Here is a 144,179-nt window from a genome sequence, read left to right as displayed (position 1 = left end):
ATCGGAAGGTGTAGGGGTAGCAGATATTGAAACAGTTGTGACAGGTTTTTCAGACCATTTAGCAATATGAATGGAGGGGATGGAATATATATTAAAATAGGAAAGGGAATAAAAAGAATAAATGAGAAATTATGTGATGGAACTGGAAAGTGGGAAGTATTGCCGTTAAGGAAGGATCATATAACCATAAAGGACTACTATAAAAACTGGTCTGAATGTTGGACTGAATTTAAGAAGAAACATAAAAAGTGTTTTTTTTTTGTTTAGTGGCAGAATGATGTAAGAAAAGAAGAGAAAGTGAAGTATTGGAAATGTATAGGAGTTTATTAGAGAATTTAAAACATAATACAACAGAGTATTATGAAACGGAACAAGAAATATATAAAAGAAACTGAAAAAAACAAGGGATTATTGTTTAGGTAGAGATACTGTATTTCAAAAGGAAAAGGGAGGAGGTATCTGCATATATGGGTAAAATAGTACAGGAGGCTATTAGTATAATAAGAAAAATGTAAAATGTAAAAGGAGGTGTAACCAAAACATGAGCAAATTTTAATTATTGTAATACAGCATGCAGAAAATATGTATAACCCTGGGATTCAGTAACACCTACACTAATTGTACACTGTTCTGAGTGAACAGAGAACACAGGCATAACTTATACCTTTTTCTTCCTAATTTTAGTTAATCTACTGATTTTCTTGCAGCTTTAAATATTGACAGGGATTCATAAAGGTTACTGCAACATGTAGACTGCATGTACACAGTGTAATCTTTCTTAGTGACTAGAAAGCACAAAAATGTGGTAGGGATGTTCTTGAATACATATCGTATACTCTTAGTGTACCCTTAGTGTAGGCATTATTGAATCTGGCCCTGTGAGTAAAAAGAAGGAAATAAGAGAGAATGAAAAGTACAAGAATTTCCAGAACAAGTTAAGGAAGAATTTGAAAAAGAAATAATTATTAGTGATTTTGACGAAGTACTTATGTAAGTAAATATTGATTCAATATCAGGCTCAGATGGTATAGGGTATGGAATGACAAGAAATTAATGGATTAACAAAGAGAGTATTTTGGAAATATGCTGAATTAATGGTTGAAGCAAGGGTTTGTTTTTGAAGAGTTATGTAGACAAATACTAACATTTATATGGAAGGAAAATGAGAAGAATGAAATAAAAATTGGGGAGTCATCTCACTGAATATCACAAATTATATTTTTTATGAGAATAATACACAGAAGAATGGAAGGAAAGATGAGGAATATTATGGAAGAAAATATATATTGTATAAAAGGGAAGGGATGTCCAGAATTATTACTGGTTGTAGATGATATTATAAGTAAAAGGGAGGATGTGAAAATGATGGTAGGTGGTATTAACAAGCATTTGATCCATAATACACAATGCTTTGTGGGAAGTTTTGGAGAAGTATAGAACAGATCAGGGCCAGCCTTAGAAATTGTATGGCCCAATTTAGACAATTTTGATAAGACCCCTACCCTCATCTACTGCTCCAGCCCTCCATCCAGTTGTGGGCTTTCTAAACATAAGACAGTTTCAGATTAGGTATCAATATATGCCACTACTGCTACATATTAAAATACAGTAAGTTTATTTATTAGTTTATATTTTTACATAACAGGTTAAAGCAGAAGTAAACTACTGGATTCCTGGGATACCCCAGTCAAATATCTCCTATAGTTCCAGCCTTGGGGTCTGCTTAACTCACTCACCATAAGGGGCCTGTTTGATGGGCTACTTAGGTTCTGTGTTTTCATGGTACTTCATTAGGTGGCTGCAACCTGGCTGACTTGTAAATATTTTCCCAGACTCCTACAGTGCTATCCGGATATCTTGAAACTGGATACATTTCTCCCCCACACTAAAACTTTTTCTGTCTGTGTCTTTTCTATCTCCATCCTTTCCATTCTTCTCCTCATTTGACTAATGCCTTACTTCACATCACATATACAACATCTACATATACACTATGAAGTACTTTCCTCTTTGTATATTATTTTCTCATTAGAGACATTATATTATATGATGTAATAGTGTACAGGTACTCTTCTTATCAATGTTACTAATTGAATTCTTGTAGCATGTTTGTTTATGATTATGTTCATTTATGCTACATACGGTCTTAATTTAATACCGTTCTTGTTTTCTGTTTTTATATTACCACTGTTACAATGATATTTATTAATGTTTATTGTTTATTTAGTTGTAGTTCCACAGTGCTGAGACTGACACTGGTCTAAGTGGATCACTGCTCTACCTAGCTTAAAAAAACGTTGAATAATTAAATAAAAAAATCAATGTAAGTTAAGTCCACCACATACTCCAGCATCTTTGTGAGGTGCTGCAGACAAAACCAAGCATACCATACTACTATCAAGCAGGCCCATTTAAAAACAAAAAAACCTGATAAAATAATCTGATGCATCACAGTCCACAGCTCTTGCTTCCCATACCCAATGTTCTTGGATGTCAGGAAGTACTGTACAGATGAGGCAGTAAGACAGTGCAAAACGAGTGACAAGACCGGGGGTGGAAGGAAGTGAACAAAAAAAATCTTTAAAAATTCTAACCTTTATTTTACATTTTCATCTCGTATTATCAAATCCTCTGTTGGCTTCTAGTCATTGTAGGACTTTCTTACGCATTTCCACAAAATCACATAAAACTATTTAACTTTCTCAGAATGCTCAACAGTAATAATAACAATAATCTCAGGTCCCTCCTTAGAAATGGCATTGCTCATGCACCACCACACGTATAATCTTTATAGAAAGTTTTTATTTATTTATTTAATTATTTGCTAAACTGAGTAAGTGGATTAATACATGCAGTTATTTTTAGCCATACCCATGGTAAAAAGGGCAATAATAAAGATTACTTGCAGGATAATTTAAACTCGTCACTAAGCCTCATGTTTTGGAAGGTGGGAAGAAATCAGAATGACTTAAGGAAACCCACACTGATGCAGCATTAACATGCAAAGTCCACACAATTTGTTCTGCAATATTCTTTCTCCCAAAACTCCTCCCAATCCAGTCAAACCATTTTTTATCTTTACTTTTCTGCTTGCCCACTGTTTTGAGTGTGACTCTAAGAGTGTGATATCTCTGCAGCATATTTGAGTATGACTGTTTCTGTTACTATTTGCCCCACTTTCAGCAAGGTGAATCATTTCTCTATCCACCACTGCCTTGCACCACTTGGCACACACTTCTCATGTTTCTCTTCTCTGGGATTATTTTGCTTCTATATTTAAATGTGGAAAGCATGTTCTGCCATACTCTTGAACTGGTAACAGTGTCACAAGTCTTAGTGATCAGACATTACTCCTATAACAGCATCTTTTTTTTTTTTTTTTTATAATTACTCTTTGGTTGTTTTTATATTGTCTGAAACTGACTATTCCACAGTTAGTTTATGTATCTGTAATCATTAGCAACCAGTTGTAAACCATATATCCACCAGAGAAGTAAGGAAAACAGTACCTCTCTATCAGTCTTCAAATTAAGCCTGGTATTGTTACCTTCCCAAACAATTACTTGAACAGTATACAAATCCAGATGGTTATCCAAATAGTTTTAGGTTCATAGGTTCATACTAGGCTATCTGCCCTAGGGCATTTATAAGCCTAGCCAGAGTGTGTGTGGCTTTCGCCACCCCTTGGGATGAGAATACTATGCCCATTTTGGTTTGAAAACTCAGTTGAGCATTAAGCATCAGCCAATGACCACTTTGGCAATATGAGCAGCAAACACTGTGAGCCGTATAAGAGGTGTGCATTTGCTTGTAATAGTGGACTAGTCACTAGTGCAGTTAATGATGGGATATGATGTGTGCTGCACTAACAAAACTGGTAAGTTCTAAGGCACAAGATTACCAGTAGGAAAATGCCTTGCATTTTATGTAGTGTTTGTCAGTCAAATCTCTGGGCCACTTAAGGCAAAATGGCACTGTCTTTCCCTAGTGTGGGACCCCCTGAAGTAGCGAGGCCCTATAGGGCCAAATAGGTCCAACTGGCCTGTGGATGGCCCTGAAATAAAACTGAATTAGGGGAGTGTGTATGTCAGCATATCAAAATAGCAAAGTGAGATTGTTAGTGAATGGGTGGCTGAGTAAAAAAATATGCATGAAGTGTTTTATAAGATAAGGATGTCCCATGAGTAGAATATTGTTTGCAATGGAAATGCATGAGATAGTGAGTGAAATAACTTATAAAACGATAAGATGATAGACATGTGATACAAAAGAAGGTAATGATGCCAGTGGTTTTGACTTATGCAGACGACATGGTTATAGCTGCTAAGAACAAAATATGGATGACGGAAATGGTTTGTCTGAATGGATGTTAAAGGAAATGAAAATGGCACTGAATAATGATAAAAGTAAGGGTTTGGGTGATGTGGTGAACAAATGTTTTGTCCTGCCGTTGTTATCTGCAAGTCAGTACAAGCAGATTTTATGGCTTAGTGTGGGACTCAACCTTAATAACATAAGCAGGGGGTGCTTAACATTTGTCAAGGTCGGTTCATGCACCATTCTGGTGCTTAACTGGTTTGTCTTTTTTTTGAATAACGGAGTGTAACCAGCACACACTATGCACTACAACATTGTTATGTAAATCCATGGGAAAATTTACCAGAAAAAGTGATTAAAACCATTAAATTAAGGAAAAAGTGGTGTACCAAGATAGTAGAGTGTCAAGATTTCCTATGGAGACTGGTGATAAATAAGTTACCAGTAAAGGGAAATACGTCACATGAAAAGAAAGTTGAAAGAGTATGTTTATTTTCTGGGGAGGAAGAGACAACAGAGAATGTTTCTGAAATGTAAAAGAGTGGTAAAATTCTGGAAAAAGTTGTGTGAAGAAAAATTTTTTGAGAATATTATGACACAACTGTGACAATACCTACTCTGGGACAGAAACCATGGAGCCTCAATCCTCACCACTGACACCAGTGAGGGATGCCACTAGGAACAAAAATGGATGCATACAGTATTTTCATATACAGCTGCTTGCACCAAGCACAGTTTCCCTTAAGAGCACACAGGGAGCACACTCCAGACCTGGGGATGGACTCTCTCTCTCACGGCCCCAAACAATACTCCACACTCACCATTTTGGAGCTCTGTGTTCCCTGTTCCAAGTAGCTGACTCACACAGTTGGATATTTGATGTTCACGCAACCACTCACACACACATACAACACACACACACACACACACACACACACACACACACACACACACACACACACACACACAAAACACACACACCTAGGAAAGGCTAGCACAGATTTACCAGCTGTGCCCCCTCTGCCTATACTGTAAGGTAATTACCCTCTGCCTATACTGTAAGGTAATTACACTACCACCAGTCAGCTGCTCTAAGGCTGTTACAAGCGTACCCAATTATGCTGAGTAAAATTAATACTAATACAAATGGCAGAGTTTGAACAATGTAGCATGAAGCTGCCACAGTGTCACTAAAATAAGCATAAGTACTCTTAAGATTTTAAAAGTATTCTGTAAAAGACCAGCCACAATGAAAGGTATATGAATATTTAATAATAAATAATAAAAATAGAAAACATAATAATACTGAATATCTAGTTACAATAAACACCAGAGTTTCAATCACAGGAGATTTAAAAAAACAATACAGTTGGAAGACATTACCATCCACTTCCACTCTCCCATTAATAACACATAATACCCCCTCACCTACCTTCCATATACATCCTGTACCTACATCCCTCATTTGCAACCTCCTTCAAAAGCTCAAGCCATGCACCCCTTCTGCTGACTGTCTTCCAGCTGAATACCTGCAAATTGCAGCTAAAGCCATTGCCTACCCTATCTCCATACTTATAAATAGAACAATTTCAGAAAGCAAAATCCCCTCTCTATGGAAGATCTCCCATATAATCCCTTTACACAAAGGTGGCTCATCAACTGAGCTCTCCAACTATCGGCCTATTGTCTTACTCTCTCCATTAGCTAAAATAATGGAGAAATGTATACACAGACAACTGCTTGACCACCTACTACAAAATAATCTACTTGCAGATTGTCAACATGGCTTTAGGCCTTACCATAGCAACCAACTGCCCTGCTATCCTTCTCTGTTTCTATAAACAAAAACCGTAACAATAACACATTTTCCTCTGCTCTATTTATTGATCTTTCTAAAGCTTTTGATATGGTGAACCATCCCATACTTATTGACACTCTAAAAGCCCATTCACTAGACCCACAAGCATTACAATGGTTTAAATCCTATTTAAAAAATAGACAGCAAGCAGTTCTCTGGAACAAGAATATTTCTTCATCCCTCCCTGTAAACATTGGAGTACCACAAGGTTCTATCTTAGGGGCACTTCTATTTTCCTTATTTATTAATGACCTACATACTAGTATTTCTCAAGCCACCTGCATACAGTATGCAGATGACTCCACCTTAATTTGCTCAGCCAAGTCCATAACCTCTTTCCAGTGCCTCACCCAAACAGTATTTAACTGTGTTGAAAACTGGTTCACAAAACACTGCCTTCTGCTCAACCCCAAGAAAACTAAATTATTGCTTTTTTCTCCTACTCACAAGACACCTCAACCGCACTTCACAGTAACCTCTAACAATGGAACCATCATATCCCCTGATACTACAACCCATCTTCTAGGTGTTACAATAGACAACAACCTTAGCTACAATGACCATATTGATTCCACTATAAAGACGGTAAATAAAAAACTAGGGACCTTATACAGAATCAAATCCTTCCTTACCCCTGCAGCCAGAAACACTATAGCCCAAACCCACCTAATCTCCACCTTGTTCTATGCTTCTGCTATCTATACTAATCTTTCTAAAACCAACCTTACCAAACTATCCACCTGTTATAATAACATAACCAGATTTGCTTCTGGTACCCCATTTAGAACACATCATTGTCACAACCTCAAACAGCTGGATTGGTTAGAACTACAGAACCAATTACTTTTTCAACAACTTGTTATCACCCAAAAGATCCTCTACTACCCTAAAAATACCCCAATCCTCACTAATCTCATCTCCCCTTACAAAAATCTTGCAACTCTATGCTCAGCAAATAAACTTCAAATCTCTTCCATTAAATCCAACAACAAAGCTGGGGACTCACTCTTCTCAAACACCATAGGAAAGAGCTGGAATCATCTTCCTTCTGAACTTTCCAACCTTACTTCTACTCTACTTTTTAAGAAGAATCTTAAAGAATATCTTAAATCCCACTGGCTTTGTCCCTGCTCCAACCCTGACTGATATTTCTTGCCCCCTCCTGCTCTTTCTCAAAAAAAAAAAAAAAAAAAATTTTTCTTCATCTATCTTCTGTTTTAATTTTTGTTTTTACTCATAGTATTTGATTCTAGCCTAAATTTGCTAAAATAACTCTGTATAACTCTACCTTTTAATGTTAATTTTGTAACAAATTTTATTTTATTTTAATTATACTTTATTGTATTTCCTTGTCATTGTTGCTGCTTGGAGCTTTTCTCCCCGGGCCTCTACTGAAAATGGACATGTATCCAGTTAGACTAGCCCGGTCAATAAATGTAAAATAAAATAAATAAATAAATAAATTCACACAGATGCAGAAAAACAATACTTAACTAATCTCATTATATTCTCCTGACTGTCTAAAGAATTACCATTCCCTAGTTAAGTTACTTACTACAGCAAGGCAAGATGAGGTGTGAGATTGTGTGAGCTATCTGTGAGAGACCTTTCCTGTCAGGTACCAAAAAATAAAGTGCTGCTGCAAGAGTTCCTTCATCTCTCTCACTAATATCTAAAAAAAAATCCGTTCAGTGTTGGTTATAGAATGACATCACATCTGGTCACTCAACTCTGGTACAATACACACCTAGAGCTTTTGCTAAGATCAGTTGCAGCATCTGAAAGCTATAAAACAATTTCAAAAACATCCACCCTTCTAGGGTAACAATTAGTTCACCCCTAAGGACAATACAGTAAGATTCCTAGTCCTGGTTTTCCCAGGCATTTTTGTTTCTGGCTGCAGTCAAACCTGTAAAATAAAATCTTTATGGTCTAAACCGGTCAATTTAATTTTCAACCTATTTTTCAAAATTAACTGGACTGAGATTAACTGATTCTCTTCCAGAATTCCCTTTTGAAACATATACATTTAATCAGTTATAATAATAATACTGTCTGACATACATGTACATCTCTTTTCTGTCCAGCAGGGCCCACTGTTGATACATTTTAACACAAACAACTTTGCAGATACATTTTTAACACAAGCATCTGTACAAATCATTGTGATAGTCAAATGACATAAAATTCTTTACAAAATGCCAGCTAGCTATGCTGGCATATGTTACACATGCACTGCCCTACTCTCCCTGGCACCGATGGCACTACCTGTTATCATCACATATCTCCCCTCTTTGAAGACTCAAGCTAGTTTTAAAGTGACCCTGGAAAAAAGTTGCTTGAGAGAAATGGGCCTGTCTGGGAACACATTAACCTTTACTCTGTCTTAAGAGCCATCTGCATTGGGATTGCTGACTCCACTATGGTGTTCCACTGTCACTCCATATGCTTGCAACCCTAGGCTCCACCTTAATAACTTGGCATTTTTCTGGCTGGTATGATGTAGCCATGTTAAGGGATTGTGGTCTGTAACTGCAGTGAATTCACTGCTATACAGATAGCACTGAAGTTTCTGCAGTGCCCATACTATGGCTAGACATTGTTTTTCTACAGCTGCATAACATTCCTCCCTGGGTTGGAGTTTATGGCTGAGGTATACAACTGGGTGCTGTTCTCCTTCTGAGGAAACCTGGCTGAGTGCAGCCCCTACCCCATGGTTTGAAGCATCCACCTGCACAACAAATTATTTGCTATAATCTGGACTGGCTAATGCAAGTGGTGCTCCCTAAGCCCCTTTATGCTGTTGGAATGCCTGCTCACAGGCTGGGGTCCACACTGTCTTATCTGGCCTGTTTTTCCTCTTCAGGTATGTGAGGAGTGCAGCTATTGTACTATAATTGGGAACAAGCTTTCTATAGTACCCCACTGTCCCAAAGAATGCCCTCACCTGCTTTTTTGGTAACAGGGGCAAGCCATGCCTGAATATCTTTCACTTTGGCAGGTTCTGGCCTGATCTTGCCACTTCCCACTCTGTCCCAGGTAGGAGACCTCTGCCCTAACCTCCTGACACTTAATGGCTTAATGGTCATCCCTGCCCTTTGCAGTCTACCCAGATCCTTCTCAGACTCCACCTGCCATCCACTGCAAATACTCAGCATCAGGGCCTCCCTATCATGGTAAGGTTTCATCATCTTAACATATTACTGTTTGTACCCCTGCCTAGCAGATTTACCATGTAATTAACACCACTGACCATTCTTACCACTTTGAAAGTTCCCTCCCAAGCTGCCTGCAGCTTATTGTGTCTGACAGGAATGAGCACCATAACCTGCTGTCCCATAGCATACTCTTGGGCTCTACAATTCGTGTCATACCAGACCTTTTTCTGCTGTTGGGCTCCTGCCAGGTTCTCCTAGGCCAAGCCCATGAGCTCCCTAAGCCTTTCCTGAGGTTTATGACATATGCCACAATAGACTCCTTGTGGAATTCACACTCACCCTCCCACTCATTATGAATAAAATCTAAAGGCCCCCTTACCCTATGCCCATACAGCAATTCAAAGGGTAAAAAAAACTGTGGATTCCTGGGGTAACTCCCTGTATGCAAACAGCAGATATGTCAAATATTTGTTCCACTCTCTCTTAAACTGATCTGCAAATGCCAGTAGTATGGTATTTAGTGCAGTGCTTAACCTCTCCACAGCACCAGTAGTCAGGGGGTGGCAGGGGTGATCTTTAGGTACTACACCCCACAGCACTCCCACAGACAAGCCAGCAGGTCTGTCATAAAATTGGCACCTCAGTCAGTCAGTATTTCTCTCAGGAAACCTATCTTGCTGAAAATCTCTAACACAGCATTTGCCACCTTTTCTGCCTCGATGAAGGACAGAGCCACTGCCTCAGGGTATCTAGTAGCATAGTCTACTACCACCAGGATATACTTCTTCCATGTGGAACTTGGGGTACTCATAGGCCCAGCAATATCCATAGCTACCCTCTGAAACAGCTCCTCTATCACAGGAAAAGGCATCAAAGGAGCTTTGACATTGTCTCCTGCCTTAACTACCTTTTGGCATTGCTCACATGTCCTGCAGTACCCTGTTACATCCCTTGCAATCCCACATCAATAAAAAGTCCTGCGATGCTTTATGCCCATATGGCCTGCAAAAGAAAGTTATGGTCTATGGCTAGAAGTGCCAGAGAGTAGGCCCTATACTCTACCAACTGTTGTATTACCTCACGCTCTAGCCCTCACTCAGGGGTCCACTTTCTATACAGTAACCCTTTGTTCAAGTATACAGATACCATTTTTCCTTGAGAATCAGGTGCCTCCTTAGCTACCTCTCTCAAGCCTTGTAAGGTAGGGTCCGAAAGCTGACCCTGTTTCAACTCTATCTTTGTGACCCTTCCCAGATCCCTTTCCACAAGAAGCCTTGTATCTTCTGACAGCAGTGCCTCACTTTCAGCCTGGGAACTACCACTCACCTCTGTCCTTGCAGTCACCCTGTCCACGGGAACATCACTATCTACCAGCAGCTGTGGCTCACTGCTACAGAGTAGCTCCTTCCCTGGAATAGTTTCAGATTTGTGGTCTGTCTGGGCCCCCGTCAGGCTACCAGACCCGCATGCCTGTCTCCAAGCCTGACTGCATGTAACTGCAATGCATAGAAGGTAATGCATTATCAAAATTATTGCCTGTTAAGACATCGGCAGGGATATCCTCAAACACACCTACCTGCTTACTTCTTTTGCTTCCTTTTCTACCCTCTCAGTCAAGGTGAACCCTAGCCAAAGGTACTTGGAATGGAGTCCCTTCTAAAGTCTGACAGAAATGGACTGCCCAAGTTAGCATTGCTCCTCTTTAACCACTGCAGACTTCACAATGGTTATGTCAGAGGCTGTGCCTCTCTTAGCAGTGGCTTGTCTTCATCTTCTAAGATGGGATACAAACTCCAGTGATAGTTTGGTACCACTGTTGTCTCCAGACAACTTACCATTGGCATGCTGTTAATCCCACTTCCTGTCTCCCTCACCTTTTGTTCCTTACCTTGCTTCAGTGGACATTTGTATCCTACATTTATTTATTTATTTTTTTTATTTTATATTTGTTAACCAGGGGTGTCTGACTGAGCTGAAAAGTCCCTTTGTCATCAGAGACCCAGGAAGAAAAGCTCCACACAGAAAAATAATTACAGATAAATTTAGATATTTGGACATGATCAGTATACACACAAATTACAATAGACATGTTTTTTACAGTGGTATGCAGCACTTCAACAGTTACAGTGGGTAGAAGAAACAAGAAAACATTAATTTAAAAATAAAGGTAATTAATAGATCTGTGGTGTACAGCTGAAATTTGAAACATAGGTAGAATACATACATAGTACATATGTACAGTACACACATTACATTAGCCAGTGTTTGTGAGTAAGAGTGAGAACTGTTATCAAGTACTCTAGGCTTAGTATGTGTACCTTATCTGCTTTCACTAGCCTGGGGAGCAGTCATTGCACTGCCAACTTTGCTTGAGATGTTGCCTAATGAGATTTTTAAAGGAGGCTATAGACAATGTGTTTTGTATGCTAGTGGGGATAGAGTTCCATATTTTAGCCACTGAACTACTATATAGTGTGTCTCCAAAGCTATTATAGCTGTTGGTGACTTCTAGTTGTAGTTTGCTTGATGATCTAAGAGGCCTTTTGGCTGAGTAATGTTTTTGAGGGCAGGACACTTATTGGGGAGGTAATAGAGTGACAGAGGCAAAGCTGATTGTAGGTTAGGAGGTTGGGCAGTTCAAGCCAGTGGAGCTGTCTCAAAGCAGTACAGTGATGAGTTCTATATGAGCAATTTGCAGCAAAGTGGGCAATTCTGTTATAGCAGGCTTCCATTTTGCTTAGTTCCATTTTGTTGAGATTAGTCAGAATGGGAGATGCATAGAGTAGAGTGGAGTGGACAGAAGTTGGGAGTGAGCAATGGCTGATCTTGTGTTGTTGGTAAGACACAGTTTGATACAATAGAGTGATCCCAGTTTGGCATGTACCTTTTAATAGTTAAGTTGAGATGACTATCAAATTTTAGGTGGGAGTCTATGGTTATTCCCAATAGCTTAGCATGTGCCACTGGAGTGATTGGAGTAGCAGTTGTGGAGTAGATAGTGAATTGACTGCTATCAGTGTTTTTGCTAGAACTGGTTATAAACATAAGCTGAGTTTTCTTTGGATTAAGGATACGTTGGGGTTTGGTAAGGTAGTCTTCAATGTCAGGGAATGCTAGCTGAGTTGTTTGCAGAAGGGTGGGAATATTTTTTGCAGCACAGATTAAGGTAGTATTGAATGATAGATGCATGCTGTGTGGAGGTATGGAGGTCATTTGTGTGGAGGTATGGAGGTCATTTGTGAAGATTGTGAACAGTAGTGGTCCTAAGATAGAACCCTGTGGGACTCCTATAGTTATGAGCAGCTGAGGAGAGAGAGAAATTTCCCATTTCACAGCCTGATACCTGTCAGCTAAGTAGCTTTGGAACCAGGTAAGAGTGGAATTTGATATGTGATATTGGTTTAGTTTGTTTAGCAGGATTTGGTGTGAGACTGTGTCAAATGCTTTGGACATAATCCAAAAAAGAGTTGACACCTGCAGGCCTTCATTTTTGAGATGGTTTATTGTGTCTGTGAAGCATAGGAGGGCTGTAGTGGTACTATGGGCAGGTCTGAAACCATGCTGAACAAGTGACAGGATGTTGCTTTCTAGGAGATATTTTAGCACCTGGGTATGGATGCATTTTTCTAGGATTTTGGCTGGGGGGGGGTATAGCAATGGGTCTATAGTTATTAAGTTCAGTGGAGTTCCCACCTTTATGTATGGGTGTAACATAGGGTATTTTCCAGAGTCTGGGCACATAGTTTTCAGCATTTGATCTGTATATGAAAGTGGAGATTGGGATAGCAATAGCATCTGCTGTGAGTTTCAAGAAATAGCTGGGGAGTAGGTCGGCTGCTGTTGACGAGGTTTTTAGTTTGGAAAGCATGCTTTTGATTGAGTTGGTGAAAACTGTTTTGAGGGTAAAGCTTGTCTTAGTATTATTTGTGTTGGAGGGGATAGTGAGGTTGGAACTGTCCTGTGATACTAAGGAAAGAATTGAGTTCACAAAGAGGAGCTGAATTGTGTTTCAATGGGAACTTTAGTGTCAGGGGTGTTTGGTTTGGGGGTAGACTTTTGGGTGGGTTTTAGTAACTGGTTTACATTTTTCCAAAATTTTGGAGGGGTTGTGTTTGTATTTAGTTTGTAATGTCGTGTAGCAGGATTTTTTGCCAGCCTAATGCATTTTTTTGCACGGTTGCGCTGTTCTTGGTACCTAGTTAGGTTTTGTGCTTTTTTGTTTTTTTGATAGTAAGGCTAGGCATTGTCTCTGGACTTGAGGATTTGTTTGGTTTCTTTACTGAGCCAAGGGTTTGTAGAGGTTCTAACCTTGATTTTGCACAATGGAGTGACAGTGTCTAGGTGTTGTAGAAATGTTTTGTTGAAATATACTACAGCCTGGTCAAGTGGGAGGGTTTTTAGGGGGGCTGCAGTCACAGTTGTAGAGTAGAGTATTGAGGACCTCAGGAGAGACATTTTTTTTGTGTTTCTAGTGGATTTATAGTTAATGGTTTTGCATAGGCTTGTTCTGCTACATATAAGGAATGTTACATTGTGGTCACTTAAGGTATCTGGGAGACTGCCTGTGTGGGGGTACAAAGTGGGGTTGTTAGTTAAGACTCAGTCAAGGATGGATTCCCTTTTAGATTTTTTATCACATCTAGTTGGAATAAGGACTAGCTGCTGGTAGCCATGGATATTTATTAGATTACTTGTTGGTTCTGATTTACAGGTGAACCAATCTAGGTTAAAATCCCCCAGAATAAGGGTTTCTTGTGAGTATGTGGAAGAACACCAGGATAAAAAGTTTTCAAGGCTAGCAGGTATATTACTAGGTGGAATATAGATCACAATCATGGTGATGATCTTTTTAGGGTGAAGTTGAAGTTGTGAGATAAGTATGTCCCAATTATTGGGGGAGGGGTAGGAGTTTGGTATTTGACGTAAAGTTAAGTTGGACTTATACAGTAAGGCAGTTCCATCCTTTTTATGAAGTGATCTGTCTTGTCTAATGATACTGTAGCCGGTAGGAAGAACTTCTGAGTTAGTTATATTTTTATTTAGCCATTCTGTTAAAGTAACTATGTCTGGGGAGTAGTGTGCTATTGTAGCCTGGAGTTCAGGTATTTTATTTTTGATACTTCTAATATTAATATTTAGCATTAAAGGATAGTTATTTTTGCTGCTGTTGTTGATTTACCCAGGGATGAAGATAGTGGGGGTATTATGTTCTGATAATTGGGTTGGAGAAGTTTGTGTTGGACAGGATGGATTTGGGCCTGGGTTGGGGTGGATGTCCCCACTTATGGTGAGCCTGGTGTTGAAATGGTGATACAGATGTTTGAGTTTGGTGATGAGTGTGAGAAAGTATTGTGTTTTTTTGGAGAAGGAATTAGAGCATATGTGTTTAGTTTTGAATTGGTCAGTTATGTAGTTCTTAAACAATTGTGGGCAGATATTATTTTAATGTGTGGTCTCTGCATATGAGAGTGCATAATATAGTGTTGTGCTACTAAGTTTAGGGATATTGCTAGAGTGATAACTTGTGAAGTTATAAAGAATTATGAGAAGACAGAATAGACTTAGTTGTGTGATAGTCATAGTTATAAAGTTTAAGGTGGGTCTAGGTGGAAGTGTGGCTAGGTATTATAGGGTTGTAGTATATGTGGATGGGTAAGTAGTGTGGGGTGATGTAATAATGCCTAGAGGGAATGTGAGTGGTTGGGAGTATTGTATGGTGGAGCAAGTGGGTGTGGTGTAATGTGATCTGACTTGAGGAGCTCTGATTGGTGGAGGTGATGTGAGGTTGAGGTGTGGGTGTGGTTTGGATTACTATAAATGTAGAGGTAGTAGGGGTGGGTGGGAATTGGGGGTAGGGCAGGGGAGCAGAGAGAGCCCGAATGTTAGCGAGAGTGAACTGTGCGGGGCTGTGCCCACCAGGACAAAAGTAATGGGCAGCAAAAAGTAAGTGTTACTTTACAAATCTGAACACTTTAACAAATTCCTGAGGTCTAATGGCTTACCAGCAAGCAGAATTCAATTGCTGAAGAGCACTTGTGTCCTAGTGGGAGACTAGTAATTTAAAGATGGCTCCATGCACAGCAGGAATCTAATATAGACTTAGTATTGGGAGTGGGGAATAGCAGAAGGGGTGTAAACCAGGTGCAATGCAAAGAGACCAGCCAAACCAGAGAGGCAAGCAGTGGAAATTTATCAGTGAAGGCCTCAGAGGAGGTGAGTAATAATTCAAATTCTACCTGTTAAGTGAAGGAGAGAAGAGACAGCAAAGTTTATTAAGGTTGGGAGTGTGTCTTCACACTGACTTGCTTATTAGTAGCTAGTTTTGTGCACAGATTAGAGTAGGGAGATACATTAGCAATGAAGGGGAATGTATAAAGATGCAAAAACAGGTGGGGCTGAAGTGATACAAACTAAGGCAGACAGCACTGAGAGGGATGCTTGAGGGTTAATTTAATCACAGAGAATAGGAAGGGTCTGAATTAAGTGTATACTGTCTATTGGAGAGTTAGGATTACAGCACTAGTTGGGGGGCACAAGACTACAACAGTCAGTTTTATTAGCAAGATGAGAACTACTAAGTAACACTGCTAATGTTAAAGCTTCACTATCATAACACATACAAGTAGAATGCCTGGGTGGACTGACTTTGCTCTTCAGGCTCAAAATGTATATCCTTGTTTGGTTTTGCAGTACTGATTCCTTCTTAGACTGTATGGGTGGGGTGGTAGCCGCAGACAGCAAAGTTGCTTGAGTCTGCTCTGAAGAGAGAAAAAGAGAGGATGAAGCTAGTAGAATGAGACAAAGATAGGTTAAAGGAAGTAATGAGGAGATAGGATGGTGTTAAAAGATGCAAGTCTGAGGATAGTGTGGAGAGAACAGGAGAATAGATGCTACTGCTACAGTTTGAGAGTACTTCAACAGCTACCACATCACACTGCCATAACTTAGTTTGGAAACAGGTTAATAAATCATGCACAATACATTTATCAGCCGATTATCCTATGAATACAAGAAAAAGTAAAATGCCCCTCTGGTTACATGGCCCCTCTGGTTACATGATCCTGGCCATGTACCTGAACTAGTGACTTCCCCTGTTACTGGTGGACTTATGTTGGGGTGGTTTAGGCTGCCCACCATGGGTTCCCTTATATCCATGTGCAGCACTGGGTATCCCCTTCTTGTGCAGTGGTGCCCTGCTTGTCAAGTAGAGATCCCCTTTTTCCCCAGCTCATCTGCAGACTTACAATCCTGGTCTGCCAACAACATTCTCATGTCCTCAGGCAAAGTGTTAAGTGCTTGTTCTTTCACCAAAAGGTCTGCCAGCCTTTCAAAAGCAGTGAGCTGACACCCACTCACCCACCTATAAAAATACGTGCTTAACTCAGCAATATTGTCACATACACTTTTATCTGCCTAGCATCTATACTCTTGAAACTTTTTTCTATAAGCTTCAGGGGTTAAATTAAAACATTCCAATAAACATTGTTTAACTTTATCATAGTTTAAGCAATCAGTATTAGACAATTTATAAATAGCAGTTACAGTTTTACCATGGAGTAAGGGGGTCAGGAACCATACCCAGAGCCTTTGGTCAACATTATACTGTGTACATACTCCTTCAAATATATGAATAGAACTATTAAAATTATCATCATTATAAACTGTGGAAGAAATTTACTGACCTTTGGTACTTATGGGGTTTGGTTATTCCCTTCCCCTTTACCTCCAGTCCCTGATGAAGAGTTAGCATCTCCCTCTCATGTTGGCGCTATTTATCCTTTTCTTTGGCCTCCAAACACTGCAATCTCTCTGCTGATTCTAATTTCAAATGTTTGGCCTCCGGTTCAAGTCTCTTTAACTCCAGATGGGTTTAAAAGTCCTCTGAAGAAAAGGTGAACTGTCCTGTTTCTGAAGGCTGTGCATCCCCCTTACCTGGCTGGTTGTCTTCCTGGCTGCTGGTTCATGCTGCAGCTGTCATTAAGGCTGAAGCCATTTCCTCTTTAGTCAGGTTGTCATGCACCAGCCTTTGGCTTCGCACATCTTGGCAAACTGTTTTTTGTCACCTTGCTATAATCCTCTGTTGACATCTTTGCCTACATTCCTGACTAAACTAAACTAACAAAAAATAAATAAAACTATTGTGAAAATGAAACTCTGTATGTTTACCTTGTTCATAGGTTCATAGGTCGGTACTAGGCTATCAGCCCTAGGGCCTATACAAACTAGCCATAACAATTTCCTGGCTATATCTTCCAACACTATTTACTTCCCTGGACCCCTGTCTAGCAGGGCGACTGACATGATCCCCGGGGTGAATTTCCTTTCTCCCATCCAATCATCAAGGTTCCTTTTGAAGAGGGCCAAAGAGGCAGTCTGCTTGACATGTATGGGCAGTCTTTTCCAGAGTCCGGGGAGTCTCTGGGTCAGGAACATATCCCTCCAGCATGTTTTGTTTATTGTGATGACAAGGTTTAGATCCCTGGAGAGTGTAGCTCTGAGAGATTTGGATTTCTTTAAGTGTAGCATGTCCAACAGCTCTGGGTTTGACATGACCTTGTATGTTAAGCAGAGATCGCCTCTGAGTAGACAATATGCGACAGAGTATAGCTGGAGTTTTTTAAGGTGGTCAGCATAGGGCATCTGCTTTAGGCCTGTGATTCTTTTAGTGTGGTATTTCTGTGGCCTTTCCAGTTGTTGCAGGTGTCTTGAGAGGTACATACCAAATGGGGGGTTGTATTCTATAATGGGTCTAATGAGGGAGGAGTACAGTGGGACAATGACCTCCTTTTTTCTGGATGAAAAGCCCTTAGTGATGAGGTGTGCCACATAGAAGTATTTCCTGACTGTTGTAGCAATGTAGTTATCGAAGGTGAGACCACAAAACCCAGGGCTTGTCCGGGATTTGAATCTGGGACCTCTTGTACCCAAAGCGAGAATCATACCCCTAGACCAACAAGCCACACTGTTGATAATACAACACACTTTCAGTGACAACTGCCCACAGGCTACTGAAGTTCAGTTAATATGTCACCAGTATGTGATGGTCCCTACTCAGGGCCAGTAATCAAAGAGCCACAGTCCTCACCACTGACACTGGTGAGGGACTGCCACTAGGAACAAAAATGGATACACACAGTATTTTCATATGCAGCTCTCTGCACCAACTACAATTTCCCTTAAGAGCACACATGGAGCACACTCCAGATCTGGGGATGGACTCTCTCTCTCTCCAGGACCCAAACAAGACTCCACACTGACCACTTTAGAGCTCTGTGTCCCTCTGCCCACACTATAAGGTAATTATGCTGCCACCCGTGAGCTACTCTAAGGCTCTTACAAGGGTACCCAATTATACTAAGTAAAATTAATGCTAATACAAATGGTAGAGTTTGACCAATTCGGCAATGCTTGCAGGAGTGGCCACAGTGTGATTAAAATAAGAATAAGTACTCTTAAGATGTTAAAAGTATTCTATAAAAGACCAGCCACAATGAAAGGTATAGAAATATTAAATAATAAATAATAAAATAGAAACATGAGAATACAGAATATCTAGCTACACTAAACACCAGAGTTGTAATCACAGGAGCTAATGGGCAAGATTCACACAGATGCAGAAATACAATACTTAACTTATCTCACTGTATTTTCTTGACTGACTAAAGAATTACTGTTCCCTAGTTAAGTTACTTACAGCAAGACAAGATGATAAGTATTGAGTTACTTACTACAGCAAGGCAAATGAGGTGTGAGGTTGTGTGAGATATCTGTGAGAGATCTTTCCTGTCAGGTTCCGAAAAACAAAGTCCTGCTGCGAGAGTATTAGAATGTGCCTTGCTAAAAATGTTAACATGGATCGAGTTACTATTAACATTGTAACCTTTTTAATGGATCTTGTATTTAAGAACATTTTTTTCCTTTTCAACCAACACATATATATAAAAAAACTAACTGGGGTAGCAATGGGAGCTAGGGTGACCCCCCCCCCCCCGCCTTTGCTAAGATAGTCATGTGTTTGTGAGAAGAGAAACTTGAAAAATATTTATTTATTTCAGCATGTTAAATACTACAGGAGGTACATAGATGATTTGCTTCTCATATGGGGAGTCAGTGAGAGTTTATAATTTTGTTAAATTGATGAAAGTGTCCCTTGGTTAAAGTTTACAGTCAGTGGGGTAAGCACTGTTATTCATTTTTTGGATGCCACAGAGAAGATAAATACCAATGAATGCAAGTTCAAGAGTACTGTATATAGAAAGGAGATGTTCACCAATAACTATATCCATTTCAACTGTAATCATCTTAGAAGGATAAAACTGAACATTTTTCATGCACAAGTTAGAAGATTATGCATTTTAATTAGTAAGTTCAGTTTTTAGTGATTTTTTTTAGATAGAGACTATCCATCTAAAGAGCTTCTTAAAATTAAGCAAGAGGTTCTTAGTAAAAGAAACACTAATTTTACATCCATTTTGCTTAAGGGCATTATTTTTAAGCAGCACGAAAGCATTAAACATGGTGATATCAAGATAAATGGTGCTATGGGATGTGCGTTTCCAGTTCCCCTTACCATAGACAGTATATTATTGATATCATTAAAAGCAGTTTGAAGATCGTGTTGGTAACCCTGACCTTAGTAAGGTTGTAGGTGAATGTCCGCAGTTTGTGTTTAAAAAAGTTCAAAATTTGAAGTTACTGCTTGAACGGGATTTAGGTAGAGAATACAAACTTGGTATTGTGACAGTTGGCAGTTTTTTGTGTGCAAACTATAAACAGTGCTGATCAGTAATGTTAGTTCTATCAGATCTGAACACATTAATTATGTGTATGAAGCCAGAAAAAAAGTGTAATTGCCATAGTAATAGTAGTATAGTCTATTTGACGAGACGTGACACCTGTTCACAGTTTTATGTTGGGAAGAGCGTCAAAGAGTTGCGTTATAGAATTAAGGAACATATAAAGGCCATATGAAACCGAGATCTTTCTAACATATGGCTAAGCATAGTTTAGAATGTGGAAAATTAAAAAAGTTTCACTTTACTGCTTTGAAACAAATTGATATGGAAAATTTAATTTTTAGTTATAACAATGTCCTGGAAGCTAGAGAATATAAATGGCAGATTTTTTTAAGAGTTGATCAGTTTCCAGGTTTAAATGGAAACACTAACTTGAAAAGTTCATTGAGATTAAAATTGGTATGATTATTATTTTTAAACATATAAATAACATTGGTTGACATGTTTTTAAATTTAAACAACATTTTAGAACATAGCATACAACTGAATTGTTAAGTTTATTATGGTTTATATTTATCTAATGATATTACTTTAAATTATTATTGTATGTGATTAAATGTGATCGTCAACGGGATGTAATGTAATTTTAGGAAGGTGATCTATTTGGAATTTATTTCTGATGAAGTTCCACTTTGAGTAAAAAGGAATGAAATAGCTAAAGTTTTGGTGCAGTGTTTTTGACTTCACTGGAGTTTGGAGCTTACAAATTTGTTGCTTTTATATATGTATATATACATACATATGTATATATATATATATATATATATATATATTTATATATATATATATATATATGTCTGTGTGTGTGTGTGTGTGTGTGTATGTATAAAAAACAAAAACACCACAAACAAAAAGAGAAGCAACTAAAGAACTACTACAAAACAAACTTCATAACAAATTAGCTAGGCAAAAGAAACACGCAGAACAAATTAATTTCCGCGCTTTCATTCTTTAATTGTAAGAACTTCATCAGAAATGAGAAAACTGAATAGCACACTTAAATAAATACATAAAAACTGTCAATCATACTTAAAACGTGAAATCAAATGTTCAGCAAGGAATGCAACTGAATAAAAAAGCCTTATTTGTTTTCAAAAAGCTAATCTGGTTATGAAGGAGTGGAGCTTAGGGGAGTGAAAGAGCTTAATAGCCTTATGGAGGGGGGAGGGGGGGCTGGTTCACCTACACCACCTCAAGGAACAGATTATGTTAAGGCTGTCATTAAAGCCAGGCTAAAAATCTGCATCTAGGAATAAGTGCACTTCAATAAATACAGTAAAAAAGCGATTCACACTTAAAAAAATGAAACTTTAAAAAATGAAAATCTCACTTTAAAAATTAAATCAAATATCAGGCAAGGAATGCAGGCCAGTATAAATACTTTAGTTGTATTTAATAAACTGTCAGGTGGGGTGAAGGGATCTGTTGTCCCAGTGCAAGCTGTTAGGGGGTATACTCAGCAGGTGCAGATAGTGTGGGAGAATGGTATTGGCACTGATGAATGTCTATACTCTATTTATGGCTCAGCGGAAGCACTTATCAGGAGATTGTTATGTACAGCTGTAATTAAAAGAAACCATTGGTTACCATTTGTTACAGTTTGATTAAGTAGCTTGCTAATTGTTACATTTCTAACAGTTTGCTACAGCTGCAGGAGTCAACAATTTTCACAACTGCTCTTTAGCTTTGTGAATATCTTTTCCTTTTTGCTCTAGCTGAACTAGCTGTCCTGGACCCAGCTTTCAGGTAGATGTCTTTGTAGCTTCATCTGAATAGGTGGTGATCTTTGTGACAAAAACATAGCATATAGGAACACTGACTTTTTTATTTTTGCATCAGCAATACTGCTATTGATATGATTGTCTTCCATGTTTACCTTGAGGACAGGGTCTTCATAAAATGGCTGCAGAGAGCTCAGGAATATGACATCACTGTTTAACTAGCTGCTGCATCTGAGAATGGGGGGGGGGCAGGAAAGTCTTTTCTCTTTGCTTGCATATAAGCTGCCTAGTTATTCTAGTTGTTTTTACTTTGCTTGTTGCAATATTATACTATGTTAGGTGGCTGGAGCCACCTTTGCATTGCCTGTATTAGTTTATACAATCTTAGCCGGTTTCAGCTAATACTGCCTTGCCTGATATTGCTGCTTGGACTTTAACCATTCTGATGTGGTCTGTTTTGTTTAATACTGTTTTTTTTCCCTGTTTAAATCAAGCTGTGTTGTGTGAGCATTATCTTAACTGTGGAGATCTGACAGGCTGAGTACCAGCTGTACTCAGCAGCCCAGGCTTGCGTTCAAGATAAAACCAACCCATCTCACTTCCATAACTGTAATATTTCCTCATCTCCTCTTTAAATCCCTGTTTTAAATCCAGAAGCACTGGTCATTCACAAAGAGGTAACACACAAATCCCTCCTCTTTTGCCAGCCTAGAAGCATTTGAAATATTAAGGCAGTACATGAACTCCCTCATGCTGATTGATAATGAATTCCTACTAAACCCAAAAGGCTCTGTTTGTGAGAGGTATAAATACTTAACTCAGCAGGAGACTCCAAAGACTAGGTATCAGCCTAAAACCTCAAATTTACCTCCTGAACACAAGGTAGCATTAGTGGCTTGTGTCCAAAATGCAGCTCACTCTGATATTATAGGAAATGCACATACTAACAGAGAACAAGTAACTAGAAGACAAGCCCTTAAGGGCAAGAAGACCAAGCTTGTTCACATGGTCAAATCCAGGTTCCAGGTGATGCCAAGTTAGACACACAGATGCTCCAGTCACCATGCTGAGCAAAGACAGGTTAATGGTTAGTTGTCTCTCTGGTGCCATGATATGTAACGTCATTAAAACCCTCAAGTCCCTTCATCGCAGGTACAAATATGACTTGGTCATTGCACATGTAGGAGTAAATGACTTGAGATATACCTTCTTGAATCAAATGAAGAGGGACGTGATGGAGCTCTTTGAATATATATCTGGAAAGGAAGTCAAACATGTATTGAGCAGTATTCTACCATTCCCAATAATTTTGCTGCCAGTACAAACAAAAGTCAATTGACTTTAAATTTTGGCTTAACTACTGGTGTCATTTTTAGGGGGATCAAATTTATACTCTCTTGGAATGAGTTAGTTGACAATAACAGCTGCATTGCTAAGGATGATCTGCATCTCTCTCCTCTTGGCCTCGATACACTGGGTAAGATAATTTTTTCCCCCTTAGTTTGTTTTTTAGGCATGTTTAGTCTCTTCAAACTACCCATAATGCCAGGCATAACTGACATTGTATAAAATTAGCAGTGCTCAGTGTTAGAGGCCTAAAGAAAAAGTGGCACTCTTGATAAGCATTCCTAACTCTTAAAAATATTGATATATGTGTAGTTACTGAAACATTGTTTCATAACAATGAAAGCACGCTCACATTACAGGATTTTAATGGGCATCATTACTTCAGTCCCAGTGCTGAATGTTTATTGTAGCAAGTGGGAGTGTGTCTGTGTTTCTGTGAAGCCCTTTCATCTTCAAACTTGTAATGCAGGACAATGATCTAGAACTCCCCACATTCTTCTTACAGTAAACAAAGACCATTACCACATAGTAGCATACTACCATGCCGCATCTATGACATCATCAGACCAGGAGGCATATCTTAAAATGATATCCCTCAACATAGAACCTGTTAATATCCTCTTGGGCAGAAACATATCTGGTTCAAGTACCCTGTGCTAGTTCAATGAAGGTGCACCCTCAAGGACTTCTACATATAAAGCCACCAATGCCACTTGGCTTCCTGCAGTACAGTACAAACCAGTCTACCTCTCACAGCTCTTCAACTAAGAGCAAAAAAAAAAAAATTTGGTTCACTACTTTTACTGACACACCAGTTTGGTGGCCAGATATACACCCCCTCCCTTTTGACCTAGGAGCCAATTGGGTCCCATTTGTGTACCCTGCCCTCAACACTCCTCCTTCCTCGCATTTTAATTAGAAAAAATATATATTTTTTAGCATAGTCTACACAGAGTGCTACAGTGCTTAGGTTTTACTTAAAAAAAAATATATATATATGTGTGTGTATATATATATATATATATATATATATATATATATATATATATATAATATATATATTTTTTCTTTTAAACTGTAGCAAAAGTCTTTGCTACAATGTTGTAAGCAGTTGCTACAATTTAGACTACAAAGGGAGCTTTGCACTACTCTGGTTTTACCTCAAATGCAATACCGGATTTTCAAATAAGGTGTACATTCAAGAGCAATCAAGATTAGTCAACCATGTCCCTAATACTTTGTGCCCAGGGCACTTGCCCATTTTCCCTGCCCTAGCTATACTTCTGCTCTTGGGTGACATCAGCTGTCGCTCCATTAACTGAGAAACTTATATCATGACAAACAAGTATTCTGCCTAGATTCCTGGATTTCATTAAGGCCTGCTCCTTGGACTAACTAGCCCAAATCCCAATTACGGTCTCAAAGGTATTATACTTGGTTCTCGCAGATATAACTCCCTCCCATGCTCACTTACCACATATGTCAAATCACTGTTCAAATCTGACCATTGTCCTGTAACATTGATTCAATGTGTGAGACCTGACCTAAGTCACCTCAACACTCCTTCATCTTCAGAAACTATTCTAAGGCAAATCTAAAGAATCTAACTAATGACTTGGTAAAATTCAAACACCCTTCCCACCTAAATGACCCAGTTTCACATGCTATAGTTTTTACAGATAAATTCTTTGCCCACCTCTAAGCTAGTATTGAAGCCTCTTTCCTCAAAAGACAGAGATATAGTGCCAAATTTAAGAACAAATCTATTTGGTGGAATCCCATTATCAATAAGTTATGCAATGGCAGAAAGAAGTTTCTAATCGTTAAAAGCAAACTGAGTACCCCATCATCTAAGAAAGAGCACAGAACAATCAACAAAAAACTTAAAAACAAAATGAAATCCTCCAAGAACAAATCTGAAATGCAAATTGTCACACATACCAAGGATAACCACGAAGCATTCTTCAGTTATGTCAGGCACCTAAGAAATAGTAGCCAACAATGTTGTGAACTAATATAAAATAGCATCACATATTCATTGCTTGAAGACATTGCCAAAATATTAGTCAACAAATTCAGCTCAAACCTTACTCTCTGTCTCCTCACCTTGTTCAAGAATATTGGCATGCCTATGCTAGCTTGCTCCAACCAAATCCTAAGCACACTCTCCAAGGCTAGAACCACTAGCTCCATAGACCATGATTGAATGGCAGGCTGTCTGCTTAGTGCTAATCACAGCCTGGTTGACTCCTTATTCCATCTATTCAATCTGGGCCACTCTATTGGATTTGTGCTGGAGGTATGGAGAACTGCTGTAGTTATTCCACTCTATGAAGGGGGACCTACAACTACGGAGGTATCAGAGGTATCAGCCTCATTATCCTTATCTTTAAGGCAAAGGAACACATCATGGATGTCATTAACAAGGACATAGGCAGTCTTCAAAACCGGCACGCAAACCAAACTGAATTTATTAAGGGCAGATCCTGTCTGTTGAAACTGGTGAGCTTTTTTTGAGTAAGTCATTAAGGCATTAGATGTAGATAAATTCCACTTGGTATACCTAGACCTGGCCAATGGCTTTGTTATTTTGAGTGATCCACACTCAGGCATTATTGATATGCTAATCTAATTAAATGCAAACCCCTATATTACCCACAGGATAGCAAAGTAGCTGGCTGCAAGAGCCCAGTTTGTTAGTGTTGCAAACACACTCTCAGCTAGAAGAGTGGTCACTGTCAGTGTCTCCCAGGGATTGGCCCTGGGACCACTATTCTTTGGTATCTACTTCTCTGACATTAAAGCAAATACCAAAGACCTGCAGCTGATGAAGTTTGCTGATGACTGTAAACTTGGAGCTGTCATAAATACCTCAGATGATTTACACATTCTCAAGGAAGACCTAACTCATTCTAACAGGTTGTCCTTGGACCACAGCCTTGAACTAAAAGCAGCATCATGTTCTCCAGCAAACCCAGGAACTCCTGCACCCATTACATAGGCAACATCCCACTAAAAATTAACTTGGTTATTAGTTCACTGTTAGTGAAGGTCCCTATCCCCTGACCACCATGTGACCACTGTTAAGAAGTCTTTTTATATATACAGTCTAATCATCATGGGCATATCCTCTAGATTCAGGGAAGTCACCATCCCCCCTCCACTCATCATTTATCTGACCAATAATAGAATATAATATCACCTTTGGTATATACTTGCCTGGGTATATGACCTTATTCAAGAAATTGCAGCATGTCCTTACCAAAAACATTGAGGACATGTCATCCTTGGGTTACCCTAACCATTTTAAAGTATTCTCACTCCATTTTCAACTTCTTACTTATTATTCAGAGGAAATCTCTTCCTTGCCTGCAGTGCCTTGAACAATCTTGTCCTGTGTAAGTTATTAAACATCTACAAAAGTAATACCACCCAGCACCTGTTTAAGATATCTGAACTTCACCCAAAACATAAATAAAACTTGTTGTCATGATATAATACCTTTTTTATAGAATAGACTCCCTTTAGAGGTTATGCAGAGTAGCTCCATGAACCATTTTAAGCAAAAACTGGATGACTAGATGGGTAATTGTAAGTATGTCCCTGTTGTGGCCCCTCTATGTCTTTTGGAAAGTGGCCACAACTAATTCAGGGTCTGGTGTTAATTTGTATCTTGGCAAGTGGGTGGTGTCAATAGCAATTCTACAGATGGTTCACAGGATCAACAGCCTAGTATGAGCCTGTGACACTACTTTACCTGCACCTATCACTATTGATTTAAGTATTAAGATATGTATCTCAAATGTAATGCTGCACTTTTTTGACAAGCTGAATTATCTCCTAACACTGGAAGTAAGGAAGAGTATTAGTGATAATGAATATTTGCACTATAAAGAAGTCACTTTACTAATAACAAATTATATCTGCATGTCCTAGAAAACAGTATAAATAGAATAGCTTTAGGGGCCTTTCATTATGCAACACAATATACAATACCTTTGTTTCAACTGGTTACTATTAGAAATGAGGAGAATGAGACAGAAACATACAGACGCAAAAAAAAATGCTTCCTCCACACTCCCCCTGGTGCTGTCCTAGAAATCTGTCAGAAATTGAGTCTTGGGCTTCAGTTATCATTGCGTTAAGTGGAAATTCATACTGCTTTGGACAGTAAAGTCCATAACCTCTTTCCAGTGCCTCACCCAAACAGTATTTAACTGTGTTGAAAACTGGTTCACAAAACACTGCCTTCTGCTCAACCCCAAGAAAACTAAATTATTGCTTTTTTCTCCTACTCACAAGACACCTCAACTGCACTTCACAGTAACCTCTAACAATGGAACCATCATATCCCCTGATACTACAACCCGTCTTCTAGGTGTTACAATAGACAACAACCTTAGCTACAATGACCATATTAATTGCACTATAAAGACGGTAAATAAAAAACTAGGGACCTTATACAGAATCAAATCCTTCCTTACCCCTGCAGCCAGAAACACTATAGCCCAAACCCACCTAATCTCCACCTTGTTCTATGCTTCTGCTATCTATACTAATCTTTCTAAAACCAACCTTACCAAACTATCCACCTGTTATAATAACATAACCAGATTTGCTTCTGGTACCCCATTTAGAACACATCATTGTCACAACCTCAAACAGCTTGATTGGTTAGAACTACAGAACCAATTACTTTTTCAACAACTTGTTATCACCCAAAAGATCCTCTACTACCCTAAAAATACCCCAATCCTCACTAATCTCATCTCCCCTTACAAAAATCTTGCAACTCTATGCTCAGAAATAAACTTCAAATCTCTTCCATTAAATCCAACAACAAAGCTGGGGACTCACTCTTCTCAAACACCATAGGAAAGAGCTGGAATCATCTTCCTTCTGAACTTTCCAACCTTAATTCTACTCTACTTTTTAAGAAGAATCTTAAAGAATATCTTAAATCCCACTGGCTTTGTCCCTGCTCCAACCCTGACTGATATTTCTTGCCCCCTCCTGCTCTTTCTCAAAAAAAAAAAAAATTTTCTTTATCTATCTTCTGTTTTAATTTTTGTTTTTACTCATAGTATTTGATTCTAGCCTAAATTTGCTAAAATAACTCTGTATAACTCTACCTTTTAATGTTAATTTTGTAACAAATTTTATTTTATTTTAATTATACTTTATTGTATTTCCTTGTCATTGTTGCTGCTTGGAGCTTTTCTCCCCGGGCCTCTACTGAAAATGGACATGTATCCAGTTAGACTAGCCCGGTCAATAAATGTAAAATAAAATAAATAAATAAATAAATTCACACAGATGCAGAAAAACAATACTTAACTAATCTCATTATATTCTCCTGACTGTCTAAAGAATTACCATTCCCTAGTTAAGTTACCTACTACAGCAAGGCAAGATGAGGTGTGAGATTGTGTGAGCTATCTGTGAGAGACCTTTCCTGTCAGGTTCCAAAAAATAAAGTGCTGCTGCAAGAGTTCCTTCATCTCTCTCACTAATATCTAAAAAAAATCCGTTCAGTGTTGGTTATAGAATAACATCACATCTGGTCACTCAACTCTGGTACAATACACACCTAGAGCTTTTGCTAAGATCAGTTGCAGCATCTGAAAGCTATAAAACAATTTCAAAAACATCCACCCTTCTAGGGTAGCAATTAGTTCACCCCTAAGGACAATACAGTAAGATTCCTAGTCCTGGTTTTCCCAGGCATTTTTGTTTCTGGCTGCAGTCAAACATGTAAAATAAAATCTTTATGGTCTAAACCAGTCAGTTTAATTTTCAACCTATTTTTCAAAATTAACTGGACTGAGATTAACTGATTCTCTTCCAGAATTCCCTTTTGAAACATATACATTTAATCAGTTATAATAATAATACTGTCTGACATACATGTACATCTCTTTTCTGTCCAGCAGGGCCCACTGTTGATACATTTTAACACAAACAACTTTGCAGATACATTTTTAACACAAGCATCTGTACAAATCATTGTGATAGTCAAATGACATAAAATTCTTTACAAAATGCCAGCTAGCTATGCTGGCATATGTTACACATGCACTGCCCTACTCTCCCTATCACCGATGGCACTACCTGTTATCATCACATATCTCCCCTCTTTGAAGACTCAAGCTAGTTTTAAAGTGACCCTGGAAAAAAGTTGCTTGAGAGAAATGGGCCTGTCTGGGAACACATTAACCTTTACTCTGTCTTAAGAGCCATCTGCATTGGGATTGCTGACTCCACTATGGTGTTCCACTGTCACTCCATATGCTTGCAACCCTAGGCTCCACCTTAATAACTTGGCATTTTTCTGGCTGGTATGATGTAGCCATGTTAAGGGATTGTGGTCTGTAACTGCAGTGAATTCCCTGCTATACAGATAGCACTGAAGTTTCTGCAGTGCCCATACTATGGCTAGACATTCTTTTTCTACAGCTGCATAACATTCCTCCCTGGGTTGGAGTTTATGGCTGAGGTATACAACTGGGTGCTGTTCTCCTTCTGAGGAAACCTGGCTGAGTGCAGCCCCTACCCCATGGTTTGAAGCATCCACCTGCACAACAAATTATTTGCTATAATCTGGACTGGCTAATGCAAGTGGTGCTCCCTAAGCCCCTTTATGCTGTTGGAATGCCTGCTCACAGGCTGGGGTCCACACTGTCTTATCTGGCCTGTTTTTCCTCTTCAGGTATGTGAGGAGTGCAGCTATTGTACTATAATTGGGAACAAGCTTTCTATAGTACCCCACTGTCCCAAAGAATGCCCTCACCTGCTTTTTGGTAACAGGGGCAAGCCATGCCTGAATATCTTTCACTTTGGCAGGTTCTGGCCTGATCTTGCCACTTCCCACTCTGTCCCAGGTAGGAGACCTCTGCCCTAACCTCCTGACACTTAATGGCTTAATGGTCATCCCTGCCCTTTGCAGTCTACCCAGATCCTTCTCAGACTCCACCTGCCATCCACTGCAAATACTCAGCATCAGGGCCTCCCTATCATGGTAAGGCTTCATCATCTTAACATATTACTGTTTGTACCCCTGCCTAGCAGATTTACCATGTAATTAACACCACTGACCATTCTTACCACTTTGAAAGTTCCCTCCCAAGCTGCCTGCAGCTTATTGTGTCTGACAGGAATGAGCACCATAACCTGCTGTCCCATAGCATACTCTTGGGCTCTACAATTCCTGTCATACCAGACCTTTTTCTGCTGTTGGGCTCCTGCTAGGTTCTCCTAGGCCAAGCCCATGAGCTCCCTAAGCCTTTTCCTGAGGTTTATGACATATGCCACAATAGACTCCTTGTGGAATTCACACTCACCCTCCCACTCATTATGAATAAAATCTAAAGGCCCCCTTATCCTATGCCCATACAGCAATTCAAAGGGTAAAAAAAACTGTGGATTCCTGGGGTAACTCCCTGTATGCAAACAGCAGATATGTCAAATATTTGTTCCACTCTCTCTTAACTGACCTGCAAATGCCAGTAGTATGGTATTTAGTGCAGTGCTTAACCTCTCCACAGCACCAGTAGTCAGGGGGTGGTAGGGGTGATCTTTAGGTACTACACCCCACAGCACTCCCACAGACAAGCCAGCAGGTCTGTCATAAAATTGGCACCTCAGTCAGTCAGTATTTCTCTCAGGAAACCTGTCTTGCTGAAAATCTCTAACACAGCATTTGCCACCTTTTCTGCCTCGATGAAGGACAGAGCCACTGCCTCAGGGTATCTAGTAGCATAGTCTACTACCACCAGGATATACTTCTTCCATGTGGAACTTGGGGTACTCAGAGGCCCAACAATATCCATTGCTACCCTCTGAAACAGCTCCTCTATCACAGGAAAAGGCATCAAAGGAGCTTTGACATTGTCTCCTGCCTTAACTACCTTTTGGCATTGCTCACATGTCCTGCAGTACCCTGTTACATCCCTTGCAATCCCACATCAATAAAAAGTCCTGCGATGCTTTATGCCCATATGGCCTGCAAAAGAAAGTTATGGTCTATGGCTAGAAGTGCCAGAGAGTAGGCTCTAGACCCTACCAACTGTTGTATTACCTCATACTCTAGCCCTCACTCAGGGGTCCACTTTCTATACAGTAACCCTTTGTTCAAGTATACAGATACCCTTTTTCCTTGCGAATCAGGTGCCTCCTTAGCTACCTCTCTCAAGCCTTGTAAGGTAGGGTCCGAAAGCTGACCCTGTTTCAACTCTATCTTTGTGACCCTTCCCAGATCCCTTTCCACAGGAAGCCTTGTATCTTCTGACAGCAGTGCCTCACTTTCAGCCTGGGAACTACCACTCACCTCTGTCCTTGCAGTCACCCTGTCCACGGGAACATCACTATCTACCAGCAGCTGTGGCTCACTGCTACAGAGTAGCTCCTTCCCTGGAATAGTTTTAGATTTGTGGTCTGTCTGGGCCCCCGTCAGGCTACCAGACCCACATGCCTGTCTCCAAGCCTGACTGCATGTAACTGCAATGCATAGAAGGTAATGCATTATCAAAATTGCCTGTTAAGACATCGGCAGGGATATCCTCAAACACACCTACCTGCTTACTTCTTTTGCTTCCTTTTCTACCCTCTCAGTCAAGGTGAACCCTAGCCAAAGGTACTTGGAATGGAGTCCCTTCTAAAGTCTGACAGAAATGGACTGCCCAAGTTAGCATTGCTCCTCTTTAACCACTGCAGGCTTCACAATGGTTATGTCAGAGGCTGTGCCTCTCTTAGCAGTGGCTTGTCTTCATCTTCTAAGATGGGATACAAACTCCAGTGATAGTTTGGTACCACTGTTGTCTCCAGACAACTTACCATTGGCATGCTGTTAATCCCACTTCCTGTCTCCCTCACTTTTTGTTCCTCACCTTTCTTCAGTGGACATTTGTATCCTACATTTATTTATTTATTTTTTTATTTTATATTTGTTAACCAGGGGTGTCTGACTGAGCTGAAAAGTCCCTTTGTCATCAGAGGCCCGGGAAGAAAAGCTCCACACAGAAAAATAATTACAGATAAATTTAGATATTTAGACATGATCAGTATACACACAAATTACAATGGACATGTTTTTTACAGTGGTATGCAGCACTTCAACAGTTACAGTGGGTAGAAGAAACAAGAAAACATTAATTTAAAAATAAAGGTAATTAATAGATCTGTGGTGTATAGCTGAAATTTGAAACATAGGTAGAATACATACATAGTACATATGTACAGTACACACATTACATTAGCCAGTGTTTGTGAGTAAGAGAGAGAACTGTTATCAAGTACCCTAGGCTTAGTATGTGTACCTTATCTGCTTTCACTAGCCTGGGGAGCAGTCATTGCACTGCCAACTTTGCTTGAGATGTTGCCTAATGAGATTTTTAAAGGAGGCTATGGACAATGTGTTTTGTATGCTAGTGGGGATAGAGTTCCATATTTTAGCCACTGAACTACCATATAGTGTGTCTCCAAAGCTATTATAGCTGTTGGTGACTTCTAGTTGTAGTTTGCTTGATGATCTAAGAGGCCTTTTGGCTGAGTAATGTTTTTGAGGGCAGGACACTTATTGGGGAGGTAATAGAGTGACAGAGGCAAAGCTGATTGTAGGTTAGGAGGTTGGGCAGTTCAAGCCAGTGGAGCTGTCTCAAAGCAGTACAGTGATGAGTTCTATATGAGCAATTTGCAGCAAAGTGGGCAATTCTGTTATAGCAGGCTTCCATTTTGCTTAGTTCCATTTTGTTGAGATTAGTCAGAATGGGAGATGCATAGAGTAGAGTGGAGTGGACAGAAGTTGGGAGTGAGCAATGGCTGATCTTGTGCTGTTGGTAAGACACAGTTTGATACAATAGAGTGATCCCAGTTTGGCATGTACTTTTTAATAGTTAAGTTGAGATGACTATCAAATTTTAGGTGGGAGTCTATGGTTATTCCCAATAGCTTAGCATGTGCCACTGGAGTGATTGGAGTAGCAGTTGTGGAGTAGATAGTGAATTGACTGCTAAGAGTGTTTTTGGTAGAACTGGTTATAAACATAAGCTGAGTTTTCTTTGGATTAAGGATAAGTTGGGGTTTGGTAAGGTAGTCTTCAATGTCAGGGAATGCTAGCTGAGTTGTTTGCAGAAGGGTGGGAATATTTTTTGCAGCACCGATTAAGGTAGTATTGAATGATAGATGCATGCTGTGTGGAGGTATGGAGGTCATTTGTGTGGAGGTATGGAGGTCATTTGTGAAGATTATGAACAGTAGTGGTCCTAAGATAGAACCCTGTGGGACTCCTATTGTTATGGGCAGCTGAGGAGAGAGAGAATTTTCCCATTTCACAGCCTGATACCTGTCAGCTAAGTAGCTTTGGAACCAGGTAAGAGTGGAATTTGATATGTGATATTGGTTTAGTTTGTTTAGCAGGATTTGGTGTGAGACTGTGTCAAATGCTTTGGACATAATCCAAAAAAGAGTTGACACCTGCAGGCCTTCATTTTTGAGATGGTTTATTGTGTCTGTGAAGCATAGGAGGGCTGTAGTGGTACTATGGGCAGGTCTGAAACCATGCTGAACAAGTGACAGGATGTTGCTGTCTAGGAGATATTTTAGCACCTGGGTATGGATGCATTTTTCTAGGATTTTGGCTGGGGGGGGGTATAGCAATGGGTCTATAGTTATTAAGTTCAGTGGAGTTCCCACCTTTATGTATTGTGTAACATAGGGTATTTTCCAGAGTCTGGGCACATAGTTTTCAGCAATTGATCTGTTTATGAGAGTGGAGATTGGGATAGCAATAGCATCTGCTGTGAGTTTCAAGAAATAGCTGGGGAGTAGGTCGGCTGCTGTTGACGAGGTTTTTAGTTTGGAAAGCATGCTTTTGATTGAGTTGGTGAAAACTGTTTTTTGGGTAAAGCTTGTCTTAGTATTATTTGTGTTGGAGGGGATAGTGAGGTTGGAACTGTCCTGTGATACTAAGGAAAGAATTGAGTTCACAAAGAGGAGCTGAATTGTGTTTCAATGGGAACTTTAGTGTCAGGGGTGTTTGGTTTGGGGGTAGACTTTTGGGTGGGTTTTAGTAGCTGGTTTACATTTTTCCAAAATTTTGGAGGGGTTGTGTTTGTATTTAGTTTGTAATGTCGTGTAGCAGGATTTTTTGCCAGCCTAATGCATTTTTTTGCACGGTTGCGCTGTTCTTGGTACCTAGTTAGGTTTTGTGCTTTTTTGTTTTTTTGATAGTAAAGCTAGGCATTGTCTCTGGACTTGAGGATTTGTTTGGTTTCTTTACTGAGCTAAGGGTTTGTAGAGGTTTTAACCTTGATTTTGCACAATGGAGTGACAGTGTCTAGGTGTTGTAGAAATGTTTTGTTGAAATATACTACAGCCTGGTCAAGTGGGAGGGTTTTTAGGGGGGCTGCAGTCACAGTTATAGAGTAGAGTATTGAGGACCTCAGGAGAGACATTTTTTTGTGTTTCTAGTGGATTTATAGTTAATGGTTTTGCATAGACTTGTTCTGCTACATATAAGGAATGTTACATTGTGGTCACTTAAGGTATCTGGGAGACTGCCTGTGTGGGGGTACAAAGTGGGGTTGTTAGTTAAGACCCAGTCAAGGATGGATTCCCTTTTAGATTTTTTATCACATCTAGTTGGAATATGGACTAGCTGCTGGTAGCCATGGATATTTATTAGATTACTTGTTGGTTCTGATTTACAGGTGAACCAATCTAGGTTAAAATCCCCCAGAATAAGGGTTTCTTGTGAGTATGTGGAAGAACACCAGGATAAAAAGTTTTCAAGGCTAGCAGGTGTATTACCAGGTGGAATATAGATCACAATCATGGTGATGATCTTTTTAGGGTGAAGTTGAAGTTGTGAGATAAGTATGTCCCAATTATTGGGGGAGGGGTAGAAGTTTGGTATTTGACATAAAGTTAAGTTGGACTTATACAGTAAGGCAGTTCCATCCTTTTTATGAAGTGATCTGTCTTGTCTAATGATACTGTAGCCGGTAGGAAGAACTTCTGAGTTAGTTATATTTTTATTTAGCCAGGTTTCTGTTAAAGTAACTATGTCTGGGGAGTAGTGTGCTATTGTAGCCTGGAGTTCAGGTATTTTATTTTTGATACTTCTAATATTAATATTTAGCATTAAAGGATAGTTATTTTTGCTGCTGTTGTTGATTTGCCCAGGGATGAAGATAGTGGGGGTATTATGTTCTGATAATTGGGTTGGAGAAGTTTGTGTTGGACAGGATGGATTTGGGCCTGGGTTGGGGTGGATGTCCCCACTTATGGTGAGCCTGGTGTTGAAATGGTGATACAGATGTTTGAGTTTGGTGATGAGTGTGAGAAAGTATTGTGTTTTTTTGGAGAAGGAATGAGAGCATATGTGTTTAGTTTTGAATTGGTCAGTTATGTAGTTCTTAAACAATTGTGGGCAGATATTATTTTAATGTGTGGTTTCTGCATATGAGAATGCATAATATAGTGTTGTGCTACTAAGTTTAGGGATATTGTTAGAGTGATAACTTGTGAAATTATAAAGAATTATGAGAAGACAGAATAGACTTAGTTGTGTGATAGTCATAGTTATAAAGTTTAAGGTGGGTCTAGGTGGAAGTGTGGCTAGGTATTATAGGGTTGTAGTATATGTGGATGGGTAAGTAGTGTGGGGTGATGTAATAATGCCTAGAGGGAATGTGAGTGGTTGGGAGTATTGTATGGTGGAGCAAGTGGGTGTGGTGTAATGTGATCTGACTTGAGGAGCTCTGATTGGTGGAGGTGATGTGAGGTTGAGGTGTGGGTGTGGTTTGGATTACTATAAATGTAGCGGTAGTGGGGGTGGGTGGGAATTGGGGGTAGGGCAGGGGAGCAGAGAGAGCCCGAATGTTAGCGAGAGTGAACTGTGCGGGGCTGTGCCCACCAGGACAAAAGTAATGGGCAGCAAAAAGTAAGTGTTACTTTACAAATCTGAACACTTTAACAAATTCCTGAGGTGTAATGGCTTACCAGCAAGCAGAATTCAATTGCCGAAGAGCACTTGTGTCGTGGTGGGAGACTAGTAATTTAAAGATGGCTCCATGCACAGCAGGAATCTAATATAGACTTAGTATTGGGAGTGGTGGATAGCAGAAGGGGTGTAAACCAGGTGCAATGCAAAGAGACCAGCCAAACCAGAGAGGCAAGCAGTGGAAATTTATCAGTGAAGGCCTCAGAGGAGGTGAGTAATAATTCAAATTCTACCTGTTAAGTGAAGGAGGGAAGAGACAGCAAAGTTTATTAAGGTTGGGAGTGTGTCTTCACACTGACTTGCTTATTTGTAGCCAGTTTTGTGCACAGATTAGAGTAGGGAGATACATTAGCAATGAAAGGGAATGTATAAAGATGCAAAAACAGGTGGGGCTGAAGTGATACAAACTAAGGCAGACAGCACTGAGAGGGCTGCTTGAGGGTTAATTTAATCACAGAGAATAGGAAGGGTCTGAGTTAAGTGTATACTGTCTATTGGAGAGTTAGGATTACAGCACTAGCTGGGGGCACAAGACTACAACAGTCAGTTTTATTAGCAAGATGAGAACTACTAAGTAACACTGCTAATGTTAAAGCTTCACTATCATAACACATACAAGTAGAATGCCTGGGTGGACTGACTTTGCTCTTCAGGCTCAAAATGTATATCCTTGTTTGGTTTTGCAGTACTGATTCCTTCTTAGACTGTATGGGTGGGGTGGTAGCCGCAGACAGCAAAGTTGCTTGAGTCTGCTCAGAAGAGAGAGAAAAAGAGAGGATGAAGCTAGTAGAATGAGACAAAGATAGGTTAAAGGAAGTAATGAGGAGATAGGATGGTGTTAAAAGATGCAAGTCTGAGGATAGTGTGGAGAGAACAGGAGAATAGATGTTACTGCTACAGTTTGAGAGTACTTCAACAGCTACCACATCACAGTGTCATAACTTAGTTTGGAAACAGGTTAATAAATCATGCACAATACATTTATCAGCCGATTATCCTATGAATACAAGAAAAAGTAAAATGCCCCTCTGGTTACATGGCCCCTCTGGTTACATGATCCTGGCCATGTACCTGAACTAGTGACTTCCCCTGTTACTGGTGGACTATGTTGGGGTGGTTTAGGCTGCCCACCATGGGTTCCCTTATATCCATGTGCAGCACTGTGTATCCCCTTCTTGTGCAGTGGTGCCCTGCTTGTCAAGTAGAGATCCCCTTTTTCCCCAGCTCATCTGCAGACTTACAATCCTGGTCTGCCAACAACATTCTCGTGTCCTCAGGCAAAGTGTTAAGTGCTTGTTCTTTCACCAAAAGGTCTGCCAGCCTTTCAAAAGCAGTGACCTGACACCCACTCACCCACCTATAAAAATACGTGCTTAACTCAGCAATATTGTCACATACACTTTCATCTGCCTAGCATCTATACTCTTGAAACTTTTTTCTATAAGCTTCTGGGGTTAAATTAAAACATTCCAATAAACATTGTTTAACTTTATCATAGTTTAAGCAATCAGTATTAGACAATTTATAAATAGCAGTTACAGTTTTACCATGGAGTGAGGGGGTCAGGAACCATACCCAGAGCCTTTGGTCAACATTATACTGTGTACATACTCCTTCAAATATATGAATAGAACTATTAAAATTATCATCATTATAAACTGTGGAAGAAATTTACTGACCTTTGGTACTTATGGGGTTTGGTTATTCCCTTCCCCTTTACCTCCATGTCCCTGATGAAGAGTTAGCATCTCCCTCTCATGTTGGTGCTATTTATCCTTTTTTTTGGCCTCCAAACACTGCAATCTGTCTGCTGATTCTAATTTCAAATGTTTGGCCTCTGGTTCAAGTCTCTTTAACTCCAGATGGGTTTGAAAGTCCTCTGAAGAAAAGGTGAACTGTCCTGTTTCTGAAGGTTGTGCATCCCCCTTACCTGGCTGGTTGTCTTTCTGGCTGCTGGTTCATGCTGCAGCTGTCATTAAGGCTGAAGCCATTTCCTCTTTAGTCAGGTTGTCATGCACCAGCCTTTGGCTTCGCACATCTTGGCAAACTGTTTTTTGTCACCTTGCTATAATCCTCTGTTGACATCTTTGCCTACATTCCTGACTAAACTAAACTAACAAAAAATAAATAAAACTATTGTGAAAATGAAACTCTGTATGTTTACCTTGTTCATAGGTTCATAGGTCGGTACTAGGCTATCAGCCCTAGGGCCTATACAAACTAGCCATAACAATTTTCTGGCTATATCTTCCAACACTATTTACTTCCCTGGACCCCTGTCTAGCAGGGCGACTGACGTGATCCCCGGGGTGAATTTCCTTTCTCCCATCCAATCATCAAGGTTCCTTTTGAAGAGGGCCAAAGAGGCAGTCTGCTTGACATGTATGGGCAGTCTTTTCCAGAGTCCAGGGAGTCTCTGGGTCAGGAACATATCCCTCCAGCATGTTTTGTTTATTGTGATGACAAGGTTTAGATCCCTGGAGAGTGTAGCTCTGAGAGATTTGGATTTCTTTAAGTGTAGCATGTCCAACAGCTCTGGGTTTGACATGACCTTGTATGTTAAGCAGAGATCGCCTCTGAGTAGACAATATGCGACAGAGTATAGCTGGAGTTTTTTAAGGTGGTCAGCATAGGGCATCTGCTTTAGGCCTGTGATTCTTTTAGTGTGGTATTTCTGCGGCCTTTCCAGTTGTTGCAGGTGTCTTGAGAGGTACATACCAAATGGGGGGTTGTATTCTATAATGGGTCTAATGAGGGAGGAGTACAGTGGGACAATGACCTCCTTTTTTCTGGATGAAAAGCCCTTAGTGATGAGGTGTGCCACATAGAAGTATTTCCTGACTGTTGTAGCAATGTAGTTATTGAAGGTGAGACCACAAAACCCAGGGCTTGTCCGGGATTTGAATCTGGGACCTCTTGTACCCAAAGCGAGAATCATACCCCTAGACCAACAAGCCACACTGTTGATAATACAACACACTTTCAGTGACAACTGCCCACAGGCTACTGAAGTTCAGTTAATATCTCACCAGTATGTGATGGTCCCTACTCAGGGCCAGTAATCAAAGAGCCACAGTCCTCACCACTGACACTGGTGAGGGACTGCCACTAGGAACACAAATGGATACACACAGTATTTTCATATGCAGCTCTCTGCACCAACTACAATTTCCCTTAAGAGCACACATGGAGCACACTCCAGATCTGGGGATGGACTCTCTCTCTCTCCAGGACCCAAACAAGAATCCACACTGACCACTTTAGAGCTCTGTGTCCCTCTGCCCACACTATAAGGTAATTATGCTGCCACCCGTGAGCTACTCTAAGGCTCTTACAAGGGTACCCAATTATACTAAGTAAAATTAATGCTAATACAAATGGTACAGTTTGACCAATTCGGCAATGCTTGCAGGAGTGGCCACAGTGTGATTAAAATAAGAATAAGTACTCTTAAGATGTTAAAAGTATTCTATAAAAGACCAGCCACAATGAAAGGTATAGAAATATTAAATAATAAATAATAAAATAGAAACATGAGAATACAGAATATCTAGCTACACTAAACACCAGAGTTGTAATCACAGGAGCTAATAAAATTAACACAGTGGGCTAGATTCGCACAGATGCAGAAATACAATACTTAACTAATCTCACTGTATTTTCTTGACTGACTAAAGAATTACTGTTCCCTAGTTAAGTTACTTACAGCAAGACAAGATGATAAGTATTGAGTTACTTACTACAGCAAGGCAAATGAGGTGTGAGGTTGTGTGAGATATCTGTGAGAGATCTTTCCTGTCATGTTCCGAAAAACAAAGTCCTGCTGCGAGAGTATTAGAATGTGCCTTGCTAAAAATGTTAACATGGATCGAGTTACTATTAACATTGTAACCTGTTTAATGGATCTTGTATTTAAGAACATTTTTTTTTCCTTTTCAACCAACACATATATATAAAAAAACTAACTGGGGTAGCAATGGGAGCTAGGGTGACCCCCCCCTCCCTGCCTTTGCTAAGATAGTCATGTGTTTGTGAGAAGAGAAACTTGAAAAATATTTATTTATTTCAGCATGTTAAATACTACAGGAGGTACATAGATGATTTGCTTCTCATATGGGGAGGCAGTGAGAGTTTATAATTTTGTTAAATTGATGAAAGTGTCCCTTGGTTAAAGTTTACAGTCAGTGGGGTAGGCACTGTTATTCATTTTTTGGATGCCACAGAGAAGATAAATACCAATGAATGCAAGTTCAAGAGTACTGTATATAGAAAGGAGATGTTCACCAATAACTATATCCATTTCAACAGTAATCATCTTAGAAGGATAAAACTGAACATTTTTCATGCACAAGTTAGAAGATTATGCATTTTAATTAGTAAGTTCAGTTTTTAGTGATTTTTTTTTAGATAGAAACTGTCCGTCTAAAGAGCTTCTTAAAATTAAGCAAGAGGTTCTTAGTAAAAGAAACACTAATTTTACATCCATTTTGCTTAAGGGCATTATTTTTAAGCAGCAAGAAAGCATTAAACATGGTGATATCAAGATAAATGGTGCTATGGGATGTGCGTTTCCAGTTCCCCTTACCATAGACAGTATATTACTGATATCATTAAAAGCAGTTTGAAGATCGTGTTGGTAACCTTGACCTTAGTAAGGTTGTAGGTGAATGTCCGCAGTTTGTGTTTAAAAAAGTTCAAAATTTGAAGTTACTGCTTGAACGGGATTTAGGTAGAGAATACAGACTTGGTATTGTGACCGTTGGCAGTTTTTAGTGTGCAAACTATAAACAGTGCTGATCAGTAATGTTAGTTCTATCAGATCTGAACACATTAATTATGTGTATGAAGCCAGAAAAAAAGTATAATTGCCATAGTAATAGTAGTATAGTCTATTTGACGAGACGTGACACCTGTTCACAGTTTTATGTTGGGAAGAGCGTCAAAGAGTTGCGTTATAGAATTAAGGAACATATAAAGGCCATATGAAACCGAGATCTTTCTAACATATGGCTAAGCATAGTTTAGAATGTGGAAAATTAAAAAAGTTTCACTTTACTGCTTTGAAACAAATTGATATGGAAAATTTAATTTTTAGTTATAACAATGTCATGGAAGCTAGAGAATATAAATGGCAGATTTTTTTAAGAGTTGATCAGTTTCCAGGTTTAAATGGAAACACTAACTTGAAAAGTTTATTGAGATTAAAATTGGTATGATTATTATTTTTAAACATATAAATAACATTGGTTGACATGTTTTTAAGTTTAAACAACATTTTAGAACATAGCATACAACTGAATTGTTAAGTTTATTATGGTTTATATTTATCTAATGATATTACTTTAAATTATTATTGTATGTGATTAAATGTGATCGTCAACGGGATGTAATGTAATTTTAGGAAGGTGATCTATTTGGAATTTATTTCTGATGAAGTTCCACTTTGAGTAAAAAGGAATGAAATAGCTAAAGTTTTGGTGCAGTGTTTTTGACTTCACTGGAGTTTGGAGCTTACAAATTTGTTGCTTTTATATATGTATATATACATACATATATATATATATATATATATATATATATATATATATATATATATATATGTGTGTGTGTGTGTGTGTATAAAAAACAAAAACACCACAAACAAAAAGAGAAGCAACTAAAGAACTACTACAAAACAAGCTTCATAACAAATTAGCTAGGCAAAAGAAACACGCAGAACAAATTAATTTCCACGCTTTCATTATTTAATTGTAAGAACTTCATCAGAAATGAGAAAACTGAATAGCACACTTCAATAAATACATAAAAACTGTCAATCATACTTAAAACGTGAAATCAAATGTTCAGCAAGGAATGCAACTGAATAAGAAAGCCTTATTTGTTTTCAAAAAGCTAATCTGGTTATGAAGGAGTGGAGCTTAGGGGAGTGAAAGAGCTTAATAGCCTCATGGAGGGGGGAGGGGGGGCTGGTTCACCTACACCACCTCAAGGAGCAGATTATGTTAAGGCTGTCATTAAAGCCAGGCTAAAAATCTGCATCTAGGAATAAGTGCACTTCAATAAATACAGTAAAAAAGCGATTCACACTTAAAAAAAATGAAACTTTAAAAAATGAAAATCTCAATTTAAATTTTAAATCAAATATCAGGCAAGGAATGCAGGCCAGTATAAATACTGTAGTTGTATTTAATAAACTGTCAGGTGGGGTGAAGGGATCTGTTGTCCCAGTGCAAGCTGTTAGGGGGTATACTCAGCAGGTGCAGATAGTGTGGGAGAATGTTATTGGCACTGATGAATGTCTATACTCTATTTATGGCTCAGCGGAAGCACTTATCAGGAGATTGTTATGTACAGCTGTAATTAAAAGAAACCATTGGTTACCATTTGTTACAGTTTGATTAAGTAGCTTGCTAATTGTTACATTTTTGACAGTTTGCTACAGCTGCAGGTGTCAACAATTTTCACAACTGCTCTTTAGCTTTGTGAATATCTTTTCCTTTTTGCTCTAGCTGAACTAGCTGTCCTGGACCCAGCTTTCAGGTAGATGTCTTTGTAGCTTCATCTGAATCAGTGGTGATCTTTGTGACAAAAACATAGCATATAGGAACACTGATTTTTTTTTTTTGCATCAGCAATACTGCTATTGATATGATTGTCTTCCATGTTTACCTTGAGGACAGGGTCTTCATAAAATGGCTGCAGAGAGCTCAGGAATATGACATCACTGTTTAACTAACTGCTGCATCTGAGAATGGGGGGGGGGGGGCAGGAAAGTCTTTTCTCTTTGCTTGCATATAAGCTGCCTAGTTATTCTAGTTGTTTTTACTTTGCTTGTTGCAATATTATACTATGTTAGGTGGCTGGAGCCACCTTTGCATTGCCTGTATTAGTTTATACAATCTTAGCCGGTTTCAGCTAATACTGCCTTGCCTGATATTGCTGCTTGGACTTTAACCATTCTGATGTGGTCTGTTTTGTTTAATACTGTTTTTTTTCCCTGTTTAAATCAAGCTGTGTTGTGTGAGCATTATCTTAACTGTGGAGATCTGACAGGCTGAGTACCAGCTGTACTCAGCAGCCCAGGCTTGCGTTCAAGATAAAACCAACCCATCTCACTTCCATAACTGTAATATTTCCTCATCTCCTCTTTAAATCCCTGTTTTAAATCCAGAAGCACTGGTCATTCACAAAGAGGTAACACACAAATCCCTCCTCTTTTGCCAGCCTAGAAGCATTTGAAATATTAAGGCAGTACATGAACTCCCTCATGCTGATTGATAATGAATTCCTACTAAACCCAAAAGGCTCTGTTTGTGAGAGGTATAAATACTTAACTCAGCAGGAGACTCCAAAGACTAGGTATCAGCCTAAAACCTCAAATTTACCTCCTGAACACAAGGTAGCATTAGCGGCTTGTGTCCAAAATGCAGCTCACTCTGATATTATAGGAAATGCACATACTAACAGAGAACAAGTAACTAGAAGACAAGCCCTTAAGGGCAAGAAGACCAAGCTTGTTCACATGGTCAAATCCAGGTTCCAGGTGATGCCAAGTTAGACACACAGATGCTCCAGTCACCATGCTGAGCAAAGACAGGTTAATGGTTAGTTGTCTCTCTGGTGCCATGATATGTAACGTCATTAAAACCCTCAAGTCCCTTCATCGCAGGTACAAATATGACTTGGTCATTGCACATGTAGGAGTAAATGACTTGAGATATACCTTCTTGAATCGAATGAAGAGGGACGTGATGGAGCTCTTTGAATATATATCTGGAAAGGAAGTCAAACATGTATTGAGCAGTATCCTACCATTCCCAATAATTTTGCTGCCAGTACAAACAAAAGTCAATTGACTTTAAATTTTGGCTTAACTACTGGTGTCATTTTTAGGGGAAATTTATACTCTCTTGGAATGAGTAAGTTGACAATAACAGCTGCATTGCTAAGGATGATCTGCATCTCTCTCCTCTTGGCCTCGATACACTGGGTAAGATATTTTTTTCCCCCTTAGTTTGTTTTTTAGGCATGTTCAGTCTCTTCAAACTACCCATAATGCCAAGCATAACTGACATCGTATAAAATTAGCAGTGCTCAGTGTTAGAGGCCTAAAGAAAAAGTGGCACTCTTGATAAGCATTCCTAACTCTTAAAAATATTGATATATGTGTAGTTACTGAAACATTGTTTCATAACAATGAAAGCACGCTCACGTTACAGGATTTTAATGGGCATCATTACTTCAGTCCCAGTGCTGAATGATTATTGTAGCAAGTGGGAGTGTGTCTGTGTTTCTGTGAAGCCCTTTCATCTTCAAACTTGTAATGCAGGACAATGATCTAGAACTCCCCACATTCTTCTTACAGTAAACAAAGACCATTACCACATAGTAGCATACTACCATGCCGCATCTATGACATCATCAGACCAGGAGGCATATCTTAAAATGATATCCCTCAACATAGAACCTGTTAATATCCTCTTGGGCAGAAACATATTGGGTTCAAGTACCCTGTGCTAGTTCAATGAAGGTGCACCCTCAAGGACTTCTACATATAAAGCCACCAATGCCACTTGGCTTCCTGCAGTACAGTACAAACCATTCTACCTCTCACAGCTCTTCAACTAAGAGCAAAAAAAAAAATTTGGTTCACTACTTTTACTGACACACCAGTTTGGTGGCCAGATATACACCCCCTCCCTTTTGACCTAGGAGCCAATTGGGTCCCATTTGTGTACCCTGCCCTCAACACTCCTCCTTCCTCGCATTTTAATTAGAAACAATATATATATTTTAGCATACTCTACACAGAGTGCTACAGTGCTTAGGTTTTACTTAAAAAATATATATATGTGTGTGTATATATATATATATATATATATATATATATATATATATATATATATATATATATATATATAATATATATATATATATTTTCTTTTAAACTGTAGCAAAAGTCTTTGCTACAATGTTGTAAGCAGTTGCTACAGTTTAGACTACAAAGGGAGCTTTGCACTACTCTGGTTTTACCTCAAATGCAATATCGGATTTTCAAATAAGGTGTACATTCAAGAGCAATCAAGATTAGTCAACCATGTCCCTAATACTTTGTGCCCAGGGCACTTGCCCATTTTCCCTGCCCTAGCTATACTTCTGCTCTTGGGTGACATCAGCTGTCGCTCCATTAACTGAGAAACTTATATCATGACAAACAAGTATTCTCAGCAAAAACACCTCTTCCTGCGCGTGGGTAATGCACGGCCCCCAATAGTAGTAAATCAACAGAAAACAAGAATGGAGCCAGCAAATGGTGATAAAAATAACTGTATTGAAATTAAAGCATCACAGCAAATACAAACACAAACCGGTTTCGGCTGGTAAATTACACAGCCTTCATCAGTGTATTCAAAGCTAATAGTATTTACTGGCTGTTAAATATACATGCATAGAATCTCATTGGTGGAAAATTTATAAATATTCATTAAGCCCTGGGGGGAAAAGCCCACCTAGCTTAATGATCCACTTTCTTTCCTTACAATTTAGAATATCATGCCAACCAATTTTATTCCTGCGGTCACCCTGAATCACATCAATAATTGTAAACAAAAATATTGCTGATGGGTGTGACAACTGGTGTTTATACAATGCATTAGTAATCTTTTTCTGTTTGATATTACTATAATGTTCTGAGATACGTAACCTAATGCACCTTGAGGTTTGTCCAATATAAAATGCACCACATTTGCATGTGGCCATGTAGATAGCCCAATCACTGCTGCAGTTGCAAAAAATATTTATATCAAAGACCTTTGAGCAATTACGACTGGAAAATTCCTTGGTAGTACATATGTATTTGCAATTTACACAGTGACCACAAGGGAAACAACCATACAGACTGTGTCCAGAAATAGTAGTTTGTATTTTGTCCCTGACCCTGTCTCCAGTTTTATAATGGTTAAAATAAGATTTCAAGTTTTTACCATTTCTGTATGAACACATACATTTGTCAGGGATAATCCTAGCAACTTCTGAATCACTCTGCAGGATGTTCCAGTGTCGCTGTACAATCTTAACAAAACCATTGGTGTTCCGTCCATAAGTGGTCGTAAGTCTAAGTGGTTTTGGTGATGAAATGGGCTTCTCCTTGTATATAAGCAACTGACTACGTTCCATACCTTGAACCTGGCTTCTGGCATTTGCTACAATACCTTCCTTGTAACCTCTTTGTTTGAATCTGTAAGTGAGGTCCTCTGAATTTTTACAATATGTTGAATATTGCGAGCATATCCGTTTGGTTCTGATAAATTGGGATTTTGGGATGTTCCCGGCTATGTGTGGAGCATGATAACTTGTAGCATGCAATAATGAATTATACTGCGGGAACTTCCTGTGTGTCTCACTCTCAAGTGTACCATCGGAGAGTTTACGTATAGCAACATCCAAAAAAATTATACTATGGGTATCATGTTGTTCTGTAAACCCTAGACCCCACTCATTATTATTCAAATATTGTACAAAAGTGAGCAAACTAGACTCAGTTCCCCTCCACACTAGCCAGATATCATCAAGATATCGTCTCCAAATATCCATTTCTGAGAGAAAGATGTTTCTTGTAGAATCATAAATTAACTTGGTTTCGACATAGGCCATAAAAAGGTCAGCGTATATGGGGGCAAAAGAAGCCCCCATAGCCGTACCCTTAATTTGCCAATAACAATTGTCTTTGTAATAAAAAACATTACAAGTAAGGACATATCTAGCCATGTCAACCAAGAATGCATTGAATGTGGAACTGTATAAACCTGCATATTCCAACCAATATGACAAAGCTTGAAGTCCAGCTTGATGTGGGATATTGGTATATAAGGCACATACGTCAAGCGTACATAGAAACCAATCTTCTTCCAATTGAGCATCAGATATGATTTGTAAGAAACTAGTGGTATCATTTAACCTGGACCGAAGAAATCGTAACAAAGGTTTAAGGTGTTTTGTCAAGAACAGAGACAGGGGTCAGTTAAATATTTTCTTCCAGACACTATAGGTCTTCCCGGTGGGTGTGTAGGATTTTTATGTACTTTTGGAAGAAAATAAATATATTGTGAATTACAATCCTTAACTGTTAATTGATATAGAGTGTCTTTGGAAATTACACCCCTATCAAAAGCATTCCTGAGGAAAAGTTCAATGCATTTGGTAAATCTATGTACGGGGTCGTTAGCCATGTGATTGTAATATCTAGTGTCTGATAACTGCCTGCGGGCCTCACTATCATAATCATCCCAATTCTATACTACAACAGCCCCACCTTTGTCTGCCGTTGTAATCACAATTTGTTTATTTTTCTGGAGTTCCAGAATGGCTTGTTTCTCCCTGGAAGTAATGTTGTTATGTTTCCATGCCAAGTTTGAACCTTGAAAATGAATATCCCTAAGCACACTGTTTTGAAATTGGTGAACCACAGTATTCATAGGCGGGGAAAAATTAGATGGATGATATGTAAATTTCCCTTTCTCAAAATCAAGACCAGAATCTCCAAAAAACATTTTCAGGTTAATTAATCTACAGAAACTAGACAAATCTTGTGCAAATACATCCTCAGAAATGATAGCACCAGGTATGAAATTAAGGCCTTTATTCAATATTTCGACATGTAGATCAGACAAAACATGGTCAGACAAATTTAAAATGTTGTTAACAGTGCTTTGATTTAAGTCCCTAATGCCAACTCCAGTAGTCCCTGTACATTGTGTATTTTTCTTGTGTTTGCACCCACCCCGTCTATATGTGCTCCTAAAGGGGCTACCCCCAGGCTTCTTTTGGGTGATGGTGATCCTGTTGCTGTCAGGGATTCATTATCAGTCCCTGATGATGTATCATCACATGATGAAGTAGCATTATAGTTGCTTTTCCTCAAAATGGATCTAGGTCTTTTCCTTTTCTTATCTGAAATTGGGAGGTTATTAAATCTTACATGCTTAGATTGAAAAGAAAACGGGTTGCCCCAAGAATAATCCTCTTGGTCCCTATTGAACTTTTTCATATTGCGTAACCGTAGTTCAGCATCAACTTTTTTCAAATCTTGAGCCACTCTATTCAATTTGCCTTCAAAAGAAGGCTCCTGTTCATAATTTTTTAACTTATCTGCCAAAGTCATGATCTCAGACAGCCCCTGATCTATGGCTCGATTATGAAATTTATAAAGTTGAACCACAAAAGACATTGTGGCTTCATGTTGTATTTTTGCCCACTGTGTGGTCAATTCATCATCTGCATTACTCACATGCGGAATAGTCCGTATTCTTAATCCCCTTGGGGTTATGTTCGCTGCCTGATATGCCTTAAAAAGCTTACTGTGCCACACATTTGCTCGTAGCGCCCTTAATTGCCTGTTCAGGTCATCAATTAACTTTTGACTTGTTATATCTGGGTTACTATTCCCCATCTGATCTGCATTCCCATTTGGATTTGGGTTCAAACCAAAGACCCCTAAATCCTCCCTGTCAGCCACCAATCCAGAAATGAGATTGGATAAATCCATATTGCTGGAACAATAACAAGAAAAGTTATATAGCTGTCAATAATGGTCAATCAGTTATGCCACGACAGCAAGGTCAAATTGTTAATAAGGACAATAACAGCTGTCAAAATGGTGATTTCCAAAAAAAGAAAAAACAGCTGCGTCCAAAATTGAAATTCCTAAAAATTATTGTGTATTAATGCAGATGATGAAAAAACATTAGTTAAATGCCAAGAAAGAGGCTGTCAAAAAACCTGAATTCAAGCTCAAAAAATTGTTAGAGCAGAAGAAGTTTTGAATTGCTTGATGCTCAAATAAAAAAAGAGACTTGCAATACTAGTTCAATATAGGATAGGGTCCCATAAGAGTTAAAAAAACCCCATTTCCCACAGTCATAGATTATAACCTATTTCTATAGTGAGCCATTAAAGTTATCAAAAATATTGTGGTTGAAAAACCAACACAATATATATATATGTATATAAAAGTTCAAAGGCACAAGATGTAAACTCTCATCTGTCCAAAGCATATAGGAGAATGTATAACATGTAGGGAGGGGCCAATATATCCTGACCTTGAAGGGGTAGTTTTTGTTATAAATCTAATGTTCATATACGTTCTCATGAGCCAACCTCTGATTCTCCAACCTCAGAACATCTAAATATACTGTGATATATATTACCAAAAATTATGCAATATTATCATCAGCATCACAAACAATATATTTATATTAACTACTGCATGAACATAACCTTCAGAAACACCTTGATCTCCCATGAATAATCAGAAACAACAGTATGTTCACAAAGAGTAGGTAAATATTATAATATTGTTAGGATATTGTTGGTATAACCATAAATGAAGGTCCCTATATATCTGCTTGTAATCAAGGAAGAACCCCCCTGCTTGAATCACAGCAGCCCCATATGCTAATATGATCAGTTTGATTAAATATGCCAAATCAACTGTGTATATAGAAAACACTGTTACCCAAATCCAATATTGTAATTGTGTCTCCTATACACAATAAACAGGTATAAACCTAGAGATCAATTGCAAAAAATAATAATTAAGGACCTAATAACTTGCTGTAAAGTGGTGAGCGAGCCCAACCATCTAAAATGGAAAAGACGCCACTGAAAATGGCATTAGATGTTTGTGAAATATGCCAACAATCCCCTCAAAAGACAGAGCTCAATAATGCTTACTTGACATATCACATATTAAATTAGAATGCACATATAAAATTTAACTAACACTAAACCTTGTAACCAATTGAAAAAACAGTCACATAAAAATATCGCCACTATTTAGTATATAGAAAAAATGTCCATATACAATAAAGAACGTAAATGCTCAATAGGAAGCTTTCATGATGATCTCCGTAGCTTCCCTGTCCACTTGGTCCAAAAATTAACAAACTGTAGTGTCCAAAATTAGTATAATGGGATGTATAAATCCCTTATATTTGACAAATATCACTTATAGCATTATGCGGTATAAACTATAAATATGTGTATCTTGAATCAGGGACGCAAAATTTGTTAAGGACACAAAATCAAGCTGCAGGTTAATAGACCAACATAAAGTTGGTAAAAACCACATTAGATAATACAAGATGTTGACATCCACTTTTAGCCCCTACAAAAACAAAACATATAGGTACATACTTGGCATAATCATGCAAATACATATATAAAGTGCGACTATCGGAAAACAACACTAAACATGCCCTAAATGATTTAAATAGTCATACCGCCACTGTTTAATATGTATATACACACAGATATGTCCATATCCCTAAAGAGCATAAATGTTCCACAAATTCCTTCCAAATTCGTCTCCGTAAATCTTCCTCCACCACTAGGTCCAAAGTTGAGTGGATTAATAAGTCCAAACTGGAAAAATGCAATATATAGTGCCCTCTCGCTGAAAATGTCACTTATAAAGTCTTACTATTAAACAGCATATATTGTACCTTAAATCCGGTTAAACAAAAAAGCGGATTGTAAACCCATAAATCAATTTAGGCAGACGACACTGCTCCACCGGCCCTTACACAAAAACCAAACAGATGGTCTGTAAAAGTCCCATAAACCAAAATTGCTCCCTGCCAGTAGATGTGACCATAACAAATAATGCGATTGGTATCAATAGAAGAAAGGTCGCAAAATGTTTAAACCGCTTACATATATGAACCCTCTTGAGATAGTCCAGCCAAGGAACCAAAACAAAATGGCGTGTACACCAGCATAGATGCAAAGTCACGGTCTGGTATCAAGAAAAAGTCCGCCAGTTGCCAATTTTTACAAAAAGGAGTAGGAAAATATTCCAATAACCAAATAGGTCGGCTCTTGTAGGAAAATAACCACCAAATATCCACAATGCTGCTGAACAATTTAGAACATTATCAGCTGCAACGAATCCATGTTGCAGCAACAGGATCACCAACCCCAGCAGGAAGTGAACACATGCAACATCAGCAAAAACATCTCTTCCTGCGCGTGGGTAATGCACGGCCCCCAATAGTAGTAAATCAACAGAAAACAAGAATGGAGCCAGCAAATGGTGATAAAAATAACTGTATTGAAATTAAAGCATCACAGCAAATACAAACACAAACCGGTTTCGGCTGGTAAATTACACAGCCTTCATCAGTGTATTCAAAGCTAATTGTATTTACTGGCTGTTAAATATACAGGCATAGAATCTCATTGGTGGAAAATTTATAAATATTCATTAAGCCCTGGGGGGAAAAGCCCACCTAGCTTAATGATCCACTTTCTTTCCTTACAATTTAGAATATCATGCCAACCAATTTTATTCCTGCGGTCACCCTGAATCACATCAATAATTGTAAACAAAAATATTGCTGATGGGTGTGACAACTGGTGTTTATACAATGCATTAGTAATCTTTTTCTGTTTGATATTACTATAATGTTCTGAGATACGTAACCTAATGCACCTTGAGGTTTGTCCAATATAAAATGCACCACATTTGCATGTGGCCATGTAGATAGCCCAATCACTGCTGCAGTTGCAAAAAATATTTATATCAAAGACCTTTGAGCAATTACGACTGGAAAATTCCTTGGTAGTACATATGTATTTGCAATTTACACAGTGACCACAAGGGAAACAACCATACAGACTGTGTCCAGTATTCTGCCTAGATTCCTGGATTTCATTAAGGCCTGCTCCTTGGACTAACTAGCCCAAATCCCAATTATGGTCTCAAAGGTATTATACTTGGTTCTCGCAGATATAACTCCCTCCCATGCTCACTTACCACATATGTCAAATCACTGTTCAAATCTGACCATTGTCCTGTAACATTGATTCAATGTGTGAGACCTGACCTAAGTCACCTCAACACTCCTTCATCTTCAGAAACTATTCTAAGGCAAATCTAAAGAATCTAACTAATGACTTGGTAAAATTCAAACACCCTTCCCACCTAAATGACCCAGTTTCACATGCTATAGTTTTTACAGATAAATTCTTTGCCCACCTCTAAGCTAGTACTGAAGCCTCTTTCCTCAAAAGACAGAGATATAGTGCCAAATTTAAGAACAAATCTATTTGGTGGAATCCCATTATCAATAAGTTATGCAATGGCAGAAAGAAGTTTCTAATCGTTAAAAGCAAACTGAGTACCCCATCATCTAAGAAAGAGCACAGAACAATCAACAAAAAACTTAAAAACAAAATGAAATCCTCCAAGAACAAATCTGAAATGCAAATTGTCACACATACCAAGGATAACCACGAAGCATTCTTCAGTTATGTCAGGTACCTAAGAAATAGTAGCCAACAATGTTGTGAACTAATATAAAACAGCATCACATATTCATTGCTTGAAGACATTGCCAAAATATTAGTTGACAAATTCAGCTCAAACCTTACTCTCTGTCTCCTCACCTTGTTCAAGAATTGGCATGCCTATGCTAGCTTGCTCCAACCAAATACTAAGCACACTCTCCGAGGCTAGAACCACTAGCTCCATAGACCATGATTGAATGGCAGGCTGTCTGCTTAGTGCTAATCACAGCCTGGTTGACTCCTTATTCCATCTATTCAATCTGGGCCACTCTATTGGATTTGTGCTGGAGGTATGGAGAACTGCTGTAGTTATTCCACTCTATGAAGAGGGACCTACAACTACGGAGGTATCAGAGGTATCAGCCTCATTATCCTTATCTTTAAGGCAAAGGAACACATCATGGATGTCATTAACAAGGACATAGGCAGTCTTCAAAACCGGGACGCAAACCAAACTAAATTTATTAAGGGCAGATCCTGTCTGTTGAAACTGGTGAGCTTTTTTTGAGTAAGTCATTAAGGCATTAGATGTAGATAAATTCCACTTGGTATACCTAGACCTGGCCAATGGCTTTGTTATTTTGAGTGATCCACACTCAGGCATTATTGATATGCTAATCTAATTAAATGAAAACCCCTATATTACCCACAGGATAGCAAAGTAGCTGGCTGCAAGAGCCCAGTTTGTTAGTGTTGCAAACACACTCTCAGCTAGAAGAGTGGTCACTGTCAGTGTCTCCCAGGGATTGGCCCTGGGACCACTATTCTTTGGTATCTACTTCTCTGACATTAAAGCAAATACCAAAGACCTGCAGCTGATGAAGTTTGCTGATGACTGTAAACTTGGAGCTGTCATAAATACCTCAGATGATTTACACATTCTCAAGGAAGACCTAACTCATTCTAACAGGTTGTCCTTGGACCACAGCCTTGAACTAAAAGCAGCATCATGTTCTCCAGCAAACCCAGGAACTCCTGCACCCATTACATAGGCAACATCCCACTAAAAATTAACTTGGTTATTAGTTCACTGTTCGTGAAGGTCCCTATCCCCTGACCACCATGTGACCACTGTTAAGAAGTCTTTTTATATATACAGTCTAATCATCATGGGCATATCCTCTAGATTCAGGGAAGTCACCATCCCCCTCCACTCATCATTTATCTGACCAATAATAGAATATAATATCACCTTTGGTATATACTTGCCTGGGTATATGACCTAATTCAAGAAATTGCAGCATGTCCTTACCAAAAACATTAGGGACATGTCATCCTTGGGTTACCCTAACCATCTTAAAGTATTCTCACTCCATTTTCAACTTCTTACTTATTATTCAGAGGAAATCTCTTCCTTGCCTGCAGTGCCTTGAACAATCTTGTCCTGTGTAAGTTATTAAACATCTACAAAAGTAATACCACCCAGCACCTGTTTAAGATATCTGAACTTCACCCAAAACATAAATAAAACTTGTTGGCATGATATAATACCTTTTTTATAGAATAGACTCCCTTTAGAGGTTATGCAGAGTAGCTCCATGAACCATTTTAAGCAAAAACTGGATGACTAGATGGGTAATTGTAAGTATGTCCCTGTTGTGGCCCCTCTATGTCTTTTGGAAAGTGGCCACAACTAAGTCAGGGTCTGGTGTTAATTTGTGTCTTGGCAAGTGGGTGGTGTCAATAGCAATTCTACAGATGGTTCACAGGATCAACAGCCTAGTATGAGCCTGTGACACTACTTTACCTGCACCTATCACTATTGATTTAAGTATTAAGATATGTATCTCAAATGTAATGCTGCACTTTTTTGACAAGCTGAATTATCTCCTAACACTGGAAGTAAGGAAGAGTATTAGTGATAATGAATATTTGCACTATAAAGAAGTCACTTTACTAATAACAACTTATATCTGCATGTCCTAGAAAACAGTATAAATAGAATAGCTTTAGGGGCCTTTCATTATGCAACACAATATACAATACCTTTGTTTCAACTGGTTACTATTAGAAATGAGGAGAATGAGACAAAAACATACAGACGCAAAAAAATGCTTCCTCCACACTCCCCCTGGTGCTGTCCTAGAAATCTGTCAGAAATTGAGTCTTGGGCTTCAGCTATCATTGCTTTAAGTGGAAATTCATACTGCTTTGGACAGTAAAGCTTTTCTGATGACAATTTCCAGTATATGGAATCACCTGCCCGTATTAGTAATAATGAATAATCTAGAGATTTGTCAAGAGTTTACTGCAGAAATGAGGCCTGCTCATACCACATAGAACTGTTGGACTAAGACAGTGCTGTGTGAGTGTATTTCAGACAGTACTTAAGCACTATGCAGTAAAATAATGTACCACAGTGTTTAAGGCCGCTCTTGTTTGTCATATAACCAGTGCTTTCTTGTTTCATCTGTATGCTTTACTTTATGTGTTACTGACATAGGCATTGCTTATCTATAACTAACCAAGTAGATGCAGTCTGTTCTCCACTTAATTCTTCCCTGGCAGTTTCATTACTGATGTTCTCCTATACATTGTATACTGTTTGTTAAGCTTTTCTTACAGCTAAGGTTGCTGTCAAAATACACCTTGCTTTGTCTGTCGAATATTCATGGTTGCTGAATGACTTAAAAAAAAAAAACAACATACTTAGCTTCTAGTACTAACGCAAGCATTCCACTCACTTTCTTATGTTGTAGGACTTACTCCATCAGTTCTCAAGTAGTTGAACAGTTTGTTATGTCAGGGATTTGCCAAAGAGCAGAATGTCAGGACTTAATATTCACACATGCTATTAATACTGAAGCCAACTGTTTTATCACAAAGAATAAGTTCAATTCACTGCTACTACGAAACAGTGACTGACCATGCTGTGACTTTCTGATCCTTGTCAGTTATCATTGTTGTTAAGAGAGATATGACCTACTCCACACTGCACCTTGCAGACTGTCGTTATGTACCTTATCTCAGTTTAGGCCTGTCAGCAGGCAATGGGTACAGCCATGGCACAGACTTCTACAGTCTTGTCTGACTTGAACCTGAAATGGCCTTTCTGGATACTAGCCACAAGAGAATTTTTTTTTTAGATTATCACTTCTTGCTGACAATAGAAGGAAATTGATTTTACTGCTCAATATGATTTTAGGACCGTTAGTTCAAGGACTGTTATCAGATGAATGATTCTGTTCTGGGACCGTCTTTATTTATGAGTACCATTTTGTTGCAGCAATTGTGGAGAAATTTGTAACACTTCATATTCTGGAGGCAGTATTGCACTCCTAAACTGAGAACAGGATAGAGAGAGAGAGAAAGATAGAAAAACAAAAAAAAACAGATCTGAATGCCAAAAAGACAGATGCAGTGATATCTATAGGGATCTGCTTTCCCTGTAAGCCTTCAAAATGTCAAACTAGAAAATATAGCTTTCAATTTCAAAGTAGTATTATCTCGGATGAGTTATTTTATATAAATAACTTGTAAGAAAAAGGAAAGTGTGTTTGATGATCATTTTATAATAGAAAGATGGCATTTATTTTCATCTTAACTTTCATTTTTATCAAGCATTTAAAATATCCAGTTCAACAAAAATAAAATGCAATGAAGGTGCAAGAAACGCTTTGTATTACAGGAACTTAAAACAGACAAGAAGTATTACCTTTCCTTTGGTTGTTTTGAAATTACATAGGTACCCCTGGAGACATGGAGGCAGAGTCTGAAATACACCTGCATTTCAAAGCACAACAGAAGTAGGAGGGGGGCTATGTATAATTATTACAATGAGTTTCTAACCTAATAACCATGTCTGTCTAGAAATACCATACAATAAAGACCTTGAAAAAGATATGGCGTGAAAATGGGAGTTTCTTTGAATTACAGATTACAGAGAATGTTAGGCCTTGCCAGCCAGTGATAGGTGGTTAAAATAAAACATACCATATAATTGTCAATGCAATAACAGATTAAGTGCATATTTCTGTTTTATTAGTATTTTCTGGAAACAGGAAAGAGCGTGGTCAACAGCTGCAAAAAGGGATTATTTGTGCCTTCTGTTTAAAACAGAATTCACTGGTGTCTAAGGTGGGCAGAATCTCACTTAAAAGTTTGCAGAACATATATTTGTTTTTCAACTCTTTCACATATGGGAGTATAATGAACTGTACTGTACACAAAAGCAACAATAGGATCTTTATTGAAAAACTAGCACACACAGCCTGCTTTTCAGGCAAGGCAACTATACAGCCATTAAAGTACCATTAACACAAATAAAGTATAGTATGAAATAAGGGACTATAGGCTAGGTGAGTTATCTTTAAAGTGTGTGTCTAAAACCTCAGCACATGGAGATGTACCTAAAACCCCTTAATCTCTGGGTCTGACCCTGACAGTTCCTGTGTATATCAACTTTCTACAGTTATCTCAAACTTTAAGCTAAATATTATGAATTTGTATTGTTCTGTTTCATTATTGTTGTTCATATGCAAACATGCTACAGTTGAAATGTAGCAGTATCATATATGTACTTGATGCCAGAGACCTAAATATGTGGACTTTTTGTTTGCCTTCAGTCCATATGCTACTGTAGCAATGACTGTTTGGCCTAGAATGGATCCAAATAATTCAGAAAAGCGAAAAGAAGTTTACATATGTGTATCACAGTCAGTATCTCTGATCGTTGGGCATGCTGTACTCTGTTTTTGCAGCTAGACTGATAGAATATGCACTGTTGTTTCTTGATATAACTTACTAATTTGCTGATTTTACCTTCGTGAACTGCGGTGGGGGTGCTGTGGTAGCGTTGTCGCCTCACAGTAAGACATCCTGTTCAATTCTCAGTGAGAGCGTCTTCTGTGTGGAGACATGCGTGATTCGGTGTAACTTTGTTGAAGGTTGTGCTTCAGAGGTGGCAACTCGGCTCGTAAAAATCTACCGCCAATCATTAGAGGAACCGGTGTTCCGCTGTGGCGACCCCTTGCTAAAAGCCGAAAGACACAACAACAACCTTCGTTTTTATAATATGCACCTTCCCTTTGAAATTATAGATACAGAACTTGCACAAGCTGTTAAACTGCATTGCATAGTGTAGTCCATATGAAACAATGTGTCATTGCATACTTATCTGTGCAGAACAGATTCTATAATATGCAGGCTATTCTTGTGTTCACTTGTATGCATGCAGAAGCAAGACACTGTCTTGTTGTCGTTGGTCTTGTTGTTCCGTGTGGCCTATCATGGTACACTTAGGTTGTTCCATTGTGTTTACAAAGGGGAGTGACCTTGCCACATACCTGAGATTATACAGTAAAGTCATGGAGACTGTTGCTGATAGGTGCTAATGAGACAGTGCCTGTTTCTGAAAACAATAAGAATATATATTCTAGCTCTGAACAGAAAATATCCAATTTAGTTTTAATAAGTCTGAAAAAAGATCACTATGTTTGCAACCACTGTGTAGCTACAAACAAAAATATTGCAAAAGAAAACTACAGAACTTATTTTATTTTAATATTTAGCTTTCTTGTCTAGTGTTACTTATTCTAAGTTTGTGGTTTTTGGTTGAGGTATTTTTGTGTGTTGCTTTTTTGAGTTTAGATACACTGACTGCCTGCTAGCTAGCAGTGTTGAATTTTTCCAGTGTGTATTTACCCCATACCTGTACTTTTCTGCTGCTTCTGAGCTAAAGTACTAATTTTCTGGGATATTCCTAATGTACCACTGCTCAGTCCCTGAAGGGGGAAGTGTACTGCAACAGATGTTTACAAATCACACCTGGTCGAATGGCTATTTTAGAAAGGTCACATTATTGGTTTCATTTGACAAATTGTGTGGGACAAACTGTAGCCAGTCTGTGCAGAAAGAGGCAATAGAGTAGTTTGGTATGGCAACTTAAAGTATACAATACAAAATAACATGTACACACACACACACACACACACACACACACACACACACACACACACACACACACACACACACACACACACAACTACCAATTACAGACACTTGCAGGACTATGATTGTACATGTTTGATTGTGATTAAAAAAATTAATAAATACATGCACCTCCTCAGCCCACTGATGTCAGAATACAGTGTGGAGTCCATTCCAACCCCTATCCCACTTTCCTCTCAACCTCTTAGCTCAAGAGTCAAGCAGAATGTTAAAAAATAATGAGAGATAAAGGACCAAAATGAGGGACACATATTGCCCTTGTACACTTTGAAAGTTGCTAGGATATCTGGTTTTAATTAACTTACTTTTTCTGAATGCTATTCAGACTGAAACTGAAAAGAATGTCACTATTTAGTGGCTGCAATCCTAATTGGTTTGCTAGAAAACCACAGAAGTTACAAAGAACAGACCAAAATATTTGTCAAAATCACCCTCTATATAATATATACTATATATAATTGAAAATTGGGAAATTATTATGGGTGACTAGGATATCCAGGACAGACTGGGGTTACATCCTAATATTGTATACAGGCATGCACCTAATTTAAAAAGCATTATGGAAAAGCAAGTGGCTAAGAACAGTACTAACAATGGTGGTGGGGGGGGGGGGTCCATGTGGAATGTGTAGTCAGTGCAAACACATTTTTATTGGTACAAGTGTTAGTATAAGGGGAAGAAATATTGATATAAAAGGCAAATATTCCTGTTATTTCCAGTCAGTGGTATATATTGCTTTGTGCTTGCAATGTCCTGTCTTTTATGTAGACAAAACCGAACGTAAACTTGCTCAGAGAATATATGAACATCAATATGATATAGCCCACAAGAAGGAGACTAATGCCTTATATTGGCATCTGACCAAGTACTCTGAACATCAATTTAAATTTGTGATAGTGCATCAAGTTCAAAAAAATCCCTATAATGGCCCTTAGAAACTATACTTGGAACCAAAAGGAACCGCGTGGCACATTTATTGGAATGCATGTTTTCCCCCTGGACTGAATGACAGTATTTCCATCTCCAGTACTTTAAAATTAAAACAGTTTGAAAGATAATAAGTACAGTTTTTAAATCCATGTCTGTCAACAAGCATGTATGTTTATTTGTTTATATATTTGTAAGCATATAAATAATTTTTCATATATTTGTTCTATATGCTTTTTAAAAAAATGTTTTACATGTTTAAGGACTTTGGTAAACAAAGGGTTACTATTAGGGTTGCAGATTGCAATTTGCATTTTTTATCATTGTTTTAGATTCATTGGCTGTTGGATCATGATGTATTTCAAATGTGTGGTATAAGTAGGACAGAACTGTTTTCTTTATCTGAAGAAGTTTGGTTCTTGTACCTGATGAAAGCGCTTATTTTCATTAAAGTTTGTGTCCTGGGATTCTACACACTGCTGTGCTTTTTTTGTTTTACTAGTTTTGGTTGCTGATTTTTTGGTTCTTGGTTAAGCTATGGATGTTTGTAACTTGCCTGAGTAGTTTTTTTTTCTTTAAATAGTTCTGCGTATGGGACTAATTATTATTCCTTGTGTACTTTCTTATGCTTCTGCATATATAATCTGCAATGGCACTATTTATTCACTTTTAAGCTATTGTGGTCGTTTTTTATTTTATATATATATATATATATATATATATATATATATATATATATATATATATATATGTATTATTACATTTTTTATCTGAGACGAGAGTTATATATTACCTCTATAGGGTAACATATCATGGCTCGAGCCTACTATCAGTGAAAATATGAATATGTATGATTTTATATTTAGCTTAATCAAGAGCAGCTTGTAAGTAGAAGTCACTAGCCATTACAGGATGCTGGTAATATTACTATGCCAGGAAGAAAGCCGTGGAGAGTTGACAAATTCTACCAGTCTTCCCTGGGAATTGAGTGTATATATGTTTGAAAACAATAACTTGTGTGAAAGGCAGTTACCTTGGGTAAGAGACACTGGAAAACACTGTGGTTCTCATTGAGAGAGTGGAGAGAAAGGGGCCTTGTGTGATACACCATTGACTCAGTTCTGTAAGTGGCCTGTATGCAGTCTAATTTGGGGGAGGATGCTGAAAGCTGATACCAAGGACAGTAGTGCATATTCACTGTACGAAACAGGTTAAATTTTGTGAACTAATTACAGAATTAGACTGGTGCACTTTGCAGAAACAAAACAAATTCAACAACAACAGGAACAGACTCAGTAGAAATATAAGGATATATGATAAAACAGTACTATAAATAAATAAAAGAGGCACACATACAAAACTTACCCACCACTGATATACGCTATAAACCTACAGTTTTCAAGGTGCAGATAGAGACGTATAGGGTGAGCTATGCAGAGAGCTATGTAAATAAGAATGACACATTGCACATAAATAATGTTTTACCCATTTAGCAGGGTAGGCTATGGGTTGTTGCTTAGCAGTCTGATAGCATTAGGACAGAAGCTGTTATTAAATCTGGATGTTCTGGATCTAATGCTTCTGTAGTACTTCCTTGTTAGCAGAAATTTGAATAGTCTGTAACCCGGATGGTATATATCCCTCAAAAGTTTTCAAACTCTACCATAGCATCTGCTTGAATATATGTCATATAGGGATTGAAGGTTGGAGCAAATGATTTTGTGGGCTGTGTAATGATGTTATCCAGTGCCTTCCAATCAGCTTGAGAGCACTTTCCATACCAGACAACAATGTTGTTTGTCAGTACGCTCTCAATCTTGGCTCTGTAGAAGGTAAGTAGAACCTGTGTGGGGGGGGGGTTAGCTCTATAAAGTCTCCTAAGGATGTGGAGATGTTGTTGGGCTCTCTTTGTAAGGTAGGAAATGTTTGTGGCCTAACTTGGGTCTTGCAAGATATGTACCCTTAGGAATTTGGTGCTATTTGCTCTCTCCACTGTGGCACCATTGATGATGATAGGGATGTGTACCTTATTCTCTTTCCTAAAATCGATGATGATTTCCTTGGTTTTCCCTACTTTTAGTGCTAAGCTGTCAATGCACCAGTGAATGAGTTGCTTTACCTCCTCCCTGTAGGTATCCTAGCCTTCCTTCTTGATAAGGCCGATTACTGTGGTGTCATGTACAAATCTGATGATTCTGTTTGACTGACACATAGCTGTGCAGTGATGTGTTAGAACTGTGAAAAAAAGCGGACTGAGTACACAACCTTGTGGGACCCCGGTGTTTAGAGTGATGCTGTTTGAGTGATGCTTTCCTGCTCAAAATATTTGCAGCCTTTCAGTCAGGAAGTCAAGGATCCAGTTGCATATTTTGTTTTCTATGCCTAAATTATTCAGCTTAGACAGCAGTTGTTGTGGAATTATCGTGTTGAAGGCAGAGCTGAAGTCTATGAACAGCATGCGTACATAACAGTCCTTATTTCCCAGGTGGTCCAAGGTGTGATGAAGTGTTAAGGCTATGGCATCTACTGTAGAACAATTTGGCCTGTATGCGAATTGTAAAGAATGAAGTGTAACAGGTAGGCAGGATATTATGTGATCCTTGACCAATTTTTCAAAATACTTCATCACTACTGAGGTAAGTGCAATTGGCCAGTAATCATTTAATGATGCTGAAGATGGTTCTTTTGGGCAGAGGGATGATGTGGTGTCACATTAGTGACAGTTCTGTCAAAAGTCCATGATATTTTAGGAGCACTGGTGGAATTTATATCCTATCTATCCACCAGGTCATCACATATTTGGTGGTTGTGGTAGAATTCAAACCTCATCCATGCCACTGATCATTACATATTAATGGGCAGTTGGTGGGGATACTGCAGATTAACCTATTCTGTCTAAAATGGCTTTGATGTCAATGGTGTTTGTATATACCTCTCAACCACAAGTTATTTTATGAGAGTACCCCCTGTGCCACTTACAAATGCTGCTCGTATTCAACAAGTAGCATTATATAAATGCTATCTTAAAATGTGGTAATGAAGCTACTGAAAACAGCAAATGTTAATGAGTATGATAGAAATAATTTTCTAAAGTTTAAAATAGATCTTGCTCTTGCTGTTCAAAAATCATAGTTTCTGCTGAAAATGGCAATATTCTGCCTGTGTTCTAGAAATTGCATCACAAAATCCTGTCCTAAATTTCTAAGGAACAAAGGTTTTAAAAACTGCCAGACTTAAAATGCAGCATATATTTTGGCAAGCAAAGTTTTACAGATTTGGCAGTTTATCATATATCCTCCCAAAGCATCTAATATTGACTTTTTTTTTTAATTTCTTCAGTCATTTAAAGCTGTTACCTTACCAGGCCAAAATACATTTTCATTTTCTGATTGGAATAGTCTGGCTAAGCTCATAGTGACCCTTTTCAGTGGAGGCCTGGGAGAAGAGCTTCAACATGCATGTCAAAGAACAGCTTACAACTATTAAAAACATAATTTGATTTTATGCACAAGCAAGAGGCAGAGTTTCATACAGGATTAACAAAATACCTGTTGAAATTTGACATTGCACAGATGCATATATTACAGAAACTAATATTTACGGCTTTACATATACCATCTGAGATATAAAGTCAAAGAGAGAGTAAATGGAAATTGTAAAATGTATAGTAGCAAGTTAGAATGACAGGAAAGGCATTAGTGGTTGAGAAGGAGGAACAGGCTAGGATTCAGGAATAAACAGACTGCAATGCAGTAGAAAGGATTGTGGGGTAAGCAGAGGTATGTGCAGTGGGGCTGATTCAGAGACACAGATAGCGTCTTCACACATCTGGAGAAATTGCACAGCTGGCATTACCTACTAATGACCATGTAATAATATGAAAATGAGCAAGATTATGGATGCAAATGAGGGTAAACAGTCTGTCTATTGTAACTTCAAGACTCATAAGTGCAAGCCCCAGAAAAATAAAACAAACCATGAGAACATAAAATGTTGAATATCATAATTCTTCATTAAAGTTTTTTTGAGGAAGGGGAGATCTTAGAGAAAAGTCAATAATCTGACAAATGGCAGTCTTGGACTTGGTATACATATGTCTACATTTTTGCCCATTCAGTCTCACTGTTCTAGGACTTGCATTAACGAGTCCCTGAATATCAAACAGTTGCTAGGTAAACAACATGGAGGAGCAATTCAGAAATGTATAAAACGTATGCGAACAGGGAAGGCTGCCAAAGAGTTTGTACACTGAGATTTGTCAGTGGATAGCGGCAGAGGCCATGCTAAGTTGCTAGGAGTATAGCCATATGATCTAAACAGTTTATATTAGGTGCTACTCTCACAGCCAGTGCCCATCAAAGAAGGATCTAGTCATGCATTAAATGCTATCACCTCCATGACAGGGGCATAATTGAATGTTAATGTGTGGACATAGACACCATAAGGGAGCTTGAAGATGTACTCCCCTAATATGGAATGCCATGGGATAAGTTGAGTGGGATAATAATCCTTGTACTCAAAAACATATGCATAGCATTGACTATCCTTGCTACAGGAATCCTTTAGTGACCATTATGAGAAAAAGAAAGAAAGGAGGAGTGCAAGAAAAAGTGGGAGATAGAAAAGATGAACCAAACTAAAGAGAATACTGGTTGGCTAATAAAGGGACTAAGAGAGCATTTGCAGTAGCAAAGAACAAGGCATCAGAGGTACTCTACCTGCTTCTGGAAAGTGACTGAATAGATGGCACAAAGAAACTATTAGGTTGTAAGGCAAAAACAGAAAGATAAGATACTCAAAAGAGACCCTTCATAAGGAATGCAAGCAACAATCTGCTCACGAGTCCACAGGATATCAAAGGCAGATGGAAGGAGTAATTCCAGATGCAACTGAATGAAAAAAACTTCACAGAAGTTGTACTGTCCTAGATGCAGTCTATAATGCCAGAAGAGGAGGAGCCCACCACAGAAGATGTAAAAACAGCACTAAGGAAAATAAAGTCAGTGAAAGCAGCAGGCCCAGATGAGGTCACAACAGATATAAGAAGGATGTTGGGTGAGATAGGGGAGAAATGGCTCCTGAGGGTACTCATAGTATTATGAAGAGAGAAAGGCATATCCTAGATGACTGGAGAATAAGCATACTAGTTCCAGTGTTCAAGAACAAAGGGGTCATTCACAACTGCGGGCAGTGTCGAGATATCAGATTCCTGTCACACTTCATGAAAGATCTGGTGAGGGTGATTGATAAACAAATACGCAGAGTAGTAGAAAGCAAGTTAGTAACAGTTGAGATTCAGATCAGGATTCAGCACAACTGACCTGAAGTTTACAGTGTAACAGATAGTTGAGCAAGAGATTAGGAAATGCTCCAACTGAGCATTCCTAGACTAGGTAAAAGCAAGGTTCAAAGAAAACTTATTCAGGCAGTCCTACAGTAGTTTGAAGTCCAAGAAACATTGGTAGAATTAGTGCAGGCTATGTATAAAGATTTAGTGACTCAAGTACGAACACTATTCGGTCTCACAGAGGGGTTCCCATTGGGAATGGGTGTGCATCATGGTACATCTCTGAGCCCACTGCTGTTTATATTGGTGGTGGATTATATTAGAAAAAACAGGTTGGAGGGAACAGGTTAACAAAGTTGCTGTGTTCAGACAATGTGGCATTACATGCACACTCTGATCAGGAACTTCAGCAAAGGATAGGGGATGTAATACAAAGTTAAACACACATGGGATAAAATTGAGTACAGGTGAGATAGCTGTACTGGAAGGGGAAATCAGAAGCTGCTGAGAACTGAAATAGAGGATAAACAGTGGAACAGATTAACAGCTTCATGTATCTGGGACTTGTTTTTGAGGAGAACGGATGTGAGAATGAGGAGGTAAAATCTAGAATCAGAGGGGCTGCAGCCAACTGGCAAAGAGTGTCAGGGGTGTTGTATGACAGAACAATGCTAAAGAAGCTGAAAATGAAGGTGTGCAAAACAGTAGTGTGACCAATACGACTGCATGGTACAGAAATCTGGGCAGTAAAGGCAGAGCAGTTGAGGAAGCTAGAGATGATGGAGATGAAGTGGCTGAGTTTGGTGGTAGGATGCACACTGTGGGACAGACAAAGAAGTCATGGCATCAGAACAGAAGCAAAAGTAGCTCCAACTGCAGAGAAGGCCAAAAAAAAAAAAACAGATTATGGGGGGATGGACATGTGTAAAAAAGTAGAAGACAATTTAGTGAAGAAGATTTGGGACAGAGATGAAGAATGGAAGAGGAATGAAGGCATCTACCAAAGAGGTAGATGGATTGTGTGAAAGAAGACCTGTGACAGTCAGGCATGAATGTCAAAGAAGGCAGGAGAGTGGCATTGAATAGAGGGAGATGGCAACAGTTGTCACAACACCCTGACCCTATGTAGAAAATGGGAAAAGGGGGGTTGATGATGATGATGTCTCCAGGGGTGTGTATACTTTGCCATACCAGTAGTGGCTGATGTGGAGGAGGTAGTAGCACATAACCTTGACCAGCATATTCTCTGGTCTGGAACAGCATAGACCCTATTTTGTAGAGGCAGATGACTCTATGAAGGCAGTGAAAGCATGCATATACATGTCCAACACTCCAGTCAGTTGGGTAAATTGTTCACGCATTTCATTATCCAGGCTGTGTAGTACACCTGTCTCCTCTGTCACTGCAGTGGTGGCATCTGTTGTGTCTGGATGACAGCATTGCACATTGATTTAGTAGTGCCTGTTGTGACATGCAGTACTAGAAATGAGAGGAAGCAGTAGTAGCGATGGCCACATGCTTGCCAATCCTGACCTCTGTCCTCACTGCCCACTGCTGGTGCACAGGCAGGAAGCAAAGATGTTACTTGAGTAGTGGTGCCAGACATGGCTTGTCATTTTATGGGCTCTGTGGAGGTTTAGATGGATTTCACAGGAAACAGAGCTGTGTCACAGGACTTGGGTGGTATTATGTCCCCCGCAGTCACAATTGTTGGCATTTGTACTGAGCCCCCCATACTGTGTCGTTGTATGGCCCCATCATCAATGTCTGATGCAACACAGACAATATGCATGTCCTGTTCCATGATGGAAGATCCCATAATTGTAGCACCTACAAAAGCAGATGGAGAAATATCTCTCTCTAGCACTGCTAGTATGTGACAATCCCATTTTCCAGTGATGTAACAATGGTACAGATAAGAGCTATGTAAAGAATGTAAACAAACATACCTTGTATAGGGTCTTCATGCCTGCATCCCGTATTTGCCTGTAGAGGTGATTATGGTGGTGTTGAGCATCCCTGAGCTTATAGCACTGACCTGCCATTAAAACATGTTATCTAAATCACCAAAAGAGACTCAAGAGGGTGCAGACAGTTCAGCTATCACATTTAGGACACTATCAAGTAACAGGGTCATTTCATTCTCCCCAGACAGAGACATCAGGAACCTGTCAGTACCACTGAGGTTAGTTTGCAACTGTGGACCCCACCCATGGCCATTCTTTTCTGTGCAATGACATGGCCCTTGTGGTTATGCAGGATCATATCAATGACCCTGCAACACATCTGATAAGTTGCCATGTTGTGTCAATTGACTGTATTAATATCCACCACATGAACTTGTCATGTATGTTCCCAGAAGCTGTGGTCACTTTTGACTGTGCTTAGTGTTTGCCGTCCATGCTTATAAAGGCTTTGCAGTAGCACATTGGTCACTGCCTACAAGAACATCTCATGGCTTTCTCTCTTAGGCTCCAATATCTACCTGTAAATGTGGGCATACACTTATGGTCAGTGAGAATGCATAAAATACACTACTGTGGCTACTCTGCCACGATAAGGTGCTATACTTATCTTACTGCATTACCCCAGGATATGAGAGGTCCAGCACGTGGAGATGCACTATGTTGTGACATACCCCCTGCCATCAGTCTACACCTACATGTAACCAAGGAAGCACGGCCACTGTGTGCCTCACCTGGTTATCCCTGCCTTGTATTAGTTATCTGCTGTGCCTTCCCCTCTTACCCCATCCACTAGTGTCCAGATATAGTTCATGGATACAGACTTTGCCCATTACAACACAGTCCTGTCCATTTGAGGCACCTATTAAAGGACATAGTCCACCTCACACATCCCCACAGCCGTACATTTGGTGGACTAATTTGGTGGACTACTGCTGCCTGCCTCTGTGCCCTGTCTTCTTTCATTCATCATTTCATCCCTCCCACTTATTATCTGTCAGCAGGTTGCTGTAGAGCAAACCCCTAATAAATGTCTCTCACAGTTATTCTGTCAAACTCCTCACCTGCTAATGGCCTGAAAATCCTTGTGATAGCAGATGTGACAGTCTTCTGTAATATATAGAACAATGCAGTGATTTATTACAGAGATCCATCACATCCCTTCCTGAGCTCCCCATTCCCCTGTCAGTAGGTAACTAAGGAACAAACTCCTAACAATGATAGCTTCTTGCAATTATCCAGTCACTCCGCTCACCTACCACTGATCTGTGTAGCCTTACCATAGCAGGTGTAGAACAGTACTTCCAGCTGTAGACCAGTGTAAATATCTTCTGTGTGATTCCCATGTTATCCCCCCCCCAAAAAAAATGTGGTAGTGTGATGACTGCTGCAACAGCAGTTGCTGTTTATACCACACTATTTCAGTGTTTGCTTTGCTAATGAGACAATTTAGGAAATGCACATTTAAAAGAATGTATACCAGGCCTGGACTTAATTTAATTAGCAGTGTGACTTTTTAATTTTATGTATATATTAAGTGAGATGTTTGTTACTGTTTTTTACTCTCTGAAGGCTGAATAGCTGAGGCGCTAAGTACAATAAACTATTCTGGTTTATTTTTGGCTTGCCTGTTGCCTTAGTGGTATTTTTTTTTTATATAATGACAATGGGCTGCATTGTACTGAAATGTGGCCCCTTGTTGTATGTCACACGATTCCTGCAGTGTACATTGTTGTGAATCTGCTGCTAATTAGACAGCAATCAATGGAATAACATTGACCTCTGAAGAGTCTGAATTTGGAGGGGCTTCCACGTTGTGCAGGGAAGAGACTAAAATATTACTGTACCTCTTGCAGCAGTAACACCAAGTGTACCTGTTGGGGAATTATTGTGAGAGCCACAGTACAAAGTGGATGCTTGCTACTGCCTTTGCCAGATTGTTGAACAATGCCTTGGCATCACTCATTCTGGTGCACAGTACCGGTATTGTTATAGCAACCTAAAGGGGTGCCATCAAGACCCTCTTAGTCAATGGGAGAGTAGAGGCTAGAGAAAGGGAGCCAGAACACTATAGTAAGTAGTAGTGACTGGCTGGCTTCACTCTGTAGTGCAGTGGGATATAGGCCTGTGACCCAGAGACCCAGGATTCATTTAGCAGCCACAGCACTGGAGAAGTCAGGGTGGGAGACAAATGAAGAACCATAGCCTGCTTGCCTCTCTCTCTCGGGGAGGGAAGGGTTGTGGGGGCTTGGGAAGCATATAGGGAAATGCAATTTTTTTTGATAATGACCAGGGAAATCACTTCCCATGCCTCAGGGAAGGGGGTGGTACTGAGAATTACCTCTAATAGAATTAAGTGTATTAAGGTTGTTTGTAAGAGTCATAAGTTAACTCTTCAGTATTTCTTGCAATAGCAGCCCTAGGAAGATATTACATATCATATGGCTATAGAAAGAGTTAAAGCTGGGTTGTAACCTAATATCAGGTGAGATGGTGAACATGAGTTTAGCTGCATCTACCAAGTACTTGAAGTCTCTGTGATGCTTGCTGTCTGTTGCTATGACTACTCAATTTAAATTGAGAGATCTTAACGGCCTATTGGGTATATGTATCTTTCAACAATCTTATTGATATCAGAGCATTTACTTGGCTTATGTAACATATTGCTGATTAGTTTAAGTTGAAAGTACTTTAATTCCAGTCAGTTTAGCGTTTGCAATACAAGACAGTGATGAGGGTTGTTTGAGTAGTTAGCAGATTTAGAGATTTTGTTGTAGGGCTGTTCTAGTTTGTGCAAGTCTTATTTTGATATATATATATATATATATATATATATATATATATATATTTTTTTTTTGTCCCTTCTGACGTCATTTACATTTATTTGGCCCCCAGTGCCCCGCATCCATACTTTTTCTGTAAGACATCCTCCCGCCCCTTTGAACTTTAGTGTTGCTAGGGCCAGTCATGGATCCTAAGAGTGTTCTGGGAGCTTAGTCTGTGCATCTATCGAGTACCTTTTTATTTTTATATGTACTGCGGTGGTGGTGCTGCAGTAGCGTTGTCACCTCATAGCAAGACATTGTCCCGTTCGATTCTCAGATAGAGCGTCTTCTGTGTGGAGGCATACATGAATGGGGTGTGCCTTCGTTAAAGGTTGTACGTCAGGGCTGGTAACCCAGTGCATAAAAATCCACTACCAATCATTAGCGGACCGGAGTTCCGCTGTGGCGACCCCTAACCGGGAAAAGCCGAAAGACACAAACAAACAATATGGCCTACCCACATTCCCTGTACCTATGCACTCCTTTCAGGGGGTGTCACCAATAAGCGCTCCACCCATGCCAATCCTTCCCTGCTGCTCCAGTGGTCACCTGAGAAACTACTTGAAGCCAGATCAGTTGGGTGGCAGTGAGGGCTTTGTGCCACTGGTGCAGCTTATCAATTTGATATATTTGTAAAAATTGAAGATGCATATAGGAGGCTTGGTAACAGAAAGGTTTTAACAGTGGCTATGCAAGTCTGATCTTTTAAATGAGGTTTTGCTTTACAAAGCATTTGTTTATTTTTGAATATGGTATGTTCAATGCAGTATCATTCCATGCTATAATCTATAATAATTCTTAGCAATTTAGTGTGAGTTACATTTTGTATAGTGATATTATTTAAAAAATTAGAAATCTTTTTACATGGAATATTCTGGGATAAATATAACTAATTTGGTTTTGTTTACATTTATTTGTAGGTGGTAATATGTTATCCAGTTTCCAATGGTATGTTGCAAATTTTAAGTGGCTGTTTTGAGTTGATGTTTTTTGTGTTTAGTGAACATATGAGGGTACTGTCATCAGTGTATTGGACAAAAGAGGCATTTGTGGCAGTTTTGTATACTTCATGTATAAATACATTGAACAATATGGGACCCGATATAGATCCAGAGGTACCCTGAATGGGATTGATAAAAAAAAAAAAAATGGAGAACTGGAGAAAGTATTTTCCAGTGAACACTTTGCGTTAGATTAGTAGGCTAGTTTGTGAAGCAGTCTGAAATATTTTTACTTCAATCTAGTCTAGCTAATCTTGTGATGGGTAGATGATGAGAAACAGTGTTGGATACCTTAGACAAGTCTAGAAATGCATCCGTTACCAGCTAATTGGTTCATTGTTGGTCATTTGTACTGAGGAAAGTAAATAATCCATTTTCTGTACAGTGACCTGGGTGGAAATCATGAGTGTGCAGAGGCTAGTGAATTACTTAATTAAAGGGGGCTAAATAGCATACACTTTTCTAATATATTTTCTCTGGGTGATAAGAAGGGAATAGGCCTGTAACCGGATAATTTGGTTGCTTTACCTTTACATAATGAGATAGTGTATGATTGTTTTCAGTTGTTTTATATGTAGTTTTCTGTTATTGTTCTATAGATGAGTAATGCAACAGGGTAGGCAATTGTTTCTGTAGGTATATGTAGATATTTTCCTGGTGTGCTATCAGGTGCTAATGATACAAGTTTAATGTTCTGAAACATTTTTTTAATCTTGGTTACTGATACATTAAGTTTGAAGGAACCATATGTTAGGGTACTAGGAGTAGATGAATTATGATTATTTAATTTGTTTTCTACTATTGGGAATGCTATTTCTGTAAAGTGATAGCTCATAACTCCATTGCAGCTTTTTTTGCATGGTAATATATTAGATTTAGTTTTATTACCTGGTGTAATCAGTTTCTTGATAGAAATCCAGAACCCCTTATGATTTATTTTATAGGACTGTAAAGAGTTGAAGTATGTTTTCTTATCTTTACATATTTTGCATTTTGTTGAATTTGTTTGGATTTATTTTGTTACATGGTTGCTGGCAAATGATATTTTTCCTACTGGTTCCAAGTGCTATGTTACAAAGCTGTTTACTATGAAAGCTACTCTGATTTTAATAGTGATTGTGAAACACTGGAGTCAGGATGTGTATTTGAAAATAATTTCTGGTCTAGGAGTAAAATCATTTCTGGTCTAGGAGTGTGCTGCTACCTTATCAGTCAATCAAAGCCTTAGCTGCAAACAGGCGTAATGAGTGCAGTGCTCCTTTCATAAAGCTTTGCTGCAAATGACCAAAATTAGGGTTGGGGTGGGGGTGGGGGGGTTACTCAGATCCTATTCACTGAACTTTTTCATTTATAAAAATATGTCTGTAATGGGTAAGCCCTCATCCTGTCACACTGGATGAGTGTTATTGCACTCTCCTGTCAAATAAACATAACTAGCTTAGACGTTGTGTTGTCAGAGCACATGTTCTTATTTCATTGAGAGGGTGCTTTCAGTTACCTACAACATTCTATAGTTAGGATTTGGGGAATCCCAATTTGTTGAACTTTGTTGTAGAAAATCATTGTGCTTTATTCATGTACTCCATTTAGTAGAAGCAACTTGTTCTTTTATTGTAAAGGGACGTCCTCTTCTTAATATATAAACAATGCTAAACAGTTCTCTAGCATGAGGCAAAAAATTTGGACATCAAGTGCTTACTGTACTTTCCAAAGAACAGAGCCAGATGTGCAGACACACGCATATATGTTACAGTTTCATTTATTGCTTTCAGAGTCATATTTTAAGACACTTTTTTTTCTTTTATACACTCTTGCAAGTCATTCATATTTATACTTTGAATAGCTTTTGTCCTTCTCTCTCTCATGTATGTGTTTTTTCACACATCATTGCTGTGGGAGTTCATTTTTGTTACATATTAGACTCTTACACCTTACAAAATTCTGAATCAAGTATTTTCTTATGGATAAATATTACATAGCTAATGCAATCGATCAATCAGAAGTCAGTCATGTAGTTCACATTAATCTACGTCAGAATCATACTCGGATGTGTTAGTGACAGCTGCTTGTCGTAAGCTGCTTATGGTACTTTACCTCAGCATCTTACAGAAGTTCAAGACCAAAAGTCAGTGGTGGATTATCTTCTGATAGCCTGATGTGCACTACACTGCTGCCTTCTTGGGACATGGCCTAGGAAATCACATCACTCGAAGGTCCAGTTACAACCTGGAGATTCTCACTAAACAGATATTTCAAGAGGGATCTCCTATATAGCTGTCAGATACCTTATACGTGAGTTGTTGTAAATAGCAAGCAGAAGCCCTTCTGCTTCTTCTGAGGCCTTCCTACAGGCTGTTGTGCCCTCAAACCTCCAGCACAGGTTTGTTTATTCTCACTTTTGAGTCACAGGCAGACCCAGTAAAATGGCTAGGAGTAAGTGGCAGTGTTACTTTATAAATCCACATCACTGTAGAAAGTGCAGTCAGTTTCTTTAGACTTCATTTGCTTTACCGAGGATATCAACAAGTACCAGTCTACCACACAAGCTTGAGCCGGGAGGATAGAAAACCCAAAAGTTCAAACAGGTTGGGGCTACTAATGTGCAGGATTGTGATATAGTGGGGATCAGGATATGGCTCCTTTCCCCACTGTTGTATGATCTTAGAGATGGTATATATTATTAACAGGGGGTGGGGGGCGCTTGCCCCCCCTGCCCCAAAAAAGCAAGTGTTATGTGTTTTCTATCTCATTTGAGTTTCCAGTTTCTTGATCTTCCTGGCTCAGTCTTGTGTAGATCGGTCTTTTGAGCATCTGATCTTCTAAAAGGGATTCATACAATGTATCTTTATCTATCTATATAAATATATATATATATATATATATATATATATATATATATATATGTATACACACACACATATATATATATAGAGAGAGAGAGAGAGAGAGAGATAGAGGTATATATATATATATATATATATATATATATATATATATATATATATATATATATATATATATATATACACACACACATATATATATATATATATATATATATATATGTATATATGGGTCTATGTTTCTTGATCGAAATTTCACAATCTTGAACAAGAAATATCGAGACCCATTACAGAGAAAGTGCACTACATTGAAAGTGCACTTTCACAAAAGCTGGTTCTCTGAACCGGAAAAAAAAAACAAAAAAAAACTACTTTAAACAGTATTTTGCAAGGGGGCAAGCCCCCCTACACCACCACACCCCCATACTTAAATATACTAACTCTGAGATCACACAGGATATATTTCCTTATCCCCACTGTAATGTGCTTCAGAGACTGGCTTTTGCGAAAGTGCACTTTTGATTTAGTGCACTTATACTTAAATGGGTTTGATCTTCTGGTTGTCGGGAAAGTGTGTTTTCGAAAATCAGAAGTAGACCCAAATATATATATATATATGTATATATATATATATATATATATATATATATATATATATATATATATAGATGGGTCCCATTCAGAAGATCGAGTCTTCAGAATGTTGAACTTGATGTGGTTGAGACTCTATGATCAAGTTTTTGAAATGTCAAAGCTTTTGTGTGGAGATTGTGGTACAGTGGAGGTAGGGGAATTTACCCTTTTCCCCACTGTAGTGTGATCAGAAAGTTGGTACAGCCACTCACATGAGGGTGCAGGGGGCTTGCCCCCCCATAAAAAACATAGATTTTTATTTTATTCTGTTCAGCTTTTAGGAAAGTCTATCATATGGTCTTGACCATATGAAGTTCAACTTTCTGAAGATGCAGTCTTCTGAAGTAGAGCCATACATATGCATTTATATATATATATATATATATATATATATATATGCACACACAGTGGATATAAAAAGTGTTGTACACCCCTGTTAAAATGCTAGCTTTCTGTGATATAAAAAGTGAGACCACAATCAATCATTTCAAAACTTTTCCCACCTTTAATGTGACCTGTGACCTGTACAATTCAATTGAAAAACAAACAAATCTGTTAGAGGAAAAATATAAAAAATAAAAAAATGTACAATACACTGGTTGCATAAGTGCGCACACCCTTAAACTAATACTTTGTTGTGTGTGCACACCCTTTAACTAATACTTTGTTGAAGCACCTTTTCATTTAATTACAGCATTCAGTCTTCTTGGGTACATACCTGTCATCAATTAAAGAGATTCTGATTAACCCCAAATAAAGTTCAGCTGTCCTAGTAGGATTTTCCTGACATTTACTCAGTTGCCTGCTACAGCAAAAGCCATGATTATCAGAGAGCTTACAAAACATCAAAGGGATCTCATTGTTGAAAGGTATCAGTCAGGAAAAGGGTACAAAAACATTTCCACAGCATTGGATGTACCATGGAACACAGTGAAGACAGTCATCAAAATCTGGAGAAAATATGGGACAACAGTGACATTGCAAAGAACTGGATGTCCCTCCAAAATTGATGAAAAGACAAGATGAAAACTGGTCAGGGAGGCTACCAAGAGATCTACAGCAACACTGAAGGAGCTGCAGGAATTTCTGGCAAGTACTGGTTGGTATATATACATACATATAAAAATATATAAGTACTGTACTCTTGAAGTCACTCAACTTCCACAAAAAAAATCAGTATTATTGGAAATTTCCCTGAGGTGAAGGAATTTGAACTCTACAGATCTTCAGATTTTAGACTGGTCCAGCATACATCAAGAAATTAAACCATCGGGGGGCGTGGCCAAGGATGAACACAGGATAGCAGCAGATTTCTTCAGCTCCACCAATTTCATTACACTGATAGGAATTAATTACTTAAAAAATTAATTTTTGAAGTAATTTTCTTTCTAAATATGTTTGTTTTATATAGTTCTTGAACTATATCTAAAAAAGAAAGGAAATTTTAACATTATTCCTGTCAGAAATCACTTTGGAAATTTTCCTGTCAGTTTATCAGTCTGAAATGAGTTCCAGTAAGACAAATTCTCAAGACTCCAGCATCAAGAAAGAACTTCAGTCTCTGATAACTATAATCCAGCAACTTACTGCTAAGATGGATAAAATGGATACTAAAATTGATACCTTCATAGAAAAAACTACAAAACAAATAGACTTGTTACATATAGACCTGCAACAACAGAAGATCCAGATGACAAGCATAGAAGAAGCTGTGAATGACATGGAAAATAGAATCCAAGAAGTGGAAATCCACATTGAGTTTCTGCTGAAACAAAATACACATTTACAAACAATGCTGGATGACCTGGAAAATAGATCTAGGCGCAATAACATTAGGATTTTTGAACTGCCAGAAAATATTGAAGGTAACAATATTACTTCTTTTTTAACAACATGGCTTCCTAAAACTTTAGACTTACCAGAAGCATTCTCTTTTGGTATCGAAAGAGCACATAGATCTATAGCTAATACTAATTCTAACAAAAACTATCCTAGATCAGTTATAGTTGGATTTCTATCATTTTTTGATAAAGAGATGGTTCTTAAATCTGCTTGGGCTAAAGCTCCTGTTAAGATTAATGAGACAACTGTGTGTTTTGACAATGACTATTCTTCCTTGGTAATAGCTAAAAGAAAAGTTTTTCTGCCACTAATAAGGGAGCTTAAAAAAGCACAGTTTAAAACATACCTTCTGTTTCCTGCCAAGCTAAAAATCTTCCTTCCTGATGGTCCTAAAATTTTTGATGACTTAGACTCTGCTTTACTGTTTATCAAAAAAATAAGATTTTGGATAAAATAGAGGAAATGGAATGGGTTAGTCCTTCATTAAAGAGACTGGCAACTGAAACTTCGTGGAAGACTTCATAGAAGAAAAAGAGACTAAAAAACAAATGATTTGTTCTATGTTTTTTTTTTTTTTTTCTCTCATCATTTTACTTCATTATTAATCTTTTTAAATATAGTTCCTGCATTTCCAGAAAGCCACAAATATTCTGAAAAAGATTTAATCAAAGTTATTCTCTGTGTGCAAAGAAATGTTTTGTTTCATAACCAGTCAAAATATCTGAGGAACTAATAACAAGCTATTATTCAATTTGTTTCTCTTTCTGAAAAAGAGAAGTAAGGTCAGTAATTTGATACATCTTTTTTTTCTCCTTTTCTTCTTTTCTTTGTTTAAACAATGACATTATATTTAGATTATGTAGTGGGTAAAGGGTGGGGGAGGGCAGGGAGAGAAGAGTAATGAAAATATGATAAATGGAATAATAACATATTTATTCCTTGTAAAAAGTTTATATGTTCTTCAAATGCTATTCCTAATTATACTTTCTTGATTATACTGCTTATTTGTAAATAATCTGTCATGCTTTAACTAATAATAATTAGAACTAAATAATAGTAAATAATATGTTTTATTTTTAACTCTATTAATATAAACAGTAAGTAATATTCCATTGTATATACTTCTTATAGCTTTCTCTTACATTTTTTTTATTTCTGCTTTACACTCTTTTATTTTCTACTCTCTTTTTCTTTTCTTTATTCTTTCTCTTTATTTTTTTCATATTAATATATAGAAATGCTTTTGATCATATAGACACAGTAAATAATAAGATTTGCATAAAAATTGAGTTGGGACAAAAATATTGAGTTTTATTACTTATTAATAACTTTGGGCTTAATTTCACTTACATAGAGGCTGTAATAACCTGTAAAATACATCGCAAAGGTTTTGTCATGTTTAGATGCATTTACACTGCTAAATGAATGTTTGTCACTAGTTTTAACAAGTTTCCCGCCAAAATGTTAAGGAGACAATCTGGGATGTGGGCTACCTCATGAACAGTGTCCTCGAGTTGTTTCAAAAGCTTCAACTCTCAGAATTCTCACAGAGAAGCTGAAAGCAGTCAATTTGACCTTTGACCCAGATATCACACTGACACATTGCAGATTCAGGAAGAACACTCTACTAGGAAGTAGAACTGATGCAAATGCGACTATGTGAAGGAAAATGAACTCTTTAACATCTAAATGTGAGTTATTTTATATAATTACTTAAATATCTATGTTATAATTCATAAAATATGTCAGTTATAATGATTTTAAATGATGCAGTTTCTTGTAGTAAGTAAATGTCTTATTTTAGAAGGCATAGAAAATGAAACATTTATTCAAGTGTTTTTGAAAATCTACTTGACTGCAGCATACTAATCTGTGTTAGAAACTTATGTTCCAAACATATACATTACTATAACTCATTTAATTCATCTGATTGACAAGCATAAATAACTTTATAACTCTATTCTGGAAGAAATTGTCATGTGATATATTTTAAAGCAGTAGTATAGACATACAAAATACAGATGTTTTTTTACAATAATGCAAGTGTTTCTGAGAATTTGCATAACTATGCAGTATGATTTATAACAATTTCTATAAATATAATATTTTATTCTATTGACAATAATGAGTATGAGTAAAATGTTCATATACAAGCAATTCAAGGTTTTTTTTTGGAAGCTGTTGACTGCATTTACATGACAGAAAATAGATGCATCTTAATATATGTAATGTCTGAACCATATTAGCCAAAGTTTTTGATTTAAATGAATGTTAGAACTTATTTTTACATACTTTGAATAAATTAATATGTAAATATGCCTTCTTTTTTTTTTTTTCTCTCTCTCTTTCTTTCACTCTCTCTCCCTCTTTCACGTCTTTTATTTCTCTCTCTCTCCTCTTGGTTCCTAGTATCAAGATTATTTGAATGCTATTTGAATACAAGTGTATTATATTACATAGATGTATATAGTAGTATGAATAGTTTAAAAAAAAAAAAAGTTTATTTTAGTTTCTGTGATGCTGTTTTATCAAATGTGTAGTCTTGTCTTGCTATATAATTGAATTGAAAGCTGTTAATTTAAGTTAAATATAACCAGTATTAAATTGATAAGGTGGTAGCTGAGGTACTGCTGCTTAGGGTAGGGGGTTAACTTGAGTCGTAAATACTACTCTAAGTTGGAGTTTTTAACTCCAGGCTGGATGCAAGGTTTAATCCTTACATTATTTTCACTTGTTCATTGTTATATGTATATAGTTTTGACATCCACAATATATTTTGTACACTCATTGTCACTACAAACAAAATTGAATCCTATACAAAATCCCATAAGAGATTCAATAAATACAGCTATATTTAAAGGTACACCTAAAGGAGGAGATGTAACATTACTTATGTTGTTATTTGTTATTTTGATCATAAGATTCTTAAGTTTTAAAAATCCCAAATGACATCTTTAAAAGGAATTTCTTTAAACATTAATGGATTGAATAATCCGTGTAAAAGGGCAAGCCTAATAAGATACATTATTTTACATAAGGCCAACTTAGTCTTCCTGCAAGAAACCCATCTCTTGAAAAAAGATATTGATAAACTAGCCACAAACAAATATACAGTATTGGTTAGTTCAGAGCACACTCAGAAAAAAGAGGAGTGGCTATTTTATGGAATAAAAGTATGCCCATTCCTAAAACCATTAAGTCTTATCAGGATGACAAAGGAATGTTTTGTATGGTTACAATACAAATTAATGGGAAGACTTACACTTTAATTAATGTATATTGGATACCTGGAATTGGTATTAATACAGTGAAACATCATCTTGATAAGATCATATCATTCTCTATAGGAGATATTATTTTAGCTGGTGACTTTAATTGTATACTACATGAAAGTGATACTACCACTATAGGAAAAAGAAGAATTACATCTAATGCAAAACATTTAAATGATTTTGCTAATTCTTATCATTTGAATGATATTAATAATCAGATAGATTCAAAATCATTACCATACACCTTTTTTCTAACAGATACAAAACTTATTCAAAAATAGATAGGGTCTTTATTTCTAACCAGATGGTAACAGATTTAATTAATTCCCAAATCATTTCATGTCCTATATCTGATCATAATTCAATTGTTTTTGAATTCATGATAAAAATACTCATAATGTTCAGATCAAAAGGATACCAGCATACTTAACTCAACTAAAAGACTATAAAGAATATATACGTTCAGAAGTAAAACATTTTTTAGACATAAATAATACTCCTGAAGTCTCCATTGTCTATGTTTGGGATGCCTTAAAATCATATCTATATGGACAAAGTATCAGATGGTATAATAATAAAAGGAAATCTTGGGATAAGGAATTGTTAGATATTCAAAGTAAATTAGACTCTTATAAACATAATAATAAAGAAAATATTATGGACAAGAAAGTTATTGAAGAAATAAACAAACTAAATGAGAAATACAAAGACATTTTAACTCATAAAGTTAAAATAACTTTAGAGAAATACAAGTTTTTGTCTTATTCAATAAGCCCCAAATACTTACATAGACTTAAAAATAAAACAAAAAGGTTGAATAAACAAAACCATATCAAAGAAATCTTTTCTCTACGGAAAAAGAAGAATGTTTCTAGTATACCAGAAATACTAGATGAATTTAGAAATCACTTTCACAAAATTAACCATAATAACATTAACATGGAACCTAAAGATAAAATAAAGGAGTTTATAACCACAAACATAAATAAAAAGCTTAATAAACAACAGATTAAACTATTGGACAAAAGTATTTCATATACAGAGGTTATTACACAAATAAATAAGCTTAAATCAAACAAAGCACCGGGTAATGATGGTATTATACCAGAGATATATAAAATCCTTTCTAAAAGTACATATTCATTAATACATAAGGTTTTTATTTTGGCCCAAACTGAGTTAATAACCTCCCCATCTTGGCAATATACATTTATTTCGCCAATTTTGAAACCTAATAAAGATCCAACTAGATGTACTTCATATCGGCCTATCTCATTACTTAATGTTGATTATAAAATGTTTATGAGTATTTTTGCTGATAGATTGAAGACAATCATCCCCGGCATTATAGATATAGATCAGACAGGCTTCATTGTAAATAGAAATACTTTAGATAATATAAGAAGAACTTTAACATTAATTGATTTTGCAAATAGGAAAAAGAAAGATTTAACACTTATTAGTCTTGATATAAGTTTAGCATTTGATTCAGTAAGTTGGGACTATCTGTTTACCTTACTGAAGTGCACAAACTTCTCAGATGCATTTGTAAATCTAATTGAGCATTTATACAAAGGAACATTGGCTTATATTAAGGTAGGAACATATGTTTCACAAAAAATACCCATTTTTAAAGGTACAAAACAAGGATGTCCACTTTCTCCACTATTATTCACTTTAGTAATGGAGCCTTGGGCTAATTTGATCAGAAACAGTACTGACATAGAGGGATGTTCTTCGTCTCACATTGCTGCAGTCATAACCTGTGGGTAGTCCGCTGTCCTCGGTCGGCCCGAATACCAAAGAGCTGGGCTGGCGTCGGTCATTGTTGCCTAGAGCTGACGTCAGTACATAGTAGTACTTAAGCGCATGACCGACGCCATATCCTCAGTCTTTCTTGCCGTGTGGTCCGAAGCAGAAGCAGCGTTTGCAAGTGCCATTCGGCATTCTGAAATTTTCATTTTTCGAGTTTCAGACCGAAGACCAAGTTGGGCTAAGTACCCCGTTGGGGAAATCTTTATCTTTTCTTGCCTCAGTTATCCGGATGTCAGAAAAAGTTAATAATTGCATTTCTTGTGGGAAACAGATACCTCATAGGGATTATCATTCTTTCTGTATTCCTTGCTTGGGGCCTGAGCACGACGTGGTCGGGTGTCGCTTTTGTGCTAGATTTAATAAGCGCACCATTAAACAAAGATTAGACTGTGCCAGGCTTGTTTTCGGTAAAAGGTGTAACTATAACATGCCGTTGGATCCCCCGACGCCCGCTACCTCTAAAAAGCGTAAAGACAGATCTTTGAAGTCTAAACCGGATGAGTCGTCCGTTGCGGACGCCGGTTCTACTGAGCCTCTGGTTGAATCTGTGGATCCTGCCGAGGGTTCGGCTGAATCCCAGGGGGAACCTTTACTTTTACAGGAGTTGGCCTCTCAGGAGTTAGGCCCGGCTGAAGGTGCTTCTCAGGTGTCTGTAGTTCCATCCTTACAGAAGGTTATTAGGCCTTCTACTTCAGTGGCTAAAGGCCATGCTAAGGCCAAACCTTGTCTTGTTGGCCCTGGTCATAGTTCTAGCTCTCCAGCCCCTGTTCCTAAAAAGCATATGTTGAAAATGGCAGAGGACTTGATTACTTTGATCAGGGGTTCTTTGCCCCCCCCCAGAGAAGAGGCCTAGGGTGGAGGCAGATTTAGAGGGAATGGATCATTCCTCAGACTACTCTGATTCCTCAGCTGAAGAAATTCAGGAATTCCCTTCTTATTCAGATTCGGATGCAGAGGACTCCTGTCCTTCTGCTTCTCCTCCAGAGGATTTTTCTTTTTCTGAGACCTTACATTCCATGAGGGAACATTTCAAGTGGGAAGGTCAGGATTTTTCAGATTCTCGGAAAAGGCTTAGGGAATTTTTGTTTCTGCCACAACATAGGCCCTTGGCTATTCCTCCTGTCCTAGATGTTGTTCAGGATGTTTTTTCTGAATCTTCCCTTAATCCTGATTCTTTGCCTCCTGCCCCTGTTAAGCCGGACAGATATTACAGAGTTCCAGAAGCACATAAGTATTTGTACAAGAGTCCTAGAGCTGATCCGGAAACTATTATTCAAGGTCCGAAGGATATTAGGGCTTCTGTGGCTAAGAATCCAGTTCCTTTGGATAAAGATTCTAGAGCTTTAGATAGGTGGGGGAAAAAAGTGTACACCTCCTCTACGTTAGCTATGAGGGCTTTGAATTGCCAGTTTCATATGCTGAAGTATCAGAACTTTTTGTTAGGTCAATTGAAATCTAAGGTGGATGCTTTATCTGAGGGTATAGAGTGTAAGGAGCTCCAGGAGTTGGTTCATGCATCAGATCAAGTTGGCAAACATTCTTTGCAGTGTGGTTTTGATGCTCTTCAGGCTTCATCCAGGGTGGCTGCTACAGGTTCAGTTATTCGTAGACATGCCTGGCTTAAGGATCAAAATTTGTCAGAGCATGTTAAGGCTCGGATTTTGGATGTTCCTCTTCAATCTGAAGTACTTTTTGGCCCTCCTGTGGAATCAGTTTTGAAAAAGATGGAAGATAAGGCTAAGTCTATGCAGACGGTCAAGGATTTTATGCAGGTTCAGCCCCCTAAGTTTAGTAGGAATTGGCCTGCTAGAGGATGGTCTTTTCCTTCTTCGGATTATCAGTCTAAGGGCAAGTCTAGACGTGGTAGAGGCAGAGCTCACGCTCAGGGTTCTTTTAGACCTAGGACTTGGAGTTCTTCTGGTGAGGGCAGGGGTCAGCCCTTTCGTAAACAGACCCAATGACTTGGGACTTTTCAAACAAAACTAGCATTTGGTCACCCAGGACAAATGGGTGTTGGATATAATAAATCACGGTTACAAGTTTTATTTTCACACTTTTCCTCCTTTCAAAGGCATGCTGGATGTGCCTCCTCGGCAAAGGATGGAGGCTCAGGAGCAAATCTCATTACTTTTGCAGATGGGGGAAATTCAGGTGGTCCCTCCATCAGAAGTAGGCCTGGGTTTTTATTCCCGTCTATTCCTAGTGCCAAAGAAAGGAAACACTTGGAGGCCAATTCTGGATTTGTCCATTCTCAATACCTACCTAGACATTCCAAAGTTCAAGATGTTAACATTACAACAACTTCTGCCTATGCTAGACAAAGATCACTGGATGGTAACCCTGGATCTCAAAGAGGCCTATCTTCACATCCCTATCAGGCCCAGCTGCAGGAGATTCCTGAGGTTTCGGGCTGGTACTTCTCATTATCAGTTCTCTGCATTGCCCTTTGGTTTATCTACTGCGCCCAGAGTATTCACAAAAGTTCTGGCTCCTGTAATTGCTTTCTTCAGATAAAGGGGAATACAAATTTATCCTTATCTGGACGATTGCCTGATTCTTGCTCAAAACAAAGACAAGTTACTACAACATCTCCAGTATGTAATGGCAGTTTTATGGTGCCTAGGGTATTCTGTGAACGAAATAAAGTCCAGTCTAGTGCCCTCTCAGGACATGTGCTTTCTGGGTGTCAGACTGAATACAGCTTCTCAGATGGCATTTCTGACCCCGGACAAACAAAGAACTCTCCATCTATACTTCCAGCAGTTATCAGTAATGTCCAGGCTGACTGCAAGGACAGTCCTTCAAGCCTTGGGGTTCATGGCATCTTGCATTCTAGTATTTCCCAATGCCAAACTGCATATGAGGAAGCTACAATGGTATCTCAAAAGTGTGTGGACTCAACACTGCCACGGTTTGGACACTGTCATTCGGATTATACCTTGCATCCAGAAGGAATTCTTGTGGTGGGCTCAGGAATGTCACCTAAACAAGGGACTCTCTGTGATCCGACCAGAGGCGAGTCAGATCCTAACGACGGATGCCTCGGACTTGGCTTGGGAAGCACACTTCAATGGGAAATGGATTCAGGACGTATGGCCTCCCAAACTACTACATTTGCATATCAACATGAAGGAGATGTTAGCAGTCCAATTTGCCTTGATGGCCTTCAGGGACCTACTTCAGCCGGGACAGGTGTTGATTCTAACAGACAACACAACAGTCATGTGGTACATCAACAAGCGGGGGGAACCCATTCCTACCCTCTTTGCAGACAAGCAATGATTTTATGGGAGACTGCTCTGAGTTTGCATATCAATCTTCAAGCACGGTTTCTGCCAGGAGCACAGAACTCCCTAGCAGATGTATTGAGCAGACAAATTGTGGATCCCCACGAGTGGAAACTGGACCCTCAGGTATTCAAACAGTTGACCGTGGCTTGGGGAGCTCCAGACATAGATCTGTTCGCTTCTCCACTGAATTTCCAACTGCCAAAGTTTTGCACAAAGAGGTTCCATCCAAATGCTTGGAAAGTGGATGCTCTGTCTTTCAGTTGGAACAACCTTCACGTTTATGCTTTCCCCCCTCTGCCTCTTCTTCCCAAGGTACTCTTGAAAGTCAGGCGGGACAAGCCTTGCATGATTCTGATAGCACCAGATTGGCCACGTCAGCATTGGTATCCTCTGCTGAGGAGTTTAATCCAGGAGCCTCCTTGGCTTCTGCCACAGGTTCCTCATTTGTTATCCCAGTCAAACAATCATTTTTTCAATGTTCGGGTGCAGTCCCTGCATCTAACAGCCTGGCGTATTCTGTAATGGAGCCGGTGGGGTCTCAGCTTCCTCAACAAGTTTTAGATGTCATTTTGGAAGCCAGGCAGCCTAGTACTAGAAAAGTTTATGCTGATAAATGGAAGAGATTTTTTCTTTGGAGCACAGCAAAGGGCTTTGATGTTTCAGTGCCTAATTTGAGTTTTGCACTACAGTATCTTACTGAATTACTGGACAAGGGTTTGTCATTCTCTTCTGTGAAGGTTCATGCTGCAGCCATTTCTGCTCGCTATGATTGTGACCCTCCTTTATTTTCTCACCCTTTGTTCAAACAATTTCTTAGAGGGGCAAAGAATATAAGACCCCCACGTAGAGCTCCTACTCCTTCCTGGGATCTCAATTTTGTGTTGGAGAAGCTTACTTTACCTCCTTTTGAACCTGCAGCTACGTCTGAATTGAAGTTTTTGTCTTGGAAGACTGCTTTTTTGTTGGCCATTACTTCTGCTAGGAGGGTATCTGAATTGCAGGCACTCATGGCAGTTGAACCCTATCTGATATTCCATAAGGATAGAGTTTCTTTGCGAACTAACCCTACTTTTATGCCTAAAGTGATTTCTAATTTGGCCTTGAACCAGTCTATTCATTTGCCTACTTTTTATGCTGATCCCCAAAATCAGGGGGAAAAAGTCTTGCATTCTTTGGATATCCACAGGCAGTTAACGTTATTATTTGAGCAGAACTAAGGAGTTCAGACAGACTCAACAGTTATTTGTTTCTTTTGCTTTGGCTTCACAAGGGAAAGCTGTTTCAAAGCAGACTATTTCAAAGTGGATTGGTCAATGTATTGCTTTTTGTTATTCTCATCATGGGAAGGATGTTCCTGCTGGGATCAGACCTCATTCTACTAGGGCTACTGCCACATCTACTGCTTTTTTGAGGGGTGTAGCTACTAAGGATATTTTGGAGGCAGCTACTTGGAGTTCAGTTCACACTTTTACTAAGCATTACCATCTCCCTCTTTATTCCAAGTCCAGGGCTAGGTTTGCCACTGCTGTTTTACAGGGCATGTTAGCAGCTCCTAATGCTATTTAGTTTGCCAGCCTCCCTTTTCCTTTGCTTTGGGATTCTACCCACAGGTTATGACTGCAGCAATGTGAGACGAAGAACATAGTACAGTTTTGTACCTACCATAAGTGTAGATGTTCGAGGATCTACATTGCTGCAGTCCAATTGTCCCTCCCTCCTTCCCCTCTATAGTTTGTGGTTGCTGTGTTTTTTGGGATAATCTTTATTTCCACACTGGTAGTTGTTGGGTGTTTACTATTTTGGCTCTGGCCTTCTTTCATTCTTAGGCCTTCTGACATCTGGGGCAAGAAAGACTGAGGATATGGCGTCGGTCATGCGCTTAAGTACTACTACGTACTGATGTCAGCTCTAGGCGACAATGACCGACGCCAGCCCAGCTCTTTGGTATTCGGGCCGACCGAGGACAGCGGACTACCCACAGGTTATGACTGCAGCAATGTAGATCCTCGAACATCTACACTTATGGTAGGTACAAAACTGTACTTTTTGAAATAGATGAAAATACAACATCCAAAATTCAACTTTTTGCAGATGATGTTCTAATTACATCAGCAGGATCTAATTCTTCTATGCAGTCTCTATTTGATAAAATGATGAATTTTAAAAGTATTTCTGGTTTAATATTCAATGAAGAAAAAACTAAAATACTACCTATATATACACGAAAAAATATTCTCATTAGTGATTTTACTAAATATGTACCCAATTTAGGTCAGATAACTTATTTAGGTATAATACTATCTAAAGATATTAAATCTATTATATATAATAATTATAATACCTGTTTTCTTAATATACAAAATCTTTTTAATACCTGGAATAATATGTTTTTTACTATGGAGGAGAGACTTACAATTATTAAAATGATAATATTCCCCAAAGTTTTATACTTAATACAATCAATAATACTTCCACCTACAAAAATAATTATCAAGAAACTGAATACACTAATGTTAAATTTCCTATGGGCACCTAATAGACCTAGGATTGCATTAAAGAAACATACTAATAGCTGGTCTCAAGGGGGTATTTCTTTTCCAGACTTTAATTTATATACTATCTCTTGTATTGTAAAAGTTATTACTTTATAAATAGATCAGTCATATGTCGCAAAATGGAAAGATTATTGGGAGCTAATTAGTATGCACTTCATGAAAATCTCCTTAACACATAAAAATATGATTGTAAATAACTCCATGTTATGGTTACTAAAGGAATTTTGTACTTCACCTATTACACCTAAACATATGGTTTGTTACCCATTAAATATTATTATTAGCTATCATAACTTTATATTCATGCACCCTAAGTATAGGGAATGGAATTTTATTATATTCCTATAATGTATACTCAGGGTATGCTTTTGTCATCTACTTCTGAAGGAACTCATTTAGCTATAGATAATGATCTAAAGTACTGGTATCAGTTGATATCTGATAATAAAGTTAAAAATCTAGATTTCTTAAAACAAGAATTTGATCTAAGAGAAACTTGCTGGTTAGAGGTTCAGACCTTTAGACAACATCTCATTAATAAAATAGATCTAATGTCTATAACAGTTAAAGAATCTATTCCAACACTGATTGATTACTTGATATTAAATTTACAACATAAAGTTTCTGATAAAGGTAAACTTTCATACATACATAAAATTATCAGACAAGAAACTTTTACAGTGTAGATACATACTGGAATTATTTCACTTCTATTAATGGGGACCCACCAAATCAACAAGATAAACAATATATATTGGAATCTGCCTATAGAACTACGTCTTCCATTGTCTGGAGACTTTATACATGGAAATTTTTACATAGATCTTTTATACACCTTTGATGATGAATAAAATAAATAATAAAGATAATCTATGTAAGAGATGTAATGTAGAAATTAATGCTGACTGGGCTCATATGTTTTATGACTGTATAAAATTGAAAGAATACTGGAAGTCAATTAATGAATTTTGCAGGCTCTTTTACAGATAATTTCATTATTTCTAAATCTCTTATATTATTCAACACACCTGTACCTCAAAGTGTTAAAAGGTTAAGCTTCCCTTGTTATGGTCTATTCTAGCAGTGGCTAGGAAAATAATAACCAGAAATTGGATTTCAGATACACCTCCTTCGTTCAATGAATTTAAAAATGTTATGAATATAGTGTGCCATATGGAAATAAACACAATTAGGTCAAGAACAACTAGAAAAACATCTTATTATATTGTATGGGATAATTTACAAAATTTGTTAAAAAAATCCTAATTTCAATAGCATGGTATTTTAGTTTAATTAATTGATCTGATTGTAGTGGATGTCTTTGTAAATACTTTAGTTGTTTTGTTGAATGTTATAATCATATCTATTTTTAATTACTTGTATAAAATTGTTATGATATTTCTCTTGTATGATAAAACAATAAACCTGTTTTGAAAAAAAAAAAAAGAAATTAAACCATCACTGCTTTACAACTCTTTAATATACTACTGTATACAGTAATTATGAGACTATTTCTTTCCACTGTAAAAAGTATTTGAGATAAGAGTTGTTACTGAATTAATTCAAACTTAAGTATATTTTAAATAATGGGGAAAATACTGACATAAGTAGAGAAAAACTATGCACCCTCCTGACCAAAAAACTTTTAGAACCTTATGTCATGATTGCCACCTTGAATTAATGGCGAAAACATCTTCCTCTTTCTGAAATAAACTAGGACTTGAAGCTGCCCCCCCCCCCCCCCCAAGCATTTCTGGCAGGGCATCCAAGATGTTGTTTACTTTGATTATTCCTCATCAACCAGTGTCCCTCAGCCTAATAACCCCCTGTTCTTTGACAGATATAAAAACTTCATAACAAAGTAACATACACTTCCTGACTAGATACAAATAAGACCTCTGAGGATTGTGTTGCTGGTGAGAAACCTTTGTGCCTGTTATTCTACTTTCAGTCAGTCTCAGTCAAAAGATTAAGAAAGTTCCCTGGAAAAACTTGAGGAAAAAAGTTGTAATCCTAAATCAGTGCAGCCATCTTTCTTCAACATGACTGTTCTCATTATTGTCAACCCCCTCACTCGTATCTGCCATCTTTTCCTTACTACTGACACTATACTACAACAATGCTAATGTGCCCCTATTATTCCTGCACCTAAAACTACCTACCTCACTACCCAGAAGATTGCATATCTTGCTCCATTCTGTGTCTCCCTTATTAGGGAAAAAAACTGTACTGCCAAATAATGAAACATATAAACAAATATGGCCTGCTCACCACTGCCAAACATGAATTCAAAAAAGGCCAAACCCTAACTACAGTGTACACAGTAACCAATAAGATTTTTCTGAAACATTTAAGAAGATAATTTTTCTGGTTGACATTTGTATTGACATCACCTATATTTGACAGCAGAGCTCACAAAATCTTCCTAAAAAACTTCAAAGATGTACCCAGCTGCTTAAACAACTATCTTACACACTGATCATTCAATACACAAAATGGTACACATATCTCAGAATGTGGGCACCTTCACTCCCAATGATCCAAAGGGATGAGTGCTTGGGCCTCTACTATTTATACTTGCATGTATAAATTCTAAACATCTAAGACTTTATTGTGTATCGTGGCATAAAGCATACCCTTTCCCAGACTGGGGGCTCTAACTGCATCTGGAGCAGGTTGGACCATTGGCTTTTTAGTCTGTCCACTTGCCCCTGCCTTGCATCATCCAGTACTCTACATGCCTGTCCAATGTGTCTAATTTCCACCACCTGTATATCTCTAGCAATAACCACCTACCTCATTAATGTAGGCATTTCTTATCCCCACTTTGTCCCCTTATCAGCATTCCTCTTCTACGAGAATCCGAATCAGGGTCATCCTGCTCTTCTAAACCCAGTCTCATTATAAGCAATGGTCATACCACCTACTTACCGCAAATAATGTCAGTATGATAAACCCGCATTTTTCTCATTATCCAAACATTTGGAACCTGTGGGGAATTAAGTCAGGACACAAGGGCTTAAGCTATTTATTACAGCTAAATCATCTATTAAAGAATCTCATCAAGCCAGACTTCACAAAATTGTCTATAGCCCTATCCTTTTGCTTATCCCAGTAGTAAACTAGGTCATTATTAGTAGTTATAATTATTTTTAGTTGTGCTAGATAGAGAAGCCTGGTTTTCAACCTCCATACCTCAGTCACTGAGCAAGTATCATCTTTTTGTCACTACTGAAGCGTACTGCCCCTGCCCCTACCTTGGCTGTAGCACTCTTGCACATTTCTCCCCTGACACTCCCCATGGTCATCTTGCTGTTACTACAATTGGTAATGTCAACATGTTCTGCTGCTTCATTTGCTTGTACTGTGCAATGTTGTGCAATTTGGCACATAAACTGAAAAAAAAAAAAAGACTTGAATTATACTGCAGTTTGTATTGTGCTGTGTCTTGAAATTAGCAACTTCCCTTTAGCAGATTGAGCATACACTTGATTATATTTTACATTTCTGCACATCCTGTATTATAGAGCATTTCCTGCATGGTTAGAAGGTTTGAAACTAGTGACAACAACCAGGACTCTAGGGCATAGCTGACATAACTGCAACACACAACAAACAATGCATTTTATGACCTGCTCCCTGTTTGCATGGTACCTATGTTTATAGACTTGTGCACCTAGCATGCTTATGTGGATCTGTCAATCAGATGACCTTATGAGACGTCCATTCACAGGAACCTTTACTATGGGTCAGTGTGTCAAATACACCCATCAGAATTGCTTGGGTGCTGCATGGGCACATTATCAATAATGCCCTGGGCATTGCAGATGACCTAGAATTTAAAGTAGTAAACACCCTTCCTGTTGATGCATTGCAGGTGCTCTGGATGAAGTGAGGCTTTGTTGGCAACTTGTGTGTAGTCTAGACCTCTCAGGACCTCAGGGAAATGGGATATGTCATAAAATTCCTGCCTGATGCCAGTTCTCTCCTCTGCCATCCCAGGGAATGAAATATGCTCTGCTTCATGTTGTAGGTTATTGTAAGTAACTGGTTTTGGATGCAAAAGGCTGACATTAGCAGGATCCCTAATGTGCCCCACTAGGTTGTTGAAAGTTCCCTGTAACCAAGATGGTTAAGGCTATTTACATCGTAGTATCAACTGGAATGGGCATACCATTTACCCCACCTGTACCCTTGTGAGCAGCACTGTTTGATTAGGTTCCTTACATATCCCTGTCCACACAGAAACAGCCTACAGTCTGCTAGGCTATAAGTTGCAGGTATATCAGGTGCTGCCTGTACCTCCTCCATCAGCACAGAGTGTTGTAACATGCAACATTCTGGATTTATCTCTGATGGAGGCTACTAACACATGCAGTTATGCTGCTACTGCTGCTACTCTTAGCATCACTCCCATCATGTTGACCACACATCTGTGTGTTAAGGGTGGGTATCCTGTGTGACACAGTGAACTCATCACTACCATCATGTCGACCACACATCTCTGTGTTGAGTGGGTATCCTGTGTGATGCAGTGCACCCATCACTACCATCACATAGACCACACATTCTGTGTGTTGAGTGGGTTTCCTGTGTGATGCAGTGCACCCATTTTTATACATGCCTGAATCTGTCCTCCATTTTGGGTATCATCATTTGTGTAATCCATTTATCTCATCTGCACAGGGTTCCTTATTTCCTTGTCTTTATTCACACATTAGCATACACTTTATACTTTACTGTACTGACCCTTGTACAACTATACTGTTTGTACATTAAAATGACCTACACCCTGCATATTGTTGTCCCCCCCACTAATTTGGCCTGCAGCAGGCACTAGAGGCTGCCATTATTTATTTCACCATTCGCAAAATGCCTTCTGTTAGCATAGTTAAACTGACAGAAACCTCAAATATAATTATCCCGTGCTGAGCAGTTAAGCATAGCTGGTTTAACAAAAGTTTATATTAAACAGGCCTCAAACATGACATTGCCATAGGGGAAAATATGGATTTTGTGATTAAACACATGAAGCTGTTTAGATGTACTGATCTGTAATTCTGTGGCTGTTCACTGAATTCAGATGCCTGGAAACATACAACAGTCACTTCTGCTGCTGTGACAGTGTAGGACTCTGTCTCATATTAACTTGTTTGTGAGTGGCTGCAAGTTAGGTACAGTTGTCGTTTCCCTATGAGACCCATTTTTCCCAGCAGGACTTGGATAAGAGCATTGCCTGTTGTGTTGGCCAACAGCTCAACCTAAATGGCAAGACATGCAGCATAGTTATCATTTTTAAATCTCTGCTCCCCCATCATATCACTGACATCCCTGTTGAAACAATCTCACTTATTAGAGATATTGGTTCTTACATAGATAATGACATCTTTTTTTGAACACCATATCTCTGTTATGGTTAGGAAGTCCTCCTGCCTTGCACAACCATCTGTTAGGGCATCTCATGTGGATTAAAGGATATCCTTCTCTCGCTATACCTCTCCCTTATTAGACCCATCATCGTTGAAAGCAGTACCCCTTTGGAATATAACTTGAAAGGCCCTAAAGATTCCTAACTAATATAAAATCTCCCCTTTCACTACCCTGACAGGTTAACATCCATCTTCTCACTTTCTTGACCATGACATTTACATAGTGTTTCTTACTGTGAAAGATCTTGTGCTTTGTGACTTTCTCCACCTTCATAGATCAGTGTAGCAAACACATGCTCCAAAGACCTAAACATCTGCTAATACTACATAAGACGAGTAACCCAACACCATCCCCAGTTTTGGAGTATGCTCCCCCGACTTCAAGGAAAGTGCCTTTTGAACTATCTTTAAAGACAGCCTTGACAATTGGATGGACAACTGCAGATTCTTGCCTGGTATCAGTATGAATGATATTATGTCAAGAGGAAATTAGTTTGCTGTCACTTCAAGGGTAATGTGGCTAAACTTCTAGTTGGCTTTCCTGCTGTAAACGTATTATTAACCTAGTAATCCGGGCTGTCCCTGCTGACCTCATAGATACAATCTACACTGGTATGCAGTTAATACTTCATTAGACTTAATGATGTGCTAATAGAAAGGCTGTATATTTCTGCAAGTAGGAATAGTAGGAGTGCTGGGACCCAGTTTTGAAATTTGCTCCTCAAGCTGGGAAACTGAATGAATAAGCAGAACATCAATGATTAATAGGGGAAAATTGAATGAAACATAATTTTAGGGTGACTGCGTAACATCAGTGATGTGCAGGTGGTCTCATTGGGTGTGTGTGAGCATTCACACATGCACTTTAGATGGAACAGTGGTCAAGGCACAATAACATAGTAAGAAGTCACAAAATCATAGCATTGTAAATTTCCTAAATTATTTTTCTCAAATCATGTTCCCACTAAATGACTGATTTAAATAGCTTCATAACAGAAATCAGGAAAGTTGCTGCACTTTCTGCTGAGGCCCATTATTTTGCTGCGAAGGAAGCATTTTTCCTAAGATTAAGTTCCATCTGACTCTTAATATTTATACAAATTCTCAATATGATAATAAATTTAAAGTCTCTTATGAAAGATTGTTTTTCCTCACCGGTCATGTATGGGCACTTGGAATATAACATATCATTGCAGTTCACTGTATTGAGGGAGGCTGAGAAAATCACCACTCACAGACCGTACTTCATATCAAAATGAATGACTGAGCACACATAGAATCATACAGATGAGCCAAGCTTCTAGTAGCACATAGTAAGCACACACTGGCCGGGATAAATTCAGGCAAAAAAGTTATCTTTAACAATAAAGTAACTCAAATTCGGTCTTCACGGCATCATCATAAAATTCTGATAAGTGAAAATGTAGAATTTTATTTCTCATAATGGTTCAGGATTCCTGTCTGGAACATGAAATGGATATTAGACCAATGTGAAAAAGCCATATAACTTGGCTTATACACAATTCATTATCTATACTTTGTAGTATTTCTTGATTTCAAGCTTAACCAACCGTAGCCTTGCAGTTCTGCTTTCCATTTATTCCATCACTCTGGAGTATACCACATATTTATATGAGGAAAGGGACTCCTGGAGTTGTAGCATGTTTCACAAGTGGCTGGAACTGCATAAGGCTGTTGTAGAATTTCTATATTATTTATTTTATACATTTTTAACTAAATGTTATTCTAGATTCTTCAAGAGAAAGTATCTGTTTGGCTGTGAGGTACCTAAGGTAGTATTTTATACAGATGTATCCTCAGGTTTATATGTTACCATATACATTCAGTATAAAGGAAAATTCATAGCACAGGAGTATCATATCAAGGCTCCCTGATGCAGTTTACATTATGGCACTTTTGGAATGAATTGATAAAACATATATGCACATATTTGCACCATATTAATTGCAGTAGACTAATCAGCAAGAGTGTCATTTAAGTCATTTTAAAATACTTCTGGAGATGTATTTTGCTGTAGTTGGGATGGAGGATTCCACACCTATTCAGAATGGAGTAGGCTTCACCCCATCTTTTAAAATAAAGGGCCAGAGAGCTAAAAACCCAAGCTAATTGACCTTCCAGTTCATAGATAAAAATTAATTACTAGGCTTGCAGTCCGGAAGACCACTGAGGAGCCTATCCCAAATTCCCAGTTGCTCCCAGACACTTTTGGTTAACTGACTTGCTCAAGGACACATAGTAGGCAACTAAGGGCCGAGAGAATCAAACCCTGTACCAGGGGAACTATAACTCACAGTGTTAAATCTCTGCTCTACCTGCAAGGAACTGCAGAGTGAGGAAATGTCTGGAAGAGTTGTCTAATACTCAGTGCAGAGGGACTAATTTTGTACAAAGATAAAGAGAGGACTGTTTGAAAAACACACTGGCCAACTTCCTGGAAAAGATGATTTCCTTGTGGTACAAAAGAACTATTGGCTGGAAGAAATTGAAGGTATCAACCTGCGAGACTCTGTACTTCTTGTTAGTAGTTTGTGTTCCATTCAATTGATGTGAGCATGTAAATAGCAAGAAATTGGAACATTTTCCTCTAGTGTATTTTATATTTTACACTGGTGTTGGTCAAAATTTCAACAAAGCATTTAAAGCTGCCCTATTTTTATTCTGTTCTTTTCTGCATTGTGAGTTGATTTTCCCACATGTAGAAAGTGAATTGAGTGTGCACTTTATTACGAATTGCTACTTTTTTAGTGAACTGTGATTTCTGATCTGACTAATCACAATAAAATGTAAAGGAAATGCTTCTGAGTTACTGTGAGTCTTAACTGTAGAAGTACTACTGAATAAATCCTTAGTTGACTTTTAAGATAAGTGAAAGGCTTATTCCTTTGTCTCACCAAAAGGCAGAGAGAGAGACAGAAGCACTGAAAAAAGTAGAATGTAGACTCTTAGAGTAAAACTAAATTGAATGGTTATTAAACTAAGTTTGAAATTAATTGTATAACACAAAACCATGGCAGAATGGTAATTGTTAAATATTTTAATAAACTGTCATGAAACTGTTGAAAGACATGCATGGGGGGATTGCTAGAAGATTGCTTACCAAAATAAGTTAATAGTAAACTGCTAAAAAGTTACTGACCAGAGATGTTTATAGTGAATGTACTAAGCTGCTGAAAAGTGCACTTGCCATATGGAGTATGTACTTAACAGTAGCTGAAGTATGAACTTAACAGTACTTGGGAAAGCAATAATTGAAGCTAGTAGTGAGTACTATGTTAATTTTCTAACTAAAATGTTATTTACTGCATTTTATATATAGAACTACTGAAAACAATGAACTATAAATTATTATGGTATAAGTTTACCTGTGACTCTAGGAAAAAGCTGCAGAAATTTCCCTAGCAAATGCAAAATGTGAAAAAATGGAGTACCTAAAAGAAAATCCTGCTAGTAAATGCAAAGTATGGAAGAGTGCTATGCTTACAGAACGTGAAACATGTATTGATCTGCAGAGTATTAGTAAAATGTGCCAGTACAGTGCCTATGGTGATAAAAACAAGGATGTATTCAAAAAAAATGTTATTCTAGAATTCTAAGAAAGTAAGTTAGGTAAGTTAGGCAGTTTTAAAATGTGCATACTGGGGTGCACCTAGGGAGAAAAAAAGGCTTCCCCTGTCTTTCTACAAAAAATAGAAGTGCTTGCACTGGTAAATGGTAACTGCACTGACCGTTTTAACTGCAGTCTAGGTGTTACTGAAGCTGATGGTATGGTGTTTCTGAAACAGATAAAAGTATTACTGCTCATTTTTCAAATCTCTTTAATGTATTTCCATTTGGATAACCACAAATTATTTTATGCAGTGCCAGTAATATATTATTTTGTCACTTTTTCAAAGTAGTATATTTTCTTCAGTTGCAGATGTTCTTCGTTCCCCATTGCTGCAGTCCTTACTATTGGGTATAGTCCGCGTCCAGTCGGCCCGAATACCAGAGTATAAGGCTGACGTCGGTCAGGGCGCATTAGACTGACGTCAGTACGTCAGGGTACTAATGCGCATGACCGACGTCATATCCTCAGTCTTTTTTGCCGCATGGTCCGATGCAGAAGCAGTTTTGCGAGTGCAGGTTGGCGTTCTGAAATATTTCCGAAACCGGAGTTTCAGACCGAAACAGAGTTGGCTAAGTACCCCGTTGGGGAACATTTTGGTTTTTCTTGCCTCAGTATTTAACCGGATGTCAGAAAAAGTGAATAACTGTATTTCTTGTGGGAAACAGATACCTCATAGGGATTACCATACCTTGTGTATACCTTGTTTAGGGCCTGAGCACGACGTTGTTGGTTGCCGCTCTTGTGCTAGGTTTAACAAACGCACTATTAAGAGGAGGTTAGACTGTGCCAGGTTAGTGTTTGGGAAGCGTTGCAATTATAAAATGCCGCCGGATGCTCCGGCCCGCTTCGCCAAGAAGCGCAAGGACAAAACAGCGAAGCCTAGGGTTGATGAACCGCAGTCCCGGACGCCGGTTCTTTAGAAGGCTCAGTGGAGCCAGAGGTTTTGCCAGGAGTTTCCATGGAGTCTCAGGCAGAAACTTTACTGTTACAGGATGTGCCTTCTCAGGAGGTAGGCCAGGCTGAGGGGCTTCTCAGGTCACTGTTCTTCCCTCTCTTCCCAAGGTAGTTAGAGCCTCTCCTTCTGTTGCCAAAACTTCTTTGAGAGGTAGGCCTAGTTAAGTTTCAGTGGGGGCTTCTCCTAGCATTTCGGGTTCTGTACCTAAGAAACATATGCTTAAAATGGCAGAAGATTTGATTACTATGATTAGAGGTTCTATGCCCCGCCTGATAAGAGGCCTAGGGTGGAACCGGAGTTTGATAGTTTTGAACAGTGTTCAGAGGCTTCAGAGTCTTCTGCGGAAGACTTGCAGGAGTATCCTACTTATTCTGATTCTGGTGTGGATGATTCCACTCCTACAGCTTCTCCTCCTGAGGATTTCTCATTTTCAGAGACTCTGCATTCCATGAGGGAGCACTTTAAATGGGAAGGCCAGGATTACTCTGATTCCAGGAAAAGGCTTAGGGAATTCTTGTTTTTACCCCAGCATAGGCCCTTAGCTATTCCTCCTGTGTTGAATGTGGTGGAAGATGTTTTTGCAGAGGCTTCCCTGAACCCTGACTCTTTGCCTCCTGCTCCTGTTAAGCCTGATAGGTATTATAGGGTGCCCGAAGCTCATAAGTATTTGTTTAAGAGTCCTAGGGCGGACCCAGAAACTATTTCTCAAGGGCCTAAAGGTGTTAAAGCTTCTGTGGTTAAAAATCCTGTTCCCACTGATAAAGAGGCAAGGGCTTTGGATAGGTGGGGAAAGAAAGTGTATACTTCTTCCACTCTAGCCATGAGAGCGTTGAATTGTCAGTTTCACATGCTAAAATATCAGAATTATCTCCTTTCACAATTAAAATCTAAGGTGGATGCTTTGGCGGAAGGTATTGAGTGTAAAGAGTTGCTGGATTTGGTTCATGTGTCTGAACAAGTGGGTAAGCATTCTTTGCAATGTGGTTTTGATGCTGTACAGGCCTCCTCCAGGGTGGCTGCTACTAGTTCTGTTCTTCGCAGGCATGCCTGGTTGAAGGATCAGAATTTAGCTGAGCATGTTAAGACAAGGATTTTGGATGCTCCTTTACAGTCTGATGTGTTGTTTGGATCGCCTGTGGAAGCAGTTTTAAAGAAAATGGAGGACAAAGCTAAGTCTATGCAAACTGTTAAAGATTTTTGCAGGTGCAGCCACCAAGTTTAGTAGAAATTGGCCTGCTAAGGGGTGGACATATCCTGCTTATGATTCCCAGTCTAGGGGTAGGTCTAGACGTGGTAGGGGCAGGGCTCAAGGTTCTTTTAGGCCTAGAACAGGGAGTTCACCTGCTCAGACTTCTGGTGAGGGCAGGGGTCAGTCCTTTCGTAAACAGACCCAATGACCTGTCTTTTCAGCTGCCAGTAGATTCTCGCCTGGCAGCTCCTTTGGGAGGAAGACTGTCTCTTTTCAAAGAAAATTGGGATTTAATTACTCAAGACAAATGGGTGTTGGATATTATTCACCACGGTTACAGATTTTATTTCCATACAATGCCCCTTTCAAAGGCATGCCAGACGTTCCTCCTCCACAAAGAAAAGAGGCTCACAAGCAAGTTTCTCAGTTACTCCAGATGGGGGCCATTCAGCCAGTCCCTGTATCAGAAAGGGGCCTAGGATTTTATTCTCGCCTGTTCCTAGTACCAAAGAAGGGGAACACGTGGAGACCAATTTTGGATTTATCTCTCCTCAACACTTTTCTGGACATTCCCAAGTTCAAGATGTTGACGTTACAACAGCTTTTACCTCTGCTGGGCAAAGATCACTGGATGGTAACTTTAGATCTCAAGGAAGCTTACCTTCATGTGCCTATAAGGCTAAGTTGCAGGAAGTATCTGCGGTTTCGAGCTGGAAATTCTCATTATCAGTTCTCTGCATTGCCCTTTGGCTTATCTACTGCCCAGAGTATTCACAAAGGTTCTGGCTCCAGTGATAGCTTACTTCAGGCTTCAAGGAATTCAAATCTATCCTTACTTGGACGACTGCCTGATTCTGGCTCAAGAAAAGGAAGACCTTCTACAGCATCTGGAATATGTTATAGCAGTGCTAAGATGCCTAGGGTATTCTGTGAACGAAATAAAGTCCAGTCTAGTACCCTCTCAAGACATGTGCTTTCTGGGTGTGAGACTGAATACAGCAGCCCAGATGGCCTTTTTAACCCCGGACAAACAAAAGAGTCTATCACTTTACTTCCATCAACTATCTCATCAGTCCGTGCTGACTGCAAGGACAGTCCTTCAAGCATTAGGGTTCATGGCATCTTGTATTCTGGTGCTTCCCAATGCCAAACTGCATATGAGGAAGCTACAATGGTATCTCAAAATGTATGGACACAGCACTGCCAGGATTTGGACACTGTCATTCAAATAATACCTTGCCTTCAAAAAGAATTTTTGTGGTGGGCTCAGGAATGTCACCTAAACAAGGGACTCTCTGTGACCCGGCCAGAGGCGAGTCAGATTTTAACGACAGATGCCTCGGACATTGCTTGGGGAGCTCATCTAAATGGAAAGTGGATACAAGACAAGTGGCCTGCCAGACTACAGCATCTACATATCAACATGAAGGAGATGTTAGCAGTTCAGTTTGCATTAATGGCTTTCAAGGAGTTACTTCTTCCAGGGCAGGTGTTGATTCTAACAGACAACACAACTGTCATGTGGTACATCAACAAGCAAGGGGAACACATTCTTATCCTCTATGCAGGCAAGCAATGATTTTATGGGAGACTGCGCTAAGCTTGCAACTAACTCTTCAGGCAAGGTTTCTGCCGAGCACAGAACTCCTTAGCAGATGTGTTAAGCAGACAAATCATGGATCCCCACGAGTGGAAACTGGATCTTCATGTATTTCAAAATTGACAGTGTCATGGGGAACTCCAGACATAGATCTGTTCGCTTCTCCACTAAACCACCAGCTGCCACAGTATTGCACAAAGGGGTTTCATCACACAGCTTGGAAAGTGGATGCTCTGTCTTTCAGTTGGAAAACCTTCATGTGTATGCCTTTCCTCCTCTGCCTCTTCTTCCAAAGGTACTATTAAAGGTCAGACAAGACAGGCCAAGGATGATTTTGATAGCTCCAGATTGGCCTCGGCAACACTGGTACCCACTACTACGGAGTCTGGTAAGGAAGCCTCCATGGCCTTTACCTCTGATTCCTCATCTGTTATCTCAGCAGGATGGTCATCTGCTCAATGTCAAGCTTCACTCTCTTCATCTAACAGCCTGGCATATTCTGTGTTGAAACACAGCAGGTCTCAACTTCCTCAACAAGTTTTAAATGTGATTATGGAAGCTAGAAGACCTAGTACAAGGAAAGTGTACGCAGAAAAATGGAAGAGATTTTTTATTTTGGAGTACAGCAAAGAATTTGCAGGTTTCTGAGCCTAATTTGAGTGTGGCTCTTCAATATCTTACTGAGTTATTGGACAAAGGTTTGTCCTTCTCTTCCATTAAGATTCATGCTGCAGCAATTTCAGCTCATTATGATTGTGACCCACCATTGTTTTCGCATCCTTTGTTCAAGCAGTTTCTTAGAGGGGCAAAGAATATAAGACCCCCAATAGAGCTCCTACTCCTGCTTGGGATCTCAATTTTGTGTTGGAAAAACTTACTCTACAACCTTTTGAGCCTGCGGCTACTGCTGAATTGAAATACTTGTCATGGAAGACTGCTTTTCTGTTGGCTATTACTTCTGCAAGAAGGGTGTCTGAGTTGCAGGCCCTTATGGCAGTAGAGCCATTTTTGATTTTCCATAAGGATAGGGTATCATTACGCACTAATCCTTCCTTTATGCCTAAGGTGGTTTCTAGTGTGGCTTTAAACCAAACTATTCATTTGCCTACTTTTTATGCAGACCCCCAAAATAAAGGGGAAAAGATTTTGCACACTTTAGATGTACACAGGCAATTGCGTTATTATTTAAGCAGGACTAAGGATTTCAGGCAGTCTCAGCAGTTGTTTGTTTCTTTTGCTTTGAGTTCACAGGGCAAGCCTGTGTCAAAACAAACTATTTCTAGGTGGATTGGCTTTTGCATTGCATTTTGTTATTCCCATCATGGCAAGGAGATTCCAGCTGGGATTAGGCCTCATTCCACTAGGGCTACTGCCACTTCAACAGCATTTCTAAGGGGTGGCAACTAAGGATATTTTGGAAGCAGCTACTTGGAGTTCAGTGCATACTTTCTCTAAGCATTATCACCTTCCTATCTACTCTAAGTCTAGGGCTGGTTTTGCCACAGCTGTTTTGCAAGGCATGTTGTCAGCTCCTGCTTCTTTATGATTTGCCAGCCTCCCTTACCTCTGCTTTGGGATTCTACCCAATAGTAAGGACTGCAGCAATGGGGAACGAAGAACATAGTACAGTTTTGTACCTACCATAAATGTAGATGTTCGAGGATCCCCATTGCTGCAGTCCAATTTACCCTCCCTCCTTCCCTTCTGTGTTTAGGGGTGGTTGTGTAGGTGAGGTTACATGCTTATGTTTTTGTATATATTCTTGTATATATTGTACATATTTTTGGTGCAGGTATTTTGGGCCTTGTCTTTTTAGGGTCTTCTGGCATCTGGGGCAAGAAAAGACTGAGGATATGACGTCGGTCATGCGCATTAGTACCCTGACGTACTGACGTCAGTCTAATGCGCCCTGACCGACGTCAGCCTTATACTCTGGTATTCGGGCCGACTGGACGCGGACTATACCCAATAGTAAGGACTGCAGCAATGGGGATCCTCGAACATCTACATTTATGGTAGGTACAAAACTGTACTTTTTTGTGTTTCGAAATAATCTAAGAACAGCATATTATATATTTCTGTTCACATATTCATCAAGCACTTCAACACCCCCGCCACCGTTTTCTGCCAGAATTACAAGATGTATTGATATGTGGGATTACAGGATATTATATGTTTGGTACATTCTCAATAACATATAGGGCTAATATTACAGCCATTATAGTGACTCAGCACCCCAAACTTTCCCAGGATGCTGCACTCCTCAACATGTACCCCAGTAGCTCCTATATCCACATTTTCATTACTAGATTTTCCTCAGCTTCATTCTATTAAATGGCTTAGGCTGCTTAATATTTTGGTACATTTTTGTGAACTGTTGCTGGATTCCTTGGTTTGTCAGTGTTGTAAGCATTTTTATTTAGTTTCTACTACTGCTCTTGTTAAGGAGTAGAATTTCTTGGGAGGTTTCCAGCTATTCTTCTCTCCTTCCAAGCTTGCAGGTAAAACCCTGCCTATAGAACAGACAATCCAACGTTTCGGTACTGCTTGGAAACTTGATGATGCAAGCAGGGATGATGAGCAATTCTGTTCTCAGGGAAGGGAGTGTGCATGTCCAGGAGAACATGGACCTATTTCCTCACTGGGACACCAACTCTTTGGGGAAGTATGCATTCTGTCAGAGGTAATGACCATTGTACCTTCCATCCACTGGTTGTTGTTGGATATGTACAATGGGGTTGATAAAAAGAATCACCTTGATGGCTGCCTTAGTGATGGCCTCTCCTATCTGAATCTCACCCCGAGGATGGAAGAACCAGTAGATACATTGATCCAGAGGGGGATGATGATTGTCTGGCATGTAGTTCACACTTTCATTCTCTCTCTCTTGGGCTTTGGCACATCTTGTTATTCCTGATTAAAAATAGTGATATTTCTTCCATTTGTCTTCCTTTTCTATCCTTTAAGAACAGCAGTTCAGTTATAGAGCTTGCTGTTTTTTGCCTTTTGCTTTGCTTTTAATTCTCACACCCCAGGATCTCACTTTCACATTTTCCCCTTTTCTCTTAGGTGTGGCTCCCTTTGTCAGTGTTACAGAGTGAGAGCTGCACAAGAGGCCTTATGGGGAAAATGCAGCCTTAGTATAGCCACATCTGGTGTGCTGTTTGTTTAGGTGAGAGAGCCACACTGAGACAGGTATAACATTTGCTTTTATTGTATGCCTGACACTCTTTACATCACTTGTAGAGTTTCAGGCTCCTCCTGCATAAGCAGATCCTGTCTGCTCAGTCTTCTTCCTTGATCTCAGGTGGGATTCCATTGATGCTATGCTGTGTTGTTTCTTTAGCCTTTGTCTTGTTTCTGTTTTTCCAGCTGAATTATGTGACAAAACATTTACTTTGATGGACGGAGATGTTATGCCCTTATTCTTACCAGTTAAGTATATGGTTAACTAGCATAAGAATGCAAAGACATCAGCAGTTTCCTCTGGACTCTGTAGCAGTGACAAGCATGACAATGTATACAGTCAAGAAGATGCTGGTACAGTTGATGGATTTTCCTGTTTACAGTTCTTCTGTACCCATGACTTGAGATGTTGATTGGCTGCCTTCCTCTTCCTTCCTGACCTTGTCTGGTGGTGAGTTGGTGTCAGACAGAGAGGTCATGATCACATCAGAGTCCTTGGTTACCAGAACACTGTCACAAAGGAGTGTTCCTACTATCCTTGTGGTCAGTTTAGATGTTGGTAAGCTAGTCATAGCTATGCTGGTGTAGCAGCAGTTTGTTTATATTCATCCAGGTGATAAGACAGGAAGTTAATTTACCTTTGGTTTCCAGTTGGCACCCACATTTGTGATGCTGACATGATTGTAACTGATTCTGATGGGTGTACAGTAGACTGTGATGGGTTCTACCTTCCAATGGACCTGTCAGTATCAACCTCAGTATCAGCTCTGTTAATACAATTGTGCTTCTTGCTTCAGCTGGGATTGGGGAATTTGCATTTGGCTTGGTATCCTCGTCTTTGACATTAGTGTTGTTGTCAGCGTTCTTGTAAAATGAGCATAGTAGGGTCCCCAGATAGGGTTATAAAAAAAAAATTGGCCTTGATTGCCCTTCTGTTTTTCTTTTGGCTGTTTGGCCTGATGGCCTGAGGATAGAGGTGGCATTATTACAGTACTTGACAAAGAAAGGAAACATATTATGTGAGTGATGATGCCAAATACCTGGATTTGCCTATACCAAGCCTGGAAGTACAGTGGAGATTAATTATTATTATTATGCAGGATCCATTTATAGAGCAAGAAGGAGAGACTAACAAGCCGCTTATGTCATTTGCATCAGTGTTAAACAGTGTCCTCAGAGGAGTGGTTTAAGGCAGTAACTTGTAGTTTATTGGCCATTTTGGGTCATTTCCTGTCTTTTCCAGCCCCCTGCTATAAAGCACGCTTTAGCGCGGAGTTGCCACAGGAGCACACAAGAGCAGTGGCGGTTAATCAAGGTTAAACTATTCGGGCTACCTAAAGTCCACTCTTCAAATTTTCCCTTAAAACAGCCTTCCTTGAACTGTACTGCTGATCAAACCAGCGTATTCTATATCTAAAAAGTTCAGCTCTACTTGATTCCTAAGTAGACTATTCTGTATCTGTAAAACCTAGCACTTGCTCCTAAAGTATTTTTTTACTTTGATATAGCACTTTTATTATACATAGTACCCCACCAGCCTAAAACCCCTTTATCGATCACCCACATCCCCCGGAGTCTTTTTAAAGTTTTTGTCTATTTCTTCTAGCATGTCGAGGGATCAGTTGCTAGTGTCCTCTCCTGCTCAGCTGGTGAATCTGGGAATATTGAGGCAATGTTACAATTGCCTCATGTACACAGACAACCCTCTCCTTCTCCCACAAAACACAAATACATGCGAGAGATGCAACTATATAGCCAAACTGGAGGCTGAGCTCTCTCAACATAGGACTGGCAAGACCAGACAGGAGGAGAAGGTAACCACACACACCACAAACCCAGTCTCACATAGTACTATCACAACTTCATATTATACACATAAACACACAAAGACATACTCGGAGGCTCTGATCAAAAATCTACCAAAACAGCAGAGGCCACCAAAGCAGACACCCAAACAACTGCCACCTCAGGACACAACACATGCAACACATAGACCACATAGTCAGTGTGCCAAACAGTCACAGCCCTTAAGGCCAAACACAATGCCAGACACACTCGTCATTGGTGACTCCATAGTCAGACACACTGACGTCCCGCTCACCAGATTGAGTAAGGAGAAGGTCACAGTAAGCTGCCTGTCGGGTGCTAGAATCCGCCACATAACGCAAGCACTCAGGTCTCTCAACAGCAGGTACAAGTACGACTCAGTCATTGTCCACGCTGGTGTGAACAACCTGAGACGTACCTCCTTGGACTACATGAAAAGAGACAAAGAGGAGCTCTCTGATTATGTAGCCCAGGCAGGTATGACCCTGACCTTGAGCAGTATCCTACCTTCACCAAGAATGATGCCACAATACAGAGACAAGATGATCAGCTTTAATAATTGGCTTATACTCTGGTGTCATTCAAAGGGGATCCAATGTCTGTCTGCCTGGGGTGACATACTGGACAAGCCATGCTGCTTCGCAAGGGACGGCTTGCACCTGTCACCCCTGGGCTTCCGGATATTGGCAAAGGCTCTTGCCACCCCCATAGTGCCTTTTTTAGGCAAGGCTCAAATTCTAAACCTACCACCCTAGAACACAAAAAAGGAAAAAAACTAAGGGTAATGCTGCTCAATGCCAGAAGTCTCAACCTCAAGATGCACACACCCGAGGCCCTTCTCAGCATGGAGAACATCAATGTCTGTGCTGTGACTGAAACCTGGTTCAAGGCTCCTGAGAGCACCCCGGCACTATCAGGTTTTACCTCATATCATGCGTTCCGGCCCCAAAATCTGGACACCACCAAGAAAGGAGGGGGGGGTGTCCATATTCATCAAGGACACCCACACCTCAAGGTTGGTGGCAACGCACGATGCATCGGAGACCATCCAGGTGCAATTAACCATAGGCAAGACTGCTCTGCAATTTGTAGCATGTTACAGGCCATCCTCTCAAACTCAGGAACCTCACATAGCTTTCCTGAAAACACTGGAGGGGATAAATGTATCTCCAAACACCATCATACTAGGTGACTTCAACTACCCGAATATAGACTGGGATCACTACTCAAGCCCCAACACTCTAGCCCAAAGGTTCCTAGAGTTCATAAACTCAAATGCCATGGAACAACTAGTCACTATCCCCACAAGAGGAGAAAACATACTAGATCTCATCATCACGAACATGGGGTCACAATGTTCAACACCAGAAGTATACCCCTCACTGGTGAGATCAGATCATAAACTAATCTCACTGGAAGTCCACATCCCGCCCCCACCTGAGATAAAAAAGACCACAGTGAGGAACTTCTCAAAAGCCGACTTCACACTTCTAAAGACTAGTGTGGTCTCTTTTAAGGCCCCCGAGCCTGCGGAAACCATTACTCAAGCCGTGGAATCACTTACAAATGCCTTCTACCAGCACCTACAGGACTGCGTGGATCAGGCAATCCCAAACAAAACAAAGACTCTTTGTATCAAAGGCAAGCGTCCAGTCTGGTGGACCCCAGCCATAAACAAGCTCTACAACAAAAGGAGGAAGCTACTACAAGATAGAGCAAAATCCTTAAAAGGGAAGACACCTTTGATCATTATAAGTAAAAAACTAAGATCTCTCATAAAATCATCCAAGGCAAATTTTGAGAGAAAAGTCGCTAAGGACTCAAAAGACAATCATAAGGCCTTCTTTAGCTATGTTAGAAACCTGGGAGGAAACTCCCAGATATGCTCAGAATTAGTTCAAAATGATGTAAAAATCACTGAACCTACAGACATTGCCAACATACTGGCTGACAGGTTCAGTGCAAACTCCCTCCCCCCCAAAAGGAGAGATATCTATACCAGAGGATTGTAGCCCCCCAAACATCTCTAACGCTCAGGTGAGAACTGCTCTCTCCAAGGCGAAAAACACAGCATCCATGGGACCAGATGGTGTCCCCGGTTGTGTGCTCCACGAACTCAATGAGGAATTAAACCTGCAGTTAGGGCAGCTGTTTAATCTTAGCCTCACCTCAGGATACGTACCCAAGGAGTGGCGTACGGCAACTGTGGTCCCACTTCACAAAGGCGGTGCCTCCACCGACCCTGGAAATTACCGTCCCATCAGCTTGACAAGCCTGATCTGCAAAGCTATGGAGAGGATCATAATGGAACTCATAAATAAAGACATAGGGGACTTGCAGACTTTGGATCCAACCCAGTTTGGCTTTGTCAAAGGCAGATCATGCCTTTTAAACTTGGTTGACTTTTTCGAAACAGTCACCAAGGCCATTGATGAGGGAAAGGCAGTCCACACAGCCTACCTCGACCTGGCAAAGGCTTTCGACACAATACCCCACTCAGGTATCATTGAAAAACTCATCAACTTAAATGTAAACCCATATGTCACAGGGTTGCAAACTGGCTAAGTGACAGAACCCACAGGGTCAGAGTTGCTGGCGCCATGTCAGACTCAAAGCCTGTCACAAGTGGTGTCCCACAGGGCTCAGTCCTGGGCCCACTCTTGTTCGGCATCTACTTTTCAGAAGTACAAGCAAACACTGGAGGGTTATGGCTGACAAAGTTTGCAGATGACTGCAAACTAGGCGCCATAGTCGAGAACACATCTGACACAGATATCCTTCAGAAGGGTCTCATAGAAACGGATAACTGGTGCCAGAGCCATGGCCTAAAGTTAAACGCCAAAAAATGCATAGTCATACCCTTCGGGAAAAACAAGGTTACCCCTAGCTACCATATAGGTGGCAATCCACTAAGCACAGAAGAGGTTATCAGGGATCTGGGGACCCAGGTTGACAGTAACCTTTTGTTTGACACTCACGTTGCCAAAGTAGTTAGGAAGACCTTCTACATTGCCCACCTGATCATGAAGGGATTCACATCTAGATCAAGGGAGGTCATCGTCCCCCTGTACTCATCACTCATCAGACCAATGATTGAGTACAATGCCCCATTCAGAATGTATCTGACCCAACACCTGCAGCAACTGGAAAGGCCCCAAAAGTTCCTCACCAAAAGGATAAAGGGTCTCAAAAATATGTCTTATGCTGCCCGACTGAAGGAACTCCAGCTCTATTCAGTCACTTACCGTCTGCTCAGAGGTGACCTGTGCCTGACATACAAGGCCATGTCCAACCCAGAATTGATGAACATGCTTCACTTCAAAAAATCTAGATCCCTCAGAACTACAAGGGCGAGAGACTTAAACCTTGACACAGTTATTAATAGGACGTGCTGGAGGGACAGATTCATCACCCAGAGACTCCCTATGCTGTGGAACAAAATCCCGGTACATGTGAGGCAGAGCACCTCGCTGGCCTTGTTCAAGAGAAATCTTGACCAATGGATGGGAGATCGCAGATATATCCCAGGGATTACCTCAGTGTCACTGCTTGACAGAGGCACAGCAAAATAATGGGCATAGTATCCTTCAAACTAAAGGGGTGGCGAAAGCCACAAAACTCTGGGCTAGGCTTATAAATGCCCTTGGGCAGATAGCCTAGTATGAACCTATGAACCTATGAACCTATGAACATGGAGGTGAAAGTGTGAAATGATTTGCTGTTATTGTGAGTACAAATAGTTAGACAGGATAACGGTCCTGAAAAATATTTAACAAATAACAGCAATGTACCAAATAATTATGTTACTAACAAAAGCAAAACTGCTAGAATGATTTATAGTTTGTGTGGTTAAACTTGTTAAAACCTTTACACAGTATAGTTTAAAACAGTGAGCTTTACTTGCAGGAAAGGGAAGTTTTACATGCGTTGTATGAAAAATGACAAAGGATGCCATACTTTTTCCCCATGGAAGAGTCTGAATTTATAACAGGTTATTATGAATCTTTTTGGTTTTAAATGTTCCCTGAAGAAAAGAATTCAGTTATTTTTCAAATGATTTAATATACATGAAACAGACATTCAAGACAGAAACCAATGTAAATAAATGATACAGGTTAAGAAGATTGAAGACATGTATGGGATAAGGATAGGAGTATGGTAAGTCTTTACTGAACTGGACTATATTCATCCAGGTAATGTTGTCAAAATCAAAAGTTATGAAGGAATATTAAGGTATCTAAGTCAGTCACTTAACCTATTGCACATGTAGACAGTGCGTATTGTGCATTACAAAAGTAGAAGAATGTCTTCTATTCGCAGATTCATAAGTAGTTTCTAGGTATGCAGTCCAATATTCCATTAAGGAGCCTAGTCCAGATTCCCACTAACTCTACAGCACTGTCTGGTTAAATGACTTGCTCAAGGTCACACAGCAGGAAAATGAAGGCCAAATGAATCAAATCCTGCAGCACAGGAAGCAAATGAAGGCCAAATGAATCAAATCCTGCAGCACAGGAAGCAGCTCATTGATACATGATTTTCTATGTGGCTATGTACTAAAAACAAAGATATGTTTGGCCAGAATGCTGAAATATTTAAAGAGTAGAAGCTGTTAATATACCAGTAGGAAAATAAACAGTGCTTAGGTTCATAGGTTCATAGGTAGGTACTGGGCTATCTTCCTGAAGGCATATATTAGCCCAGCCATGTTGTACGGTATTCACCACTCCTTTGGTTAGTTCCATAGGCCCTTGATCTAGCTGCTAGTACCCTTGGCCCCTATCTAGTAGAGCTGTTGGTATGATCCCTGGTGTGAACTTTCTGTTACCCATCCACTCGTCAAGGTTCCTCTTGAAGAGTGATAGTGAGGGGCTCTGTCTTATGTAGATCGGGACTTTGTTCCATAGCAAGGGAAGTCTTTGCGAAAGGAATCTATCCCTCCAGCATGTTTTATTCATTGTTGTGCTGAGGTTTATATCCCTAGAACGTGGAGCTTGAGTAGATTTGGTTTTGCTAAGATGGAGCATGTTCAACAATTCTGAGTTGGACATGGCTCTGTATGTTAGACAGAGGTCGCCTCTGAGAAGGCGGTATGCAACAGAGAAAAGCCTTAGTTTTTTTCAATCATGCTGCATAGGGCAACTGTTTGAAGCCAGTGATCCTCTTAGTGAGGTACCTCTGTGGTCTCTCCAGCTGCTGGAGATGCCTAGCCAGGTACATTCCAATTGATGCATTGTACTCAATAATGGGTCTGATGAGGGAAAAGTAGAGGGGCACCACTACATCCTTAGATCTTGATGCGAACCTTTTTATGATCAGATGGCCATGGGTCACATAGAAGGATTTTCTAACCACCTTGGCAACATGGTTATCAAAGGAAAGCTGACTATCTACTTGGGTCCCTAGATCCCTTATTACTTCTTCAGATTTCAGGGGGTTACCTCCTATGTGGTAGTTTGCAGGTACTCTGTTTTTTCCAAAGGGGATTACTACGCATTTTTTAGCATTTAGCTTAAGACCATGGCTTTGACACCATGCATCAGTCTCATTAAGGCCCTTCTAGAGGATATCCATGTCGACCGGAGACTCTATTATAGCACCCAGTTTGCTTACTAAAGGAGGAAAGGAAATTAATGTCAAACAAATTGACTGATATAGAAAAACATGTTAGAAAAAATGAAAAATAAAGGGAGTAAATAACGCTTATTTTAGAAAATTCCATTGAAGCTTCTCAAATTGTTGGCCCGGGTAAATCAGAAGCAAAAATTGGTGATATGTCAGCTACTAAGCAAAGGATAAAAAGAGGAAAACAAGATAAATAAAAGTCCAGAAACTGAAAACAATGAAACTATTGTTAATGTAAAATGAGCAAAACAGAAAAGAAGGCAAGTAATTATTTCTTGTATTAATCAACAAAGTATATATATCTCAATATCTGAGTTGTTTGCCTTTTGCTACATACCTACAATCAGCTGCAATACTAGCTGAGTTAAGTACAAACTTGCAGCGTTAAAGATTGTACTGCATTTTATTTTTCTGTCTATTTAATTGTCTCATTGAATATTGTGGTCTGTGTCTCTCTGTAGTTATTTATTTTTCTATTTAATTGTTTCATAGAATACTGTGCTCTCTCTCTCTCTCTCTCTCTCTCTCTCTCTCTGTGTGCAGTTAGTGGGGGCTGTGTTAGTCACATATCTTTGAATTTATTATTGCTCAATATCTGAGTTGTTTGGCTTCTGCTGCTTATCCACAATCAGCTGCATTACTAGCTGAGTTAAGTACAAACTTGCAGCGTTAAAGATTGTACTGCATTTTATTTTTCTGTGTATTTGTTTCATTGAATATTGTGGTCTGTGTCTCTCTGTAGTTATTTATTTTTTTTTTAATTGTTTCGTAGAATACTATAGTCTCTCTCTGTCTCTGCAGTTAGTTTCCTGCCCTCCTTCTCTGTTCTTGTTCTGGTATTAATCTTGGTGGCTTTGGAATTGCCTACCCTTCCTGTAAATTTGTGTTTGAACACTCCTCCTGGGTCTATCTCATTTGCTCACTCAACCGAGTACAGTGAGATCATATTTTGACTTCAGACACTCCTATCAGTCCCATCTGTTCAGCTCTCTCCCAGCTCTATTCCAGTCTAGTGTCACTAGCTCATTCTACCTAATACAAAGAAAACATTTGTGAAGGGCAAGCCACTTGGGTCCTTAATTTTGAATTATCTTCTGTTTCTCCTTTTTCCCTTTCCACTTTACAAAAAAAAAAAAAAATTCTAAGCTTGTTTCTTGCCTTTCCTGTAACTAGTGTAGTCCAGATACATAGGTTCATAGGTTCATAGAGTAGTACTAGGCTAACTGCCCTTGTGAGCCATTTTAAGCCTAGCCAATTATCCCTTGTGGGACTTAAACCCTGCACCTTGTGTTTGTAAGGCAAACGCCTTAACCATCAGGCCACCCTCCCAACCCCTTACAGATTTGCTGTAACCAGGACTGTTTGTAAGCTTCTGAGCCCCCAAAGCCTTTCTGTGTTGGAGGGAAGCCTTCTAGCTTATCAGTGGGAGTGGTAAGCACTAGGTAGCCTATCTACCACAAGAGTGGTTTCTGGCCCAGAAATTGTAGTTTATTGGCTGTTTGGCAGTTTTTCCACCTCTTTCAACTTTCTGGTTTAAAAGCCCGAGTTTGCACTTGTTTCCCACCTTTCCTGTAACTAGTCCAGAGATACAGATATGCTGTATCCAGGACTGCTTGTAAGCTTCTGAGCCCCCAGGCCTTCTTGTGTTATAGGGAAGCCTTCTAGCTTATCAGTGGGAGTGGTAAGCACTAGGTAGCCTATCTACCACAAGATCCAGGTACCGATTCTTAGTTTTAGCACTTAAATTTGCCTATTTGTGCTCAGCACTTGTTCAGAACTTGTTAGCACTAAATAAGCTACAAATTACTACAGCACTCAACCTTCCTCTTTACCTAGAGGAAAACAGTTTTTGTACTTAATTTCCTCACTTGCTTAGTGAAAAACAGCTCTTATGCTCACTTTCATCACTTGTCTAGGGGAAAGTAGTTTTTTATTCAGGCATGTCCAAGGGTCAGCTCCCAGTATTTTCTCCTGTCTATCTGATGAATATGGGCATCTTGGGGCAATGTATCAATTGCCTTATGTACACAGACAACCCTCTCCTCCTACCACGCAACACCACAACCTGTGAGAGGTGCACATATCTAGCCAAACTGGAGGTAAAGCTCTCTCCAACCAAGACTGAACTTGACAGTCAAGAGAAGAAGGTAAACACTTGCACCACATCACACTCATCACATAGTCCCACTAAATCTACACCACCAAAATCCACACATAGAAACACAAAAACATTCCTAGAGGCTCTCAATAATAATCTACTCAAGCAAGAGAGACCTGCAAAGCATAAATGAAAGCAACCTCCACCCCCAAACACAACCCAAATGACACATAGCCCACAGAGTCCATGTGCCAATAAACCACAGCCCATAAGGCAAAACAACATACCCAACACATTAGTCATAGGTGACTCTATAGTCAGGCACAGAGATGTCCCACTCACCAGGCTAAACAAGGAGAAGGTTACTTTCAGCTTCCTGTCGGGTGCCAGGATCCTTCACATAACCCATACACTCAGGTCACTCCACAACAAGTACAAATATGACTCTGTCATTGTCCATGTTGGTGTGAATGACCTGAGATGTACCTCCCTGGACTACATGAAAAGAGACATGGAAGAGTTCTCCGATCTTGTAGCCCAGGCAGGTATGACCGTAGCCCTGAGTAGCATCCTGCCATCACCCAGAATGATACCGCAGTACAAGGACAAAATTATTGACTTCAACAATTGGCTAAGCTTCTGGTGTCATTCTAAGGGAATCCGGTATCTGTCTGCCTGGGACGACATGGTCGACAAACCACTAGCTAAAGGTCTTGCCACCCCTATAGTGCTTTTTTTATGCAAGGTTCAAATGACAAATTCACCACTGTAACAGGAACAGGCAAGCAAAAACTGAGGGTAATGCTACTCAATGCTAGAAGTCTAAATCTCAAAATGCACTCACTCAAGGCACTCCTTAAAATGGAGAACATCGATATCTGTGCAGTGACTGAGACTTGGCTCAAGGCTCTAGAGAGCACCCCTGCATTACCAGACTATAACTCATACCATAATTTTCAGCCATCTAACCTGGATCAGGACACCAAAGGTGGAGGTGTGTCCATATTCATTAAGGATATCCATACCTCCAGGCTAGTTGCGCAGCATAATGCATCCGAGGTTATCCAAGTGCAACTAACTCTGGGCAAAACTGCAATCCACATTGTAGCTTGCTACAGATCCCCCACCATGCCCCAGGATTCCCACTCCTCTTTTCTTGATATACTGGAAAATATTAGGGTTCAACCAAACACCCTAATAATGCGTGATTTCAACTACCCCACCATTAACTGGGACAACTACTCATGTACCAACTCTTTCGCTCAACGCTTTCTGGAATTCATAAATTCTAATGCCCTGGATCAATTTATCCACACCCCCAGCAGGGCCAACAATATCCTAGACCTAGTCATTACCAACATGAGTGACCAGTGTTCCACACCTGAAGTCAACTCCTCATTGGTCAGATCCAGCCACAAGCGAATCACCCTAGATATCTGCATCCCGCCCCCACCCACCATTAAAGAAACCATGGTAAAAAATTTCTGCAAAGCCAACTTCATGCTTCTTAAGACAGAAGTGGTGAACTTCATGACACCCATGCATATGGACAATACAGTTACGACTGCTTAATCCTACACAAATGCACTCTATAAGCACTTACACGAGTGCATGGATCATGCTATCCCAAACAGAGTGCATGGATCATGCTATCCCAAACAGAGCCAAGACGTTATCCTCCAAAAAAAGGAAGCCAATCTTGTGGTCCCCTGCCATAAACAAACTCTACAAGAGAAGGAAGAAACTGTTGCAAAAGAGAGTAAAATACCATGAGTGGAGGAGCTCCCTGGTCAGCCTCAGTAAGAAGCTGAGATCCCTTATAAGATCCTCCAAAGCTAGCTATGAAAAGAAAATCGCCACTGATTCTAAGGGCAACCACAAAGCATTCTATATCTATGTCAAGAATCTCAATGGCAACACCCAGATCTGCTCTGAGTGACAGCACATCGGCACAAAAATTACAGAACCAACTGATATTGCCAACATCCTGGCAGATAGGTTCAGTGCTAACTTCACCCTCCTCTCACCTCCTAAATGGCCCATATCTATACAGGAGAATGCAGAGTCCCTGTAATCACAACTATGCAGGTAAAAGCTGCACTCTCTAAAGCCAAAAACACAGCATCCATGGGACTGGACAACATCCCAGGCTGCGTTTTACATGAACGTCAGAACGAACTGGCTCCCCACCTAAGCACCATGTTCAATCATAGTCTCACGTCAGGCTTTGTGCCCACGGAATGGTGCACAGCAACAGTTATCCCACTCCCCAAAGGAGGAGCCACTACTGATCCTGGGAACTATCACTCTATTAGCCTGATGAGCCTGGTCTGCAAGGCCATGGAACGTATCATCATGGAACTCATAAACAAAGACATTGGTAACCTCCAAACTCTGGACCCCACCCAGTTTGAGTTTGTGAAAGGCAGATCATGCCTCCTGAACCTGATTGACTTCTTTGAGGCAGTCACCAAAGCTGTAGATGAGGGTAAGGTGGTTCACACAGCCTATCTTGACCTCGCCAAGGCTTTCGACACCATCCCCAATTCTGGAATTATAGCTAAACTCACTAAACTTGGTATAAATCCGTACATCACAAGATGGGCTGCCAAATGGCTCACTGACAGAACCTACACTGTAAAAGTTGCAGACTCCAAATCTGACTTCAAACCAGTGACAAGTAGAGTACCACAGGGTTCAGTCCTGGGACCTCTCCTGTTTGGTATCTAATTCTCTGAAGTGCAGGCTAACACAGAAGCCCTCTGGCTAATGAAGTACGCAGATGACTGCAAACTAGGAGCCATAGTCGAGTCCCCAAATGATGTGGACATCCTACAGAAGGGTCTCACTGAGACAGATGCCTGGTGTCAGAGTCATGGCCTTAAGCTCAGTGCCAAAAAGTGCATTGTCATCCCCTTTGGTAAAAACTCTGTACCCATGAACTACCACATAAACGACAGTCTACTTAATGCTGAATGTGTGATAAGAGACCTTGGGACCCAGGTGGACATTAGTCTCTCCTTTGATAATCACAACCCCATAGTAGTCAGGAAATCCTTCTATGAGGCACACCTCATCACAAAAGGGTTCTGATCCAGGAAAAAAGAGATCATTGTTCCCCTCTACTCAGCACTCATTAGACCCATTATAGAGTTCAACGTCCCTTTTGGAATGTACCTCACAAGACAGCTGTAGCAGCTGGAAAGGCCACAGAAGTACCTCACAAAGAGGATTACTGGCCTCAAACAGATGACCTACACTGACCGTCTCAAAAAACTCCAGCATATCACCTGCTCCGAGGAGATCTCTGCCTAACATATAAAGCTATGTCAAACCCAGAGAGTTTGGACATGCTACACCTAAAGAAATCCCAATTCCTTCGAGCTACACGCTCTAGGGACCTAAACCTTGTCACCACAATAAACAGGACATGCTGAAGGGATAGATTCCTGTCCCAGAGACTTCCTATACCCTGGAACAAGCTACCCATCTAAGTCAAGCAAAGTTCCTCATTAGCACTCTTCAAGAAAAATCTTGATGAGTCGATGGAAAATAGGAAATACACCCCGAGGACCACTTCTGTGTCTCTGCTCGACAGGGGCACAGGAAAATAACTTTCTTGGGTGGCGTAAGCCAGGGAACCTTGTTGGCTAGGCTTACGTAAGCCCTTGGGCTGATAGCCTAGTACCTACCTATGAACCTATATTGAGTATATATTATATATATATAGTCTGTATTCAAGATTCCAGATTCGTCTGTCACAAATCACTCCTGACACTCTTCTCTACCCACTCCATCCTACCTGTACTCTCTTCTTCACCTCTCTTGCACACTCACCATTACTCTGAACTATTGACCCCAAGTATTTAAACTCATCCACCTTCGCCACCTCTACTTCTTGCATCCTCACCATTCCTCTATCCTCCCTCTCATTCACACACATATATTCTGACTTAGTCCTGCTGACCCTCATTCATCTTCTCTCTAGAGTATATCTCCATCTCTCCAGGGTCTCCTCCACCTGTTCCCTACTCTCACTACACATCACAGTGTCATCTGCAAACATTATAGTCCAAGGGGGACTCCTGTCTGATCTCGTCTGTCAACCTGTCCATCACCACTGCAAATAAGAAAGGGCTCAGAGCTGATCCTTGATGTAACCCCACCTCCACCTTAAATACATCCGTCACTCCCACAGCAGACAACACCACTGTCACACTACCCTCGTACATAACCTGTACCACTCTTCTCTGACACTCCTGACTTCCTCATACAATACCACAACTCCTCTCTAGGCACCCTGTCATATGCTTTCTCTAAGTCTACAAAAACACAATGCAACTCCTTCTGACATTCTCTGTACTTCTCCATCAACACTCTCAGAACAAACATCGCATCTGTAGTGCTCTTTCCCGGCATGAAACCATACTGCTGATCACTAATCATCACGTCCCTTCTTAACCTAGCTTCCACTACTCTTTCCCATAACTGCATGCTGTGACTGATCAATTTAATCCCTCTGTAGTTACTACAGCTCTGCACATCACCCTTATTCTTAAAAATCGGTACCAAAACACCTTTTCTCCATTCCTCAGGCATCCTCTCACTTTCCAAGATTTCATTAAACAATCTGGTTAAAAACTCCACTGCCATTTCACCTAAACACCTCCATGCTTCCACAGGTATGTCTATGGGCCAACAGCCTTTCCATTCTTCATCCTCTTCATAGCTATCCATACTTCCTCCTTGCTAATCCATTGTACTTCATGATTCACTATCCCTGCATCATCCAACCTTCTCTCCCTCTCATTCTCTTCATTCATCAACCCCTCAAAGTGCTCTTTCCATCTCCTCAACACACTCTCCTCGCTTGTGAGTATGTTTCCCTCATTATCCTTTATCACCTTTACCTGCTGCACATCTTTCCTAGCTCGGGTCCTCTGTCTAGCCAATCGGTACAGGTCCTTTTCTCCCTCCTTAGTGTCTAACCTTTCATACAACTCTTCATATGCCTTTTCCTTAGCCTTTGCCACCTCTCTCGTTACCATGCACCTCATCTCCTTATACTCCTGTCTACTTTCTTCATCTCTCTGACAATCCCACTTCTTCTTTGCCAAGCTCTTTCTCTGTATACTCTCCTGTACTTCCTCATTCCACCACCATGTGTCCTTGTCGTCCTTCCTCTGTCCAGATGTCATACCAAGCACCTTTCTAGCCGTCTCCCTTACTAGCTCTGCTGTAGTTACCCAGCTATTTGGTAACTCTTCACTGCCACGCAGTGCCTGTCTTAACTCATCCCTGAACTCCATCTCACAATTGCCCTTTTTCAATTTCCAACATTTGATCCTTGGTGCTGCCCTCACACTCTTCCTCCTCTTTTGATCACCAATGTCATCCTACAAACCACCATCCTATGCTACCTAACTACACTTTCCCCAGTCACCACTTTACAGTCTCCAATCTCCTTCAAGCTGTCCCTCCTACATTGTGACAGATGAGTACCAGTAAGAGTGAAAGGGAAGGCCTACAAGAGGGTAGTGAGACCAGCTATGTTATAAGGGTTGGAGACAGTGGCATTGACAAAAAGGCAGGAGCTGGATATGGCAGAGTTAAAGATGTTAAGATTTGCATTGGGTGTGACGAGGGTGGACAGGGTTAGGAATAAGTATATTAGAGGGCCAGCCCAAGTTGGAAGGTTTGGAGACAAAGCCAGAGAGGCAAAATTACATTGGTTTGGACATGTGCTGAGGAGGGATGCTGAGTATATTGGGAAAAAGATGCTAAGGATGAAGCTACCAGGTAACGGGGAAAGAGGAAGGCCTAAGATAAGGTTTATGGATGTGGTGAGAGAGGACATGAAGGTGGTTGGTGTGACAGAGCAAGCTGCAGAGGACAGGAAGAAATGGATATAATTGTGATATAATGACTGAATGGCCGAAGAAAGACAGCAAAATGTTTAAAATTAGCAGAAAGAAAAATTAGTAAAATGTAAAACAAAAAAAAAAGTAACTATCATAAAGGGAACTGAAGATTTCTTCAGTTTTTTGCAACATATTTTAGTATTTAATTCTAAAGCTTTTAATGGATTTTCATATCTTAGTACTGCCCCTGGCTGCTGTCCGCTTCTGGCCCAGCATCTTTTTCCCTCTGTACCCTGCTCTTCACTGTGCTGTTCCAGACCACATTTTTCTGAGAACCTACATAACTGGTGACAAAGGACCCGTCCAACAAATACCCGTAGCATTCTCTCTCAGCCTCTACTCCCAGCTCCCACCTTCAAGGATATAAGAAATACCCTGCTCTTCACTGTGCTGTTCCAGACCACATTTTTCTGAGAACCTACATAACTTGACAAAGGACCCGTCCAACAAATACCCGTGGCTTTCTCTCTCAGCCTCTACTCCCAGCTCCCACCTTCAAGGATATAAGAAATACTCTGCTCTTCACTGTGCTGTTCCAGACCACATTTTTCTGAGAACCTACATAACTGGTGACAAAGGACCCATCCAACAAATACCCGTGGCTTTCTCTCTCAGCCTCTATTCCCAGCTCCCACCTTCAAGGATATAAGAAATACCCTGCTCTTCACTGTGCTGTTCCAGACCACATTTTTCTGAGAACCTACATGACTGGTGACAAAGGACCCGTCCAACAAATACCCGTGGCTTTCTCTCTAAGCCTCTACTCCCAGCTCCCACCTTCGAGGATATAAGAAAGTATGTTATCTATGTCCTACCTGTAAAACTTACTACCGTCCACTGTTGCTTCAGGGGTTCAAAAGCTCGCCCTGAGCCGGGTCAGCCAGCAGCCTCTTCCCCCTCCCATACTAGCTACCTTGTACATTAAACACCTTTACCATCTCTTACTACCTCTTTTACTAGCTTTTCTCCCTCCCTTAACTAGAACTAAATCCTACCCACCCTTACTGTAATTGCTTGTAACTCTAGCTTTGCCCAGTAGGGGGCACTCCTGTCTCTTCTATTAATTCTCCTGCTCACCCCCTTTTTTATTCTGTTTGCTTTACACTATACTGATCTGACCTAGAACTACTCTGTTACTTCACACTGTACCCTCTCTTTTAACTTGCTACACTTCCCTGTTTTCTTATACACTCCATACTTATCCCTGCTCCTTCCCACTTCAGGCTTACTTCACTTACCTTCAGTATTCAGCTCTGCTGACTGATTGTTTCTCCTCCAGCTGCTCTTTTGCCTGTCCAGGAGATCTTGTAGATCTTGGACCCTATCACCATCCCCACTACTCTTATCTATCCTATCCATAAGACCTAACCTGCCTTCACTTGTTCTCCCTTCTGGCTTCTGTAACCTCAGAACCTTACTCAGCACCTTTAGCATAACCAATAGCCCTCTGGCTAGTCTGTTACCTCCCCCTCCTGACTCTACTGACTCATCACCTTACACCCCTCCCCTCTCTGCCTTTATTTCTTCCTAAACCTTTAAATACCCCTAGTCTGGCGAGGCGCCATCTTTATTATCTTAGTACCGCCCCTGGCTGCTGTCCGCTCCTGGCCCAGCATATTTTTCCCTCTGGTAAGTTGTGCTCGGTTGATTGTATTTGATGTGCCTCATGAAAATTGTGTTTAACTGTTATTTACATGCTTAATGTTACACTAGTATTATCTTTAATTTGTGCAGTAATACCAAAAACATATCTGCGGGTGTCTTGGTATATTAGGACTGTTTGTCCTTGTCTTAGCACGCCAGTTACAGGCGTGTAGAGATAAATCTCCCTCGTGGTACCTCTGTATGAGCGACTATGTCTCAGGTGCTAGAATTCTGTTTGTAACGACCGCTTATCAGTTGTGGCGTGGGCTACATTAATAATATTAATTGCACAGCAGAAATGCTTGTTTTAAGGTGATTTTTATGTTGTTTCTGTCTTTGTTGTTCTGAAACTTTTATTCTGATAAGTTCAAGGTTTATAATGACCGCTTATCAGTTGTAGCGTGGGCTATGTTAATAATGTTAATTGCACAGCAGAAATGCTTGTTTTAAGGTGATTTTCTTCTGTTGTTTCTGTCTTTGTTGTTCTGAAACTTTTATTCTGATAAGTTCAAGGTGCCGGATATATGTTGGGAACAGCTTTTTAATCAGAGCAACTTGGGCTACATTTAATTTTTGAATATGTGCTGTAGGCTTGTTAAATGACAAATGTATGCTTTATCTTTGCTGGCTACACAGCAACAAAAGCAGGAACATTCCCCTTAGGCCAAATAGCCGCTGTAACGGCTGCTTATCAGCTGTAGCGTGGGCTACCCTTATAATGTTAATTGTATAGCTGATATACCTGTTTAATGGTAATGTCTATGCTGTGTCTAACATTGTTGTGCAGAAACACATACTTTGAAATGTTTTAAGGTGCTGGATTTATGCCGGGAATGGCTATTTAAATAGTATAACGGGCTACATTTAAATTCATAGATATGTTGGCAGGCTTGTTATATGCTAAATGAATGCTTTGCTTTGCTTCTACGTAGTAATAAAAGCACGAACACTCCCTATAGGCCAAATAGCTGTTGTTTGTATTGTCTGGCTGCCAGCTTTAACCTGTAATGGCTATTTTACGTAGTCTAGTCAACAGCTTAAGCTTAAGCAGTATAACCTGCTCTGGCTGCTGCCTGGGCATCAGACTTTAGGATTTTTCGGTATCTTAGCTTCATTTAGTTATTTACAGTCTTATACTAGAACTACTGCTAATTTTATAGACATTTGCATAATTAAAAGGACCGGGAACAGCTTTTTCAGCCTCACGCCAACCACGCTAAAGCAATTCCAGGGCGACTAGGATGGAGGGATATTACATCTCTCTATTTATACTAAGTTCTATTTTTAATAGGTCTCTCTACTAATAGATGTATTAAATCCTATCTAATAGGCTGGGTAATGCATTCTAGCATTCTTGCTAACCAGGAGAAAGCTTATGCCATATGTTTAATCAATTAATGTGTGGTCTCCCTGTCGACAGACTAGTGTAGACTTTAAACCTGCTACCAGCCCTAACTCTCTTTCTAGTGTCAATATATAGCAATTACTGACACTTTCTACACATTGTCCCTGAATTATGGCTGCACTGTTGTTTTGTTTTCATATCCATTTGAATCAGATGATTATTTTAAACTAATGAGTTACATGCTATCCTATTGAGCCTATAGAGAATGTACTGCTAGATATTTGATATAAGAAAATATAAGCTCTCTTATGATATTGTTAGCTTCAAATGAATCAGTGAATGCTTTAATTTCTAACTGTTATAACTATTGTCCTAATATCATATTTTGTTGTTATTAGCTTCTTGCTACTTACTACCACTGTTGTCTCTCTCTCTCCTACAAGTACCCTGCTCTACACTGTGCTGTTCCAGACCACATTTTTCTGAGAACCTACATAACTGGTGACAAAGGACCCGTCCAACAAATACCCATGGCTTTCTCTCTCAGCCTCTACTCCCAGCTCCTACCTTCAAGGATATGAGAAAGTACCATCCACTGTTGCTTCAGGGGTTCAAAAGCTCGCCCTGAGCCGGGTCAGCCAGCAGCCTCTCCCCCCCATACTAGCTACCTTGTACACTAAACACCTTTACCACCTCTTACTACCTCTTTTACTAGCTTTTCTCCCTCCCATAACTAGAACTAAACCTACCCCCCCTTACTGTAATTGCTTGTAACTCTAGCTTTGCCCAGTAGGGGGCACTCCTGTCCCTTCTATTAATTCTCCTGCTCACCCCCTTTTTTATTCTGTTTGCTTTACACTATACTGATCCGACCTAGAACTACTCTGTTACTTCACACTGTACCCTCTCTTCTAACTTGCTACACTTCCCTGTTTTCTTATACACTCCATACTTATCCCCGCTCCTTCCCACTTCATGCTTACTTCACTTGCATTCAGTATTCAGCTCTGCTGACTGATTGTTTCTCCTCCAGCTGCTCCTTTGCCTGTTTCTACCCACTCCATTCGCCCTGCGGGCTTACTCCGCTCCCCTACCCTACCCCCAATTCCCACCCACCCCCAGAGGTCCTAGTCATATACTTCACTAACCACTCCCCCTTCCTTCTTATCCTATCACTCACCTCTCCATCTCTAGGCCACTCCCTTATCTCACTCTACTAATTAGAACTACTCAATTTCCTTTTATACCACCCCCAACCCTTACTATCCATCCACTACACTACTTTCCTTCCCAACTCTACCTCATTTTCAATCTCCTCTAATCTCTTCTCTCATTATTTTGTACACTGTTCTATCCCTTCCATAACTCCCTTCTTCTTTTCTACAACACCTATTTATACTGTCTTTTCCCTACTTATAATTACATTTTGCCATGGCCCCATCAAATAAACATATCCTCTTAAACATACTACTCTTAACCACCACAATGGCCTGTCTTACCATACCTTACTTACTCGCCTGCTTTGAATATCTATTTCTCCCTGAACACAACCATTACATCCGTCAAACACTAACACCCTCTTTCATCTTCTCCCTTAATCACAGCAACATAACCTGCAAGTCCAACTATATGCTACCAAAATTTCACAGAGCAACCCACATTACCTATTTCTCTTCCAAAAAGACTCTTAATAACCACTATAAACTCCTTAAATCTCTACAACACCCCCAGCAACATCCCCTCCTAGACGGTGATATTCATCCAAACCCTGGTCCCAATAATAACTATACCATTAACCCAATCAATTTAACATTACCTACAGTCTGAACACTAACAAAACCATGCAACTCCCTCTTCATAGGTCACCTTAACATTAGAAGTGTTAACAATAAAATTTCCCATCTACATGCTCTCCTTGATGTGCACTCATTTGACATACTATGTCTTACGGAAACTTGGCTTAAACCATCTACTCTAGACCAGAAAATTACCCCTCCGGGCTATAGCATCCTTAGAAATGACCGTAAAACCAACAAAGGTGGAGGTATAGCCATTCTCTATAAATCTAACTTCCAAATTTCCCACATTAATGTGCTTCCATCATTTGTCACCAATTCTGAAATCCTAACTACCAAACTCCAAATCAATAATTCCAAATCCATCTATCTACTCTGTATGTATCTACCCCCAGGTAATAATACCAGTACTCTCGAAAATCTACTCAATCACCTCTCTACCCAACTACCCCAGGAGACCATTGTACTTGGTGACTTTAATATAGACTGGTCCACTTGCAGTTCTATGAATCCTACCAATCACATAAACCTCTTTTGTTTCAAACAATTAATAACAACTCCTACAAGAATCCACAAACCTAGCAATAAGGAAACTACTCTGGAATGGATCCTTATTAATAGCCACCCTGAAACTTATACTCCAGGAACCCTTCCAGATGACATTAGCGACCACATGCTTACCTACATTATTAGACAAAAAGTCCATCTTCCAACCACTCATAACATCAAAACCTCCCGCTCAAAAAAATTCTTTAATCCAGACAGTTTCATAACTGAGTTGCAAGCATGTGACTGGTCACCACTAACCCATCTTGAACTTGATGAATCCGTTACTTACTTTAATACTAACTTTCTTCAAATCCTTGACTGCCATGCACCTCATCGCACTACTAGAATAAAAACAAAACCTGCCCCATGGCTCACAAAACAAACCAGGCAGAATATACTCCTTAGAAATAAAATCTGGGCAAAATGGAGAGCTACCAAATGCCCAACAAACCACCTTCACTATAAACAGCTAAGAAATGCCACCAAGAAGGATATTCTTAGAGATAAAAACAATTTCTACCTTCAACTACAACAAACTCTTCAAAAGTTTTGGTCTGGAATAAACAAACTTCTTCAGCCAGGCAACACCACTACTCCAGACCCAACTGGTTTCAACCATAATAACTCCACCCAGATCCCTGATGCCGTTAATAACTACTTTACTGAAGCCATTCTAACCTTGGCTAATTCTTTACCTCCTTTCACTAGTTCCCAGACTAATACCTGCAATAGTTCACTACCTACCTTTCAGATACAACCTGTATCTACATCCCTCATCTATAAGCTACTTCAAAAACTGAAACCTTGCACCCCTTCTGCTGACCATCTACCATCCAAATTCCTACAAATAGCCGCAAAAGCCATAGCCTATCCCATCTCCATCATTATTAACAGAACTATCTCAGAAGGCAAAATCCCTGCTCTATGGAAGATATCCCATATCATCCCGCTACACAAAGGTGGTCCTTCTACTGAGCTTTCAAACTATCGCCCTATTGCCTTACTCTCCCCTTTAGCTAAGATCATGGAAAAATGTGTTCACAAACAATTACTTAACCACTCACTACAAAATAACCTACTTGCAAACTGCCAACACGGCTTTAGACCATTCCATAGCACATCGACTGCCCTCTTATCCTTTACAGACTCCATAAATAAAAATCGTAACAATAACTCATTTTCCTGTGCTCTATTTATTGACCCGTCAAAAGCCTTCGATATGGTTAACCATAGCTTACTACTGGACAAACTAAATACCCATTCTCTCAACCCTCAAGCTATACAATGGTTTAAGTCATATCTGGAAAATAGACAGCAAGCAGTACTTTGGCAGAACAATTTGTCTTCTCTACTACCAGTCAATATTTTAGTACCCCAGGGCTCTATCCTAGGTCCCCTTCTCTTTTCTTTATTTATTAACAATCTGCACAACAACATACCTCAAGCCACATGTATTCAATACGCCGACAACTCCACCTTAATCTGTACCGCCAAGAATATAGCCACTCTCCACTCCCTTACCCAAACTGTTTTCAAAATGTTGAAAACTGGTTTATGCAACACTGCCTCCTCCTAAATCCTAAAAAAAACTAAATTACTGCTTTTCACCCCTACTCACAAATCACCTACTCCATTCTTCTCTATAACCTCTAACAATGGTACCAACATTATCCCAGATACCACAACCCGCCTACTAGGTGTAACAATTGATAATCATCTCAGCTATGATGAACACATCAATTCCACTATAAAGTCTGTTAAAAAACTTGGTACCCTCTATAGAATTAAACCCTTCCTTACCCCTTCTGCAAGGAAAACTATTGCCCAAACCCACCTCATTTCTACCCTTTTCTATGCCTGTGTTATATATACTAACCTTTCCAAAAATAACCTCTCAAAACTCTCCACCTGTTATAATAGCATAGCTAGATTCATCACAAGCTCCCCCTTTAAAACTCACCACTGCCTTAACCTCAAACAACTAGGATGGCTAGAACTGAAAAAACATATTCTCTGTCAGCAATTACTTATTACTCAAAAGATCCTACACCACCCTAACAACACACCTATCCTCACTAATCTAATTACACCCTATAGAAACCTATCCACATTCCGCTCTGCTAATAAGCTTCTAGTTTACTCAAATAAAGCTAATAACAAAGCTGGGGATTCACTCTTCGCAAACACTGCAGGAAAAATCTGGAACCAGCTTCCCTCAGAATTATCTACACTTGCTTCTACTCCTCTTTTTAAAAAACATCTTAAAGAACATCTAAAAACTCATTGGCTTTGTCTATGCACTAATCCAGACTGAGATTTGTCTTTACTCTTTTACGTACCCCTTTCCCTACTCCTTTAACCTAAGTCTCCAAAACAAGTTACTTCTCTTTCTTTGAATGATGAGAATAACACTTGTGTTCTCTTCCCTACCTGAGACTTGCTCATACCTTCTTCTGTGTGTTGCATAATTAGTTAGTAGAATTTCTACTAAACCTGCTTTAATTCAAAATGTATTATTATTACTCCTTTTAGACTAATTCTACTCTGTGCTGTAGTCATGTATGTTTCTATAAATTGTTAACTGTTGTAGTTAAAAAATGTATCATTATTACTCCTTTTAAGACTAATATTAGACTGCAATGTAATCCTTTATGTTTCAATACATTGTTAACTTTGTCATTGTTCATGCTTGGAGCTTTTCTCCCCGGGCCTCTACTGAAAATGGACATATATCCAGCTAGACTAGCCCGGTTAACAAATATAAAATAAAATAAATAAAATAATAAATATCTTGTAGCCCAGATGGTTGATATACAAAAAGATAAGTAAAATACATTTAAGGAAATGTTTCATAATAAATAGTAAGCTTATATTTCAGGAGTACAAGTGATATTATTTTGGAAAAGATAGGTGATGATGATTATTATGATGCATCCAAAGCACTGCCATAGCTATCCAGAAAGTTTGAGACTAGGAGAAACATACCTTCACTCACCTGTCAAACTTGTTCTCCAAAAGCTATTCTTGTAATGCAATTGCGTTGTCATACAGTGCCAACATATATTGATTATTGCTTCATAGTGGCATATTCAACATATGTCATAAGTTCAGTACATTAGAGATATTTATAAGATAAGCTGGTCTTCTCATACAGAGTTTTGAAGGTAACCATCAAAATATGACTTTCTTTTTTTAACAGAATTTATAATTTCTTCTTTTTACTCAATTCAAACACATGTTCCAAAAGTTTCCTTGCCTCAGGCAGTGTTCTGGTTTATTTAACGGTTCGTAGGAAATTACTAGGCTAATGGTATAAAAGCCCTTACAAGCCTATCCAGTATAACCTGATTTTACCCAATATATGACCCTAGGAGCAAGAGGATGGCTTAACTTTGAGTCTATGCACTGAGTACCTTACAGATTGCCCCTGTCCATAAGGGACATAGGCATGACCCCAGGTGTGAATTTACAATTCCCCATTCATTTATTTCATGCGACTTTACTGCCAGTTTCTGATGCTAAATGGTGGAACATTCGGGGGACTGTTGTTAGTATTAGTTAGATAGCATGCTTACAGCTTTGTTATGATAAACTGATCCTGTGGCTACCAAAATGCATTAAAATTGTATTTTTAATGAGTTTCTGTGGCACACTTGCCATGAGTGCGTGTCCCACTAGTGCATTGTGAACTACTGTTTGGGAATTGTGAAGTTCAACCAATTATAGAATAAAATGCAGCATTGTATGTGGAGAAATATGCAAACAAATTAAAAAAAAGCTTTATGGAATCAGAAAATTAGTAAGATACAATTAAAAAAACAGGAACTATCTAGCTTTCAGAATTACCTGGTCATAAAAACAAGTCTAGTATTTAAATAAAAAAACAGCAAAACTTCTAGTTATCTCACAAGTCATCCAAATAATATTGCAAACTGTGCTTGATCTCAAAGATTGCAAGTAGTGAAAAGGTATTCATTAATTACAACAATAAACCGAAAGGGAAATATTGCAAAATTGTGACTGTAACAGATTACCTGTAAATAATAAAGTGGTTACACAGTTGCAAGGCATTGCAAAATGTATTTGTAAAGAAATTTTCATTCAAGCTTCACAATAATCAAAACTATATGTCTGAATAGTACAGATAATATTGAAGACAAAATAAATAACTGCTCATATAATAACTGCAGGCATAAATTAAAAAAAAAAAACAAAAAACAAACAAACAAAAAAAAAAAACTCAAGTTCTTTAGGACCAGGCACTGTAAAAAGCCAGGTAAAATATAACTAAAATACTAACATTCATGTTAAACAAAAGTTGGCATGGGGACACATTCCTGTTAAAATTGCAAGTTGTAGCGGTACCAGTTTTCAAAGAGGGCCCATTAGAAGTGGTTCTTTTTTAGGCACATCAGCCTGACCTGCATTGCATATAAAATCTTGAAGAATCATAATGGACCTTATTCAAAACAATAACAAAAACCTACTTATTGAAAGTATTGCACATTATGTATTTGTTAACAGGAAACCTTGCCTTTTGAATCTTGTGGCATTCTTTGAAGAGGTAATAACTGCACTAGAAGGTCTGACAGTACTACCTGCATAGAGAGAGGAGTTGACAATTGATACGATACCATAACCCAATGTAGAAAAATGGGTAAAAGGGAGTTGATGATAATGTTGATGATTGGTGACGTTGATGGGGACAACATTATACAGAAATGTAGTCTCTGACAAGTTTTATCTACCGCAATCAGAAAAGCAGATTCTGTACACCTAGTTGTAAAAAAAATGGGTCCAATAACTCCATGGAATGGAGCTTGTGTGAGTTTTTATCATACATCATTCCATTATTGAAAACAGTAGTGTTTGCTGTATTTGTCAGGCCAGGCCCCTGAAAAGTCTAAAAAGGAACACAATTTCATTACCTAAAATTCATTAGGTTGGGAAATGCACTGCTCAGAAAGTCTCCAGGAATTAGCATTATGTTTCTTACAGATTACTAAGAATGGACTTGTGCCAGGTTTGTCAGGCAATGTGTGCTGTGATTATATTTAAAAGTACATTCCTGGAGTTTTCTACTGAGGGAATGAAGACAAAACTGGAAAATCTAATACAAAAATTGTTTCAGTAAGAAAAAAATAACAGAAAAATAACATATTACGTACTTCACAAAATTATAGAGTAAGCTTTTCCTTAAAATGAAGACAAGTCAGTCATTAACTTCCTTCAAACATGATCTTGATATGAATATGGGAAATGGAAAATATTAGTGTAAAGCTACAGCACTTGAACTTCTTGGAGGGCAGTAGGTCACCAGCATGACATCTGAACCTAGAATCCTGTTTTGTTATACTTTACTAAGCAGTTCTTTCATCATTTGTACATATGACATTGGTTGTGTGAAATAAACTTGTGGTCTTTGCTCATATAGTCATGAGTATAGGTTTAAACTTTTCATGCTGTACTATTTCTCACACATTTTATGAAGTTATACATCATTTGCTTCTAAACATACAAAATGTAGTATTTTCTTTGTGAATCCCTCTGCCTTATCTGTTTTCATGGCAGAAACAAAAAAAAAAAATCTTTCCTTGCATTTTAAGAAAAAATCATCAGCATGAAGATGTGGGATACATGTATATCTCAGATGACTTCCCTTTGTTAAACAGTTTCTTAATTTGGTATTCAAATATACCACTTTTACATTAGGTTAAAATCTAGTCTGATGATTAAATGAGCAATACTTTGTTCAGCTATGGAATTATAACATGCAGGCTTCCAAATGGGTACTGGTCAGCAACACTGCTATACGTAGCATGTAAACACATGAGCAGTTTATAAACTCAGGTGAAACTATTTAGGTGTCTTTTTTTCACTAACAATTAACAAAGTTCCATAAAAATACTGTTGACTCATAATAAAACCATGATGGGTATAAATCAAGCCAATAAAAAATTAACATTTTCTAAATAAATACTTTGATTTTGAAACCATCCAGTATACCTTACAGTTATGTTGCCTTTATGAGATGAAGTAATAACTTGCATATTAATGGCAAAGTACTTGCATGCCTTTACCTTTATACTTGTCTGGCATGTAGGGGTTTGGAGGAGCACTCTAATCAACATTTCTGAAATAATAATAATGCACAGAAATATGTCAGCACAGAGAAGATTCTGTCAAGGTGTATTATGAATAACCAGGATAGGAGGAAAAAGGCAAAAAGCAAGGACTTTGTGAAGCTCATAGAGATACTGTATATAAAACAGGATGCCATAATATTCATAGAATCAGAATTTCATTTAAGCCAAGATAAATTGCAGTAGTCTTTGTAACACAGCTATATTCTGTCCTTTATTTCTTTGTGAACCAAATAATCCTCAGTCTGTGCAATTTGTTATGTTAGGTAAATCAATACTTTACATTCTGTAAATATTTTCAAAGTGCTTTAAAATAGAACAGGCTTAGTAACTGCATATTTGTCTCTGCCCCTGGCAATGATGGGCCTTCTCTTTTTTTTCAGTCTGATATGGTTCTGGACAATAGTAAGATGTGTTTGTTACACCTTAACTGTTTCAAATTTCCATTTGTATGACCAGTTGTGTATTTTCTTGATGTATACTTTCATCTGTTGTTTTTGTCACAGCCTTGTTTGTCAACTTTGTTTCTCAGAGGTTCATAGATAAATACTAGGCTTATATCCCTGCAGAGCCATTTTAAGCCTAACTGTATTATCCCACTAGACTGTCAAAATGTCTGTCTGTTGAAATGGTGGCACTCAAAATGCTGAATGCTGAAAAGAAAGAAAAAAAAGACCAGAAACCTGGAGAAGGGTGACTCTCGATAATCTCTCTTTTCCTTAAAACTTCTTTTTGCTAGGGAGGCAAGCCCCCCTGCACCGCCCATGGAGGGCAAGTCCCCATACCCCTTATACTTGTATACCAACTCTGAGATCAACATACCTCAGAGAAAAGAGAATATTCTGAGAAATGGCATTTTGAACTTAGTATATAGTAAGTTTGTTCTTTCTGTCATTCAGTCTCTGTGGTTTGGGACTCGCTTTAGGGAATCCTGACAGATCAAATGGATACCGTTCAAAATTCCCTTACCATGATTTTTATTCCTGCACTTCCCATTTGTGAATGAATGTTTCTAGGGTCATACCACTGAATAGTACTTTCATTTAGGGAAATGGCTGCTTGTTTGTTTAAGTCTCTTCAGGACAAGGGAAGGCCCTACAGGAGCTTAAACATGTCTTTGTTTCTCCTGTGCTTAAATTTAAGAGAAACTACTCTTCTGAGCCAACTTTTGTTCGTAGGCAGTCTTGGCCACCTGCTAAAGGTAAAAAGGGTGGTAAACAGGCTCCTCCTGCTAGGGCCACTCAGACTGCAGGGATTCCAAAGCTTTCCTTCCCTACAAAACGGGTGCTTTCTGACTATCCATCTGTCCCCAACCACATTCCTCTTTCTCTTCGCCTTTCTCTTTCTCTTCCTGTTTGGCTTCGAATCACCCAGGATTCTTGGGTTCTGTCAATCATTCATCAGGGGTACTTCATCAGGGGTACGGGCATTCCTCAGCCGCCATGCAAACAGCTTCCTTTTTTCTCAGAAGTTCTTCGAGATCTCTTGTCTCAGGGTACTATTCAAGACTTGCCTGTGTCACAAAGGGGGAAGGGGTTTTATTCAAGAATATTTCTAGTGCTCAGAAAAGAAGGTACTTGGAGACCAATTCTAGACCTCTGTCATCTAAACACTTTTCTGAAGGTGCCTTCCTTTTGGGTGTTGTCCCTTCAGACCCCTTTTCCTCTCTTTCTCCCTCAGGCCTTTCTGGTGTCTCTGGATCTCAAGGATGTTTATTTCCATATTCCAATCCATCCTCTTTTCAGGTTTTTGCATTTCTCTGTTGCTTCTTGGCATTTTCAGTTCTGTGCTTTGCCCTTAGGCCTTTCTACTGCTCCAGGGGTGTTCACCAAATACCTCATTCCCGTTACTGCTTTTTGCAGGCTTCAAGAGATCCAAATACTTCCTTACTTGAATGACCTATTGATTCAGGCATCCTCTCCAGAGATCCTTTTGCAAAATCTTTGTTTTACCATTTCTCTTCTTCAGAGCCTGGGGTTCGTGATAAACTTTAAAAAGTCTTCCCTGACTCCTTCTCAGGATCATGTCTTTCTGGGTTGCAGGATTCAGACTGTGCCAATGCTGGTATCCCTGCCTCCTGCAAAAGCCTTAATTCTCATTTCTTAGTTTCAGACTCTTCTTCCTCTGGCCTCCATTACACCCAGGGAGTTTCTGAGAGCTCTGGGGTTCATAGCCTCCACCATTCTGATGCTCCCACTGGCCAAACACCACATGAGGAAGTTCCAGTGGTTTCTGAAGTTGGTGTGGCTTCAACATGCACATCCTCTAGACATTACAGTTCCTCTTCTCCCTTGTCTCAAGAAGGAACTTCTGTGGTGAATTCAGCAGTCGTCTCTGAATCCATGACTCCCTTTTCATCCTCCTCTTCCCTCTCAGGATTAGTTCACAGATGCTTCAGATGTGGGATGGGGAGCAATGTTTGGCTTCTTGAAGGTTCAGGGAGTGTGGTGACCTCATCAGCAGAAGGAGCCCATCAACATCAAAGAGATGATAGCTCTTATGCTGGCTTTTCAGGCCTTTCATCCTCTTTTTCTCTCGTGGGCCTCTCAAGGTATTCACAGATAATACAACAGTTATGTGGTATATAAACAAACAGGGGGGAACAAGATCTTACCTTCTTTGCAGGCTGGCACTTCTGGTATGGGGTCTGGCTATCAAGTATGAAGTGACTCTTCAGGCAGTTTATATTCCTTCAGGTCAGAACATTGTGGCAGACACTCTGAGCAGGGCCTTCAGTCAATCCTATGAAAGGATGGTTCACAGGGATGTGTTTCTGGACATTGTTCACCAGTGAGGTATACCTCAAGTAGATCTCTTTGCCTCCCCTCTGAACAGACAACTTCCTCTGTTTTGTGCCAGAGTCCCAGGTCCTCATGTATGGAAGGTGGATGCCCTCTCATTTTCTTGGAAGGGGATGTTTCTTTATGCATTCCCTCCCCTTCTTCTCATTCAGAAAGTCATGTTCAAGATTCAACAGGATGCTCCCAAAATCTTGTTGGTGAGTCCCTTTTGGCCATAATAGCAGTGGTTCCCTCTACTTCTGCATCTAGCCAAGGCAGTCATCACAAGTTACCTCACAGTGTGGAACTACACACACAAGACAAGGGATCACTCATCCATCCCCATCTGTCCACTCTTCAACTGACACTATGGATGATAGGGTTTTGATCCTTCATAGACAACTTTTTTCTGAGGACATGCTGCAGGTCCTGCAGGAGGCCAGAAAACCTACTACTAGGAAATCCTACTTGCCTAAATGGAAGAGGATTTCTGTTTGGTGTCTTTCTTATGACATGGACCCACTTACTGTGGATGTTCCTTTGGTTCTCTTTTATTTATGTGAGTTGCTCAATGCTGGTATGGCCTAATCTTCTATTAAGGCTCACTTGCCAGCTCTTTCTGCTTGTCTGCCTTTAATTCCCCTATTAGCTTCTAGATTTGAGGCTAAGCAAAAGGTGTCCTAAATATTAGACCTCCTAGGAAGCCTGTTCCTCCTCCGTTGGATCTTAATTTAATTCTGGAGGAACTGACTCAGGCTCCTTTTGAGTCTGCTGTTTCAGCTTCCTTGCAACATTGCTCTTGGAAGACAGTTTTTTGTTGGCTCTTACTTTTTCCAGATGGGTGTCTTGCAAATGAGTTGCAAACCTTTAAGGCTTGTTCACCTTTTTTGATATTTCATAAGGACAGGGTGTCCTTACGTACTAATCCTTCTTTCATGTCCAAGGTGGTTAACGAGTTGTCACTTAATCAGTCTATTAATTTGCCTACTTTTTTCCCTTCTCTGCAATCTGTCAGTGAGGGAGTGCTGCGTACCTTGGACATGCATAGACAGCTCAGATTTTATTTAGATAAAACTAAAGCTATCAGAAAATCTGACTAGTTATATGTCTCCTTTCATTCTCAGTCTTTATGTTTGGCTGTTTCCAAGCATACTATTTTCACTTGGATTTCAAAGGCTGTTTCCTTTTGTTACACTTTTCATGGTGAGAGCCTTCCTTCTTCTGCAAAGGCTCATTCTACTTAGTTGTGGCTTGTTCTGGTGCTTTTTTCAAAGGCTCAGACACTAATTTTATTCTTGAAGCAGCTACTTGGCCTTCTGTGCATACCTGTACCAAACATTACCAGTTGGATGGCACCTGCAGAGCTAGAGCTGGTTTTGCTGATGCCATTCTTAATGGGTTCTTAGAGGGCTCTGCTGCTTCCTCTTCCCAAGTGTTTTCTTGAGCTTTGGTACTCTCCCATTTGTAATAAATACTGCAGTGGTGAATTTAAGGACATAGGCATTTGTGTAAAATCTTATCATAAAAGTAGATGTTGCTTGCCTTAACCACTGCAGTAGTCACTCCTTCCCTCCATCCCCTAGTCTTTTTCCTTCCTGGATTTGCAGGTTCTCTTTGGATCTCCTTGGACTGCTGTTTCTACTGGGGTAATCAGTTCTGAGGATGGTACACCTGAATGTCACCTTTATGCTCTACACTATGCAAGGAATGTGTAGAGGTGACTTTCAGCAGACCTTAAAGCAATGTCAGGCTTTAGTAAACTGGCTGGACAATGGACTTCATGGCAGGGAATCTCATAAGTAAAGAATACTGCGGCGGTGAAGGCAAGGACATCTACCATTATGGTAAGATTTTACACAACTGTACTTTCTAACTATAAGTAACAGTTTAATATGGCATAAGATGTTTCTAACAGACATATACTTGTAATATTCCCAGTTGGATGCAATGGTTAAGGAGATGCATAGTTTTAAAAATATATTTAAAAATATCAGTAATTAACATCCCTAGCTGTAACACTGAATCCTTTATAAACTCTGAGAGTAATTGGCATAACTTAAAATGTTTACATACAGACATACACACACATAACTATATTTATAATGTACATATGTATTTGAGAATAGCGCTGAAAGAAAAATGAAAAAAATATTGCTCTGCATTCCACAATATTTAAATATGCAGATGGTATGGTAATGCAGTACTGGCATTCAGAAATAAATTACAATATTGTATTTGCAGGCACAGTAGAAGCACGGCAGCACTTGGTGTGCGGTTCCTTAACTGTAGCAAGTGCCACTTGTTATATTTGTTGCAAGTGACTCAGCACAGTTTTAGGGCAGAAGAGTTTTTTTCTTGTCCACATCTCTGTTTTTTGCTGTACAAGTGCACTAGCAACCAAACTATGATTCAAAGTAATGAGACATATCAACTACATAAGTATTTAACTTGTTGTCTGTAGCAGCTGCCAAACAATTGCAGGAAGTAAAAAAGTGATCATTCTGTGACATTTCTCTCCCTGCAGCATATAGTACCATAACTTTGGTATTCTCCCGACTCCTTCCCAATACATCCTACCTTACTCCCAAAGATAGTAAGGTAGATAGTGTGTGACAGAGGGTCAGTTACTCATTACCCTTGAACAGTTAGAAAAAAAAACAGTTGTAGGAGAGGGTTAATTATTGTGACAGCAGTATAATACATCTTGGACAGAACATAACGATATATTAATTATGGGTCTTGGATTGTGTTTCTAATGTGTCACAGTTGCTTTCTTGCCTTTACTGACTCTGTAGTGTACATAGCATATGCTTGCCAACGTTGTTGTGCGGCATTACATAAAATTGAAATTTGTGAGGGTGTGCATGAATCTAGTGCCAGACTTCAATATTCAAGAGAAAGATTTATAATTATTGATCCAGATATATTCTGAACGCACACTGAATCCTATACCCAGAAGCGAAGTCATTAGACTCACACCTAGTAGAAAAAAACATAATGCCACATGCCAGATTACTGCTGTGAAATAATGCTTAGAAAAATATTTTTATCTATGCACAGAAAGCAGTATATATGTCCTACTTTGACAATATTTGTGAAAACTTTCAGGGAATCCCAGTTGGAACCCAGATGTAAAATTCACCTCAGGCAGCTATTCAACCCCTTAAGGACTTAAACGCAGCTCAGTGCTGAAGCTGGTTCATCCATATTGCTGTGGTTAGCACAGAGATGTTTGGAGATGCCATTTTTTTGAGAGTGAAAAAGTAAAGTTTGCTAGTGGTATTTGTATATGTATATATATATATATATATATTTTTATATATATATATATATATATATTTTTATATATATATATATATATATATATATATATATATATATATATATATTCACACACATATAGCTATATTTTATATATATAAATATATATATATATATATATATATATATATATATATATATATATATATATATATATATATATATATATATATATATATATATATATATATATATATATATATATATAATGTGTTTGTGTATGTATATATATATATATATATATATATGTGTGTGTGTGTGTGTGTGTGTATGTGTATGTATGTTTTTATTTTTTTTTTATTTATTACATTTGTTAACCAGTTAGTGTCTGACTGGGTTAAAAGCCCATTTTCAGCGAAGACCTAGGGAGTAAAGCTCCTGATAAAAAAAAATGCAAACAATAACGGATATAGAAAAAATAAAAAATACAAACATACTATGAGTAGGCATAATCTAGCTGAAAATAGAGCTAGCTAGTAGTTGAATACAGCAGAATAGAGAAAATGTATTGTATATGATATGGTAACTTCAGGGCCCTAGAGGTACAGTTATATCATACATTCAAATGCAACAGGTTAAAAATTACATAGAAAGTAATTATTGAAATTGTGTAAGCATGGTACATCATAAAAATGACAAATGATACAGTTAAACAGAATCCTGTTAAAGCTGTAGATAGACTATGTAAGGATTGGCCAAACTGTTTCTGAGAAGATACAGAGATTACATGTGGTTACCAGTATGTGGGAGAGCATACAGTTATAAGCAAAGTTTTGTGAGCGGACTGCTCCATTCCAAGCTGTAGGGTTTTGTCTTCAAAGGTGTGATGACTGACATAAGAGGTAGGAGTAATGAGGGGGCAGTTTGAGGGATTTTTTGGATGATATTAACCTGGATTATGGCAAGTGCAAAGCCAGTGGTTTGCTAGGTGCTGTTTTAGGAGTTTTAAGAACTCTTGTTTTTTTTTTTTTTTTTTTTTTTTTTTTTTTTGTGATTGACTGAGGAAGTGTGTTCCATAGCTTGGCAATTTTGTAAGAGTAGAGGGAGTCCCCCGTGAAGGTTGTGAGAGTGGGTAATGCTTAGCATTAGTTTTTTGATGATCTGAGGGGTGTGGGATTACAGTTAGGTTGAACTAATTTAGGCAGTGCAGGGAGGTCTTTGGGATGGTGGACTATGGTAAGTTGGTTGAGGGATAAATGGTTAGGGAGTTCAAGCCAGTTTAGCTGAGAGAGGGCTGTGCAGTGGTGGGTTGTATGAGGATGACTTGTTGCAAATTTTGAAATTCTGTTGTAAGCGGCTTCAAGATTATTGAGCTCTTTCTTACACAGGTTGGTGAAAATGTGAGAGCCATAGAGGAGAGTTGAGAGCAGGTGAGACTGCACAGTGGCCAGCCTGGCGTTGTTGGTTAGAAATGGTTTTGCTCTATAGAGTGCTCCTAGTTGGTATGAACTTTTTTGATAGACAGTGAAATATGTTTATCAAATTTTAGATGAGAGTCAGTTGTTACGCCTAGAAGTTTAGTTTGGTCAGTTGGAAGTAACTTGGTTCCATTGGAGGAGAGGATGGAAAGTGGGGGGTGGCAATGTGTTGATTTCTTATTTGTGAAGACTATTATTTTAGTTTTATTTGGGTTTAGAATAAGCTGATGGTAGGCTAGATGTTTTTCTATATCTTGACAGGAAGACTGCATTTTTGCCTGAATTTCTTGGGGAGTTGAGCCTGAACAGATAAGGGTGGAGTCGTCAGCATATGGTACAATAGAGGCATGGTAAGTAGCACAACTGAGGTATTTTGTAAATATACTAAAGAGGAGTGGGCCCAGTATGGAGCCTTGGTGTATGCCAACTGAGATGGGTAGGAGGGTGGAAAAACTGTTTTCCCATTTGGTAGCTTGCTGACGATTAGTGAGATAGCTATGGAACCAGTTTAGGGAGGTGGGCTGAAGACCAAGGGAAGAAAGTTTGTTCAATAGTAGCAGATGGGAGACAGTGTCAAAAGCTTTGGACATATCGAGGAAGATAGTGGAGACAAGTTGTCCTTTATTTAGTAGGTGATGTATGGAGTTGGTGAATGATAAAAAGGCAGTGCTGGTACTATGTTTGGGTCTGAAGCTGTGCTGGGAGCTGGTTAATAGGTTGTGGGTTAGGAGGTGGTGGAGGAGTTGATTGTGGATACATTTTTCTAGTATTTTTGCAAGGGGTGACAGAATGGCTATGGGGCAATAGTTTGTAAGTTCTTTGGATGCCCCACCCTTATGGAGGGGGAGTATATGGGATATTTTCCAAAGAGCTGGGACGTATTGTTCAGAAATGGATTGGTTGATCAGGATTGATATGGGGTAGTCTATAGATGGAGCAACAGTTTTTAGGAATTAATTTGGAAGTAGGTCAGCAGTGACACAGCAGGGTTTTAACTTGATTAGGAGAGTTTTAATGTAGTTAGTTTGGATGGGGAAAAAATGAGGGGGTGGGGTGATTACTAGATATAATGGGGAGAGTAGGAAGTTTACTGGGATGGTTGCCTAACAGAGGTAATAGTATTAATAAAATGAGAGTTGAATTGTATAGAAATTGGCTCAGCGTTGTCTGAGGAGGTAGGGGCAGGTGTTGAGGAGTGGCCAGGATTGAGGAGACAGTTGATGCTTTGCCAAAATTTTGGGGGGTTGGATTGGTGATACTTTTGACAGGAGAGGAAGTAATTTTATTTGTCTTTCCTTATGTGTTTTTTTGTTAGATTTCTAAGCTGCTGATAGTGAGGGCAGATTTATCTCTGGTAGAGTGGTAGGCGGCCCATGCTTTGTCCTTGTGTTTTATTAAAAGTACTAGATGCCCAGGCAAGCAGGCTTTCTATGGTGGGTACGTTATTACCAGGAGGGAGATAGGTGGCTATGATGATTATTGATTTGTTTGGATTGATGTCCAGGTGGGCAGTAAGGCTCTCTAAGTTTGGCAGGTCAGGAGGGGTGCAAGTTAGCTGGACGACCTTAAGGGTGTCCTTGGATATAATGGCTACCCCACCCCCTTTTTTGTTTAGTCTGTCACATCTAATGATGTTATATCCAGGAGTAGTGTATATAGATATATATGTGTGTGTGTGTGTGTGTGTGTGTGTGTGTGTATATATATATATATATATATATATATATATATATATATATATATATATATTTATATTTATATCGATTCACTTCATAACACTGAAAGCTCAAAACACTGAAACCAAAACACTGAAACTTCAAAATCTTGAAAACTCAAAACACTGAAACCACATATCATACATATACTGAGTTTAAACAACAGAAATCAGAACACTTTCCACCAAGTGTAAGCAGGGGGTCAAACCCCCCTGCACCCCCCATCCCCTGCTACTTATATATATCAACTCCAAGATTGCACTTCACTACACTATACTTGGTGGAAAGTGCTATGATTTATGTTGTTTAAACTCAGTATATGTATGATATGTGTTTTCAGTGTTTTGAGTTTCAGTGTTTTGAGTTTTCAGTGTTTTGAAGTTTCCGTGTTTTGGTCTTCTATATTATGAAGTTTTCTCATTTTCAGTATTTTGAGTTTTCAGTGTTATGAAGTGAATCCATATATATATATATATATATATATATATATATATATATATACACACACACACACACATATCTTTTTTCATGCCAGTTCAGTACAACTATGTTGTAGGCTTATATTGCAGTTTTAATCCTGCACACAAATTATATACCTGATTTTTACAGAATTTGAATATAATACAACTTGATAACTTAGCACCTTCTAATGGTCACATAGGCCTACTGATGTCTATCAGTGCATAGGTTGTCTTTCTGAAATAGTAAAAACATTTTAATTATCTTTGTTGGCATCAGATCTGGATACTCAGATACAGGCAGTACATTTATTTTAGGTGTGAAGGTAATGGAAAAGCCATATATCTAATTTCTCTGTGTCTGTTCTCATTCCATAGTAATTGTTTTCTTTTTTTCAGTATTAACATTTCAAATGTTTGAGAACATCACTTTTAGGTACAAATAAACCATTGATTTAGCTTTTATAATAGCATAATATTTTCATGGTTTTATGTATTATACTTTTAACTCTGAAAAAAGGAAATGCATGTTTTCTGTGAAGTGAATCTAATGAGATTTGCAGTCAATAAGCTATGAAATTATAAAACAAAACTAGGATTATGAAGGCCAAAACATGCACAATGTGTTCATTTTTTCATGAAGAGCCACAAACCACTAGTTTCAACTTCTTTTGTACATGGACTATTCCCGTAGAATATGTTCCTTTTTATTTATTACCTTTGTTAATTGGGTAAATTAACTTATCTCAAACAGTAGACCATTTTCTTTCATGACTTCGGCCAAATGGCAGTGACAAACATATAGCAGTATACATATATATATATATATTAACAAGAACAAATACCATACATAATCTTTAGTGAACTAGATACATAATAGTTAATAGCTCAATATTTCTTTTACTCTAAACAAGTGTAAACTGCCTAATAATTTTGAGCAATAGAAAAACATTCACTGAGGAATAAAGCAGAAAAGTAATCCTTGTAATGATTATGAAGAAGATGATGATGATAACAGTTATCCTTCAATATATACCATAAGAAAATAAATACTTACACATTTCTAAAATATTATCAAGCATCATGGAATGTGTTCCTGTGGCACAACTTAATGGCAAAGCCTCTACTAGTCCTGTAAGGCTATTAGAATACTGACCGGAATATATGCAGATGTGGCATAACTGGGATAAGCTACACCTCCTCTGGCTGTAAGGAAGTCACATCAGTTACCCAGTAATGTAAGCTCTAATGACATTTTCCACATGCCGACTCTCTGCCCTCATGCAAGCATTTATACTGCTCCTCACAAGCCAGAGTAACAGTAAGTTGATTTTACACATAAACAGCCTCAGCATCACTTCTCAAAAAATTATTTTCTGACTGGGTATATCTCTGATGATTGACTGTTATCAACTGAGTAAAATTCTGGCAACACTAATACAATTGCACTGCCCCTGACAAGCTATGATGATGATTTACTTTCACACACAGACTGCCTCCCAGTCCCCTCAAATAATCACTCTGATAATATAAACTGCTGTTATTTGATTATGGTTAAGTGAAAAAAATTCTGTTCCTACATTAATGTGTGCACATGTGTGTATCTGTGTGTCTTTGTGTCTGTGTGCATACACAAGAATAACTGTAGGTATTGAAATAGAAATAGTGTTAGCAATGATATTATTTAACCAACACCAGTCAATGCATTTTAGCTCATCCAGCTGTGATTAATAAGTTGTAACCTCATCCTATTCAAACTCAAAAATCCACGTATATACGATTTACTATCAAAATGTAGAACTGAGGTTCGGCGAATACGGGAATGCCGAATGTGTGTTGGCTGATTCCTGTATTGCTGAACTACAATTGTATGAGTGTTTTATGCAGTGAATGCCACTGTGCATTTCCTCATACGTGGTCGACGTTAAGACTAGAGATTGCAGTACAGTGTGGATCAGGAATTTACCCTTTTCCTCACTGTAGTGCAATCTCGGAGTTGGAATATATAATTTGCAGGGGGTGTAGGGGGTGCAGAGTGGCTTGCCCCCCTGGAAAAATGTGTATTTCAGTGATTCATAATGCTGGAAAACAGGTAGTTGTATTTAGTAGCAGGTATAACTAATAATGATTACAAAAATGCCGAATTTGATATCATCGGTAGTTTCTTTTCAACATTGTTATCTAATTAATGGGCGGCTGTGGTGGTGCAGCAGTTAGCATTGCCATCTCACAGCAAGAGGTTGTCCAGTTCATTCCCCGGCTGGGGTGCCTTCTGTGCGGAGTCTGCATATCCTCCCTGTGGTCGCGTGGGTTTCCTCCGTGTGCTCCGATTTCCTCCCACATCCCTAAAGACATGCTGTAGGTGGTTTGGACACTCTAAATTGGCCCTAGGTGTGAGTGTGTGGGTGTGTGTGCCTTCAGTGGAAGGTTGGGCACTGGCCTGGCAACTCAACACTGTAAAACTCCTCTGCCAATCATGAGCTGACAGGTGATTCGCTGTGGCGACCCCTAACCGGGAAAAGCCGAAAGAAGAAGAATTGTTATCTAATTAATATTCTGAATATCTACATTTTGGCGAGATATTTTATTCAAATTTTTTTGATTTTCGGGATTTTGATAGTAAACCATATATACACACTGCCCCTTAGAAGCCTGATGTATAGTAAATTGCTTTCATATACATACTGCCTCTCCACCCCCATAATAACCATTTTCTTACTTATTACACTGCTGATGTTTCCCTGCGAGAAATGAAAGACCATTATTCCATTTCAGTTTGTTTTATATACACATGCATACTTACACAGGTTTACAGTCATCTTCTTCTTCTTTCGGCTTTTCCCGGTTAGGGGTCACCACAGAGGATCACCTGTCCGCTCATGATTGACAGTGGAGTTTTACGGTGTTGACTTGCCAGCCTGGCGCCCAGCCTTCCACTGAAGGTACACACACACACACTCACACCTAGAGCCAATTTGGAGTGTCCAATCCACCTGTAGCATGTCTTTGGGATGTGGGAGGAAACTGGAGCACCCGGAGGAAACCCACGCGACCACAGGGAGGACATGCAGACTCCTCACAGAAGGCACCCCAGCCGAAGATCGAACCAGAGAACCTCTTGCTGTGAGGCAACAGTGCTAACCACTGCTGTCCCTAAAAAAAACAGATCAGTAGGCAGTTGCTTTCATATAGAGGTTGCCATACTACCTAACAAAAATAACCACTTTTTAAGTGGGTTCTTCTCTGATGACTAAATGTGATCATATTAATGAAATTTTGAATACAGAAATGTTTTTAACTTGTCTTTCTCTCTCTCTGTCAGACACACACACACACACGTTTCACTATAATTTGACTTTGATCAAATAATTCTAAGGTTAGCTACTTCCACAAGCAGTATCCCCAAATAACTATTTTCTGACTGGTTACTCTTCTGATGTTTGAAGCAGATTGTTATCTGGTCTTCTGAAAGGAGTAACCTTTGTTTCTTGCAATTAATTTTTCACCCCAGATTGCCACTATACATGTGGATCTTTGCTGTGGGCATTGAATGCTTTTAACATTACCCAAATTTGATCCTATGTCCTGCCTTTTTTATTTCAGTTCAACCTGCATGGGAAAACGATCCATTAATTTGATAAAGTTTATTAACTGCAGTGATTTTGCTTTAATTGATTGTAGTATAAGCATTGACATTGGTTTCATCTAACAGCTGGTATCATTGCTTTCCATGCAAGCAAAACGTCATGGATTAGATATAATGTGTTACTACGTGACAGGAAGAAAGAAAAATAATGACAGCATGATGCATCACTTTCAGTTTTTTTTTAATTTATTTGTTTACTGTTATTATTTTATTAGTATGCTAAATGTACTAAAATAACCCTAAACTGTTTTTAGACGGGGAAAAGTGTTTTATTTTAAAATCATTGTTTCATTAAATTGAAAATGAAAAAATTTAAAAAAAAGTTAATTGACATCAGATATTCTAGCATTGCTGTAATGTGAAAAGATAACACAGAGTAAAATGGTTACTCAGCATAGCCATTTATGGAACTATGTGTTCTTTGGTTTGGTAGTCAGAAATGATCATATATTATTAAACTTCTCAAAAAATATTTAACTAAAGTTACTTTATATTCATTAGCCTAAGTAAAGACCTGCTGGAATCAATATATTTAACAAAATAAAAATAATAAATTATAAGTCAGATCACCTAGCACTATATGTGTTGTGAAGCCTAAATCCATAGGTATAAGTACAGGCATAGCAGGTGGCATGCCTGCTTGCGATCCAGCTGCATAGAATCAAGGCACCATAATCTCAGTGCAAGGCCCCCCCACACTTTTACAGCTGCAAGACCATCTTGTCTCTTGGGGAAAAAAATAAAAATTAATGACTAGCCTGATCCCAGTACTAAGTGCCATAGGAAATTACCTAGGAACCCTATGATTGAGGGGGGGGGGGTGTACCCTGGCTATGAAGCTTCAACAATTAAAAAAATAGCTCCATGGTGCCAGGTGCCAGTGTCTCCTTTGAGGAGGACCCATGCATCTTTCTTCTTTAGAATGGTCCCATATATCTGTGTATGCATTCCTGTCTGCCCACGCAACAATTTAAAATGGTCCCATATGTCTGTACATGCATTCCTGAGTGTTTTTTGGAGAGTATTCTTTGCCTGAGCAAGTCAAATGGCATCAGAAATACTTAGTCCAGTTATTTAAACTGAATGCTGTGGAGAGATGGATATATATCACAGAGGCTACCACTGTTCCAGAGAAGACTATCCATTCAAGTAAAGC

Source organism: Protopterus annectens, chromosome 3.part1, assembly GCF_019279795.1.
Source record: "Protopterus annectens isolate FY-2018-M chromosome 3.part1, PAN1.0, whole genome shotgun sequence".
NCBI lineage: Eukaryota > Metazoa > Chordata > Ceratodontiformes > Protopteridae > Protopterus > Protopterus annectens.
Note: the sequence above shows the minus strand (reverse complement) of the source record.